The sequence below is a fragment of the Ovis canadensis genome, chromosome 21 (assembly GCF_042477335.2).
Source record: "Ovis canadensis isolate MfBH-ARS-UI-01 breed Bighorn chromosome 21, ARS-UI_OviCan_v2, whole genome shotgun sequence".
Classification (NCBI taxonomy): domain Eukaryota; kingdom Metazoa; phylum Chordata; class Mammalia; order Artiodactyla; family Bovidae; genus Ovis; species Ovis canadensis.
The window spans coordinates 65,473,950-65,610,377 of record NC_091265.1 but is presented as its reverse complement, the minus strand read 5'-3'; the positions used below and the strand labels follow the sequence as shown (position 1 = coordinate 65,610,377).

General features: G+C 59.0%; 4 protein-coding genes and 3 long non-coding RNA genes across 11 annotated transcripts; 5 read left to right on the top strand and 2 right to left on the bottom strand.

Moving 5' to 3' along the window:
* Window positions 1-24,096: 24,096 nt before the first annotated feature.
* LOC138426837 (uncharacterized) lies at window positions 24,097-60,465 on the bottom strand. 3 transcript variants are annotated; one of them, XR_011251784.1, is made up of 5 exons: window positions 60,377-60,465; window positions 52,795-52,910; window positions 50,118-50,245; window positions 43,600-44,818; window positions 43,042-43,257 (listed from the first exon to the last, which is right to left on the bottom strand). It is a non-coding gene; the product is annotated as an uncharacterized lncRNA (long non-coding RNA). The 3 variants fall into 3 exon arrangements; XR_011251786.1 differs by lacking the exons at window positions 52,795-52,910; window positions 60,377-60,465 and adding exons at window positions 50,358-50,418; window positions 50,526-50,722; XR_011251785.1 differs by lacking the exons at window positions 43,042-43,257; window positions 43,600-44,818 and adding an exon at window positions 24,097-24,972.
* Window positions 26,735-47,553, top strand: TSPAN32 (tetraspanin 32). The gene is made up of 9 exons (XM_069565755.1): window positions 26,735-27,186; window positions 31,561-31,675; window positions 32,382-32,479; window positions 38,114-38,188; window positions 43,671-43,772; window positions 44,193-44,279; window positions 45,630-45,713; window positions 45,897-45,967; window positions 46,359-47,553. Exons 1-9 carry the CDS (start codon window positions 26,782-26,784, stop codon window positions 46,555-46,557), a joined length of 1,236 nt encoding a protein of 411 aa, XP_069421856.1. The 5' UTR covers window positions 26,735-26,781; the 3' UTR covers window positions 46,558-47,553.
* A 1,347-nt stretch (window positions 60,466-61,812) lies between the features above and the next one.
* Window positions 61,813-83,127, top strand: LOC138426838 (uncharacterized). Of its 2 annotated transcripts, none has more exons than XR_011251787.1 (4): window positions 61,813-62,227; window positions 81,384-81,615; window positions 81,692-81,868; window positions 82,301-83,127. It is a non-coding gene; the product is annotated as an uncharacterized lncRNA (long non-coding RNA). The 2 variants fall into 2 exon arrangements; XR_011251788.1 differs by lacking the exon at window positions 61,813-62,227 and adding an exon at window positions 80,197-80,378.
* Window positions 83,128-87,177: 4,050 nt separating this feature from the next.
* On the top strand, window positions 87,178-106,071 carry CD81 (CD81 molecule). Its single transcript, XM_069565754.1, has 8 exons — window positions 87,178-87,756; window positions 99,857-99,971; window positions 103,286-103,383; window positions 104,077-104,151; window positions 104,410-104,514; window positions 104,823-104,924; window positions 105,290-105,376; window positions 105,506-106,071. The coding sequence occupies exons 1-8, from the start codon at window positions 87,691-87,693 to the stop codon at window positions 105,566-105,568; spliced, it is 711 nt and encodes a 236-aa protein (XP_069421855.1). The 5' UTR covers window positions 87,178-87,690; the 3' UTR covers window positions 105,569-106,071.
* A 2,877-nt stretch (window positions 106,072-108,948) lies between these two features.
* On the top strand, window positions 108,949-113,085 carry TSSC4 (tumor suppressing subtransferable candidate 4). Of its 2 annotated transcripts, none has more exons than XM_069565752.1 (3): window positions 108,949-109,310; window positions 111,565-111,680; window positions 111,827-113,085. In XM_069565752.1, the coding sequence occupies exon 3, from the start codon at window positions 111,849-111,851 to the stop codon at window positions 112,845-112,847; it is 999 nt and encodes a 332-aa protein (XP_069421853.1). In that variant the 5' UTR covers window positions 108,949-109,310; window positions 111,565-111,680; window positions 111,827-111,848; the 3' UTR covers window positions 112,848-113,085. The 2 variants fall into 2 exon arrangements, with proteins under 2 accessions (XP_069421853.1, XP_069421854.1); XM_069565753.1 differs by having other exon boundaries at window positions 109,221-110,025.
* An 817-nt stretch (window positions 113,086-113,902) lies between these two features.
* Window positions 113,903-134,759, bottom strand: TRPM5 (transient receptor potential cation channel subfamily M member 5). The gene is made up of 26 exons (XM_069565751.1): window positions 134,727-134,759; window positions 131,672-131,737; window positions 131,253-131,379; window positions 130,717-130,897; window positions 129,563-129,729; window positions 128,634-128,817; window positions 127,313-127,377; window positions 127,028-127,219; window positions 126,684-126,786; window positions 125,220-125,338; window positions 124,611-124,934; window positions 124,317-124,457; window positions 124,086-124,209; window positions 123,638-123,783; window positions 120,686-120,798; window positions 120,307-120,399; window positions 119,936-120,194; window positions 119,688-119,806; window positions 119,388-119,520; window positions 119,140-119,314; window positions 116,458-116,611; window positions 115,958-116,139; window positions 115,674-115,806; window positions 115,083-115,155; window positions 114,699-114,765; window positions 113,903-114,355 (listed from the first exon to the last, which is right to left on the bottom strand). The coding sequence occupies exons 3-26, from the start codon at window positions 131,367-131,369 to the stop codon at window positions 114,249-114,251; spliced, it is 3,471 nt and encodes a 1,156-aa protein (XP_069421852.1). The 5' UTR covers window positions 131,370-131,379; window positions 131,672-131,737; window positions 134,727-134,759; the 3' UTR covers window positions 113,903-114,248.
* LOC138426835 (uncharacterized) lies at window positions 117,584-121,728 on the top strand. Its single transcript, XR_011251783.1, has 3 exons — window positions 117,584-119,779; window positions 119,954-120,222; window positions 121,045-121,728. It is a non-coding gene; the product is annotated as an uncharacterized lncRNA (long non-coding RNA).
* Window positions 134,760-136,428: the final 1,669 nt, after the last annotated feature.

Below are 136,428 nucleotides of genomic sequence, written 5' to 3'. Positions count from 1 at the left end.
GCCACAAGAGAAGCCCGGGAATACCGGAGTGGGCAGCCTGGCCCTTTTCCAGCAGATCTCCCCGACCCAGGACTCACACTGGGGTCTCCTGCACTGCAGGCGGGTTCTTTACCAAGGAGCCACCTGGGGACCCGTGATGAAAACAGTCCCGTCACTGGATACGGGCCACTCACCCGGGAGCAGCAAAGCCAATCACTCCTGACACGCGGTCGTGGCAAGGAAACTGCAGTCTACTGCAGGTGCCAAGCAAGGAGTCCAGGCAGCTGGTGCCCAAAGGGCCTGAACTCCCTGGAGGGTAAGGGAGGGGGGCTGTGGGGTGGGTGACCAGCTCATGGACATTCTTCTGGGTGGTTGGTGATGAGCTAATCAGAGCCAACATCGTCCACCCTCTGGTTCCAACCCATGTGGGGTCTCTGTGCTGGTGGGCAGCGTGCAGTTAACTTTCTCCACCTGGTGGGGATTTCAGTGTCTGCAAAGCAGCTCAAGGGACATGGCTCAGAATATCATCTACAGCCCTGAAGGAGGAACCCAAGCTTCTTAACTCTGTTTAATGGCTGCCGCTGCTGCTAAGTCGCTTCAGTCGTGTCCGACTCTGTGCGACCCCATAGACGGGGCAGCTCACCAGGCTCCCCCGTCCCTGGGATTCTCCAGGCAAGAACACTGGAGTGGGTTGCCATTTCCTTCTCCAATGCATGAAAGTGAAAAGTGAAAGTGAAGTCGCTCAGTTGTGTCCGACTCTGTGCGACCCCACACACAGCAGCTCACCAGGTTCCCCCGTCCATGGGATCTTACAGGCAAGAGTATTGGAGTGGGGTGCCATTGCCTTCTCCTGTTTAATGGCTAAACTAGTATTATTTTGTCTCGTTTGACTGTTTTCCTTTCTTTCTGCATTTCCTGACTTCTGTGATTAAATTTACTCTTTGGAACTCAGGGAAGGTTTGGGAGGCTGAAGTTTCTCTGCAGACAAGGCATAGTGGAGGGCTCTCTTCCAGGAAGCCCCCATAGCGTCCTGCTTGGTTACATGCCGATATAATTAACCAGGTAGCTGGCTGGCCCCTCTGGGGGATGGCGCCAAATCAGGGGTTTGGTGTTGGTCTCGGGAGACTGGACACTCAGCCTTGGTAAGTGGAATCCATGTTGCTGGACCCGTGCCTCCCCCCATCCCTGCCGCCTTGGCCTCTTTACTCAGCCCACTGCCCGATGACAGGGTGGCTGGGAAAGAGGCTGGCCGGGATCTACAGGCTGGTTCTTCTGTGCACTCTGTTACTAAAATCCTCTGCAGAGTCCACCCTTTGGTGAGCGCTCCTGTGGGACATGAATATTTTCGGGGTTCTTGCCAATCCACATACCTCTTCCCCAAATTCCCTTGTCACCGATTTTCCAGTCATGTTGCTTCTGAGTCCCTACCCACCCAACCGAACCACTGCCCAGAGCACATGGGTCCAGCTATAGCCACTCATCTGGCCATTTCTCCTTCCAAGCAAAGTGCAGGACCAGGTGCACCGCCCAACGCTCTGCTCTCTGGGAGGACTGCCCTTCCCCGTGCCCCTGAGGGATGGCTGCCTCTGGTGGGGGGAGCCTGCATGTCACACAGGACCATCTGTAAACGAGACCGAGGTGCTGCTGCTTCTGTGGGTAGATCCTAGGAAACCACCCCCTTCCCCCCAGCCCATAGGTTCAGGCAGGGAGAGAGAAGGCAGTGTAGCAGGGCTGGGAGCCGTGGGCATTGGAGCCGCTTCTTCAGGTCACTAACCTCTGCCTTCAGGGCCTGCTTGGGCAGGCTCAGCGACATGTCACTTCCATCGGATGGTGGAGTGTTGCCCTACACGCCCAGCTTTCTGGCTTGGTGGGTCAGATAAAGAGAGCACAGTTCATGATGAGCAGGTCACGTGGTAACTTGGTGACCTGTGGTTAGCAGTCTCTGCTAAGGCTAGTAACAGCCTTAGAGATTTTTCTCAAGAGGAGAGCAGTTTTCTAGGGCAGATGGCAAAGTCCTGCTCCCAAATCTTAAGGGTCTGCCCTGTGATCCATCTCTAGGGGCTGCCGAAGACTCAAAGAGCGTCCGTCTCTGCCCTGACACTTCAGGGCCCACTGGACCTGCTGGATCACTTGACTCCAGGAGCGCACAGCCTAGACCTATTGCAGAGCCCCCCACCCCACCCAGCAGTCCTCCAGTCGGTCCATGGGCCGGAGTAGCACGCCAGATGAAGACTACATTGTCTCCATTTCTTGGTTGCAGGAGGGACCAGATGAAATACTCTATCCTTCACCTTAGAAAGGATATCTTGCCACTTTACTGGGCTCTCTAGAAACCTTAATGAAATGGAAGGCCCCTGAATTTTCATTGGTTTTATTTCCTGCCCTCTGATATACAAATGTTGTAAGCCTAGAGTATTTGCTGCTTCTTGCTCAATAGGCTCAAAAATCAGTAAATTGCCATCAGTGTCGTGCACAAGTGCGATGTCTCGTGGAAGGGAAAAGTAGCCAAGACCCCTGTGAATTCAACTGTGACCCAGGGCTAGAGAGTTGCCTTACCCCTGTTGTAGGACAGCGAGAGTGTACTGCTGGCCTTGCCGTGTAAAAGCGAACTGTTTCTGCTGGGCCTCAGGCACAAGGATGAAGGGAACGGCGCCGGTCAGATCCAGGGTTGCAGGCTGGGCACTAGGGAATGTGTGGATTTGCTCAAGCAATGAAACCACGTCTGATACAGCAGCTGCAGTTGAAGTCCCCACCTCATTAAGCTTAAGAGGACCCCCTGTTGTTTCTCCAAGACCCACTGTCTTCTGCATAAGCCGAATAGAATGGGATGTGGTGGGAATCACCAGCCCTTCTCCCCTCCACCCTTCAAGTCTTAGGTGGAGACACTGACCTCTGCAGTCCAACCAGAGCTGCTGGCTGGTGTGCTGTCTTCCTCAGGAGAGGCTGTTCCAGTGGTTTCCACTTGGCCTTTCCCCACATCGTAGCCCTCACTCTACAGTCAGGGAACTGATGTGAGGACTCTGCCAGCTGCTGAGGATTTATCTTCCAGCTGTGCCTTCGGTGAGCCTGATGTGGACAGACCTGAGCTGCAGCGGCCCCGACCCCCTGACCTCCAGGGGACCATCTGAATGGGGGGTCCCCAGGGAGGCTTGGGTCTCCTGGAGTGGGTATGGGTTCAGAGCCAGTGTCTAGGGGCCCCTGGACACTCTCATTATTCCTCTTCCCCGGCTCACACTCACCTGCCAGCAGCAGTAGGTCCTCGGGGAAGGCTGGGGGAAGGAGGGACAGCATCTGCTTCCAGGGCTGTCCTGGGTCCGTCCCCAAGGGGACCTGGCCTCCCCTTCCTTCAAGGTCCTGGGTCTGAAAACTGGCTAAGCCTGGGGCCTCACTGAGTGGCCGTGACCCTCTGTCTTTATGATTCAGGTAGACGTTGCTTCACTCGGCCTAGGACTTCTTCCTTGTCCAGGTAAGAACCCGGCAGGCTTCCCCACCAGCACCAGGGCCAAGCAGCTAAGACCACGGGTCAGCGCAGTCCGACTGTTCTGGCCACTGTCTTGCCCCTGATGATCATCCCAGCCACCGTGCCCACCTTGCTTCCGGCTGCCCCCACTAGGCTCCTGCCAGCCTGGGGTCCAGTGGCCCTGCTCACTTGGGTTTCCCAGTTCAGTGGCCACAGCTCCCACCCCGAGGTCTGGATGGCAGAGGGTGCAGCCCTCTGAGGATGTGGTCCTTGGTGCTGGGGCTCCCCACGGGTGCGCTCCCCACAGTCATGCCGAGAGGGCCTCCTGGGCCCTCCCAGGAGGGTGGGCAGGTCTTACTCGACAAACCCACTCTCACATCCTATATCCCCCAACCTTTGAACAAAGGAGGTAGGCCACCTCCAGTTCGGGCCATCGTGGCAGGCCATGTTTTGGCCCCTGTCCCAGCCAAGCAGCAAGACAGTGAGAGCCCCACCCCCTTCTCCGGAGCAGCAGCAGGAGATCCAGAATCTCTGCTCAGAGGCTCATGTCCACAAATTCGGTCCCACAGACCACATCCTCCAGCATCCTACACCTTCAGCATCCATCTCTTGAGTCCCCTCAGCTTCTGTCTGTATAGATCAGAAGACTCCACTCCCTCTGGAGCACAGAGCACCTCGCCCTGAGTCACACTTGGCCCCTCACCTTTGGGGACCTGCTGGGACTTGAGTCGAGTTATGGATCTAGAAGCCAAGAGGTGGTGAAGGCGCGTCCTGAGGAGAAGCAGCAGCATCCTCCATGGCAACCATCTCCAGGGGACTGTTAGCATCTCCCCAGGCGATGCAGGGTCAACCCCTCCAGACGAAGGTGGGAAGGTTCCTACTCATTGGCACTGGAGAGACTTCTTCCGCGGGCAAAGAGGACTCAGGAGACTTTGAGGGCTCAGGATCCCTCATTCCTCCAGGATCTTCGCACGTGTCCTCACCCCAACACACCGTCTCCTGGTCTTCCTACTTTACCGGTAGACGCCCTGCAAGGCTGGGAGCTCAATTCACATGGTAAATCAGGATGAGATTGGGCATGTGGTTGTCAGGAATCTCGATCTTGCAGCAGGAGATAAGGCTTTCCTCGGGCCATACAGGGAAGCTCTTTATGATTACTTATGAGATTATTTATGACTATGAGGTTATTTTCTGAGATCATCTTTAAGATTATTTATGAGACTCTTGAGCTGGGAATTTGAAACCTCAGACTCGCACTTTTCTTGAACCAGTTTGTCCAGAGGCACCAGGAGACACCAGCCAATGTTATGACATTCTCCAGCTTTCCGAAGATGTTCGAAAGTCTCATCTACAGAGTAGTGCAGCTCCTTGCTTCGTGTGAGTGGTTGATGCGGAAGGTGCAGATATTAATACTTCGAGTATCTCTCTTGCCAGATCCCATCATGGACTACCAGCGTTTTCACTCTGGCTGGAAATAGAGCCAGTGGTGTCTATAAACCCCATCAGGTTAGCAAACTGATCCTAGGAACCTGGAATTCAGAAAATTCATTCTTAACATTCTGTACCCTCTGGCACCACTCTCAGTACCCAAGTCTTTGTTATTGAGAGTTAGGGTTCTCTAGAGAAGGAACCATGAGAGATACAGATTGATCTTGGGAACCTGGCTCACTTGATTATGGGGGCTGAGAAGTCCACCAGCTGCTGTCTGTAAGAGGGCAACCTAGGAGAGCCAGTGGTGAGACGTAGCCCAAGTCTGACCACTGCAGGCAGAAGGTCAGTGTCCAGTTTGAGAAACCAGACAGGAAGCAGAGGGGTCCTCCTACCTCTAGCAGCATTCTGGTCCGGCCTCACTGGGTGGGATGGTGCCCATCCACACAGGGAGGCCACCTGCTCTCCTGCACCCACAAAGCAATGCCAGTCTCACCTGGAAACACCCTCCCAGACGTCCCAGGATCGTGTGGAAGCTGAGCTCCCGGTGATCAGTCACAATGACTCAAACACCCCTGCTGGGAGAACAGACTCGAAGCCTGCTCTGGAGAGAAGAGTATGGTGTTCCCATCTGGAAGAGGGGTGTAAGGCCCTTCCCACCTCGAGGGCTGTGAAGTCCCCACGGAAACACGTTAGAAGAGCCACAGGCCACCCAAGGCAAATATAATGTGAACCTTAAATGTAACTTTGAATTACCTAGTAACCACATTAAAAAAAAGGAACAAAGAAATGAATTTTAATAATATATCCAAATGAATAACATTTCAACATATAATCGATATGAAAGCCATTAAGTAGATAGTTCACCATTTCTTTTCATCAGGTTTGAAAATCAGATGTGTATTTTGTTACACTTACGTTGGGCTGGCCGCGTTTCAAATGCTGAACGCATGGGTGACTCACGCTACCACACTGGGCCGCAACAGGCCCGGACAGGGAGCACCAAGCTGCACTGTAATACCGAATTTTCTAGTCTGTATTTGGTGCTTTGACATCTTGGGGCTCCAGGGACCCTGGAGAGACTGCCCATCCCTGGGAGGGGCTGGCTCCTAGAGATGAAAGCCAGACATGGCAAACCGTCTCAGGCAGAGCACAGACCCACCACCTCCTCTATAGGATCTGACGCTCAGGACCACCAGCCCCTGCCCTCATCATCCCAGATCAGGAACCAGACAGCCAGGCGGGCCCCTGTACCCCGGAGCACCCTGGGATTATTAAAACCAGCCAGCATTAAGCCTGTTCACCCAGCCTTTCCAACTCCATCTGTGGAAACCGCAGAAAAGTCTCCTCTCTGCACTTCCCCCTCTCTCCACCCCCTCTGCCTCCTGACCCAGCCCCAGCATCCCACCCTGCCCCTTCCTCTCAGAAGCTGTAACTGTCTTTTCAAGGCTCACCTTCGGCTCTGCTGGCCTTGCCATGCCTGAATAATAACAACATCTATACTTTAAAACACCTACTGGGGACTTCCCTTGTGGTCCAGGTTCCACATGCCATGTGGCATGGCCAAAAAAGAAAAAAAAAAAAATCAGGGAAATAAGGTATTCATAAAGGTATAAAAATAAAGAAAATACAGATTTCTCGCTGGTAACAAGGCAAGAATATAATTTTTTAAATATATATAGAAAAAAATCTGTTACCCTAGGATTCTATACTCAGTGAAACTATTTTGCAAAAATTCAGATATACAAAGCTTTTTTCCAGACGTTTAAAAGCTGAAACAATTAATCACCAGCAGAACTACACTAGAAAAATATTAAAGAGTGTCTTTCATGAGAATTCTCTGGCTGCACAGCAGCTCTGCTCTCTCAATACAGGGGACGTGAGTTCAATCCCTGGTCAGGGAACTAAGATCCTACATGTCAAATGGGGCAGCCAAAAAAAAAAAAAAAAAGAACATCCTTCATGCAGGAGGAAAATTACATGAGGTGGAATTATAGATGTCCACAAAGAACGCAGAGCATCAGAAACGGCAAATGTATCAGTGTGTGTGAGCTAAGTTGCTTCAGTCAGGTCTGACTCTGTGATCCCGCGGACTGTAGCCCACCAGGCTCCTCTGTCCTCAGGATTCTCCTGGCAAGAGTACCCAGGGTGGTTGTCATGCCCTCCTCCGAGGGGTCTTCCTGACCCAGGGATCGAACCTGAGCCTCTTTTATCCCCTGCACTGGCACTGCCTGAGAAGCCCAACTATGTGAGTGACCGTGTTGAGATTGTTATTGCCTAGACACACCTAAAAATGAGAACGCTAAGTCATGGAACTTCTTGGTGGTCCAATGGTTAATAATCCACCTTCCAGGGCAGGGGGTGGAGGTTCAGTCCCCACGTGGGGAACTCAAATCTCACGTGCCACAGAGCAACTCAGCCTGCAGCCACCCCTGGAGAGAGCCACGAGCCACAGCTAGGGAAAGCCTGCGTGCCACGGCGAAGGCCCAGCACAGCCAGAATAAAAATAAATTTAACGGATAAGTCAGTGTTTAAGCAAAAATGGTAACGACACGGTGTGGGGTTGTGAGATATGCGGAAGTAAATTGCGTGACAACAGCAGTACAAAGGGCAGGAGGGAGGCGCGCAAGAGCTCCTTGTGAGGCTCACACTGTGTGTGACGTGGCATAGTGTCACCTGAAGGCAGATTATAAATTTAAGACATAAACTGCAAATCCTAAAGCAACTACTGAAACAAGACCATGAAGGTCATAGTTAATAAGCCAACAGTACTAGTTAACAAGCCAACAGTACTAGTTAATAAGCCAACAGTACTAGTTAATAAGCCAACCTGAGATTAGGTGCCAGGAACTAACAGCATAATTAAATTACAATATGCAATTAATTTTTTTAGAGCTAGAAAAAGGAGCAAAGAGCAGATAAGTAAAAAGGAAACAAACAGTTGGATGACAGGCCTAACCAAATCAATAATAACCTCAAGTGTAAATGGCCTAAATATCCCAGTTAAAACGCAGATGTTGTCATAATGGACAATAAAGAAACATCTAACTCTATGCTGCCTTTTAGAAATACACATCAAATATAAAGACACAAATATGTTAAAAGTAAGACAATGCTCTTATAGATAGTGGCTAAAGAGGCCCTGAGTATCTTGCGAGACACATCCAGGGCTGAGTCTAAGATGAGGTGAGTGAGGTACTTGCCTCAGTCAGTAATACAAGGAAGCATGCAAGAAACTCATTAATCAAGATAAATAACATCTTATTGCAGTATTTTTAAAAAACACAAATTCAAGTTAAAAGTTCATGCAAGTTAAAATATAAATTTTAAATAAAAATAGGGTTAGTAACAGTTCGATGCTCTGCCAAGATAAGCCCTACTGGGGCCTAAGGAAAAGGAAAAAATTAGCCCCATGGGAATCCTTGATTCAGAGGCACCCAGATGAATCAGGTCCAGTTTCCTTGCCCAAAAAAAGCTGTGAGATAAAAATTTTATTATTTTAAGCCACTAAGTTTGGGGGCATTTGTTAAGCAGCAATGAATAATTGGTACAGATTTCAAAAGATATTCTGTCAAACTAATCAAAAGAAACCTGGAGTCACATCCATTAAGAAAAAAGAAAAATCTTCCCCTAAATTAACAGTACGTCTCAAAGAGATAGAAAAGAAAAAAACTAAGCTTAAATTTAACAAAAGGAAGAAAATAGTAAAGATTAGAGCAGAGATAAATGAAATGAATAATAAGAAAATGATAGAAAAGATTAACAAAACTAAGGATTGGTTCTTGAAAGCATAAAGAAAAATTGACAAACCTCTAGCTAAGAAAAAAAAAAGAAGATAGGATTCAAATGAATAAAATTACAGAAGAAAGAGAAGACGTCACAGCTGGAACCACAGAAACGCAGAGTATCAGGGGGCCACTGAGAGCAGCGCCTCTATTTCTAGAAGAAATGGATAAATCCCTAGAAAGACGCAACCTCCTGACACTGGATCTGAAGAAACAGAGAATCTTAAGAGACACGTGAGCAAGGAGATTAAAAACATTAATCAAAAACCTCCCAACAAAGGACCAGATGGTTTCACTGATGAAAGTTCAGTTCAGTTCAGTTTAGTCGCTCAGTCGTGTCCGACTCTTTGCGACCCCATGAATCGCAGCACGCCAGGCCTCCCCGTCCATCACCAACTCCCGGAGTTCACTCAGACTCGCGTCCATCGCGTTGGTGATGCCATCCAGCCATCTCATCCTCTGTCGTCCCCTTCTCCTCCTGCCCCCAATCCCTCCCAGCATCACAGTCTTTTCCAATGAGTCAACTCTTCGCATGAGGTGGCCAAAGTACTGGAGCTTCGGCTTTAGCATCCTTCCTTCCAAAGAAATCCCCGGGCTGATCTCCTTCAGAATGGACTTTACTACACACTTAAAGAAAAATGACTGCCAAGTCTTCTCAAAATCTTTCAAAAATTGAAGAGAAAGGACTACTCCCAAACTCATTTTAGGAGATCACATCACCCTGATACCAAAGCCGGATCAGGAAACTACAAGGAAAAACAGCTTCAGATCAACATTCCTGATGAATATACAGTCAAGAATTGTCAACAAAATATCAGCAAACAAAATTCAACCCACAGTAAGAGGATCGTACACGATGATCAAGCGGAATTCATCCCTGGGGTGAAAGGATGCCTCAGCACACACAAGTCAGTCAATGTGACGTACCACATTAACAGAATGGAAGATGGAAATGATATTCTTCTCTCAATAAATGCAGAAAAAGCAGTTGACAACATTTTTCCATGATGAAAAAATAAATAAAAAAACTCTTAACAAAGTGGGTATAGAAGGAGCGTACCTCAGCATGGTGACGTCCACATATGAGAATCCCACGGCTAACTTCTTACTCAATGATGAAAAGATGAAAGCTTTTCCTCTAAAACCAGGGCAAAGACAAGGGTGCTCACTGCCGCAGCCCTACTCACAAAGTACTGAAAGTCTTAGCCAGAGCAGTCAAGCAGGAAAAGAATCAAAGACAGCCAAATCACGACAGAAGAAGTAAAACTGCTTCTTTTTGAAAATGACCTGAACTTATATGTAGAAAACCCTACAGATTCCACAAATCAAAGACAAACAAAACAGAAACGGTTATAACTCATCAACAAATTCAGCGAAGTTGCATGGTACAAAATCGACATACAGAAATGAGTTGTATTTCTATACACAAACTCATCACAAACTGTCAAAATTAATTCAAAAAGAAATAACCAAAGTAGCTTCATATCTATTTAGTAAACTAAATTTGTAGTTAAGGGAAAAAACACTGTTCAAAAAACCTCCAAGCTTAGATAGAATAGCTGGTGACTTGTTTCAAATATGTAAGGAAGAAATAAAACCAATTCTATCTAAACCCACTAAGAACAATTAAAAAGGATGAATACTTCCCCATTCATCCTATGACGCCAGCATCGTGCTGACACCAAAGAGAGACAAACACGAGAAAAGAAACTACAGATATTCCTCATGAACACAAGAGGCAAAAACCCAAAGAAAAGCTTCGCAGCTCAAATCCAGCAATACAAGTGGGGAGCAATTCTAGAAAGGCAAGCTTGTTCAACATTTTTAAAAGTCAACTCAATTAAGCGACAACATTATGTTTCAAAATAAAAGCCATATCATTATTTCAATAGATTCAGAAAAAAACATTTGACAAAATCCAATAGCCATTCATAGTTTTAAAAGTGCCAGCAAACTAGGAATCAAAGGAAACTTTCTCAGCCTAATAAAGGGCCTCAGATTTAATGGTGGAAAACTTGTTGATTCCTCCCTAAGATCAAAAGTAAGACAAGGATGTCTCTTGTCAAGAGTTCTGTATAACATTGTTCTGAAAGTTTTAGTTGGTGCAATATGGCAAGAAAAAGGACCCAGCTGAAAGTGAGAGCAAAATGTTTTAATTCATAGAAAACACAGTCATCAATGAAGAAATCTGACCAAATCTACAAAAATAAAGTGACAGAATTCATTTTCTTTGGTTCCATGATCACTGCAGATGGTGACTGCAGCCACGAAATAAAAAGCTTGCTCCTTGGAAGAAGAGCTATGACAAACCTACTCTAGTTTGGTTCAGTCGCTCAGTTGTGTCCAATTCTTTGCGACCCCATGGACTACAGCACTCCAGGCCTCCCGGTCTATCACCAACTCCTAGAGCTTGCTCAAACTCATGTCCATCAAGTCGGTGATGCCATCCAACCATCTCATCCTCTGTGGTCCCCTTCTCCTCCTGCCCTCAGTCTTTCCCAGCATCAGGGTCTTTTCAAACGACTCAGTTCTTCGCATCCAGTGGCCAAAGTTCTGGAGTTTCAGCTTCAGCATCAGTCCTTCCAATGAATATTCAGGACTGATCTCCTCTAGGATGGACTGGGTGGATCTCCTTGCAGTCCAAGGGATTCCCAAGAGTCTTCTCCAGCACCACAGTTCAAAAGCATCAAGTCTTTGGCACTCAGCTTTCTTTATAGTCCAACTCTCACATCCGAACATGACTACTGGAAAAACCATAGCCTTGACTAGACGGACCTTTGTTGGCAAAGTAATGTCTCTGCTCTTTAGTGTGTTGTCTAGGTTGATTATAGCTTTTCTTCCAAGGAGCAAGCACCTTTTAATTTCATGGCTGGAGTCACCATCTGCAGTGATTTGGGAGCCCCAAAAAATAAAGTCAGCCGCTGTTTCCCCATCTATTTGCCATGAAATGATGGGACCAGATGTCATGATCTTAGTTTTCTGAATGTTGAGTTTTAAGCCAACTTTTTCACTCTCCTCTTTCACTTTCCTCAAGAAGCTCTTTAGTTCTTCTTCACTTTCTGCCATAAGGGTGGTGTCATCTGCATATCTGAGGTTATTGATATTTCTCCCAGGAATCTTGATCCCAGCTTGTGCTTCTTCCAGCCCAGTGTTTCTCATGATGTACTCTGCATATAAGTTAACTAAGCAGAGTGACAATATACAGCCTTGATGTACTCCTTTCCTGATTTGGAAATAGTCTATTGTTCCATGTCTGGTTCTAACTATTGCCTCCTGACCTGCACACAGGTTTCTCAGGAGGCAGGTCAGCTGGTCTGGTATTCCTATCTCTTGAAGAATTTTCCAGTTTGTTGTGATCCACACAGCCAAAGGCTTTGGCACAGTCAATAAAGCAGAAGCAGACGTCTTTCTGGAACTCTTTTGCATTTTGAATGATCCAACGAATGTTGGCAATTTGATCTCTGGTTCCTCTGCCCTTGCTAAAGCCAGCTTGAACATCTGAAAGTTCATGGTTCATGTACTGTTGAAGCCTGGCTTGGAGAATTTTGAGCATTACTTTGCTAGCCTGCAAGATGAGTGCAACTGTGCAGTAGTTTGGGCACTCTTTGGCATTGCCTTGCTTTGGGATTGGAATGAAAACTGACCTTTTCCAGTCCTGTGGCCACTGCTGAGTTTTCCAAATTTGTTGGCATATTGAATGCAGCACTTTCACAGCATCATCTTTCAGGATTTGAAATAGCTCAACTGGAATTCCGTCACCTCCAATAGCTTTGTTTGTAGTGATGCTTCCTAAGGCCCACTTGACTTCACATTCCAGGGTGTCTGGCTCTAGGTGAGTGATCCCACCATCATGATTATCTGGATCATGAAGATCTTTTTTGTACAGTTCTTCTGTGTATTCTTGCCACCTCTTCTTAATCTCTTCTGCTTCTGTTAACGTGAACGTGAACGTGAAGTCGCTCAGTCGTGTCCGACTCTTAGCAACCCCATGGACTGTAGCCCACCAGGCTCCTCTGTCCATGGGGTTTTCCAGGCAAGAGTACTGGAGTGGATTGCCATTTCCTTCTCCAAGGGATCTTCCCAACCCAGGGATCGAAACCGGGTCTCCCACATCGTAGACAGACGCTTTACCGTCTGAGCCACCAGGGCTTCTGTTAGGTCCGTACCATTTCTGTCCTTTATTGAGCCTGTCTTTGCATGAAATGTTCCCTTGGTATCTCTAATTTTCTTGAAGAGATCTCTAGTCTTTCCCATTCTGTTCTTTTCCTCTATTTCTTTGCATTGATCACTGAGGAAGGCTTTCTTATCTCTCCTTGCTATTCTCTGGAGCTTTGCATTCAGATGCTTGTATCTTTCCTTTTCTCCTTTGCTTTTCACCTCTCTTCTTGTCACAGCTATTTGTAAGGCCTCCCCAGACAGCCATTTTGCTTTTTTGCATTTCTTTTCCATGGGGATTGTCTTGATCCCTGTCTCCTGTACAATGTCATGAACCTCCATCCATAGTTCATCAGGAACTCTGTCTATCAGATCTAATCCCTTGAATCTATTTGTCACTTCCACTGTATAATCATAAGGATTATATTCATGGATTAGGAGAGCCAATAGATATTATCTTCCCCCACATTGATCTAATCTTTTTTCGTTTCTTCTTCAATCTTCTTTTTCTGTTTGTTTTGCTTGGTTTTTGTTTTTTTCTTCTCTGTTTTTTTACAAACCCTTATGTCAAGGGCTGACTGTCAGCAGATGGCAGCGAGGGTGCTGCTCTGGGTCTGCACAGAGCCGGGACCGGGAAGGACGTCGTCTATTAATGATTTAGAGCCAGGTTCCCCACAAAGGAGCAGCGCACGACGGGCGAGGGGGCGGCTGCCTTCATGTCCAGGGGGAAGGGCTTTCTGCACCGAACCCCCGTGCCGACGCACAGCAGGGCACACCACTCTGCTGGAGAGACGCGGGCAGTGGCCTGCTGTTGGGGGCCACTGGGGGCTGCTGGGGACTGGCTCTCCGAGGCCAACCGAGGCTCATGTGGCCCTGCCATATCGTTCCCCATGGGTGCACGTTGATCTATAGATCTGATACAATCTCCATCAAAATCCCAGCAGATTTTTTTTTAAGTTGACAAACTTTTAAAATCCTTGTGTTCTTTATAACTCAAACTAATTCATCTTCATGCCTTGATTGGTATTTTATCTGTGAATGTTTGGAAGTTATCAGGTTAGGATGAAGCACATTATAATTTTTACCATTAAAGTTAATGGATTTCTTTTCACACTTAATGGCTTTTCACTTCCCAAAAGGACTGTCATGAACAGATTAATATCTCTAAGCATGGAGCAAATGAACACAAGAGTCTTTCTCCAAGCTTTCTGTTCTCCAGCTTCATCTGGGTGACAATCCCATGCCATTTGGGGTTTTCCTATTAGGCTCCATCAGGTTGCCTTCATATCAGACATGGCAAGGCCCTCTTTCTTGTCCTTTTTATTCAAAGCTGATCTACCTACTCATGGACCTTTATACTTCAGTATCAACATTCAAAAAACAAAACTCATGGCATCTGATCCCATCATTTCTTGGCAAATAGACGGGGAAAAGTGAAAACAGTGACAGATTTTATTTTCTTGGACTCCAAAATCATTGTAGACGGTAACTGCAGCCACAAAATTCAAAGACCCTTGCTCCCTGGAAGAAAAGTTATGACCAACCTAGACAGCATATTAAAAAGCTGAGACATGACTTTGCAGGCAGATGTTCACATAGTCAAAGCTATGGTTTTTCCAGCAGTCATGTATGGATGTGAGAGCTGGACCATAAAGAAGGCTGAGTGCTAAAGAACTGATATTTTCAAATTATGGAGCTGGAGAAGACTCTTGAGAGTCCCTCAGACTCCAAGGAGATCAAACCAGTCGGTCCCAAAGGAAATCAGTCCTGAATATTCATTGGAAGGACTGACACTGAAGCTGAAGCTCCAATGCTTTGACCACCGGATGCAGAGTCGACTAATTGGAAAAGACCCTGATTCTGGGAAAGATTGAGGGCAGGAGGAGAAGGGGGTGAAAGAGAATGAGATGGTTGGATGGCATCCTGACTTAGTGGATGTGAGTCTGAGCAAACTCCGGGAAACGGTGAAGGACAGTTGGTATGCTGCAATTGATGGAGTCGCAAAGAGTCAGACACGATTTAGCAACTGAACAGTGATCCGCATTAGAGTACGTGCACCAAGTATTTCACACTCCCAGCTGAGACGCGAATCAGGGTGGCACTGGATAAGTTTGGGTTAACTTCAGGAGGTTTTACATTTTTGTCATATTAAGGCATTTCTACAAGAAATGTCTGTCTATTCACTTCAACAACCTCCACCAGGGTCTCTGAGCCTAGAATTTAGCACAGGGAAGCCTGGCGCATTCCTGACCCATGAACTTCTAGCTGCTCCTGGTCTTGGTACAGGTAGAGGTGATGTCTCGTACACTGCTCTGTCTTCCCGTGGGTGATTTTTCCAGGCGTGGAGAGCAGATCCTTGGTCTCTCCCACTTTCATGCCCCTTGCAGCAGCTTCTGGAATTTATGTATCTTATTGTTTGAGAACCTTGTTGCCAGTGTGGGTGTTACTGTGGCAAACATTCTAAATGCTCTGATGTTTGGTGTCTCTGAAAGTGTTTTTATTCCACTTTCACATTTAAGTGATAATGATATCCTGGAAAGTCCTCTGTGAAAAGTTGTTGGTCCTCTGAACTTTCCATACTTGACTTCTCCTTGTGCCCAGCACTGCTCTTGAGAAGAACCATACGAAGCTCATCCATTCAGGCCATCTTCAGGTTACTCGGGAACGTTCCAGAACTTTCACCTCTGTGTCACTATGATAGGAAGAATCTAGCTTCTTCCTTTTCATCCTGTTTGGCCCCTGAGAGCTTTTTGTCGTGTTTCTTTCCTTCTGAGGTACTTGATTTGGTTACGTTTTCAAATATTTCCTCCTGCCATTTCTCTTTCCCTCTGTGACTCCTCTTGACCAACTAGCTCGTGTTCATTTTCCCCCCCTCACGCTCAGGGTCCCCTCTGTTCTGATAGTCCATTTCACAGCATCGCGGTGCTAATTGACATAGGTGTAAATCACCAATCAACGCTAAAGCAGCGGGTAAAAGTGGGAATAGCGGCAGGATATTTTCAGTTTCGAGGTTCCTCCCTACAAAATTAAAATCACAAAGAGCAAAATATCAACTTCACCCTGTAAAGTAACTGTAAACTGGTGACTTACATTTAATCCCCTGTTAAAAGGTAAAACCTCCAGGTGGTCCTCTCGTGGCCATGTGGATAACTGGGACCACGTTTACCTGCTGCCAGCGCCCGGAGAGCAGGGGACAGCTCGTGTGACTCTGGGTTCAAACACGGACAGCGGGGAGTGAGGGACCCGTGAGAGAAGTGGAACTGACCCGGGCATCAGGGGGGTGATTCTCCAGCCGAGCCCAAGATCTCACGGAGGTGGGGGGTGGAAATCTAAGGTCAAGGAGGCCGAGGGACAGAGGATTTGCAGACAGACCCATGGAGAGAGGAAAACAGAGAAACACACTGCCTGTGTCTCTCACACACACGTGTGCACACACACACATATGCACACACACGTGCACACACATGCACACATGCACATGCACGCACGCACACACGTGCGCAAGCACACACACGCACGCACACACACATGCACACACGCACACACGTGCACACACATGCACACACACGCACACACTGCAGTTCACCACCACCTTCAGTGCTCCTGGAAGTTTACCATACTTGCTGATCTTTGCTCAGATCCCTTCCTCCCTCTAGCTTCTAGGGTTTCTCCATGGTTGATCCTGACTGTCCCCATCTAGCGGCCAATTCTGGTGCTGGAATGGATTAGCCCCTCTCCCTGTCTCTGCAGGGGAGAGTGGATGCCACAGACAGGACTGGCGAGTCCGGCTGATGGTGACTGAGGTCAGATGAGTGAGGCCATAGGCTGATGGCCATCAGGGAGAGCAGTGCAGCTGTGTAGAATATTCTGGCCCTACTGCCAAAAAGCCAGACACAAAAGGACACCTCCTGTGTGATTCGTCCTTCAAAGTACTGGAGCTTCAGCTTTAGCATCATTCCTTCCAAAGAAATCCCAGGGCTGGTATCCTTCAGAATGGACTGATTGGATCTCCTTGCAGTCCAAGGGACTCTCAAGAGTCTTCTCCAACACCACAGTTCAAAAAGCATCAATTCTTTGGCGCTCAGCCTTCTTCACAGTCCAACTCTCACATCCATACATGACCACAAGAAAAACCATAGCCTTGACTAGACGGACCTTAGTCGGCAAAGTAATGTCTCTGCTTTTGAATATACTATCTAGGTTGGTCATAACTTTTCTTCCAAGGAGTAAGCGTCTTTTAATTTCATGGCTGCAGTCACCATCTGCAGTGATTTTGGAGCCCAAAAAAATAAAGTCTGACACTGTTTCTACTGTTTCCCCATCTATTTCCCATGAAGTGATGGGACCAGATGCCATGATCTTCATTTTCTGAATGTTGAGCTTGAAGCCAACTTTTTCACTCTCCTCTTTCACTTTCATCAAGAGGCTCTTTAGCTCCTCTTCACTTTCTGCCATAAGGGTGGCGTCATCTGCATATCTGAGGTTATTGATATTTCTCCCGGCAATCTTGTTTTCAGCTTGTGTTTCTTCCAGTCCAGCGTTTCTCATGATGTAGTCTGCATAGAAGTTAAATAAACAGGGTGACAATATACAGCCTTGACGTACTCCTTTTCCTATTTGGAACCAGTCTGTTGTTCCATGGCCAGTTCTAACTTCCTGTCCTGCATACAGGTTTCTCAAGAGGCTGGTCAGGTGGTCTGGTATTCCCATCTCTCTCAGAATTTTCCACAGTTGATTGTGATCCACACAGTCAAAGGCTTTGGCATAGTCAATAAAGCAGAAATAGATGTCTTTCTAGAACTCTCTTTTTCCATGATCCATTGGATGTTGGCAATTTGATCTCTGGTTCCTTTGCCTTTTCTAAAACCAGCTTGAACATCAGGGAGTTCATGGTTCACGTATTGCTGAAGCCTGACAGAATGTGGTCCACTGGAGAAGGGAATGGCAAGCCACTTCAGTATTCTTGCCTTGAGAACCCCATGAACAATATGAAAAGGCAAAATGATAGGATACTGAAAGAGGAACTCCCCAGGTCAAAAAATTGGAAATGGTCAAACAAGAGATGGCAAGAGTGAACGTCGACATTCTAGGAATCAGTGAACTAAAATGGACTGGAGTGGGTGAATTAACTCAGATGACCATTATATCTACTACTGCGGGCAGGAATCCCTCAGAAGAAATGGAGTAGCCATCATGGTCAACAAAAGAGTCCGAAATGCAGTACTTGGATGCAATCTCAAAAATGACAGAATGATCTGTGTTCATTTCCAAGGCAAACCATTCAATATCACGGTAATCCAAGTCTATGCCCCAACCAGTAATGCTGAAGAAACTGAAGTTGAACGGTTTTATGAAGACCTACAAGACCTTGTAGAACTAACACCCAAAAAAGATGTCCTTTTCATTATGGGGGACTGGAATGCAAAAGTAGGAAGTCAAGAAACACCTGGAATAACAGGCAAATTTGGCCTTGGAATGCGGAATGAAGCAGGGCAAAGACTAATGGAGTTTTGCCAAGAAAATGCACTGGTCATAGCAAGCACCCTCTTCCAACAACACAAGAGAAGACTCTACACATGGACATCACCAGATGGTCAACACCGAAATCAGATTGATTATATTCTTTGCAGCAAAAGATGGAGAAGCTCTATACAGTCAACAAAAACAAGACCAGGAGCTGACTGTGGCTCAGATCATGAACTCCTTATTACCAAATTCAGACCTAAATTGAAGAAAGCAGGGAAAACTGCTAGACCATTCAGGTATGACCTAAATCAAATCCCTTATGATTTTACAGTGGAAGTGAGAAATAGATTTAAGGGCCTAGATCTGATAGAGAGAGTGCCTGATGAACTATGGAATGAGGTTCGTGACATTGTACAGGAGACAGGGATCAAGACCATCCCCATGGAAAAGAAATGCAAAAAAGCAAAATGGCTGTGTGGGGAGGCCTTACAAATAGCTGTGACAAGAAGAGAGGTGAAAAGCAAAGGAGAAAAGGAAAGATATAAGCATCTGAATGCAGAGTTCCAAAGAATAGCAAGGAGAGATAAGAAGGCCTTCCTCAGTGATCAGTGCAAAGAAATAGAGGAAAAGAACAGAATGGGAAAGACTAGAGATCTCTTCAAGAAAATTAGAGATACCAAGGGAACATTTCATGCAAAGATGGGCTTGGTAAAGGACAGAAATGGTATGCACCTAACAGAAGCAGAAGATATTAAGAAGAGGTGGCAAGATACACAGAAGAACTGTACAAAAAAGATCTTCACGACCCAGATAATCATGATGATGTGATCACTAATCCAGAGCCAGACATCTTGGAATGTGAAGTCAAGTGGGCCTTAGAAAGCATCACTACGAACAAAGCTAGTAGAGGTGATGGAATTCCAGTTGAACTGCTTCAAATCCTGAAAGATGATGCTGTGAAAGTGCTGCACTCAATATGCCAGCAAATTTGGAAAACTCAGCAGTGGCCATAGGACTGGAAAAGGTCAGTTTTCATTCCAATTCCAAAGAAAGGCAATGCCAAAGAATGCTCAAACTACCGCACAATTGCACTCATCTCATATGCTAGTAAAGTAATGCTCAAAATTCTCCAAGCCAGGCTTCACACACAGAGAGTCATACAAAATGCTATGTGTGTGTGTGTGTTTTTTTTTTTTTGACTGTACTTAACTTTTTTCAGTGGCTCAGATGGTAAAGAATCTGCCTGCAATGCAAGAGACCCAGGTTTGATCCTGGGTCACGAAAATCCCCTGGAGAAGGAATCGGCTATCCACTCCAATATTCTTGCCTGGAAAATTCCCTGGACAGAGGAGCCTGCAGGGCTACTCACAAAGAGTCAGACACAACTGAGCTGGCAACACACGCAACTTCTGAATAAAGGCAAAGCAAGGTCACACTTCTCCCCTGCACCACCAGAAGCATTCTCCCCTCCCCCTGAAAGGGAAGAGGCCCCTTTATCTGCCCCAGGGTGGCGTCCGCCCCTGTTCTGGCCCGGTCACATTCCCACTCTGACGTTTTATGATTTACCTGCAGAGACAGAATGGTGGGCCGTGAACCACGGTCACACCCTCCAAGCTCTGTGCTTAGCCTGGCGGCCACCGCTCGGCAGCACCTCCCCCACATCCACCTCCACATCCTCTTGGCTTCCGTAGGCACCTCGGCCGACGCTGGCTCCCTGCCTTGGGTCAATCCAAGGTCTCATTCCTGAGAGGCCTGGGCCGATGGCTATAATTCCCATTTGATTTCCATCACAGGACCAGGAATCTCCGTGCTCCAGGGGACTGCTGCCTTCCAGACATGTTCTTTTTCACCCTCATCTCCTTGGAGTAAGCTCCAGTTCCCACCCGATGGGACAGATCACCCCAACCTCGTCATCACTCTTTTCTGCCTGTTGATTCTCTGGCAAGACGACCCCATGGTGGCCCAGGTTTAATGGACTCTTTTTGCGTCCTTGGTGGGAGCCCTCCTCCCTTGGGAACTTGAATTTCTAGACCAAGAAACCTAGAGTCGTGGGGACAGGAGGCAAAGACACACCAGAGGCATTTCATTCGGGTAACAGAGCTCATTGCCATTTCTCCCTCATGATTCCCAGAACCACACATCTGAGCAAAGAGAGAAAACACTGATTCAGAGCACCCCAGCCCTGCACCCCCAGCAGGTGCTGCTGGCGCATCTTCAAAAGCTCGTTACACTGTCCTGTTGGGCCAGCTGCTTCAGGGTGATGGGGGTTCTCGGGAAACCTACAAGTCAGTTAGCCTGAGCCCCTCGCTGGCTGGGGAACGGGCTTCTTTGCTGTCAGCCTGTGACCGTGGGCTAGGCGTCCCACTGGGCGCAGGTGGTATGTCTGCAGCTACGTAGGGGCAGGAAAGTGACTCCATACTCGGAGCGTCTATTCTAGGGAAGCTGCCTGGTGCCCTTCCCATGTGGAAGCAGCCGCCTCACCCACGGCCCCAGGATGGTGTCCAGACTTCCTGGACCGCATAGGGGCATTGGTGTTGTCTCTGGTGCTTCTCGAGAGGCCCTTGGTGGACAGCCTTGTGGAGCGGGCAGTCCATGTGCCAAACCCGCCCATCACCTCCACCGTGGCAGCCACGAGCCCTCTGGACAGAGGTTGGCAGAGGTCTGCAGAAGGGCTAGCAGACTGCCTGGTAACTGAGATTCTCCCTGGCTGCGGTGGCAGCTCGGCGTTCACACGGGCCTCAAACGCCTCCCCATTCTGTGTCCTTTGGGGAAGTCTAACCTCACCCCTCTTTCCCAGACCTCCTGCCAGCAACTTTCCAACTGTGCCCCTTCCAAGTCCCTGACCGACTAGCCAAACTGTTCACAGCTATGATGTCTCTAGACCTGAGACCCCGACCTCTCCTTCCAGGCAAAGTCAAACAAAGAGATGCTGCTTGAGTTCCTGGAGCTCTGGGCTGTTCACTTCGGGTGGTGACTCCACATACAGCAGAACCCCTGGACAGACAGGCCCTGGTTCTCCCTTGCTCGGTCACCAGGTCATGGGAAGGTCCCACGAGGCCAGAGGTGACAGAGCGGGGGGTGGGCACAGCAGGCCTGGCAGCCGCTCCTCGCGTGACCAGCTTGCATCCTCGGAACCTGCCCTCGCTTGTGTTGCATGACCCCTTCTCTGACGGTGGAACAGGACTGAGTGCGCCCGACTTCACAGCGTGAAACTGTAAGCCCAGCTGCACCGTCTGGGCTGGTCTCTGGTGGGACACCCATTCTTTGCTCTTCATCTGCCACGCATTCATTTATTTTTCTTATTGTTGGACTTAAAAATTTTTATAGTGTAGCTGCTTCACAGTGCCGTTTTTAGTTTCTGCCACAGCAGAGGGAATCAGCTGTACGTGTGCATATATCCCCTCTGTCGGATCTCCCTCCCGTGTAGGTCGTCACAAAGCACCGAGCACCTCTCTGCGCTATGCAGCAGGTTCTCATTAGTCATCTGTGTTACACATCTGTCGTTGTCCAGTCATTCAGTCATGTCCGGCTCATTCTGGCCCGTGGGCTGCAGCACCCCAGGCTTCCCTGTCCCTCACTAGCTCCCAGAGTTTGCTCAGACTCATGTTCCGTGGGTCGGTGATGCCATCCAACCGTCTTATCCTCTTTCGTCAGGTAATCTTCCTCTGATCATCCTTCTTCTCCTGCCATCGATCTTCCCAGCATCAGTCTTTTCCAGTGAAACAGCTCTTCCCATCAGGGGGCCAAAGGATTGGAGCTTCAGCTTCAGCATCAGTGTTTCCAGTGAGTATGCAGAGCTGATCTCCTTTAGGATGGACTCGGATCTCCTTGCAGTCCAAGGGACTCTCAGGAGTCTTCTCCAACACCACATTTCAAAGGCATCAATTCTTCAACGCTCAGCCTTTTTTATGGTCCAACTCTCACACCTGACTTCCCTGGTGGCTCAGACGGTTAAGTGTCTGTCTACAATGAGGGAGACCTGGGTTCAATCCCTGGGTCGGGAAGATCCCCTAGAGAAGGAAATGGCACCCCACTCCAGTACTCTTGCCTGGAAAATCCCATGGACAGAGGAGCCTGGTGGGCTATAGTCCATGGGGTCGCTAGGAGTCGGACACAACTGAGCAACTTCACTTTCACTTTCTCACATCCATACACGACTACTGGAAAAACCATAGCGCTCACTATACAGAACTTTGTTGGCAAAGTGGTATCTCTGCTTTGAAATATGCTGTCTAGGTTTGTCACAGCTTTTCTTCCAAGGAGCAAGCGTCTTTGAATTTCATGGCTGGAATCACCATCTGCAGTTATTTTGGAGCCTAAGAAAATAAGATCTGCCACTGTTTCCATTTTTCCCTATCTATCGGACTGATGCTAAAGCTGAAACTCCAATACTTTGGCCACCTCATGCGAACAGTTAACTCATTGGAAATGACCCTGATGTTGGGAGGCATTGGGGGCAGGAGGAGAGGGGGACAACAGAGGGTGAGATGGCTGGATGGCATCATCGACGCGATGGACATGACTTTGGCTAAACTCTAGGAGCTGGTGATGGACACGGAGGCCTGGTGTGCAGCGATTCATGGGGTTGCAAAGTCGGACATGACTGAGCGGCTGAACTGAACTGAACTGATCTGCCATGAAGTGATGTAAATGTTAAAAGACATACACACAAAACCAGAGGCCCCCTGGGCATCAGGCATCTTCTTAAGCAGCAGGAAGGGCCAGATGTGGGCCTCAAAGTGCCCCAGACACGCCCCGGACCCCTTGAGGTCACCAGGTAGCAGGCAGCCAGTTCTGCCGGATTTCTTTCCCACCCTCCAGCGTGGCCCGAGGTAACACAGCATCTGGATGACCACCGCTTCCTGCTCGCGGGACCCGACCAGCAGGATGTCATCGAGGTAATGGGCCAACATGACACCCTGTGGAGGGAAAGCTGGTCAGGAGCCCCGGAGCCCACACAGTTGACCAGATGTGAGATGTCCGGGAAGAAAGCCCTCCCCAGGAGATGCTGCCCAGGGCGGACACGTCTGGGCGGCTGTGACAACGTCAGAATCAGGCCAAAGAGCAGACAGGAAGCCAGAGACTGCACTCGGGGCCCTTCTCAGCCCCAGACCCGCCCTAGGAGGACGCAGAGCCCACACGCCATGCTAAGGGGAGGCACTGCGCTCACGGCTGGCCCGGGGGCTCCTTCCTGGGTAGGGGGCCGTGTCACCAGCCCATGAGGCCGAACACCGCCTCCGATGGAGAAGGAGGAGGGATGTCTCCCTTGGGGCAGCTGTTAGGAAGCCGGGCAGAGGCTGCCACCTCCTGGCCCAGGCAAGTTGCCTCGTGGTAGGAGCGGCCTGCTTCATGGCTAACACCCCGCGGATTCCCAGAGGCCATTGCCCAGGTAAACGGAGGCAGGCGGCAGACAGCAGACAGGAGCAAGGGGCCAAGTGGCTGAAGCCACAACTGCGTGAAAGGGTGTGAGAGTGAAGAAGGGAGTGAAGGGGCGAGGAGGGAGGAGAGGTGGGCAGGTGAGCAGGCAGACAGGTCAGCAGGGGGACAGGTGGGCAGGTAGATAAGGGGACAGGGGATAGGTGGGCCGGTCAGCAGGGGAACTCGTGGATGGGGGACAGGTGGGCAGGGGACAGGGCAGTGGGTAGATGGGGGCAGAGGGGGACAGTGACATCACCGAGTCCGTGAACATCTTGGTGACGAGCAGTTAGTGGAGTCGGGCTCGGTCAGGCCTGGGGCCAAGAGTTCAACGCCCCAGGAAGCGGACCGGCAGAGCCAACCCCAAGGAGCCTGGGGACCTCTGCGCCCTGAGACGGAGGCGGCAGCTAACACCACGTTTTTTAAATAAACTTTGAGGATAGTTTTACAAAGGAGAGTTGCAAAGATAAGTTCACCGATACCACCATACGCCTACCGCCTCCCAATACCAGTGTCTGAGCGGAGTGCGGGGTGTCGGTCACAACGGGTCACTCCCCAGGGCTCCACTGTTACTGACGAGAGCCCACGTGGTTCTCAGCGTTCTCGAGTCCTTGCCTGCTGGCCCTGCTCCGCACGGCACCCCACCCCAGGACCCACACCCACTGGCTGTCCCGTCTCCTTGGGCTCCTCTGGCCCATGACAGCTTCGACGACCTTGGCCGCGTGGGGGTCAGGGGCACAGGAGGACACCCCTCTGCTGGGGTTTGCCAGCTGTCTGGGCTGCAGTCAGACAAGGGCTGTGCGTTTGGGCAGGAAGACGCAGGGGTGAAGTGCCCACCTGTCGCGTCCCATCGACACAGCCCCCGACACGGCTCACCCTGGCGGTGCTGCCTGTGATCGCCTGGCTGAGGGGCGATGGCCAGAGCCCGAGGCAGGGCCGGAAGGAGGTGCTTCCCCCCGACGGGGGAGGCTCCACGCACGCTCCTTTGGATTCTTCTGCACAGGCCGTCTCCCTCCTCCCCCACTGGCGTGGCATCCTTCCTCTGGACCAGCACGGATCACGGATGTCTGTTCAGCATCGCGGGTTCTCATCACCTCTGGACCAGCACGGATCACGGATGTCGTTCAGCATCGCGGGTTCTCATCACCTCTGGACCAGCACGGATCACGGATGTCGTTCAGCATCGCGGGTTCTCATCAGTCTGTTACTTAGCCTGTCGCTCAATGCGCCCCAGCTGTGGCCACGGGGAGCCCGGTCAGCCAGCTCCCTTGACAAGACAGCTTCCTATTAACCGAACAATTATTAGATGAGGCCAGAAGAGGGAGAAACAAGGAGGTCACTGGCCGGCAAAGACCGTTACACAGACGCACGTGAGTGCACACACACGCACACGCGCACACACACGCACACGCACGCATGCACACACACGCATGCACACACACGCGCGCACACACGCACACGCACACCCCGTGGATACAGACACGCACACACACCCCTCCCCCTCCCCCCGCCCCGTGGATACAGACACAGGAGCGGCCCAGGCAGCTCAGGCGGGGCCCTTGGCACAGGGCCCGTGCAGGGTGGGCATCTGTCCCCCGGCCCAGCACCTCCGACAGAAGCTGCTGCCTTCTGCGCCCTGCTGGCTCCCACGAGCCTGCCCTGCCCTCAGGAGGGGTGGGCACCCTGGGTGCCAGAGGGGACGGCGAGGGGCTGAGGGTCAGGGAGCCGGGCGAGGCCAGTACTTCCCCTCCAGACGTCATTTCCTGTCTCTGACCGGCTGTTGGAGCCAGAGGGAGTGGAAACGGGCTTCCTGGGGCAGGTGTGGATGGCTCCCCAAGTGGGTCAGGCTCCCTGTCCAGGCAGCGGGCCCAGGGCAAGGGGGCCTCAATCAGAGGCCTGGACTTGAGGGGGTCTGGGCCAGGTTCAGTCCCCAGCAGCCCGGTCCCCAGGGAAGCCTCGTTTCCTGCCCGCAGAGGGGCTGATGTGGGGAAACGTGGTCAGGTCACCTGGGCCAGGGGCCCGGCGCAGCGTCAGCACTCGGCAAGCCAGGTCAAGGAGCCAGCTCTGACCTCTGGGAAAAGGTCAGGACATCTGCTTCCAAGTCAGAGGCAGACAGTTCCAGAAGCGAGGCCAGCACGGTGGCGACTGTCTCATCTCTGCAGGAGGGCGGGTCCAGGCGGCCAGCCCCCAGCCCACGGCCCGACTCCTACCCCCATCCAGGACTTCCACTCCCGCTGGCCCCTCAGGCCGCAGCTTGGCTTCACCAGCTCAAAGCCCAGGCTGGGACGTCGGGGCCCCCCTCCTGCCCCTGTGGACGCGGGGCAGGATTCTCGGCACCAAGGGGCAGCTGGGGGCATGGGGTGGATGAGGGGTCCTGGCTGCCCCGGCTCTAAACAGGGAGAGGAAGGAGGTGGCGGAGCTGCTGGCTAGCACAGGCCGCACTCTGCTGGCTTCTAGAAGGCCAAGGCGTCACCGCAGAAACAGTGACAGCTGTCTGGGGCACCTGTCCTCCCTAGCTGAGGCCCCCGAGTGCCCTGAGGACCCACATGATGAGATGTGGGAGAGGGGTGATTTCAGCACGAGAGGGGAGCTGTGCCCAGGCAGCCCTGGAGGACCGCAGCGGGGGGACCCTGCTGCTCCAGCTGGCCCAGAAGGGACCCAGACCGGGGGCTCACCACGTGCCCCACCCCAGGCTGCGCTGGGTCCAGCCGCCCACGAGCACAGCCCCAGGGTCGCGTCAGGAGATTTAATCACAGACTCGTGTTCCGACAGAGCCTCAACGTGGGTGCAGAGAGGGGCCCGGCCCCCTCCCCCTGCACACTCCACTCTAAATTACTCATCTGTGCTGCTGAAGCATCAAAAATCAAGTGGCTTTTTGGAAAATTTTGATGTCACAGAACATTTCGAAAGGTGTTTCGTAAGACAGTGTTTCGATAGAGAAGTTCACATACGGCCTCTCCCCCAAAGTCCTGCAAAGACAGCAGCCCCAGGCAGGACTCACTGCGGGTCCAGCCTTTGCACACTCCCAGGACGGGAAGCTCACCCCCACCCAGGCACCCTCTCTCACTCGCCCACTTCCTCCCAGGGTCCTCCATGGCCCTGCCAGGAGCAAGGGCACACCCTTCAGGGAGGCCTCATTTACCTGCTCGTGTCCTGGGGGCTTGGGTCAGGGGAGGGGCGGCAGGAGGGCGGAAGCTGACCTTGCCCCCACTCCCCTTCCTCCCTGCCCTTTTTCTGGGCCACCCAGAGGCGCAGTTCCTGGGTATGCTGACAGGCAGATGGGTGACCAACTTAACCCAGCTCCTCAGCGGGCAACTGCTATCTGAGGTCCCCACCCAGCTGGAAACCAAAACCACAGTGGGAGGGAGGGGAGGGGGAGGGAGGAGAGGCTGGGGAAGGGAGTGGAGAGCAGAGGAGAGCAGCCGGACCTACATGGAGCCTTGCGGTCGAGTCAGGGTGGCCAAATGCCAGATGCTGGCCACCAGCCTCTTTGTTCTGGTAACAGGCAGGCTGGGCAGGAGGTGGCGGGGGTGGGGTGCGCCATGCTCCTGGTTCTCCAAAATTGTGGGTCCTCCCCCTAACACACACACCCGCCTTCCTGCCCCCGTGGGCCTGCACCTGGGGTCCTGGGGGCAAAGTCTCGGCGGCGAAAGGTGCCCCGCAAGTAGTGTGCGTTTTCCTGCTGGGCAGCAAGGGGCCTGCTGGAGGTCTGAGGGGCTTGGGTGGCTGGGGAACTGGGGTCGGAGAGGGTCCCCCAGGGGAGCGGGCTGGGGGCTGGCCTCCTGCCCTTGGAAGTGCTCTCACAGAGAGGGGGAGCTGAGAGGGCTGGGGGGGTCCACCAAGGGGGCCATCGGAGGTTCTGGGCCCTTGGAGGCGCTGGACAGTGAGTGTCTGTGCTGGCAAGGGGGGGATGTGAATGTGAGTCTGTGTGGTGGGGTCTGTGTCTGTGATGGGGTGTCTGTGTGTGTGAGGGGTTATCTGTGTGTGATGGGTGTCTGTGTGTGTGGTGGGGTCTGTCTGTGATGGAGTGTCTGTGTGTGTGTGTGGTGTCTGTGTATGTGATGGGATGTCTGGGTGTGTGGTGGGATGTATGTGTGTGCAACAGGGTGTCTGATGGGGTGTGATGGGGTATCTGTGTGTGATGGGGTGTGTGTGTATGATGGGTATCTGTGTGTATGATAGGGTGTCTGTGTGTGTGATGGGGTGTCTGTTTGTGATGGGGTGTCTGTGTATAATGGGGTGTCTATGTGTGTGACGGGGTATCTGTGTGTATGATGGGGTGTCTGTGTGTGTGATGGGGTGTCTGTGTGTGATGGGGTGTCTCTGTGTGATTGGGGTGTGTGTGTGTGATGGGATGTCTGTGCGTGTGTGGTGGGATGTATGTGTGTGCAAGAGGGTGTGTGATGGGGTGTCTGTGTGTGATGGGGTATGTGTGTGTGTGATGGGGTGTCTGTGTGTGTGATGGGGTATCTGTGTGTGTGATGGGGTGTCTGTGTGTGATGGGGTGTCTGTGTGTGTGATGGGGTGTCTGTGTGTGTGATGGGGTGTCTGTGTGTGGTGGGTGTCTGTGTGTGTGATGGGGTGTCTGTGTGTGTGATGGGGTGTCTGTGTGTGTGATGGGGTGTGTGTGTGTGATGGGGTGTCTGTGTGTGGTGGGTGTCTGTGTGTGTGATGGGGTGTCTGTGTGTGATGGGGTGTCTGTGTGTGATGGGGTATCTGTGTGTGTGATGGGGTATCTGTGTGTGTGATGGGGTGTCTGTGTGTGATGGGGTGTCTGTGTGTGTGATGGGGTATCTGTGTGTGTGATGGGGTGTCTGTGTGTGATGGGGTGTCTGTGTGTGGTGGGTGTCTGTGTGTGTGATGGGGTGTCTGTGTGTGTGATGGGGTGTCTGTGTGTGATGGGGTGTCTGTGTGTGTGATGGGGTATCTGTGTGTGTGATGGGGTGTCTGTGTGTGATGGGGTATCTGTGTGTGTGATGGGGTGTCTGTGTGTGACTGAGTGTGTGTGTGATGGGGTATCTGTGTGTGTGATGGGGTGTTTGTGTGTGGTGGGTGTCTGTGTGTGTGATGGGGTGTCTGTGTGTGTGATGGAGTGTGTGTGTCTGTGATGGGGTGTCTGTGTGTGGTGGGTGTCTGTGTGTGATGGGGTGTCTGTGTGTGTGACGGGGTATCTGTGTGTGATGGGGTGTGTATGTGTGGTGGGTGTCTGTGATGGGGTGTCTGTGTGTGTGATGGAGTGTGTGTGTATGTGATGGGGTGTCTGTGTGATGGGGTGTCTGTGTGGTGGGTGTCTGTGTATAATGGGGTGTCTGTGTGTGTGTGATGGGGTGTCTGTGTGTGTGATGGGGTGTCTGTGTGTGTGCGGTGGGTGTCTGTGTATAATGGGGTGTCTGTGTGTGTGTGGTGGGTGTCTGTGTATAATGGGGTGTCTGTGTGTGTGTGATGGGGTGTCTGTGTGTGTGACTGGGTGTGTGTGTGTGATGGGGTATCTGTGTGTGTGTGATGGGGTGTCTGTGTGTGGTGGGTGTCTGTGTATAATGGGGTGTCTGTGTGTGTGACGCGGTATCTGTGTGTGATGGGGTGTGTATGTGTGGTGGGTGTCTGTGTGTGTGTGATGGGGCGTCTGTGTGTGTGATGGAGTGTGTGTGTCTGTGATGGGGTATCTGTGTGTGTGATGGGGTGTCTGTGTGTGGTGGGTGTCTGTGTGTGACGGGGTATCTGTGTGTGTGATGGGGTGTCTGTGTGTGTGATGGTGTGTGTATGTGATGGGGTGTCTGTGTGTGATGGGGTATCTGTGTGTGACTGGATGTGTGTGTGATGGGGTATCTGTGTGTGTGATGGGGTGTTTGTGTGTGGTGGGTGTCTGTGTGTGTGTGATGGGGTGTCTGTGTGTGTGATGGAGTGTGTGTGTCTGTGATGGGGTGTCTGTGTGTGTGATGGGGTGTCTGTGTGTGTGACGGGGTATCTGTGTGTGATGGGGTGTGTATGTGTGGTGGGTGTCTGTGTGTGTGTGATGGGGTGTCTGTGTGTGTGATGGAGTGTGTGTGTCTGTGATGGGGTGTCTGTGTGTGACTGGATGTGTGTGTGATGGGGTATCTGTGTGTGTGATGGGGTGTGTATGTGTGGTGGGTGTCTGTGTGTGTGTGATGGGGTGTCTGTGTGTGTGATGGGGTGTGTGTGTCTGTGATGGGGTGTCTGTGTGTGTGATGGGGTGTCTGTGTGTGGTGGGTGTCTGTGTGTGATGGGGTGTCTGTGTGTGTGACGGGGTATCTGTGTGTGATGGGGTGTGTATGTGTGGTGGGTGTCTGTGATGGGGTGTCTGTGTGTGTGATGGAGTGTGTGTGTATGTGATGGGGTGTCTGTGTGATGGGGTGTCTGTGTGGTGGGTGTCTGTGTATAATGGGGTGTCTGTGTGTGTGTGATGGGGTGTCTGTGTGTGTGATGGGGTGTCTGTGTGTGGTGGGTGTCTGTGTATAATGGGGTGTCTGTGTGTGTGTGATGGGGTGTCTGTGTGTGTGACTGGGTGTGTGTGTGTGATGGGGTGTCTGTGTGTGTGACTGGGTGTGTGTGTGTGATGGGGTATCTGTGTGTGTGTGATGGGGTGTCTGTGTGTGTGACTGGGTGTGTGTGTGTGATGGGGTGTCTGTGTGTGTGACTGGGTGTGTGTGTGTGACGCGGTATCTGTGTGTGATGGGGTGTGTATGTGTGGTGGGTGTCTGTGTGTGTGTGATGGGGTGTCTGTGTGTGTGATGGGGTGTGTGTGTCTGTGATGGGGTGTCTGTGTGTGTGATGGGGTGTCTGTGTGTGGTGGGTGTCTGTGTGTGATGGGGTGTCTGTGTGTGTGACGGGGTATCTGTGTGTGATGGGGTGTGTATGTGTGGTGGGTGTCTGTGATGGGGTGTGTGTGTGTGGTGGGTGTCTGTGTGTGTCTGTGATGGGGTGTCTGTGTGTGTGATGGAGTGTGTGTGTCTGTGATGGGGTGTCTGTGTGTGTGATGGGGTGTCTGTGTGTGGTGGGTGTCTGTGTGTGATGGGGTGTCTGTGTGTGTGACGGGGTATCTGTGTGTGATGGGGTGTGTATGTGTGGTGGGTGTCTGTGATGGGGTGTGTGTGTGTGGTGGGTGTCTGTGTGTGTCTGTGATGGGGTGTCTGTGTGTGTGATGGAGTGTGTGTGTCTGTGATGGGGTGTCTGTGTGTGTGATGGGGTGTCTGTGTGTGGTGGGTGTCTGTGTGTGACGGGGTATCTGTGTGTGTGATGGGGTGTCTGTGTGTGTGATGGTGTGTGTATGTGATGGGGTGTCTGTGTGTGATGGGGTATCTGTGTGTGACTGGATGTGTGTGTGATGGGGTATCTGTGTGTGTGATGGGGTGTTTGTGTGTGGTGGGTGTCTGTGTGTGTGTGATGGGGTGTCTGTGTGTGACTGGATGTGTGTGTGATGGGGTATCTGTGTGTGTGATGGGGTGTTTGTGTGTGGTGGGTGTCTGTGTGTGTGTGATGGGGTGTCTGTGTGTGTGATGGAGTGTGTGTGTCTGTGATGGGGTGTCTGTGTGTGTGATGGGGTGTCTGTGTGTGGTGGGTGTCTGTGTGTGATGGGGTGTCTGTGTGTGTGACGGGGTATCTGTGTGTGATGGGGTGTGTATGTGTGGTGGGTGTCTGTGATGGGGTGTGTGTGTGTGTGGCAGGGTCTCTGTGAGGGATGTCTGTGTGTGAGGGTGTGGGGGTAGGTGTCTGCAGCAAAGACCCCCGAGGCCACCCCCGGAACACTGGGAAGCCCTGCAGCTGACCCTGCCGCATGAGACCAGGATGCCGGAGACGGCTGGTGGGGGGCGGCGCCCAGCCCCGCGCCCACCGGCTGGACGTGCCTGCCCGCAGCTCCTGGGCTCCGCCATGGCCGCCACAGCTGTGCTCAGCTACTTTGGGCCCCACTTTGCCGTCATCAGCTCCGTGTCCACAGACAGGACCACCTATGAGGCCTTGCACCACTGGGGTGAGTGGGGCGGTGGGCGGCCACTGCTGCGGAGGGGGCTTCAGGAGCAAAGGCGGCTGGGGTGGAGCCCTGGGCTGGGGTGAGGACTGCTGAGAGGAGCGGGGCTGGGGCAGGCAGCGGGGTCAGAGGCAGGAGGGGCTGCTGTGAGGTCCCAGCTCCCCTGGGCAGGGCCTGCTTCTGCCTGCGTCTTCCCTGGGCCCCTGGGGCAGCGTGGGTATGTCGGGAGGTGTCCAGGCCCCGTCCTCCATGTCCAGGAAGGGGTGCTCGCCCACGATGAGGCCTTGAACAGCTCACAGAGATGGCATCCTATCCCCCCAGCCCCACCCCTGGGGGTCTTGGCCCCGGGAGAGACCACCAGAGGCTGAGGAGGGCAGATACAGTGAAAGCGGAGGCTTGCGGGGTTACCACGGTCCTAGCCCCAGGCCTCCCGTTTTTATCTCGAGCCCCAAACCCCAGAGCCCCAGGAGCAGGAAGCCTGGGGCCGGGCCTGGACTGATAAGATTACCAGCCTGTCAGCTGGGCCTGGGGGCAGGGACGGGCTTCTGATGGTCCCTGGGGGAGGGAGAGGGGGCGGGCGGGAGGGGCAGAGCAGGAAGAGGGGGTACATCCATGCGGAGGAGACGAGGCCCCTTCAGGGCCCCCAGGAGCCTCCTCTTGCGCACCCAGGACCCCTGCTGGGCACCCTGACACTTCTCTCTGCCCCCAGCCTTCTCCGCTGGAATCGCCCTGGCTGCACTCCTGACCCTGGGGGCCATGTTGAGCGCCGCAGCCACTGTGAGAGGCGCCGGGGGCCTCATGGCTGCGGTGAGTGCTCCGAGCTGGGGGCCGAGGGAGCCCACCTCGCTCATGTCCCTAAGGAAAGCAAAGCCCAAGGGGTGTGGGATGGCCAAGGCCCCCCACCCAGGAGTCAGGACCCCCCACACAGGAGTCAGGACCCCTCCACCCAGGAGTCAGGACCCCTCCACCCAGGACAGTCAGAACGCCCCACCCAAGATCCCCTACCTGGGAGTCAGGACCCCTCCACCTGGAAGTCAGGAACCCTCCACCTGGGAGTCAGGACGCCCCCACCCAGGACAGTCGGGATCCCCCACCTGGGAGTCAGGACCCCTCCACCAGGGAGTCAGGATCCCCCCACCCAGGACAGTCAGAACCCCCCACCCAGGAGTCAGGACCCCTCCACCCAGGAGTCAGGACACTCCCACCCGGGAGTCAGGACCCTTCTACCCAGGACAGTCAGAATCCCCCACCCAGGAGTCAGGACCCCTCCACCCAGGAGTCAGGACACCCCCACCCGGGAGTCAGGACCCTTCTACCCAGGACAGTTAGAATCCCCCACCCAGGAGTCAGGACCCCTCCACCTGGGAGTCAGGACGTCCCCACCCAGGACAGTCAGGACCCCCCCACCTGGGAGTCAGGACCCCCCACCTGGGAGTCAGAACCCCCCACCCAGGAGTCAGGACCCCTCCACCCAGGACAGTCAGAACGCCCCACCCAAGATCCCCTACCTGGGAGTCAGGACCCCTCCCCCAGAACAGTTGGAACTCCCCACCCAGGAGTCAGGACCCCCCCACCCGGGAGTCAGGACCCCCCACCCAGGAGTCAGGACCCCCTCCACCCGGGAGTCAGGACCCCCCCACCCAGGACAGTCAGAACCCCCCACCCAGGACCCCCTACCTGGGAGTCAGGACCCCTCCACCTGGAAGTCGGAACCCCCTCACTCGGGAGTCAGGACCACTCCACCCAGGAGTCAGGACACCCCCACCCGGGAGTCAGGACCCCTCCACCCAGGACAGTCAGAACGCCCCACCCAAGATCCCCTACCTGGGAGTCAGGACCCCTCCCCCAGAACAGTCGGAACTCCCCACCCAGGAGTCAGGACCCCCTCCACCCGGGAGTCAGGACCCCCCCACCCAGGACAGTCAGAACCCCCCACCCAGGAGTCAGGACCCCTCCACCTGGGAGTCAGGACCCCTCCACCAGGGAGTCAGGACCCCTCCACCCAGGACAGTCAGAACCCCCCACCCAGGACCCCCTACTTGGGAGTCAGGACCCCTCCACCTGGAAGTCAGGACCTCCCCACCTGGGAGTCAGGACCCCTCTACCCAGGACAGTCAGAACCCCTCATCCCAGAGTCAGGACCCCTCCACCTGGGATTCAGGATGCCCCCACCCAGGACAGTCGGGACCCCCCCAACCTGGGAGTCAGGACCCCTCCACCCGGGAGTCAGGACCCCCCCACCCAGGACAGTCAGAACCCCCCACCCAGGAGTCAGGACCCTCCACACAGGAGTCAGGACCCCTCAACCAGGGACAGCCGGGACCCCTCCACCCGGGAATCAGGACCCCTGCACTCGAGAGTCAAGACCCCCCCACCAGGAGTCAGGATCCCTCCAACCAGGACAGTCAGAACACCCCCACTTGGGAGTCAGGACCCCTCCACTCGAGAGTCAGGATCCCTCCACCCAGGACAGTCAGAACACCCCCACCCGGGAGTCAGGACGCCTCAACCTGGGACTTTCGGGACCCCCTCCACCCAGGAGAGTCAGGACCCCTCCACCTGGGCACCCTTCCCCAGGGGTGGTGTGATGGGCGTTCTACCTCACCCCCATCATCCACGGGGGCTTTGAAAGGCAGCGTTGGCCCTCCTGGCCTTAGGTGCTGGTCAGAGGCTCGGGACAGTCTGGTTCTGTGACACAGGAGGCTCTGGGAACACAGTTCGGATGAATTCCTCCCTTTGGGACGAGGCCGGGCCCAATCGGTCCCCTGTAGGTCAGGACTGGCCATGGCCCCTAGACCCCGGGCTCCTCCCGAGCGGCACGCCCTCCGTGGCAGCTGCCGGTGGTGGGGCTCCCTCCCCTGCCCCGATCTCGCCCCTTGCAGGGGCCCTTGCTGCCCGCATACCTGCTCCTCCAGTGGCCTGTCCTGCTGCAGCTGCCAGCCCCGCCTCCCCAAGGACTGTGCTGCCCGCTGTGGGCTCAAGCTGCCCTCTCTCGCCTGAACCGGGGCCTCAGCTTCTGGCTGGTGCCCTGGGCCGCCAGCTGCACCCCCAGTCCCTCTCAGGCTCCCCAAAACACCAAGTCCAGCCTTCCTGGGACTCCACGGGTCCCTGCGGTCCCACTTTCCCGCTGCCAGCTCTCTTTGCCTGCAGACCCCACCCCTACCCTTGGAGCAGTTCATGGGGTGCCCCCCCGGGGAGCTCCTGCTGGGGGCTGTGTTTCCCCAGGTGTACCCTGAAGCTGACAGCCCTGGGCTCCCTGGCAGCCTTCTGGATCCCCACGGCTGGCGGGGTTCTCGGCCAGCAGTGTCAGCAAACGCCTTGAGCGACTCCTGGGTTGCAGACATCTCCAAGGCCAGGCAGCTCAGTGGGTAAAGAATCTGCCTGCAATGCAGGAGACCCAGGTTTGATCCCTGGGTCGGGAAGATCCCCTGGAGGAGGAAATGGCAACCCACTCCAGCATCTTTGCCTGCAAAATCCCATGGACAGAGGAGGCTGCAGTCCGCGGGGTCGCAGAGAGTCGGACACCACTGAGCGGCGCTCCAGGGCCCGGGGCAGAGTCGCCTCCCAGAGCCGGGCCGGGCCCTGGTGTGCTAAGGCCCATTTGGCAGCTGGACCCCAACCAGGACCCCACAGGAGTGCGGGCCGTGCTACCAACCTGGCCTGGGGAGGGAGGGAGGCCCCGGGGCATCCGGCCAGGCAAGCGGACTGTCCCCCGGAGGGGAGCGCGGAGGCCTGGGGCTGCCGCAGGGGCTCACTGCTGGAGGTCGAGGCTGCTGGCAGCGGGCCCAGACCCCGAGGTCCCGGCGGGGACAGCCTGCCGCGTCCGCCGCCAGGGGGCGCCATGGGGCTGGGCGCAAAGCCGCGGTCTGAAGCTGCTTCTGCCGAAGGCTCCTGTTGGCCGGGCTCTTCCCCCGCTCCCCCGACCACCGCGCTCTGCGCCCTGCTCTGGGGCAGGGACCCCGGAGCACCAGGGCCTCGGTTCTGCTTCCCTGCCCGGGACGCGGCTTGGGCCCCACGACTGGCCTCCTGCTGCACAAGACGGGAGCCCAGCACTGCCCCTGGGCGGGTTAGGGGGAGCAGGGGGCCCGGGGACCCCATCCCGCGCCCACCCGGTGAGCGGGGGGCCTGTGTGCACCCCGGGGTGCGGTGTTGTGTCTCGCCTCTGTGTGTGTCAGGAGCGTGCGAGCCCCCCGGGAGGGCTAGGAGAGGGCGATCTTTCCCGTCCTGCCCCCCATCTTCCTGCTGCTCCCCTTCCTGCCCCCGCCCCCTCCCAAACGAGCCTCGCACACAGGAAATGAGCGGCTGAGAGCAGGGCTGGCCGCTGCGCCAAGGAAGCCATTTGGATTTATTTATGTTGTTGTTTAGAATCAGGAGAGAGGGCGGCGGGCATGGGGCCCACAGCACCCAATGCCTCAGCGCACAGGCGGCCCATGTGCCACCCAGGACCCTCCGTGCAAGGCGGATGGGCGGGCAGGCGGGCGGGCTGGAGTGATGCTCCCTCTCCCGGGGAATGGAACAGTTCCTGGAAAATGCTAGTCCCTTGAGCTGGCTCCGGGCCTCTAGCCTGGGAGGCAGTGCTGCGCAATGGCTTCCAGATGGGGAAAGGGACCCTTGTCCAGCCTGGGGGTGGGAGGAGGAGGAGTGGGAGGAGTAGAAGAAGAGGGAGGAGGGGGAGGAGGAGAGGGAGGAGGGAATTGAGGAGGGGAGGAGGAGAGGGAGGAAGAGGAGGAGGGGGAGGAGGAGGGGGAGGGGAGGAGGGAAGAGAGGGAAGGGAGGAGGGGAGGGGAGAGGGAGGAGGGGAGGGGAGAGGGAGGAGGGAGTAGAGAGAATCGAGGAGGGGGAGGAGGAGAGGGAGGAGGGAAAAGAGGAGCGGGAAGGGAGGAGGGAGGGGAGGAGGGAGAGGAGGGGGAGGGGAGGAGGGAGAAGAGAGAAGGGAGGAGGGGAGAGGGAGGAGGGAGAAGAGGGAATTGAGGAGGGGAGGAGGACAGGGAGGAGGGGGAGGAGGAGAGGGAAGGGAGGAGGGAGGGGAGGAGGGAGGGGAGGAGGGAGGGGAGGAGGGAAGAGAGGGAAGGGAGGAGGGGGAGAGGGAAGGAGGGAAGAGAGGGAGGAGGAGCGGGAGGAGGGAGGGGAGGAAGAGGCATCCCAGAGCCATCTGGATACTGAGGCCTGGTGGACCCCTGGGCAAGCAGGAGGAAACGTGAGGTGGAAGCTGGTGGGCCTCCCGCCCCTGAGCGGAGCTGGAGGTCCCCGTCCCTGCATGGAGTCTGGGAGCCGGTGGGCTGGACCCCCCATCTCCTGGACACAGCCCCCCAACCAAGTGTGGAGCAGAACAGTCTTCTTCGTCCCCGTCCAGCCCGGGCACTGCCTGTGTGCCCGTCTGCACCTGGGTGTCCCTCCATGCTGGCCATGGACCCCGTGCTGGCCGTGGACTCTGGTGTCACCCCAGCAAGGCCCTGGGTTGGGAGAGCCTGGCCACACCGGCCCCAGACAGTCCTGCTCCCGGGAAGGAGCGATACCGGACTCCAGACCCCTGGGCCAGGTGGTCAGCAGGCGGACTGACCATCCAGAGCTCCCGCAGGAGGCTCAGCCCGAGGCCTGAATGGGAGCATCCCCAGCACAGAGTACCAGCCAGGCCACAGCGGGGGCCGTCCCCGGGGCAGCCTGGGGTGAGCCTCTGAAACGACCCGCAAAAGAGCTTTGCGGACGTGTGTGTATTTCCCGGGAGGGAGCAAATATTCATCAGCTTCAGAACCCCTGTGAGGAAAGGTCCACCAGAGCCCGAGGCCCGGGCATGGGCAGGAGGTGGACCGGCCTGCTGGGTCCTGGGGAGCACACCGGTGGGAAGAGGAGCACCTCTGCTGGGAGTCACCCATCTCAGGGTGGCCAGCGGGCCATGCTCTTGGCTAGAACGCCAGCTCCAGAACCTCTGGGAGGCCTGTTTCAGAAAACCAAGCAAAACCAGCTGTCCCTTCTGGAAAAGGCCCTTCCTATCCAAGCGATTCCCTGATAGCTCAGTCGGTAAAGAATCTGCCTGCAATGCAGGAGACCCGGGTTTGATCCCCGGGTCAGGAAGATCCCCTGGAGGAGGGCATGGCAACCCACTCCAGTATTCCTGCCTGGAGAATCCCCCGGACAGAGGAGCCTGGCGGGCTCCAGCCCATGGGGTTGCAGGGTCGGACAGGACTGCGACTAAGCGCAGCGCTTCCAAGTGCAGCCAGCGTCCCCGAGCCGCCCCTCCAGGCCAGACCACTTGAAAGGGGGTGCTTGCTCTGAATCTGAATCTCGGGCTCAGGGAAGGCCCGCCCGGCCCGTCTGGGGTCAGTGCCTTTCCCGGCCGCAGGCGCAGAGGGCAGGGTTCTTCCTCATCCCGGGGCCTGACCGCCGCCTCCCTGGGGCCCTGGGAAGCCAAAGCCAGACTCAGCGTGCCTCCTCCCCTCACAGGCCTTCCTGAGCTTCGCGCTGGTGTTCTGCGCCCTGGTGCAGGCGGCCTTCTGGAGGGCCCACAGCCCCACTCAGGTGAGCGCGGCTCCGTCCCGCGGGGGAGGGCCCCTGCTCCCTCTCCCGCGGCCACCGGGGGCGGCAGGCAGGTATGGGGGCCACGCTGGGGACACTCTCTGCCTGCGGGCTGGCCCTCTGCTGGGCTGGGAGCGGCAGCTCCCGGGGCAGGAACGGGGCAGGACCCCCGGGGCTCAGAAGATGGCACCTGGGGGACTGAGGGAGGGGAGCCTCCCAGGCCCGCAGGGTTGACTGGGGGGGTCGGCTCCAGAAAACGCGCCGTCAAGGGCTGCACCTCTGACCGGGGCCGGGCCTGGCTGGGAGAGAGGCCTGTGCGCCGCAGGGGCTGCAGGACAGGCGATGGTGGGTGTGGGTCCCTCTCGGGGGGCTCCGTTCTCCTCTCGGGGGGCTCCGTTCTCCTCTCCTTCCTCCGTCCACCCACTCCTATGTCTCTGGGTGTTGCTGGTTCGGAGGGACCCCAGGGCAGCTCGAAGCTGGCAGGGAGGGAGGCCCCAGTTCTGAGATAACGCAGTCACGTGGGATGCTGGCCCCCGGACAACAGGGCTTGAAGCCTGCGGGCCCGGGTCTAGGGTGGGTGCTACCCCAGGGAGGAGGGCAGGACCACAGCTCAGGAGGGACCGCTCCCAAGTGACAGGGGCGGGGGCAGCCTGGCCTTCCAGAAATTCTGCCTGAACACCAGGCCCTGAGTCAGAGCTGAAAGCCTGCCTGGGAAACGGGACTGGTCAAGTCCATGAGCAGAGCTGAGGCCTCCCAGACCAGGTCAGAACTTCTGTGGTCAGACAGAGGAAATGGGTGCCCGAGAGATCCAGAGAGATGGGGGACGCAGCCCCAGATGGGCTTCTGTTTGCAGAGGCCGAGGACTGGTGGGGCCAGGAGGGTCCAGAGTCGGCTGAGGAGGGGGCGCCGCGGGTCCATGTGGCCGATCCCAGCCAGGGCAGAGCGAGGCTGGCTAGCACAGAGCGAGGCTGGCTCAGCTTCGCTCCCCAGCCGAGCTGTGAGTCTGAAGGGCAGCCCCTGGGTGCCCCTCCCAAAGGGGCTTCTCACCCCCTCGCTGCTCCCTGGCTGAGTGGCCAGCGCCTGCAGAGGCCTCCACCCAGTCCCCGGGAGCGGACACAAGCCAGGCAGGAGAACCCAGGCCCAGGCTTTGCCTGTGGGAGGCCAGCCCAGGCCAGACCCCAAAGCAGTCCCTGGGGAGCCCAGCCCCACAAGCCCTGTCTGGACGGACTTTCTGAGACCCCGAGCACGCCTGCCTCCTCTCTTTGGGCTTCAGATTCCCCTGTACCCCTTAAGGACCAGCCCGGGGAGACCACGGCCAGTCCTGCTGGAGGACACTGCTGGGCGCTGGTTTAGTCTCTAAGTCGTGTCCGACTCTTGCGACTGTAGCCCGCCAGCCTTCTCTGGCCACGGGATTTTCCAGGCCAGAATACTGGAGTGGGTTGCTGTTTCCTTCTCCAGGTGGGGGGGTCTTCCTGACCCAGGGATTGAGCCCAGGCCTCCCGCATTGCAGAGTCTTTACCGACTTAGCCACTCGGGGGGCCCTGGAGGACCCTGGGTTTCCAGGCAAAACCCTGTGCAGGCAGCTGACCAGCGGCCTACGTTTGACCGTGTATCAGAGATCCCGGCGGCCCCGGCCCCTGGCTGCAGGGCACCCCAAGACATTCATGCAACATGCAGAGGACGGCTGGGTCAGGAGACCCAGCTCGTGCTGCGTGCTTCCAGGTGTGTGGCTACCCACTCTAAGGCCCGGAGGGCTTCCCTGGAGACTCAGTGGGTAAAGAGTCTGCCTGCAGCGCGGGAGAGCCGCATTCGAGCCCTGGTTTCCACGATTCTTGCCTGGAGAATTCCGCGCACAGTGGAGCCTGGTGGGCTGCAGTCCACGGGGTCACAAGAGTCGGACACGACTGAGCGCCTCACACTTCCACCCTTTTTCTTTACCCACTCTGGCCCTGCCCTGCCTTACCCGCAGTGCGGGCCTAGTTCCCCCGTCCCCCCGCCACCGCTGAACTCCTCAGAGTTGAGGGGGCATCCCCAGACCTTGCAGGGTGGTGCCATCCTCTCGGTCTGCAGAGGGAGGGGCTCAGGCCCATGGGGGTGGGGAGGGGCCAGGTCACCCTGGCAGAGCCGGAGCAAGAGGGGGCCACCGTCGGGACTCTTAGCCCTGAGTCAAAGCCTCTTTTCCCGTAGCTGCCCAAAGATCACCCCAAACTGTGCACCACCACCCTGGCATCATCTGGGGTCACCCACCCCTGATCAGAGGGGAAAAGGGCATTCCCTCTGGTTCTTGGGGGACTTGGAGCCCAGAAAGGCAGCCTCGGCTCTCAGAGACCAAGGAGTGTCGAGCTGCTGGCCCACCCCCCGGGAGCTGCTGGGCCAGGCGAGGTCAGGCTCACCACGCGGGCGGTCCCTGCCACGACGGCTGCCAGGGTGCCCGGCCGGGCAGCTCCGCCAGGGCGGCTGCAGCCCCCTCTCCTGACTCTGACACTGCGTGTTTACAGCTCCAAGCCCAGGGCTGGCGGTTCTGCAGGGGCAGGGCCCACAGGCCGAAACCCTTCTGGGGCTCCCGCTCTGGGAAGGGGAAGGGGTGGAAGCAGACAGGACCCAGCTGGGCTTCCTCCCTGCACGGCCCCCGCCACCCCCAACAGAAATCATTCTGGTCTGTGCTGTGCTGCCGCTGGCCTTTGGGGTCCAGTGTTCAGGGCCCTGGCTGGCCCCAGTGGGGGCTGGGGCTTCCTGCCACACCTGAGTGGGCGCAGGGGGGCCTAGGTGGGGTCAGCCCTGCGTCCCGCGCTCTTGGGCGATCGGCCACCTTCCTGGGTCTCCGTGTCCTCGTCTGTAAAGGAGTGTGAAGACCCCCCTGTGTGCGGGAATGAACGAGCATGGGGGAAGGGACGAGCGGAACCCGCCTGCAGCCGCCGAGCCCAGGTCTGACCTCCGTCACCCGCATTCACGAGGGTGCGGGCCCCAGGTGGCAGGGGCTGAGGAGCCGCCTGTCCTGTGCCCCTGACCCCGGGCACCTGGGGGGCCTTGGCGTCGAGGCCAACCCTGGCCAGCAGATCCCTCTTTCCATGGGGTCCTCCTAGAGGCAGGAACAGAGACCCTCAAGGGGCGCGTGGTTTGCTCTAAGAGGTCTGTTCACCCCCGTTTCTCCCCTGGCACCCCCTGAGATATCCTGAAACACGGGGTCCAGATGGCCCATCTACCTGAGGATGCCCATGACTTCTGGTGGCCCCAGAGCCATCCTGCAGGCCCTGACCACCCCCCGCTCCCGGCCCCCGGCCCCCCTCCCAGCCTCAGGCCCTGGTAGGTGCCCTGAAGCTTGGCGGGCATTCAGCAGGACTAGGCGGTCGTGCTGTGAATACAGGACTTGAGGGCGCCTGAGAGCCGCTCTGCCCAGTCCCCAGACAGGAATGCGGGTGATGAATTGCCAGGCCCCGCTTAATAATTCAGGCACGGATTGAGTGCGGCGGTGCCCGAGCTGGTGAAAGGCTGCCCGTCCCCCAGCTCCCGGGCTGGGCCCCGCCCTTCGAGGCCACTCCCCGCCCCCATGGTCCAGTAGCTGCCAGAGGCGGCCCTGGGCCACGGGGGGGGGGGGGGGGGTGCTGCTGTGCGCACCGCCTGCAGCTCCTACGGCCCTGGCCCCCCAGGCACCCCCCGCCAGGCGGGTTAGCAGCCCATGGGAGGCGTGGCCAGTGGCAAGGTTGGGAGGGGTCCTCATGGGGAGCTGGGCCAGCAGGGACACCCCAGGCCCTTGCTTTGCATTCAGCAGCCTAGAAACCCCGTCCTGAGGGGTATCCCCGGAGCCCTGGGAGATGAGGCTTAAGGGTTAGGGCGCCCTGCAGGGAGCACCCAAACCTCAGGGCCCAAGGGTCTCTGAGACCTCCCAGCACCCCTGGACTTCTCTCCTAGAGACACACGGGGCCCCTGAGCCCAGGCACCAGGCCTCGGGAGAGTCAGACCGGCCCCCACGTCCAGGCCAGGGGTCTCGGGCAGGCGTGTGGCTTTGTCGGAACCACCTCTTCACCCGAAGGAGGAGCTCGTGGACGCCGCTTCTGGGGTCGGGAGGGGGTGGGGAGGTAGGAGGGGGAAGAACCCACAGCTCAGTCCCAGTGGGCGTGCCCTCCAGCCAGTGTTCCTGGTAGCAGCACCTCGCCTCAGAGGGGCCAGGGTCTCCCTGGGGCCTAGTGGGGGGTAAGGGGGGCTGGCCCTCGTCACTGCCTCCTGCACCCCTGACCCCAGGCTGGCTCTGTTCCCCCCACAGGCTCCCCCGAGACCTCCTCCCACGGAGACTAGGACAGCCCAGCCGGTCTCCACCCCCAGGAGAGGGCCCCTCGCCAGGCCTCCTGCAGGCGTGGCTGGCCCAGCGCCTGGCCCCCCGCCCAGGACGCTGCCCACCTCCCCCTCGGGTAGGGAACAAAGCGGCTGGAGCATCTGGGAGGCTTAGAGATCTGAGTCTCACCAAGAGGGCGATGAGCTCTGAGGGCGATGCTGGGGGTGCAGATCCACCTGTCCCTACAGGGGCTTCGGGCAGCACTGGGCAAGACCGCCCCCCGCCCACCTGCCCCCAAGTCCCCCAGGCTGGGAGTGGGGAAGCCGCTTCCCTTCTGGAGGGCGGGGTGAGTGGCCAGAGCAGGGTACCCCCGAGCACCCGCCCACCTATCCCAGCGGGCACACGACTCGGGGGCAGGAAGGGCAGGGAGGCAGGGCTCAGGGTCTCTGAGGCGGGGAAGGAGGGCAGGGGAGCTCAGAGGCCTTGCCCGTGCCAGACCAGCGACCCCAGCACAATCACCAGACTCCCTGGAGGACGCACGATTCCAGACTGCCTCTGGAGAAGTAACTTGGCAAGGAAAAGGCGCTTCAGAAGGCACAGGAGGGGACGTTTAGCTGGGCAGACGGAAGGGGGCCTGGGGAGTGGGCACAGAGCGACGGCAGAGCCGGCCAGGCCCTCGTTGCTGCTCTTCTCGGTCGGCCCCAAGGGCCCTTGTCAGCCCTGGTGCCCATGGCCAGCCCTGGGCTCTTAGGCCTTTCCTGGACCCCGGCTGCCTGGGCTTTCTGGAACGTACCGGATGGTTCTGGGGGAAGACCCGGAGCATCCCTGTGAGCTGAACTCTGGCACGAGGCGGCCCCTGGCCATCTCCCCCAGGCCGCTCTCCCTCCCCACTGTCCATATTCAGATCAACAGAAGCAGGTGGACACTTAGGCCAGGCCCTCCTCCCACCGTAAGACAACAGCTGGTTTACCCTGCAGGACCCCCGGGAGCGAGAGTGGCATCAACAATCATTCTTGGGGAAAGGTCCCCACAGCTGGAGCATGGGAACGCCTGTGACCAGCACCCGGGGGATGCAGGCCCTGCTCCTGGGGGGCCCAGTCCCGAGGGAGCAAGAGGAGGAGGCCGGTTGAGCACCGCTCAGCACCTGAGGGTCGTCGGGGGGTCCGTCAGGAATGTGAGCTTCACCAGCACGGCCTTCCGGTGCCCTCTGCACAGGTGGAGGACGCAGTGCTGGACGCCTACGACCGGGCCTACGAGCGGGCGCTGAGGAGCGTGTCCGGAAGCGGGCGGCAGGAGCTGGTGGCCATCCAGGACACGGTGAGCCTGCGGGGGCGGCCTGCCATCCAGAAAAGGGCCACAAGGGAGCAGCCCCCCAGAGCCAGCTGGCCGGGTGCAGAGCTGAGGGCCCGGGTCACGGATGCCACGGCGGGGCAAGGCGCAGGGCAGAGCGCGCCTGTCTTCCTCCGCCCTGGGAGGCCCGGCTTCTGAGTCCGCAGGGCTGGAGCAGAGTGCGAGAGCCCGCGTCCACACGTGAACTTCCAGCTGGAGGTGGCACAGCCGGTCTCGGTGCCCGCAGGCCAGGCTGCTGGGAGCTGGGTGCCCCCTACAGAGCCAGCCGCCCGGCCCTGAGCTCCCGTCCTGGCCAGGGGCAGGGCGGGGGGGAGGACGTCGTGCCTCAGTTTCCCCTCTGCCCCTGGGGTTCTCAGAGCAAACCGCCTCCCTCTTCCGCCCCTGCAGTTCCGGTGCTGCGGCAAGCGCTCACCCCTCGGGCTCCTGGAGGGCTCAGAAGCTGGCCTGTGTCAGGGGGAGGAGGCTGCCAGACAGGTGAGAGGAGGGGCCCGCCGCCATCCCTGGGGCCTCAGCCCCAGAGCAGGGAGACACCCACCCACTGGCCCCCCAGACCATCCCAGGGAGGCGGCTGGCCTGGGCTGGGTTCACTTGCCCGGGCTGGGCCCGGGTGCTCACTCGTTCGCACAGCTCCCAGCTTGGGGGACTGAGACCCTCCCGTCAGAATCCCCTAGAAGGGCAGGGGAAGGTAGGAGACCCAGGGGCTGAGCGCCCACAGAGCACGGTGGACAGCTCCGCCTGTGCCGGGGTCCCTGAAGCCGGAAGGACATTTCCTGGAAGGTCAGCCTGGGCCTGAATCTGGCCACAAGGGCTTCGGAGGCAGGGAGCCTCTTCTTCCCGATGACAGTGGCCTCCCCTCCCCGCAACCCCTGGCTCCCTTCCCCCACCGGTCAGGAACAAACTCACCCCATCTCTGGCAAGAGGCTCCTGGCCACCCTCCAAGAAACAGACAGGAGGATGCAAATGGCTGGAGGCCCAGCCCAGATGGAGCCAACACAGCGCCCTGGGCCCTGGTGCTGTGGGGGGTGGGAGGGGTGGTGAGGGCAGAGGAGGGATGGGGGAGGCCCCAGGTCCTCGCCTACAATGTGGGGGTGAAGGCCAGCTTCTTGCACCTTCTGAGATGGCAGGTGACATGGGAGACAGTGAAGGCCTTGTGGGGAGGGACTCCTGAGGGAGGGGGCAGGAGGGCGGACCCCCGGTCGCCTTCCAAGAGGAAGTGCAGCCGTGGGGGCGGGGATGAGAGTTTGTCAAAGGGATTCAGGGGCAGACGGATAGACAGATACCAAGCCGGCGTCCTCTCCCCTCAACCTCGGGCTTCAGAACCCAACCCTGCCTGCCCCACCGCACCCCCTGCCCCAGCCTGCCCTCAAACGCCAAGTCCTTCCCCAGAGCCGAAGGCCGCCTCTGAGTGGTTCAGAGCAGGGGCGGGCCCCTCCCCTCCCTCTTCCTGGAGACAAGGTGCCTCGGTGGACACCATGCCCTGGGGAGGCCGGGGAGGTTCCGGATGCAGCAAGAACGCCCCTCCCTGTTAGCCAGTGCCCTTTCCTCACCCTCAGTGGGGGCAGACACACAGCCCAACACCACGCTCAGGGGCCACTCAGAGGCAGGCCCCGCTGGGCCTCTGGAGCCCGTCATCCGCACAGAGGCAGCTTCCATCCTAGCGTCTTTGCTGTTTTCAGCACCTGTCCGGAGCCCGGGGCGGTTGTCCCGGGACAGGTGGCACCCCTAGCCTGGGTCCCAGTGGCCGCTGCGGCCCCACGCCCCTGCAGAGGCGCCGAGCCCCGGCCGGCAGGGGCAGGCTGGGCCCACACGCTGTCCTCTGCCCAGGACTGCCTGCAGGGGATCCAGAGCTTCCTGAGGGCGCAGGGGAACGTCGTCTCCACCCTGATCGGCCTGGGCCTCGCCTTCACGGTAGCTCTCACCGACACCCGCGGCCCCCACCCCCAGGGTCCTGGGGACCCGTAGGGCTCACCCTGCACGGGGACCAGGGAAGAGCAGGCCTGGGCGTGACGGGGCCTCCCCGACTCCCTTCCCCCAGGGGTGGGGGTGAGCCCCCAGAGCTGCTGGGACACGAGCTCTGCCCCGCCCCACCAGGTGTACGCAATGCTGCTTAGCTCCTTCATCTGGTTCAGCATCCGCTCGGGCAGATACTCCGTGAGCCAACGGTAGGCCCGCCTACCACCCGTCCCCACCGCCACCTCCCCAGAAGGGTCCTGCGGGCCTGCAGGTGCGGGCGGGGTGGGGGGGGGGCGAGAGCACCACCCCTTCCTGCTCCCGCCTCTGCCCAGCTGTGGGGCCCCTGGATCGAGGGCCCAGGCCGATATCCTAGAGGAGGCGCTTGGGGGGCAGCAAGCTCTCCGCCAGGCAGGCTCTGCCCCCTGCCCGCCCCCGCAGACCCCAGGTCTAACAGCGGCATCTCTGGGGCCCCCAGGACAGCCCCCTGCCTCCAGCCACGCTGCGGGCTCCTCCACCATTGACCCGGCCCCTCTGCTCTGGGCACCTGCTTGCCCTCCGGGCCCAGCCCCTCTGCGTCCTCACCATCCCTCTGCCCCTCAGGGCCCGCAGCTGCCCTCCCCAGGAGCCCAGAGTCTACAGACACATACAGGAGAGCTCCCCGTCTCAGCGCCCGTCCAAAGCGGACGCTTCCGGGGGCCATCTGAGTCCAAGCAGACACTCGGGTCAGCTTCTGCTGCTCCGGGACACCCACCCGCCTACCCACGGAAGCGGAGATGCTGCGGTCTCAACTCGCATGTGACCCTCGTTGCGGGGGGAGGAGCTGTCTCCCTCCACGTGGTGGGGGTGGGGGGAGAGGAGGCTTGACCAGACCAGCACCTCCACTGAAGCAGACGGGGGTTGGAGGAGCGGGGGTCAGCCGCAGACTCTGGGGAGAGGCTGGGGGCTGAGAGTGCGGGCAGAGGGAGTAGAGGGCGGGCTTGGCAGGGCTCCCTGGCCCCCTACGCCCAGGCTCTGGGGAGATGGGAGGACCTGCGGCAGGCTCGGGCAGACTGGGGACAGTTCAGTTCTGCACAGCGTCAGGACTGAGGCCGCCCCCGCGCCGGCTGTCCGCGGGCTGCTCGGCTCCGGAGACCACTTCCCCTCTCATACAGCCCCCCATGCTCACGTCCCAGGCAGGAGGGCTCCAGCTCCCCTCTGACCCTCCAAGCAGGACTATCTGCAGGCCCAGGTGCATACGTGAGGCCACCCGGGTGACTTCCCTGTTGACGGGAGAAATCACTCATGTAGTGACGCCATGCGCACGGCCCCAGGGGTGCGTCTGAGAAATCCTGCCTGTGGCCGCCCCTGTGCCCACCACCCGACCACCTGCTGACTGGCATCCTCGGCTCAAGCCCCAGAGCCCTGGGCGGGACACCAGACTGGCCCAGCCCAGCTCGGGGGCCCCGTCGTAGCTGCCAAAGAAGGAAACACGGCCTGTTGAGCTTCCACCAAGGGGGTGCGGCCCCGCCCCACCGAAACCTGCAGAGTGTGCTTCCTCCCCAGTAAGGAGCAGCGTCTGTCAGGTGCAGCCGAACCCGGACAAAGTGACCAATGCCCGCTGCCTGCAGTCACACACACCCCGCAGTACACCTCCCAGAACAAGACGGCTCCCCAGGGACAGAAGCGCTTCCCCGCCGGAAGCTGGTGGGGCGGTTCCGCGGTTCTGGGTTTGGTAACCGTCCAAGGCCTCTGGGGAGGCGTGTTCCTCTCCCGGTTCTGCTCTTCTCATCTTACAAAATAAACTGTAAGGAAGGCACCAGCAGCGGTGGGAAGAGGGAATGGGCTGGTATCAGACACCTCCCTGGCAGTCGGGCGGTGCAGGGGCCGCGCAGCGTGGCGAAAACCAAAGAGGAAGGGGAGGGGTGTGTCCTGGTCAGAGTTCGTAGAATCTAGAATCGGATATGAGCGCGCAGGAGAAGGGTCTGCGCCGGAAGCTGCGGCCGCTGCATGCTCCCCTCCCACGCCCACCCCTGTCTGGGCCCTCTCACCGGCTTCCCCTGCTGCCGGGCCCGCTCTTCGTGGGGAGGGTGCTGGGAACGAAGGCGTCCTCCCGGTGGTGACCTCTGCCATGAACCCTCATCACCCCCTCACCCCGCCCTCACTCAGGAGCAGGACCCCATTTCCCCTTGACCCCATCACCGTGGCCCCCTTCGGGGCCCCTTAGTCCACTGGCCGAGGAGCCCCTGGTGGGCCAGGTGGAGACTCTCCCCCTTCCAACTCGACGTCACCATTGTTTTGCTCAAAGCATCCCTTTGCTGGGACTGAAAACCAGGTGAGCAGGGACCAACAGGGGCGAGAGGCAGGATGTGAGCAGCCCATTCATTCTAGTCACAGGAAGCGGCCCTCCCCGCCCGCGGCCTCCACAGCTGTGCATCCTGATTTGGGGGAGATGGCGGCATCGACTAGCATGTCCAGAGGACACAGGGCAACTGTCACCCCGCTGCCCCCGCCGTGGTCCTAAACGATGCCAAGGCTGGGCCGCCGTCCCATGGGGTCTCCTCCTTGAGGAGCCGGGTACGGGGAGGCTCTCGGGGAGCCCAGGGCACCTCTGCTTGCCTTGCTCCTCTTTCTGTAAGGCCAGGTCCTTGCCCAGAAACAGGGATCCGGGAAGAGCTAGCCCAGCAGCACGGCGTTAAGTTGGTGAATAAGGGAAGTGCGGGCGCAGGCACCGGGCAATCCAAATGCAGGGCGCGGGCAGCCGGTGGAGCCGTCGCTGCCCTTCCCGTGGCGGGAGGGCCGTGTTCAGCAGTGTGCCGGCATGACCCGCCGGAGGGGACGTGACTTCTGGGGCGGCTGCGGGGGTAGTGTTTCCTGGGGAGGCTGGCACTGAACTGTGGACGCAGGAAAGTAGGCAGCCTCCCCCGTGTTGGGGGGCACCAGCCGGTCCCCCGAGGCCTGAACGGAACCCACGGGGGAAAGGAGAACGCCCCTCCTCTGGCCCCACCCCCTGAGCTGGGGTGACTCCAGGCACCTCCTCCTGCCCTGAGACTGCGGTTCACGATGTCAGCTGGGGCTGAGGCCTCCAGACTCAGGCTGGATGACGTCCCCAAGCTGGCCTTCCTGAGCCACCAGTGTGCCCACGGCAGGTCATTCCCAGCCCCGTAACCACGCGAGCTATTTCCTGGTAGTACATATTTTATAGAGAGGTAGGTAGGTAAATAGCTGGATGATAGGTGGACGGGTGTATGGATGGAGAGATGGAAGGGTGGGTGAATGAAGGACGGATGGATGGGTGTAGAGACAGATACCCCACTGGTGGGCTTCCCGATGGCCCCCGTGGTAAAAAAAAAAAATAAACAAACCAGCCCGCCAAGGCACGAGACGCGAGAGATGGGAGTTCCACCCCTGGGTGGGAAGATCCCCTGGAGGAGGACAAGGCGGCCCACTCCAGCATTCTTGCCTGGAGAATCCCATCGACAGAGGAGCCTGGTGGGCTACAGTCCAGGGGGTCACAAAGAGTCGGACACGACTGAGTGAGTGAGCCCGCATGCACCCCACTGGTGTGGTTTCTCTGGAGATTCCTGGCCCACAAGGGGTCTCACGTCAGTGAACCTGCTAGCAGGGGGCAGGCCGGGCTCCCGGAGGCCCGGCATTGTGGTGCAGAGCTGGACGCGCCACTGCGACAAGCTGGGCATCCGGCTGTAGGGGTGTCCTGCTGGGCCCGCGGGCGGCTCCTCTCCCTGCAGGCAGCACGGGCAGGATGAGGAAGGAGACACTGCCTGCCTGCCACGGGCTCCAGGGACCTTACAAGAGTCCAGACCCCCAACCTCACTGGGCAATGGGGAGCTGCTGGCCAGCCCAACTACATGACCCGGTGCACAAATGACACCCCCTTCAAGACAGGCAGCTCGGGTCACCCTGCCACCCCATGTGCAGCGGTCCACCTCTTCCCCGGCCCAGAGGGGAGCCGAACGAGGAGTCCCACAGGGAGGTGAGGTCCTGGCCGAGGGCGCGGCTGTGTGCCTGCACAGGCTGGCACTGACCTTCCGCATCTCAGCTTCCCCAGCAGCTGCTGGGGCCCTGGGGTCCCTGGGTCCCAAGGACCAAGTCCTGTGACCCGGGGGGCACCTCCACCAACTCTGCACACCACTCAAAGTCAGCACCCCGACGTGCCGCCTGGACGCAGGTGAAAGCAAAGCAGACGCCCAAACAAGGCCTCCGCCTCCTGTGCACAGGGGACCAGGGCGCGGGGGCACAGGCTCTGTGAGACCTCTTTTCACAGGGCTCACTCGCGCTCTGCCATGCGGTTTTCACCCAAGCGGCCTACCATGCCTTCTCCAGATCTATCGGCAGGGGTCTGGGGGGCAGGGGTGAACTCACGGTCAGTGGCCTGTGGACCGAGCCGACGGAAACCAGTGTCTGAGTGGTCCTGATGCGGGGCGCACTGCTGTCCCTGCAGGTGGAGGCACAGGTGTCCAGCCTCTGGTCCTCTGCATCTTAGGGCAGACCTAGAAATGCAAAAACAAAGCCAGGTACTCGCCGGCCGGGCAGCCACACGGGGGCCGGGGCGGGCACGTGCGTAGGTTCGTGCGGACTAAGAACACCTGGAGCAGGACTTGCCTGGTGGCCCAGTGGTTACGCTTCTGCCTTCCAACACAGAGGATGTGGCTTCAGTCCCTAGCTGGGGAGCCAAGATCCCGTATGCTTTGGGCCACAAAACCCAAACATAAAAAAACATGAAACGGAAGCTATATTGTAACAAAATTTCAATAAAGACTTAAACAGCACCTGAAGCTGGGGCTGCCTTTACACCACCACCTGATTTTAAGGTTCACTCCCACCTCGCACCCGCCATGGGGCACAGCTCACAGGTTGGCGACCCGACCCAGGGTCCCGTCCAGAGGCAGGGTGCCGAATCGCTGCGTGTGCAGAAGCCAGCCTCCCAGACACGGCCCGCCGGTCCTCCCACTGCTTGCTCCGATTCCGCTGCTCACAGCAGCGCACGCGTGCTCTTGCCCCAAACCTGAAACTCTCTGTGCGTCAGGAGGTGTTAATTTCCTGTTCCCGCCTGCATGACTGCCGACCATTTCTGTTTCTTATTCTGCCAAATGTCTGTTTATGTCTTCTGCCCATTAAAAAAAATCAGATCCTATGTCTCTTTCTTCTAAGGCGTGGGGAAGTTGGTATTACTGGGTAGAAGTCATTTGTTACTTACGTGGATTGTAAATATTGTCTCATATTTGCGACCTGACTTTCACTTTCCTTATAGTGACTTCTGTGAAACAAAGGTTCTTTGTTTCTTAGCTTTTGATGAAAACTTTAATACAGAAAAGAAGTAGAAAGAGTAATATAATGAATACACATATATCCACGGGAAAGGCTAGTTTTATGTGTCAGCTCGGCCAGGTCCTGGTGTCCAGCTTTTTGGTCAAACACCGGTCAGATGTTGCGGTGAAGGTAGTTTTTGATGAGATTCCCATTTTTGTGTGTTTGTACTGAGTCTTCCTTGCTGCGCGTGGCTCTTCTCTAGCTGCGGCGAGCGGGGCTCCTCGCTAGCTGCAGGTGCAGGCTTCTCAATGCGGCAGCTTCTCCTGTGACAGATCCCCTGCTCCAGAGTGAGGGCTCAGTAGCGGTGCGCTCCCGGGCTCAGTTACCCCAGGGCATGTGGGATCCTCTTGGATCAGGGATCAAACCCATGTCCCCTGCATTGGCGGGTGGATTCTTAACCGCTGGACCACCAGGGAAGTCTGATTGAACATCTCAATCAGAAGATCTGGAATAAAACAGACCATCTTCATCGAGTGGGTGGGCCTTGCCCGTGATTCGAAGGTCTTCACAGCAAAGACTGAGTTTTCCCAGAAGAAGGATTTCAACCTCAAGAGCGAAACACAGGGAGCCAGCCTGGGTTCCTGCCTGCCGACCTGCTCCCGGAGCTCAGATGCGCCCCTCTCCCGAATAAATACCTCGTTCTCCATTCTCTCTCTGTATATATAGACACATATACACATACACACACCTGTGTTTACTTTAAGATATGTGTGTACGTAAGATTCTTAAAGTCGATCCCATGTCACGACACAGACATTGAATAGACAAGTAGTTCAGCATTCATCTCCAAAAAAGGAAGCTATTTCCCAGCAGACACACAATCCTGCTGCCAGGAGGCCACGTTAGCAGTAATTCCCTGATGGCACTGAGAACACGATCTTCGTTCCATCTCCACCACGCTTCCATTTTAGCTCTTACTGCTGGCTTGTTCACGCCTAGAGTCTGTCGAGCCCCCTGCCCGGGGTGTGTCTCCTCAGTCTTTTCTGATTTACAGCGCTTTCCTTCCACCCTCTGCATTTCTCCCTGAGCCATGACCCCACTTCGGGAGCGTGGGTCAGTGGCCCGAGGGTCCCGGGTTCTGGAGGTGACGTCCTCCTGGTGCCTCTCTCCCCTGTTTCTCTTGTAACTGGAAGTGATCGCTGAAGGCTTGGTGAGATGGCAAGTCACCCGCCTTGGAGGGAACCCTGCACAGGTGAGGCGTGGGGTCCTTGCTGCCCCTGCTTGGGACGCGCAGGCCTGCTTGTCACAGAGGGGACAGCAGCCATTTCCACTGTAGAGTTTTATCTCTCCTTTGCCACAAGCAAGCAGTCCACGGTTGTCCTGGTGATAACCGTTCCCCAGCAGGCACCCTCCTCCTGGTTGCAGTGTCTGTTGAATTGATTGTGACACGAGGTGTGGCCACATGGCAAGCGGCTGTTGTGATAGCGAAAGTGTTACTCACTCAGTCGTGTTCGGCTCTTTTCAGCTCTATGGACTGTAGCCTACCAGGCTCCTCTGTCCACAGGATGCTCCAGGCAAGAGTGCTGGAGTGGGTAGCCATTCCTTTCTCCAAGGGATCTTCCTGACCCAGGGATTGAACCCGGGTCTCCTGCATTACAGGCAGATTCTTTACCATCTGTTGTGATAGGCAGCATATAAATTAGTCTCATCAAGCCCTGCCTCCTCCTGGCCACACCCCATGCAACCCCCTTTGTCCAGAGCATGTGGGCTGATCTAGCGAGTGACTTACCTCCAACAACTGAACGAGGAACAGTCATGAGATGTCTTCTGAGGCTAGACCCAGCTTCCATTCTCGTATCATCTTTGCTCACTCTGCTGGGAGTGGTGACCGTATGGAGGGCTGTCCTGTAAGGGAAGAATTGATGCTTTTGAACTGTGGTGTTGGAGAAGACTCTTGAGAGTCCCTTGGGCTGCAAGGAGATCCAACCATTCCATCCTAAAGGAAATCAACCCTGAATATTCATTGGAAGGACTGAGGCTGAAGCTGAAGCTCCAATCCTTTGGCCACCTGATGTGAAGAGCTAACTCACTGGAAAAGACCCCGATGCTGGGCAGGATAGAAGGCAGGAGGAGAAGGGGACAACAGAGGATGAGATGGCTGGATGGCATCACTGACTTAATGGACATGGATTTGAGTAAACTCCATGTTGCAGTCCATGGGGTCACAAAGAGTCAGACATGACTTAGCAACTGAACAACAGCTATAAGATTTAAAATGTTTTCTTCATTTTTGGTTTTTTTCTTTAAATGTATTATTTGTGTGAAAAGTATTATAAACCTATTAAAGTACAGGACTACATAGCTGATGATGTTAGCTGGATACCCAGGCTGACCTTTTTAGACTTACGAGGGTGATCTCAGAACAGAGCTTGTTTGCACGCAGGGGACTTGCTGTACCACATTTGGGGCCAAGCTGCCTCGCACAACCGCAGACAGCTAACACGCTGTATTTCTACTCCTTCTGGGTCCCTTAGATGACCCTTCTCTAGAAAGACACTTTCCTTCAACTGAGACTATCATGAACGAGGGAGACTCTTGATTTGACTTCTTCTGGAGTCAGTTCGGTCCATCCATACTTTTCTATCGATGTTTTTGTTTCATTGAGGTTTTCAAATTTCACAGCCTACAACTTTTTTTCTGACACTCTACTTTGAAATAATTATGGCTTTACAGAAGTTGCAAAGAAATATATGGGGAGATCCTGGGCACGCTTCTCCCCTCCTCTAGAGAGCCTGATGGCAGAAACCGCTGTCTCAGCTGACCCACCCCCCCTTCCGGGTCTTACAGTCACTACTCAAAACGTAACTAACCGACAAGAAGATGGAGAAAGGGATGGCCGGACCCCAGGACTCTCCCCAGGAGGGTGGGATCTTTAGATCTTCATTAAGAAATAGATTAATAAAAGGGACACTGATGGGGGCAAAACAAAGGATGTCTCAAAGCCAAAAGGAGGCCTTGCTGGGCTCCGAACACTAACGGGCCCTGAACGAGTCTGGCCTGTTTCCGCCAGTTTGGAGGAAAGCTAGAAGCAGGAAGGCAGCAGTCCCAAAGAGGAAGCACAGCTAAACCCTCTGGGGACAGCGATCAGGCAGCTTAATCAGAGTAGAAGTTGACACTAGTTCCAATAGTCAGGACGCGGAAGCAACCCGAACGTCCATCTACAGACAGATGGACAAAGGCATGGTGTGTATATATATACCATGGAATATTAGTCAGCCACAAAAAGGAACAAAATAACGCTATTTACAGCAACATGGTGGACCTAGAGACTGTCATGCTGAGTGAAGCAATTCAGACAGAGAAAAACAAATGCATGATATTGCTTTTGTGTGGAATCTAAAACATACAATGAGCTTATTTACAGAACAGAAATAGAGCCACAGATGTAGAAAACAGAAGTATGGCTTCCAGGGAGGAAGAGGGATGAACTGGGAGACGGGGATTCACGGTGCTGCACTTGCTGTTCCTCAGTCGCTCAGTCGCGTCTGACTCCTTGTGACCCCACGGACTGCAGCACACCAGGCCTCCTGTCCCTCACCATCTCCCAGGGTTTGGTAAAATTTATGTCCACTGAGTCGGTGATGCTGTCTAACCATCTCATCTTCAGTGGCTGCCTTCTCCTCCTGCCCTCAGTCTTTCCCAGAAACAGGGTCTTGCCCCATGAGTCAGCTCTTCACACATCAGGTGGCCTAAGGATTTGAGCTTCAGCATCAGTCCTTCCAGTGAATATTCAGGACCGATTTCCTTCAGGATCGATCAGCTTGATCTTGCTGTCCAAGGGGCTCTCAAGAGTCATCTCCAACAACACATTTCCTATACAACATAGATAACTAATAAGATAACAATAATATAAAATAGATACTAATAATGAGTATAGCACGGAAACCCTACTCAGTACTCTGTAACGACCTATATGGGAAAAGAGTCTGAAAGAGAGTGGGTATGTGTCTATGTAAAGCTGATTCACTTTGCTGCTCAGCCACAACTGACGCAACACCGCAAACCAGCCAGCAGCCAGCTCAGGTCAGCCGCTCAGTCGTGTCCGACTCTGCGACCCCATGGACCGCAGCACGCCAGGCTTCCCATCCATCACCAACTCCCGGAGCTCACTCAAACTCATGTCCATCAAGTCAGTGATGCCATCCAGCCATCTCACCCTCTGTCGTCCCCTTCTCCTCCTGCCCCCAATCCCTCCCAGCATCACAGTCTTTTTCCAATGAGTCAGTTCTTCTCATCTGGGGGCCAAAGTATTGGAGCTTCAGCTTCAGCATCAGTCCTTCCAATGAATATTCAGGACTGATCTCCTTTAGGATGGACTGGTTGGATCTCCTTGCAGTCTAAGGGACTCTCAAGAGTCTTCTCCAGCACCACAGTTCAAAAGTGTCAATTCTTCAGCACTCAGCTTTCTTCACAGTCCAACTCTCACATCCATACATGACTCCTGGAAAAACCACAGCTTTGACTAGATGGACCTTTGTTGGCAAAGTAATGTCTCTGCTTTTAAATATGCTGTCTAGGTTGGTCATAGCTTTTCTTCCAAGGAGCAAGCATCTTTTAATTTCATGGCTGCAGTCACCATCTGCAGTGATTTTGGAGCCCCCCCAAAATAAAGTCAACCACTGTTTCCCCATTTATTTCCCATGAAGTGATGGGACCAGATGCCATGATCTTAGTCTTCTGAATGTTGAGTTTTAAGCCAGCTTTTTCACTCTCCTCTTTCACCTTCATCAAGAGGCTCTTTAGTTCTTTTTGACTTTCTTCCGTAAGGGTGGTGTCATCTGTGTATCTGAGATCATTGGTATTTCTCCCAGCAGTCTTGATTCCAGCTTGTGTTTCACCCAGCCCAGGGTTTCTCATGATGTACTCTGCATAGAAGTTAAATAAGCAGGGTGACAATATACAGCCTGGACATACTCCTTTCCCAATTTGGAACCAGTCTGTTGTTCCATGTCCAGTTCTAACTGTTGCTTCTGGGCCTGCATACAGGTTTCTCAGGAGGCAGGTCAGGTGGTCTGGTATTCCCACCTCTTGAAGAATTTTCCACAGTTTGTTGGGATCCACACAAAGGCTTTGGCGTAGTCAATAAAGCAGAAGATGTTTTGCTGGAACTCTCTTGCGTTTTTGATGATCCAATGGATGTTGGAAATTTGATCTTTGGTTCCCCTGCCTTTTGTAAATCCAGCTTGAACATCTGGAAGTTCTGTTGAAGCCTGAATTGGAGAATTTTGAGCATTACTTTGCTAGCGTGTGAGATGAGTGCAATTGTCCAGTAGTTTGAGCATTCTTTGGCATTGCCTTTCTTTGGAATTGGAATGAAAACTGACCTTTTCCAGTCCTGTGCCCACTGTTGAGTTTTCCAAATTTGCTGGCATATTGAGTGCAGCAGTTTCACAGCATCATCTTTTAAGGTTTGAAAGAGCTCAACTGGAATTCCATCACCTCCACTAGCTTTGTTCGTAGTGATGCTTTCTAAGGCCCACTTGACTTCACATTCCAGGATGTCTGGCTCTAGGTGTGATCACACCATCGTGATTACCTGGGTCCTGAAGATCTTTTTTGTACAGTTCTTCTGTGTATTCTTGCTACCTCTCCTTAATATCTTCTGCTTCTGTTAGGTCCATATCATTTCTGTCCTTTATTGAGCCCATCTTTGCATGAAATGTTCCCTTGGTGTCTCTAGTTTTCTTGAAGAAATCTCTAGTCTTTCCCATTTTATTGTTTTCCTCTATTTCTTTGCACTGATCACTGAGGAAGGCCTTCTTATCTCTCCTTGCTATTCTTTGGAACCTTGCATTCAGATGGGTATATCTTTCCTTTTCTCCTTTGCCTTTAGCTTTTCTTCTTTTCTCAGCTATTTGTAAGGCCTCCTCGGACAACCATTTTGCTTTTTCACATTTCTTTTTCTTGAGGATGGTCTTGATCCCTGCCTCCTGTACGATGTCATGAACCTCTGTCCATAGTGCTTCAGGCACTCTGTCTATCAGATCTAAACGCTTGAATCTATTTGTCACTTCTACTGTAAGGGATTTGATTCAGGTCATACCTGATGGTCTAGTGGTTTTCCCTACTTTCTTCAATTTAAGTCTGAATTTGGCAATAAGGGGTTCATCACCTGAAGCACAGTCAGCTCCCGGTCTTGTTTTTGCTGTGTATATAAATCAGCTATACTCCAAGTATAAAAGAAGAAGGTGAAAATGGACCAAAGGGCCCCTCAGCTCAACCCTCTGCTGGGGCCCCAGAGCCTTGTCCGGAGTGGACATCAGGGTCAGGGGTGGAGGGACGAGCCCAGGAGTCCTCAGTGCCAGAGCCCTGCACACGGTGGGACCGACCCGGGCTGGAGAAGCCAACAGTCAGAACAGCATGGTGAGCATGCAGGGCTCTTGCTGCAGCAGTCATGCCCCCTTTACCTGGTGGGTTATGATGTGGACATTATGCCGCAGTAAGGGATGCAGCCCCTGCCTGGTGTTATGGAACCAAGGCCTGTAGATGGACCCCAGTGGAGGCCACTGGGAGGAATGTCAGGGTGGATGGGATTAAGGTCGAAGTTCGGAGAAGCCTCGGGACGCTTGGACAGGCTTTATATGATGCCACTGGGCCTCTTCCACCTGATTGTGCTGGGGGATGGGGTGGACGTGGTGCCTGGCTCAGGGATGTTTCTCCTGCCTGGTCTTGTAAAGCTCATAACTCCGTCCTTCAAGCCGTGTTCACTGGATACTCTGAATGGGAACCAGTGAGATGACCTGAGCCACCCCCCCAGGAAGCAGAAGCTGGGGGGCCAGGCGGGCAGGTCCTTGAGCGATGCCCTGCGTGCAACCAAGACAGGGGCTCAGGGCAGCAGCCGTGGGCACCTCCTAGTGATGACCACCGGGACCTCAGACGAGAGAACTTCCGTCTGCGTGGAGTTATCAAACACCCGCTTGTGTATGCCTTATTGTCAAACACCCGCTTGTGTATGCCTTATTGTCAAACACCCACTGGAGCTACCCTGGTGGCTGAAGGATGCAAAATGATCATGAAGGGCTTCCCTGGTGGTGCAGTGGTCAAGAATCCACTTTGCAATGCAGGAGACGCCAGTTGGACGCCAGTTGGATCCTTGGCCCGGGAAGATCCCACAGGCCACAGGGCAACTAAGCCTGTGTGTCCCCACAACTGACGCTGAGCTCTAGCACCCGCGAGCCGCAACGAGAGAAGTCACCGCCATGAGAAGCTGGAGCATGGCAACCAGAGAAAGCCTGGCATGTAACAACGAAGATTCAGCACAGCCCCAAAATAAAACACGTGAATTAAAAAAAGAGATCACGAAACCTGAAATCCCCTCAACGTCCAGGATGACACGGGGGGTAGGCCTCTAAGGGCGCAGAGGTGCCCCAAAGAGCTCCAGCATGACGTGGAGACACTTTCTACCGGGTGGTGCAACCTGGGGAACACAAGCCTCCGCCCCCCGCCCCCGCACAGGAAGCATCTGCTTCCTCGGGACTGACCTCGGCAGGAGCTGCTGGGCTGTGCTGTCCCTGGGACACGGCCCAACTTGCAGCTCTCCCCTCACTGACCGAGAGCGGCTTGGTGTGCAGATGGCAGCCACATCCTGTCTGGATGGCCCCGCTCTGGCCGAGCCGTAAGCAGCCCAGCCTGGCATTGAGCAGGCTGGCACGTGCTCTCCTCGAAGCACCGGATAGTAGGGAAGGTCCTGACATTTGGGTTTTTACCAACGTGTAGGCAGGAGCGAAAGACCTGGCCATCTGGTCGGGCAGGAGGCCCGTGGAAACCTGGCCTGTTACAGGGACGTCCGGGAAGGACACAGCCCCGTGGAAATCTCTGTGGGGATCTGGGCTGTGCTCAAGTAGGCAGGTCGATGCCCCTCAGCACAACCCCGTCGCGGGCTCAGAAGTGACTGGAATCGGCAAGCGGATCCCCGTGTCCTCACCTGAGGCATACACCTGGGCCCCCGGGGTGGGCGGACGCGGGGGCACCGCAAGGGGATGGGGTCCACAGCCTCAGAGGCACGGCACCCTGGGAAGAGACGGGGGTCGGGGTGGCTGATGGCCATGTGGCCAGTTTTCAGGGCCGGGGGCGGGGGGTAGGCCCTGATGGAAGCTGGCAGGCGAGACTGAGGCTGGGAGCCAGTGGTCTGCACGGGGGTCCCAACGGGCACAGACGCTCGGCCCGGATGGTGTCTGGCTGACCCAGACACAGACACTCAGAGCCCCAAGAAACCGGAAGAGGTGGGTTGCACCAATCTGGCCGGCCAACTGCCGCGGCTTCCGAATGAGGAACTCTGTAGGGCCCAGAATGTGCAGCCTGGCAGCGCAGGTCTGAGGGACCGGCCGGTGGAGCACAGGAGGGGCCCGGCGGCGACGCCCCTGGACCGGCACTTCTGTCTCCCGGCGGATCCGGGGCAGCGAGGGCGGAGAGGATGCTGGCGCCATTGTGCAATGCCTGCCGGGCTGGGGGCAGGGGGCAGGCCCTGCTCTTTCTTCCCCAGATCACTTCAGTTTTTTCCCTACTTGATGCAATACTGAAAAGACTGAGTCTGCAACGACCAGGGCCAGAGGCGGGGTGAGGGCGGCAGGGGGTGGGGGGCTGGTTTCTTATGCAAGAAACTGCAACTGTGGTTTAAATTTCAATTTGGGAGTAGAATTGCTTTACAATCTTCTATTGGTTTCTGCTGTCCAATGAAGCGATATACACCGTACATCTCTTCCCTCTTGGACCTCTCTCCCGCCCCACCCCCTGACTGGAACTGATATAAATACCCTTGTTTTTAGTCGCTAAGTCCTGTCTGACTCTTCTGTGGCCTCAGGCACTACAATGAGTAAAACAGGTCTGTGTAACACCGGGAGCTCAGCCCAGCACTCTGCGATGACCCACAGGTTGGGGATGTAACTGTGGTTTTCAACCTGAACACCTCTGGGCCTAAAGCGGCCAGTGGAGCCGCGCCGCCCCATTCGGCCAACCTGGGCTGACGGCAGACGTGGCTAGCCCTGCACCCGCCCGGACAAGTGTGGACTGAGGGGAGGCATTCTCGGGGCTCCTATCCCAGCTGAAATCTAGACCAGCTCATCTGGGAACCAGGGAGAGAAGGGACAGCAGCTGGGGGCAACGGGATGAACCCACAGGTCCTGGGATGTGAGGAAGGAAACCGGTGTTACACCAACGCCCGAGAGAGGCTCAGAGCTGGCGACGCTGGTCCTCGTTTCGGCCTCACCAGAGGCCCGAGAGGTCAGGCCGCAGCACCAAGGCCAGTCCTGCTTTGGAGCCTGACCAGATCGGCCTGCGGGCCTGAGGGGCCTCGCCCTGGGGGATGTTCCCACCTGATGTGACAATGCGCTGCGCTGATTCTAGCGAGGCGCCCAGATCGTTTCGCTGTAAGGGATCCAGTCGGTGACCCGAGGGTAGCCTGTGATACAAGAAAAAAACAGACATTTGGCCTTTGTTCTGGCCCTTGACACATAGTCGTTAGAGCCTGTGATGTCTCCGGGGACGTCCCTAGCTCCCCAGTGGCTAGGACTCTGCACTTCCACTGCAGAGGACGGGGGCTCTGTCCCTGGTCAGGAAACTAAGATCTTGTATCCTGCACAGAGTGCCCCAAACAAAGAATCAAATAAATAAGACCCTTTCATCTGTGAAGTAATGAGCATGCTCTGTAAGCTAAGGGGACGACAGGTATCTGGGGGCCCCTAGGTCCTTTCAGGACGAGCCCTGGTCTCCGAAAGGACCCGGCGTGATTAGAGTGTTGGCCCTGGCGGCCCTGTCCCTTGACCCCTGGGCGGGGAGAGCGGCTGGAGGCTCAGTCCTGCAGCTGGGGTGTGGTTGGGGGCCCCGTGGAGGGGCCAGGAGGCCCGTGTCCCCAGGAGGTCACGGAAGCTCCACGGCCTCCCCTCCCTCCCCTCCTCACCTGAGCGCCGCATCCATCCAGCTGTTCCCAAGTTGTGTCTTTTATAATAAATAGGTGCTAGTGAGTGAAGCCCTTTCCTGGGTTCTGTGAGCCGTCCTAGGAGATGGTCAAAGCTGGGGGGCGGGGGGTGGAACCCCCAATTCAGTTATAATTAGAGGCGGTCTGGACTCGGGACAGGTGTGGGGACTGTCTTGAGGGGCTGAGTCCTTAAGCTGGGGGTCTGACAGTAAGCCGGGCGGACACTCTCAGAATAGACTTGGACTCACCCCGCACTGGGGTCCAGAGACTCAGATAAGTGGACGCGGTGATGGAACACCCCCCACCCCCAACCAGGGGTCGTGACAAACAAAGCTGCTATGGGCATCTGTGTGCCTGTCTCGAGTGGACGGAAATTTTCATTTTTTTTGCAGAAATGCCCTGGAGTGTAATTGCTGGGTTGTGTGATACTTGCATGCCTAGTTTTACTGAAATAAATAAAAAGCTGCCACAGTAATCAGATACGCTCTCACCATCCTTTTAATCTCCCGCTGAATCTGTTCCTAGGCCCCTTTTACTTTCCTCATGCCTTTTCATTGGTTTCGTTGTTTCGTGACCCAACTTGCCAGACTTTGGTCATTAGGTCCATCTCTCCAGGGAAGCCAGGGGCTGAGGTCCCTGCCGCATCCACCCTGCCCCACCTCATCACCTCCTGCTGTTGCTGGCCACTGCTATCGGCCCTTCATCGTTTGGGGTAAAGGCTTTAAACTCTCTTGTTCCTGACTCCTGGCCTCCTGAGTCCTCGCCTTCACGGAGACGGTCCCGTGGGTGAGAGCGCAGGGCAGGCTCCAGGCCCCGCGTCCTGCCCACGTGACCGTGGGCGCCCCCTCCCCCTGCCCCGGGTCAGCCAGGGACGCTCGCCGCACTGCGGGCTCCCGGGACAGGCCTGGGCCCTGGGCCACATTCCCGCGCACAGGCTAGAGTCTGGTCTCCGGCTGTCCTTCCTCCACGGACTGAGGGGCCTGGTGGGGCTGCAGCCCACAGAGTCGCAGAGTCGGGCACGACCGAACACCGACAGAAACGCACGCACACCGCGGCCCTTCTAACGGGCCAGCCCCCGGGTTTCCCCACGCCCGCGGCTCCCAGAGGGCCTCTTGCAGTCTGGAGGCGGCAGACGCACCTGCAGACAGGCGGGCAGGCAGCCCACGCTGAGGCTCTGCTGGGCTCCACCCCCGGAGCCTCTTCCTTCCGGTGGGCGACTGCTGGCTGCTCAGCTCTTCAGCACCGACCGGTAAGCCCCCCGGCCCCGGGTCACCCCGGTGGGTGACGGCCGTGGCCTGCTGGGACCCTGGGGGCGCTGCTGTCCGTCTTGTCGCTTGCACAGACACACCTTCCGCGTGTGCGAAAATGCAGCCCAGTTTCTCAAACGTGGACAGGACGCAGAGGCCAGGCCATCCCCTCAGCGCCCCCGGCCCCTGTGCTGGGGGGCCACACGGGTCCCTGAAGTCACTCGGCGCCCACCCTCCCCTCCAGGTGCTGACTGGCGCCTGTCCTGGGAGCACACACGCCGTGCTTCGGGGGATAAGGACGACACGGGCCCGTAGCAGGCGGGGACAGCCCTCCCTGCCCATCTGTGGACCTCACACGGGGCAGGGCAGCGGGGCAGGAAGCCTGATGCACAGTCGGGGGCAGCCCTGGGGTCCTGGCTGGTGGCGGGAAGGGGCAACCTCTGAGGAGCCCCCACCAGGGGTTCCCCCGCCACACTCTGTACCGCGGCCCACAGAGGCCCGGGCGCCTCTCCAGACGGTCAGAGTGACCCAGGAGGACGAACACTCGGGCGCTCAGACCAGGGGGGTTTCAAGTCCACATCACGCGGGAGGGGGACGGGTGGGTACCAGTGGCTTCTGCCCTCCTGGCCCAAGCGAACAGAAAGCCCCCAGTCCAGGGACAAGCGCAGCGAGGGAGGCCCTGGTCCTGGCTCCGATGCCCTGCGAGGCTCAGGAGCCGTGGTCATGCAGCAGCCCCACAGCCAGGCCCCAGGTGTCCGCACCCGAGAGCTCACCCTCCCCTGGGGGCTGTCGGGCACCTCCGAGCAGCTCTGGGGACACCGAGGCTGGGGGTCTTGTCCGAGCCAACACGTCTGCGGGCTCAAGGGCCTCGGGGGACAAGGTCTGAGAAGCCCCTGGGGACTGAAATCTGCTTTGCAGGTCCCTCACATCCCCATCCCCACAGCAAGCGGCTGGCTGGGCAAGGACCCCTTCCCACCCGCTGGCAGCTTCAGGGACCCCCCATGCCACCCTCCACTGGGCCCAAGTCTCTTCCAGGCTGCAAGGATCCTGACACAGAGATGCTGGAGTGGGGTGGGGGCCCAGGTGGCACCAGAGAACAGCCACTGGGCTGCTCAGGATCAGAACCCTGGACCCACCGGCTGCTGCCTCCGTCCTGCCCTCAGCCCCGGAGCTGAAGGCTTCAGTAAAGCTGGGACTGGGGTCCCCCAAGCACCGCCCCCCACCCCGGGCTGCCTGGTGTCTGAGTCGCAGCAGCTCTGGGCCATGAGCTCACTCTCAGGTCCAGCACCTGTGGCCCAGCCTGGGGGTCCCTTCACAGCCTCCACGGAGGGGTCCCAGGGTCCCCAGGGTCAGCCCTGACCCCATAATCAGCTGCAGCACCAGCTTGGAGGCCATGGTCTGTCTCAGCCCCGTGCACTCAGCCGGGCGCCCCTCTGCCCACGGCACCAAAGCCCACAGAGCCTGCCCGGGCACCAGGGCCCAACCCAGAGCCGGCAACACCAGCAGTGACAGAGGAAGACCCGCCAGGGACGTGGAGGAAGGAAGACGGGGTTGGGGTGGGCCCACGGTGGGTGCTGCGGGGGTCTCAGCCCAGCTGGTGGGCAAGCTCCAGGCTGAGGCCCGAAGGCCAGGGCAGTGACGAGCGCGGGCGTGAGCACGCTGGCGTGCATGTGCGGACAGACGTGCGTGTGCACATCGGTGGGCTGCTTGCGTGCACACAGGCATGCGTGCACACGGGGTGTGTGGGGGGTACACGTGGATCTGTGTGCACACGCGTGGGCACATGGCTGTGTTTGCAGGTGTATGTGCACGTCGAGGAGGGTGACACTCCAAGCAGAAGAAACCAAGCGTCCAGCTGCTGGGAGGTGTGGGGCCCTGTGCCAGGAGCGAGCACGCCTGAGCGTCCCGGCTGGGGAGGGGTGACGGGTCGGCTGTGGCCTCGGGCTGGAGGAGTGTGAGGCTGTGACGAAAGGGAGATGGGACAGGAGACATGGGTGTGCACGGCGCCCTCTCCCTTCCAGGCTGGTGTGTGTGGGCGGGCGGGACATACGCACCCCACCGCCCAGGCCTGGCCCTCCCGTCCCCTTGCCCAGCGCCTGTCCTGTCGGCCAAGCTGCAGGTGGAGGAGGGCTGCCACCAGCTGCTGATGCAGCCTTGAGCGCGTGTGGGGCCGTGCGCACTCACACTTCTCTGCCCTGGCAGCAGCCACCTGGGCCCTCAGGCTCGCTACACAGGTCCAAGCCTTCCTCTGACCTTTGTCCGGCTTGCCCCAGCTTAGACGTTCTCCTGGGCCTCTGTTGCCAAGCTTTGACTTTGCCCAGTTCCGAATTTCTGGATATGTGCTCACATTCACTTTCATTTCTGTTTGCAAAGTGGACCCACCTCTTCCTCGTACACACAAGGCCAACAGCGACCAACACACACAGCGACCAACACACACCGTGCCCAACACACACACACACAGCATTCTGTTTCCAACCTCCACCCTTGGCTGTTGGCTCGGTCACCTCACGGCCCACTTGCAAAGTGACCACGAGGTGCTCTTTACCGAATGCCCCGGATCACGTGAACCATAGCTCCAGCCTCTGCTGTCAGCTCTCACGGCCACCGTAACTGAGCAGGACCCGAGGGGGCTTCCCACAACAGAACTGCCCCCCGCCTCAATGTCCTCCACCTGCCTTTTGTCTATAGAGAAACTATAGTCACAGGATAAATTTAATCAGAGAAACGAGAAAATGTAGAAACAAAGAAAAATTCAAATAAGACAAAATAATAATAGTTCAGCCACTAAACAGAGTCAAGGACCTTCAGCCCCTCCTCCAGGGCTGAGCCATATCCTCTAAGCTGTTTCGCGGATACTGAGCTTCCCCGGTGGCTCACATGGTAAAGAATCTGCCTGCAACACTGGGGACCTGGGTTCAATCTCTGGGTCGGGAAGATCCCCTGAAGGAAATGGCAACCCACTCCAGTATTCTTGCCTGGAGAATTCCATGGACAGAGGAGTCTGGCAGCCTACAGCCCAAGGAATCACAAAGAGTCGCACACAACGGAGTGACTAAACCCACAAACTCCCACCAGGTGGAGGAAGTTAACTGGGTGCTGCCCACCTGCATGGAGACCCCAGGCCTGTTGGAACCAAAAGGCCGATGATGCTGACTCCCAGTTATCTCACCACCAACCAATCGGAAGAGTGTCCACAAGCCGACCACCCTCCCCAAAGCCCCCCTCCCTCACCCTGGAAGCCTCTGGGGAGTTTGGGCCTTTGAGCAGCAGCCGCCTGGACTCCTTGCTCGGAGCCTGCAATAGCGGCTGCTCCTTCCTCCACCGTGACGCGGTGTGGGCAGACTGGCCGTACTGCACACGGGCAGGTGGACGCAGGTCTGGTTTGGTAACACCAGCAGCCTGTCTGCTAAGCCGGGGCCACGTCATTTCAGGTCTGGAGCCTATTTGTCACCACAGCACAACCTGGCCTACGTGACTTCAGTTCAGTTCAGTTCAGTCGCTCAGTCATGTCCGACTCCTTGCGACCCCATGAATCTCAGCACGCTAGGCCTCCCTGTCCATCACCAACTCCCAGAGTTCACTCAGACTCACGTCCATTGAGTCCGTGATGCCATCCAGCCATCTCATCCTCTGTCGTCCCCTTCTCCTCCTGCCTCCAATCCCTCCCAGCATCAGAGTCTTTTCCAATGAGTCAACCCTTTCCATGAGGTGACCAAAGTACTGGAGCTTCAGCTTTAGCATCACTCCTTCCAAAGAAATCCCAGGGCTGATCTCCTTCAGAATGGACTGGTTGGATCTCCTTGCAGTCCAAGGGACTCTCAAGAGTCTTCTCCAACACCACAGTTCAAAGGCATCAATTCTTCGGCACTCAGCCTTCTTCACAGTCCAACTCTCACATCCATACATGACCACAGGAAAACCATAGCCTTGACTAGATGGACCTTAGTCGGCAAAGTAATGTCTCTGCTTTTGAATATACTATCTAGGTTGATCACAACTTTTCTTCCAAGGAGTAAGCGTCTTTTAACTTCATGGCTGCAGTCACCATCTGCAGTGAATTTGGAACCCCCCCAAAATAAAGTCTGACACTGTTTCCACTGTTTCCCCATCTATTTCCCATGAAGTGATGGGACCGGATGCCATGATCTTCATTTTCTGAATGTTGAAAATTCAGAAAAGAGCCAACTTTTTCACTCTCCTCTTTCACTCTCATCAAGAGGCTTCTTAGCTCCTCTTCACTTTCTGCCATAAGGGTGGTGTCATCTGCATATCTGAGGTTATTGATATTTCTCCCGGCAATCTTGATTCCAGCTTGTGTTTCTTCCAGCCCAGCGTTTCTCATGATGTACTCTGCATAGAAGTTAAATAAGCAGGGTGACAATATACAGCCTTGACGTACTCCTTTTCCTATTTGGAACCAGTCTGTTGTTCCATGTCCAGTTCTAACTGTTGCTTCCTGACCTGCATACAGATTTCTCAAGAGGCAGGTCAGGTGGTCTGGTATTCCCATCTCTTTCAGAATTTCCACAGTTTATTGTGATCCACACAGTCAAGGCTTTGGCATAGTCAATAAAGCAGAAATAGATGTTTTTCTGGAACTCTCTTGCTTTTTCCATGATCCAGCGGATGTTGGCAATCCGATCTCTGGTTCCTCTGCCTTTTCTAAAACCAGCTTGAACATCGGGGAGTTCACGGCTCATGTATTGCTGAAGCCTGGCTTAGAGAATTTTGAGCATCACTTTACTAGCATGCGAGATGAGTGCAACTGTGTGGTAGTTTGAGCATTCTTTGGCATTGCCTTTCTTTGGAATAGGAATGAAAACTGACCTTTTCCAGTCCTGTGGCCACTGCTGAGTTTTCCAAATTTGTTGGCATATTGAATGCAGCACTTTCACAGCATCATCTTTCAGGATTTGAAGCAGCTCAACTGGAATTCCGTCACCTCCCACGTGACTAATACGGGAAAATTCTCTGACTGTTGTTGCTGCAGAACACCAAAATGAGCAAATACCCAGCAGGCCGCCCGGATGCCGGGTGGCGCGCTCTGCAGTGCCTGAAGCAGGGCTCAGACTGCCTGGGCTCACGGCCCCATTGGGGCGTCGGCTGCTGTCCTCAGGCCTGGCTCCACGCCACCTGTGCCTTTCCTGGAGGCCAGCCTGGCTGTGTCATCTTGATGAGAACAAAAGTGAGTCATATGACTAAGACTAGAGTCAAGGGCAAAACTCCCCAACGACAGCGGGCAGGCACCCCCAGGTCCCATAGCAGAAGTGTGAGCACAGATGAGGCTGAGGGTCTGGGGTCACCAACACGATGTCAACCTTTCAAGTCAAAAGCTGCAGGACCAGGAGGAGGCACGTGCCAACCTGACATGTCACCAGCTGGTGGCCTAGACCTGGCGTGGCCACAGCTGCAGGTGGGGCAGGCGAGGACGTGTTGTGCGTGTGAGAAGCCATCTGGTGGGCAGGGGGCCCTGTGGGAAGAGGTACGGCTAGGAGCCGGGCAAACAGAAAGACTGCAATCCTCCACCTCCAGTACGGTCACTCGGGGTCACGTGACTGTGTTCCAACCAGTGGGATTGCAGGGGAAGGGAAGCAAGCTACTTCCCATGTGGTCCCCCCTTGCAAGGTGACCTTGGAGGCCACAAGTTTCCAAAAGAAAGAAGATGAGGAAGAGTCAATCCATATACGACTGTGTGTGGGAGGAAAGAAAAGCGCCGAGAGCTTAGGGTGTCTTTGTTACTGCAACAGAATCTAGTTTCAGAGTGGTGGCTGGACCAGCAAGCAGCCCCTCAACAGGGTAGAAATTCAGATCCTCAGGGCAACCCGCCCCCAACCCCCACCCCTGCTGACCTCATGACTCAGAAACGCTAGTCTGGGGCCCAGCGATTGTGTTCGGACAAAGTCCCCCCACCAGGGGAATGTGATGGCTACCGAAACCCCACCCTGTAGACCCCTGCGGGGATCCTGGGCTTGGAAGTCTTTTGGACAGTTGCTAATCAGGGAAGGGCAGGGATGCGGAGACTAGGGAGGAGCAGCCAAGATACAATGGAGAAGGCTTGGAGCAGGGTCCTGGTTCCACCCGAAGAGACACACAGAGCAGGATCTTTGACCTCTTAAACCCCAAACAAATGGCAGGCGTTAGCACCTTCGTTCCAGAGAAGGTTGCAGTTTGACAACCTTGAGAACCCGAGAAGCTCATCAGGAGACCCGCCTGTCCCTGTGCTCAGCTTCTCAGCCATGTCCAATTCTGTGTGACCCCTGGACCGCAGCCCACCAGGCTCCTCTGTCCATGGGATTTTCCAGGCAAGAGCACTGGAGGGGATGGCCATGCCCTCCTCCAGGAGATCTTCCTGACCCAAGGGTCAAACCTGCATCTCCTGCGTTGGCAGGCAGGTTCTTTACCACTTGAGTGCAGGGCCTGCACACACCCTGATCCTTATTAGCAACCCTGCCTTTGAACCATCACTATCAAATTCCTCATCAAATCGCCCCAGGGTGGGGGCACACAGGTTCTCAGGGCAGAAGCCCATGTGTCCCCCTCTGCCTGGTAAAGCCATTCTTTTCTACGTCACCCAGAACTCTGTCTCTGCAGTTCAATTTGGCACCAGGGCACAGACGCAGAGCTTTCGACATCGACAGGAGCAAGGGCAGGATTAGCGTGAAGGACGGGTGTTGTAGGCTGGGGACTAAGACGTGAGGACAAGAAATGGCAGGAGAGCACGTGACGAAGCAGACGTGAGAGGAACGCGAGGCGGGCAGGCAGGACGGGCGCGGGGAGCGGGCGGGCAGGACGGGCGCGGGGAGCCGGGGTCCTCAGCCTCAGGGGAGGCGGGCCCAAGGTTGACGAGGTCTGAGGGGCAACAGTGGGCTCTCACAAGTGGGGCTAAGGTCACCGGAGACGGGCGTGTTGAGCGTGTTGTCCTGAGACCACGGCACTCAGATTGGGATTTGAACCCATGAGGCTGGGACTCAAACATGGTCAAAACTCGTCCTTTAACTGAGATCACACACCTGGTTTCAGGAGTTAATGCAGCTCGGGTTCTCGATCTCTCATCTCAGAAAGAATTCAGTGAGAGACAAAGTAATAGGCAGGAAGTCGACTTATTCAAAAAGAAACACACTCCGCCGGCAGGGCACGGGCCATCTCAGGAGGTGAGAGTGGCCTTGAAACATGCTGTGGCTAGCTCGTCTGGGCTGGGTAATTCCATAGAGTAGTAATGAGGGGAAGGGTTATTCTACTGGGGGAAAGGGTGGAGATTTCCAGGAAATGCGCCACAACCCACTTTTTGGTCTTTGACGATTGACATTAGAAGTGTCCTGGCACATGGGGGCGTGTCACTTGTCTTGCTGAGGTGTCACAATAGTGTATACTGAGGCTGTACACCACGGGAACATGAGTGTATACGTCTATATACACGTGAGATGACGTGAAGCGAAAGTCCTTCAGTCGTGTCCGACTCTTTGCCACCCCATGGAGTCCATGGAATTCCCAGACCAGGATACTGCAGTGGGTAGCCTTTCCCTTCTTCAGGGGACCTGCCCAAACCAGCGATTGAATCCAGGTCTCCTGCATTGCAGGCAGATTCTTTACCAGCTGAGCCACAAGGGAAGCCCTGGTATATATATGTTTTATATATGTGTGTGTGTGTGTGTGTATATGTGTGTGTGTACAAGGGAACATTTCATGCAAAGATGGGCTCAATAAAGGACAGAAATGGTACGGACCTAACAGAAGCAGAAGATATTAAGGAGAGGTGCAAGAATACACAGAAGAACTGTACAAAAAAGATCTTCACGACCCAGATAATCACGATGGTGTGATCACTCACCTAGAGCCAGACATCCTGGAATGTGAAGTCAAGTGGGCCTTAGAAAGCATCACTATGAACAAAGCTGGTGGAGGTGACAGAATTCCAGCTGAGCTATTTCAAATCCTGAAAGATGATGCTGTGAAAGTGCTGCACTCAATATGCCAGCAAATTTGGAAAACTCAGCAGTGGCCACAGGACTGGAAAAGGTCAGTTTCCATTCCAGTCCCAAAGAAAGGCAATGCCAGAGAATTTTCAAACTACTGGACAATTGCACTCATCTCACAGTCTAGCAAAGTGATGCTCAAAATCCTTCAAGCCAGGCTTCAGCAATACGTGAATCAAGAACTCCCAGATGTTCAAGCTGGATTTAGAAAAGGCAGAGGAACCAGAGATCAAAATGCCAACAGCCACTGGATCATAGAAAAAGCAGGAGAATTCAAGAAAAACTTCTACTTCTGCTTCACTGACTGCACTAAAGCCTTTGACTGTGTGGATCACAATAAACTGAAAAATTCTTAAAGGGATGGGAATACCAGACCACCTGACCTACCTCCTGAGAAATCTGTATGCAGGTCAGGAAGCAACAGTTAGAACTGGACATGGAACAACAGACTGGCTCCAAATAGGAAAAGGAGTGTGTCAAGGCTGAATATTGTCACCCTGCTTATTTAACTCATATGCAGAGTACATCAGGAGAAATGCCAGGCTACAAGAAGCACACGCTGGAATCAAGATTGCCAGGAGAAACATAAATAATCTGAGATATGCAAAAGAAACCACCGCAGGGGCAGAAAGCAAAGAGCAACTAAAGAATCTCTTGATGAAGGTGAAAGAGGAGAGGGAGAAAGCTGGATAAAATACAACATTACCAAAAACAAAATTCATGGCATCCGGTTCCATCACTTCGTGGCAAATAGATGGGGAAACAATGGAAACAGTGACATTCTTTATTTTCTTGGGCTCCAAAATCACTGCAGATGGTGACTGCAGCCATGAAATGGAGAGGCAGCTTGCTCCTTGGAAGCAAAGCTATGACCAACCTAGACACCATATTCAAAAGCAGAGACATTACTTTGCCAACAAAGATCCATATAGTCAAAGTTATGATTTTTTCCAGTAGTCATATATGGATGTGAGAATCGGACTGAAAGCTGAGCGCCAAAGAATTAATACTTTTGAACAGTTGTGTTGGAGAAGATTCTTGAGTCCCTTGGACTGTGTCAGCTACAAATTGGCACTTACTAAGAGCGTTGCCAACAACTAAACAAAGATGTTTGCCGTCTGCTGTACGGAGATTAAACCCCAAGCTGCCATAGCTGCTGACCTTCAGCGGCCCCTGAGTGAGTTCAGGGTGGGCTGAGGCAGTCTGTGCTCCAGGGAATCTGGTGGGACAGGTCTTTAGACTGTTGGATGTTTTTAGGGACAGATTTTATGATCTCAATCCTCACATCTCCTCATATCTAGAGACGCACTAAGTCCCTTCGTGGTGACCTCAGAGCCTCACAACTAACAAAAACCTTCTGTAAAACGACTGCTTTGTGGTGTTGAACCCCCCCTTCACCAAGACCTTAGGCACCGTCTTCCCCCACCGCTGCTTTGGAGCAGTCTCTCCGAGCTCTCTGAGGTGCTGCCCCTGGACTGCAGCCCTCGTTTTGCCCCAAATAGAACTCAACTCACAATGCTCACATCGTACATTTTCAGTCGACAACTTCAAGGAGATCAAACCAGTCAGTCCGGAGGAAATCAATCCTGATATTCGCTGGAAGGACTGATGCTGAAGCTGAAGCTCCAGTACTTCAGCCACCTGATGAGAAGAACTGACTCATTGGAAAAGACCCTGATGCTGGGAAAGATTGAGGGCAGGAGGAGAAGGGGACGACAGGGGATGAGGTGGTTGGATGGCATCACTCACTCAATAGACATGAGTTTGAGAAAACTCCAGGAGATGGTGAAGGACAGAAAAGCCTGACGTGCTGCTGTCCACGGCGTCACAAAGAGTCAGACACGACCGAGCGACGGAACAGCAACAGCGCACTGAGACTCCAGGTCCAGTGGAAGTCGGCTCGCCCACCGTCTCGGGCCCATTCGGTTCTAGTCAGTTTCTGCCGCGTCCTCGGGCTATGCCATTCTCTCAAAGGCTGTGCCCTGTCCGCTTCCCGCCTGTTTCAGTCCCGCCTGGGATGGACACAGGGCTTGGCTGGAGAAGAGTCCCAGAGGCCGGTCCCCTCCAGATCCACACACCTGCCTCCAGGGATGGCTGACGTCAGACTCCTGTAGCAGCCCCAAAGATACAGCATCGGAAGCAGGGTTCTGATGACAAGGAACTGGCTCACACCACCAGGGAGGCTGGGAAGCCCCGGGACCTGGAGTCGGCGAGTGAGACCTGGAGAGCAGACGGTACCAGTTCTAGTCCAAAAGCCAATGGGCCCACATTTCAGCCTGAGTCTGAAGGCAGGCAAAGACTGTCCCTGGGTCCGGGCTCCTGACCAGGCTGGGGGAGTTCCCTCTCACTCAGCCTCTTGCTGTTTGTGGGCCTTCACATGATTGGACAAGGCCTACCTTCAGGGGCAGGCCTCTTGCTTTATCCAGTCTACACACTCCAACACTGAGTTCCTCTAGAAACACAGATATACCCAGGAGAATGTTTGAATAGATATCTGTGCTCCCCATGACCCAGTCAGGTTGACACACGAACCTCCTCATGTGGCTTCTGTCCTTTTAATGGTGTGAAATTCCATCTCCCACCCACTTTGGGACCAAGGCTGCCGTAAGCCCTGAGCTAGTTCAGACATGACGAGTACAAGACACGGAGGAAACCGCAGGACCTCGCTGGGCACTGGGAGAGGACATAGAAGAGGGTCTTGAGTGTGCTGCCTCACAGAGAATTGGAATAAGTGTGTGGATACTGAACACACTCCCCTGTGACATGGCCCATAAAGAAGGCTGAACACCGAAGAATTGATGCTTTCGAACTGTGGTGTTGGAGAAGACTCATGAGAGTCCCTTGGACTGCAAGGAGATCCAACCAGTCCATCCTAAAGGAAATCAGTGCTGAATATTCATTGCAGGACTGATGCTGAAGCTGCAGCTCCAACACTTTGGCCACCTGATGGGAAGAGCTGACTCACTGGAAAAGACCCTGATGCTGGGAAAGACTGAAGGCAGGAGGAGAAGGGGACGACAGAGGACGGGATGGTTGGATGGCATCACCAACTCGATGGATGTGAGTCTGAGCAAGATCTGGGAGTTGGTGAAGGACAGGGAAGCCTGGTGTGCTGCAGTCCATGGGGTCGCAAAGAGTCAGACATGACCGAGTGACTGAACTGACTAACTGGGATAGCATATTAAAAAGCAAAGGCACCACTTTACCAACAAGGCCCACAGAGTCAATGCTATGCTTTTTCCAGTGGTCATGTATGGATGTGAGAGTTGGACTATAAAGAAGGCTGAGTGTCAAAGAACTGATTCCTTTAAACTGTGGTGTTGGAGAAGATTCTTGAGAGTCCCTTGGAATGCAAGGAGATCAAACCAGTCCATCCTAAAGGAAATCAGTCCTGAATATTCACTGCAAGGACTGATGCTGAACCGGGAGCTCCGACAGTGCGGCCCCTGATGTAAAGAGCTGCTGCTGCTGTTTAGCTGCCCGGGCACGTCTGACTCTTCGCGCCTCCATGGACCGCAGCACGCCAGGGTTCTCTGTCCCTCACCATCTCCCGAAGTTTGCCCAAGTTTATGTCCTCTGCGTCAGTGATGCAATCCGGCCATTGCCTCCTCTGACACCCTCTTCTCCTTCTGTCCTCAATCTTTCCCAGCATCAGGGTCTTTTCCGAGGAGTCAGCTGTTCCCAGCTGATGATCAAAATACTGCAGTTTCAGCTTTTGCATCAGTCCTTCCAAGCAGTATCCAGGGCTGATTTCCCTTAAGATGGACTGGTTGGATCTCCTTGCAGTCCAAGGGACTCTCAGGAGTCTTCTCCAACACCACAGCTCAAAAGCATCAGTTCTTCAGTGCTCAGCTTTTTTATGGTCCAACTCTCACATCCGTGCATGACTACTGGAGAAACCATAGCTTTGACTAGACAGACCTTTGTTGGCAAAGTAATGTCTCTTCTTTTTAATATGCTGTCTAGGTTGATCATAACTTTTCTTCCAAGGAGTAAGTGTCTTTTAATTTCATGGCTGCAGTCAGCATCTGCAGTGATTTGGGAGCCCCCAAAAAATAGAGTCTGACACTTTTTCCACTCTTTCTCCATCTATTTGCCATGAAGTGATGGGACTGGATTCCATGATGTTCTTTTTCTGAGTGTTGAGCTTTAAGCCAACTTTTTGACTCTCCTCTTTCACTTTCATCAAGAGGCTCTCTATTTCTTTGTCACTTTCTGCCAAAAGGGTGGTATCATCTCCATATCTGAGGTTAATTGATATTTCTCCCAGCAATCTTGATTCCAGCTTGCGCTTCATCCAGCCCAGCGTTTCTCATGATGTACTTGGCGTATAAGTTAAATATGTTGGACTCGTTGCGACCCTATGGACTGCAGCATGTCAGGCATTCCTGTCCCTAACCATCTCCCAGAGTTTGCCCAAGTTCATGTCCATTGAATTGGTGACGCCATTCAACCCTCTCACCCTCTGTCACCCTCTTCTCCTCTGCCTTCAATCTTTCCCAGGATCAGAGTCTTTTCCAATGAGTTGGGTCTTTGCATCAGGTGGCCAAAGTATTGGAGCTTCAGCATCAGTCCTTCCAGTGAGTAGTCACGGTTCATTTCGTTTGGAATTGACAAAGTGCGGTGCTGGAGAAGACAACGGAACGTTCCTTGGGCAGCAAGGAGATCAAAGCAATTATACTCCAGTTAAAAAAAAGAAGAACCAAATCTAAGTGTCATAGTCATCTAGGGCTACTGTGTAACAAAATATCAGAGCCTGGAGGCCAGAAGTCCAAGGTCAAGGTGTGGGCTTAGCTGATTCCTCCAAGGGCTGTGAGGGACCATCAGGACAGGCCTGTCTCCCAGCTCCTGACAGTTTGCTGGGTTCCTTGGCTTGGAGAAGCCCACCCCTGGCCTCCACCTTCATCTCCACGTGCCCTCTCCCTGAGGTCCAGTCTCTGCATCCCTTGCAGAGAACACTTGCCCCTGGATTTAGGATCCACCCCAAATGCCGAGTAATCTCCTTCGGATTTCAATAACTCTCCACGAAGGCCCTATTCCCAAACACAGTCACATTCTGAGGTACTGGGGGTTAGGACGTCAACATTCAAGTTTGTCGGCGACACAGTTCAACCCACAGCCTCACCCTCGCTATCGTGGGAGCAGAGCAGCAGGTGCGACGCAGAGGGTTGGCTGGAGAGGGAGGCGGGCAGACATCACAAGGCTGGAGGTGGCGGCTCCTCTGCATGAGGCACCGGAGCCATAAGGCTGTCCAGGCCTGTGCCTCCCAGTCCAGGCCTTGCCAGGGGGCGCCATGCAGCCTCAGCAGCAGCAGAACCCAGGCCCTTCCTTACACATATTCTGTCCTTCACAACCCTGGATCCCAGGGCCCTGCAGGGGTTCAGGGTCTCGCCAGCATCCTTTGATCTGGTCAAAGGTGAAAAGATAACACCCTAGGAGGCACAGGGTGCCCGAGTCTCTGGACTTTGAGCAGGAAGTCTGGGGAAAGCCCAGCCGTTAGAAGCGAAGGGACTAAAGCCACCGGAGGCGGCAGCCCAGGGCCACACCCAGCGCCCCGGGCGGTGGGGGCCTCTGGGAGGGGGCCTCTGCGCCCTGCACTTCTCGGGTCTGTCCTGGGAGCTGCCCCCACCCCGAGCCTCTGGCCGGAGGTCTGTCCCGGTCACTACAGGGTCCTCCCAGCTCCCTCACCACCGAAACCTAGTCTCCTGGTGATATGAAGAAACCACTTTGGAGACAGAAAATCAAAGAGGTAGAGAGGACCCGGGGGAACTGGGGGTGCGGTGCTGGCAGGGCGTCACCTGGAGCCGAGGAAAACAGAAAGCCCCCCGGCCGGTTCCGTGGGACCCCAGAGCCCGCGGCACAGACAGAGGAGCAGGGCAGGGAGCGCTCGGAGCGGACCCGGGGTGCGGGGAGGCAGGGTGTCCCCTGGCCTGGGAGGGACGCTGAGGGGCTGGCGGAGCTCAGGAGGTGGGGGGGAGCTCCATGGGTGGGCCAGACAGGCAACGCCCGCGGAGACCTGCAGGCCTTCAGTTCCACCCCGGCCCCAGGGGACCGAGGGGATGGCGTGAGGGGGCGCGGAACATGGAGCCTGGATTTAGAGAACGAGACAGAGAAGACCTCCCCCCGCCCCAAGCCCAGGGGGTGCCCTGCCCGAGTGCACCCTGCACGGAGGGCCTCCTGGGAAGCGAGGCGGAGCTGGACCTGTGATCAGGCTCAGCATGGAGCTGGCCACGTTGAGGGAGACGGCTCCCCAGCTGCTCACGGCCGGGGCTCTGTGAGGTGGAGGGAGCAGGGAGGGGGACATGGTCCGGGCGGGGGTCTGAGGGAAGAGGGCGGCCCTGCGGGCTGGTGGTCAGTCACTCAGGGCCATGCCCACCTGCCCCTGGGCAGCCAGGCCAGGAGGGTGGAGGGCTGTGGGCTCCGCTTACTCATTTACACACGTTGGCTGAACCCCGACAATCCACAGCAGACATTGCGAACGCCCCCAGGGTGCAGCAGGGCCCAGACCAGGTGGGGAGGCAAGGCTGGGGCCTCCCTGGGCTCCCCTCCCTGCTCCCCCGATCCTGCTCCGGCATGTTGGAGGGGGCCCAGCCTCGCTCTCCCCAGCCCCACGCTGAGGGGGCTCGGAGCCCTTCCCCCCCCCCCCGTCCACTCAGTGCACTGAGCTCTGGGTCAGCTGGGCCCCTTGCTCTGCCTGGGAGGCTGACCTGAGTGGGGTTCCCAATCCAGTGGCCCCGAGATCAGCAAGGTGGAGGGAGGCCCCAGAGAGACGCCCAGCGGGTGGGGGTTTGGGAGGGTGGCCGAGCCGGGCAGAGACCAGAAGTCAGAGACCCTACGCCCGGGGCCAGTTTCCACCGGGCCGGCACTGCCTGGGCTCAGCCTCACTGGGTCTGTGCAGCGCACTCCCACGGCCAGTGAGAGCGGGGGCTGCCGGCCAGACCTCAGTGCCGAGTGGGAGCTTGTAGCAAGACGTGGCCCAAGTGGTGAAAGGGACCAGGCCCCAGGAGGACCCCCTGGGGACGGGCTGCGGGACTCACACCCGCCTGCCTGGCCTGAGCCTGCTGTTTGAGGTCCAAGGCCACCTGGCTGCACCCAGGCCCTGGCATCAGCCCAGCATAGCACCCGAGGCTGGGCACCCAGTGGGGAATGGGGGGGAGGCGCGGATGAGATGCCGGCAGGTGCCCCCAACCCCCGCCTCCCCACGCCCACCTCTCCTGAATGATGCACTCTGGGGAGATGGAAGGACAGACGGCAGGGGGAGCCTCGTCTTGCCCCAATGCTGAGGCCCAATCGGACCCCGAGCCCCCAGATCCAGGCCCTGCCCTGCACCCTGCCCCCCTCAGGAAATGGCCTCTCCACCCCCATAGGGCAGCTAAGTGCCTCGGTGCCCCTCCTGCCAGCCTCCTGGCCTGCCCCCCGATAGTCAGGCCTTCACTGCCTCTTCCTCACCACCCACCTGGGCCCCTGAAGACCCCCACCCGCCTTGAATCCAGCCCGAGTCATCCCCGAGGCATCCGAACACGGGGAGCATCCCACCCTCCTCCAGGTCCTTGCGGAGCCCTGCTGCCTGGGGTCAGCTTCTTGGCGGGGGCCCTTGAGACCCCAGACCTGTCCCTGCCCCCTGCCCCCTCCACTGCTGCCCTCCCACCTCTTTCTGCTGGTCTTGATTTTAAATTTTCTCTCCCAGTTTATTTGATTATTTAGTATTGATTTAGAAACCAGAGCTGAGTCCTTCGGTAGGCAGCATTGATTGCTATTCATTTTCCTTAATCTTAAGAATGGAAGCCGTATTAACCACCCCACCCCTACCACCAAGCTTTGGATCCTGAGGGCCCTGCCCGCCTCCCCAGCCCACATCTCCTCATCACAGCGGGCTGCTTGGGGGCCTCCGGGCCTCCTCTGGAAAGACCCACCAGCTCGTCAGTGGGAAGCACCAGCAGGATACGTCTCAGACCCCACTCTCTGCTGCACCCACCAGATGGGGCCCCTGGGGTCTGGGTGCTCCCAGTCTCAGGATGGAGAGAGCCCCCTCCGACCACATGTCCCACTCCCAGTCGACCCGTCGTGATTCGGGGCCCCCTCCCCACATATGTGGGAGCGAGCGGTGGACAGTGAACGTGGGCACCGCCCGTGTCTCCCTGGGGTCTCAGCTGGGCAGCCGGGACTCAGCCACCCCTCTGTGTCCGGATCTCACTGACATGAAGGTCAGATGGTACCAGGGACTGTACCAGGCGGAAGACCCCAGGGGCCTCTAGCTGAGGGCTCAGGAGGCCGGGGACAAGTTTAAGGGGCCCGGCCTCCCTCCGCCTGAGGCCCCCACCCCCTAAACCGGACACAGACCCTCTCTGTGCTTCTCCCCAAGGCGGGACCTCCTTCAGCTCCTCTGGGCTAAGATTTCCACCCTGTCAGGGCTCCTGCGGCCGAGCAGTAACCAGACGCCTCAGCCTGTGACCAGCAGGAGCCCCACGTCCACAGTGAGTATCCAGGGTTGATCTCCTTTAGGACTGACTGGCCTGATCTCCTTGCGGTTCAAGGGACTCTCAAGAGTCTTTTCCAGCACCACAGTCAGAAAACGTTAGTTCTTCGGTAATGGTTGGATGGCATCACTGACTCAATGGACATGAGTCTGGGTAGACTCCAGGAGTTGGTGATGGACAGGGAGGCCTGGCGTGCTGCAGTCCAAGGGGTCGCAGAGAGTCGGACACGACCGAGCGACTGAACTGATGCCTTCTTTATGGATCAGTTCTCACATTTTTCAGCTTTAATTGAGATGCAATTCGTGTACCATCAAATTCACTAATGTAAAATACATAACTCAGGGGTCTTTATACACCCACACAGCTGTGCTACCTAATGTAACATTTCAACACCCCAAGAAAAGAGCCCACGTGTACCACCTGCCCTTGTTACAAACCTTTTCTATAAGCTGGCTCCTCCCCTCGCCTCCTCTCAGGGTCACTGGGGGACACTGTCTCCCCCTCTCCTGGGCTTGAAGGTCTTACAAATACTCACAGCATAGAACATAACTCTCAGCTTTTAGGTGGTAAATATTTTTTTTTGGTTGACAGCCTATTCTGGACATTACCCACGCACAGAACCATATAACCCATGGCCTACTGTGACGGGCTTCTTTCGCTCCGCATCATGGTTCAGGGTTGCCCACTGTGTGGCCTGTGTCACGACTTTCTTCCTGTGTATGGCTGAACGGTACAGCTGGTCCACACCTGTGTATCTGTTCATCCATCCATGGGCACACGAGTTGCTTCCACCCTTTAGCTGTTATGAACAATGCCAGACACATCTTTGAATGGACTGTGGTTTCGTTTCTCTTGGGAATGTACCTAAGCGGCCTTGCTGGATCATGTGGGAACTCTCTTTAGCGTTTTGAAGAACTGCCAGACTATTCTCCACAAGGGCTGCACCGTTTCACATCCCCACCAGCAGCGTCTGAGGGCTCCGGCTGCTCCACCTTCTTAAAAGCACTTGGTACTGTCCGTCTCTCCTGTGGTGGCCATCCCAGCAGGTGTGAAGTGATGACTCACAGTGGTTTCGATTTGCATTTCCCTGATGATTAATGGCACTGAGATATTTCCGTGTGCTTATGGCCACATGACCCATCTTCTTTGGGAAATGTCTATTCAGGGAATTTCCTGGCGGCCCAGTGGTTAGGACTCCACACTCTCACTGAAGAGGGTGTGGGTTCTCTCCTTGTTTGGGGAACTAAGATCCCACAAGCTGCTCAGTCCAAACAAAAAAAGTTTATTCAGATTTTCTGTCCATTTTTAAGTTGAGTTGTTTGCCTTTTTGCTGTTGCTACGCATTCTTTACATCTTGGGGATACTAGTCTCTTATCAGGTAGCAGACATCTCAATACCATCTCCCACTTCCCGGGCTGTGCCCCACCTCCCCCACTTTCTCGATGATGGTGTCTTGTTAGGGGGTGGCGGATCACGCCCAGGGACTGAGATTATTTTTGCCCACGCTTTATTTAGCACAGGTTCACTGCCATGCCATGCTTGTCTGACTACTTACGACCCCGTGGACTGCAGCCCGCCAGGCTCCTCTGGCCATGGGATCCCCCAGGCAAGCAGACTGGAGTGAGTTGCCATTTCCTTCTCCAGGAGATCTTGCCAACCCAGGATCCAACTCACGTTCTTCGCGTCTCCGGCAGTGGCAGGTGGGCTCACCACCACTGCGCCATCACAGGAACAATAACATCATGAGGGAGATGCCTCTTCATAAGCCAACAAAGAGAGAGCATCCTCCAGGCAAATGGCAGGTTACGCCATTGTTCCTGCCAAAAGGCGGTAAAAAGCATAAAGTCTAAGTTCAGCCGAGATGAACCTTTTGAATAAAGTTTTGGTCCCTCCAGAGCGATGTCCAGCTGCCAGCGCAAAAATAAGCCTCTCTTGTTGCTGGGGAACCGCGGCGCTGCTGTCGGATGGAAGGCTGATCTCCTTGGCGAGACAGCTGCACCATTCGTCACCATTTCTCATAAAGGAGTCACCTTTACCAAGCCAAGGGCTTCAGAGAGATGGATCAGCAGTCTGGCTCAGCTGTCACAGACTCTTGGTATTTACAGCCCTAATGTCCGGGCACCACGGTGGCTTTTTCACGTGTTCTTATTGATAAGCCCCCAGGGGCCCTTTGAGCAGCTGAGCTCTGATAAATACAATGACGTCCTGACACAGCTCATTCTTATATCAAAACAGCCTTACTTCTTTCTTGCTTGCTTTGTTTTTAATTTTTATGTTATGTTGGTGCATTAACAATGTTGTGCTAGGTTCGAGCATACAGCAAAGTGAATCGATTATACATATATATATATATTTTTTTTTTCAGATTTTTCCCATACAGGTTAATACAGAATACTGAGTAGAGTCCCGTGTGCTATAAGTAGGTCCTTGTTGGTTATCTATTTTGTTTATAGTAGTGTGTGTGTGTTAATCCCAACCTTCCAGTTTATCCCTCCTCTCCAAACAACTTTACTTCTAAAACCATTTGTCTTTGCCATAATCAATGGATTAATACATTGTCACTTAAACTGTCAAAAGTAGATTGGAAAAAAAAGAGTAGATTTGAAATCATATAATCTCAATACACAGTATCCTTTGATACACAAGAGTTTAAAATTTTTACCAAGTCCGATTTACCTATTTTTTTCCTTTTTCTGTTCTTTCAGCCACACCCCATGGCTTGCAGGATCTGAGTTCTCCAACCAGGGATTGAACCCAGGCCATAGCAGTGGAAGCACCTAGTCCTAACCACTAGACCACCAGGGAACTTGCTACCGACTGTTTTTTCTAATTTTGCGTGTGCTTTGGGCTTGTATATACGAAATCATCGTCTAACTCAAGATCATGAAGATGAACGTTTTTCTCTAAGAGTTTTATAGCTTCCGCTCTTACACTGAGGTCCGTGTTTTGAGTTGATGGGTGTGTATGGTGTGAGGTATGGCGCTCCCTTCATTCTTTTCCTTTGGATTTCCAGCTGTCTCGGCACCGGTTGCGGACTATTCTTTTTCTCCTCGAATCGTCCGGGTGTCCTTGTGGAAACCGGTTGGCCATGGATGCGAATGTTTATTTCTGGACTCTCGATGCCGTTCCCCTGACACGCTTGTCTGTCCTTTGGCCAGCGCCACACTGCCCTGATCTCTGTAGCTCTGCGGTAAGTTTGAATCGGGAATGTGGCTCCAACAGCTTTCTTCTTATTTTTTTAAGATTGTTTCGGCTATTCTGGGGCCCTTGCATCCCCGCAAGAATGTTGGGGTCAGACTGTGAAAGGCCAGCTGGAGTTTTGATGGGGGGTTTCATCGCAGCTGCAGATCAGTCTGGGGGAGCAGCGCGACCATATTGCCGCAGCTCCGGGTCCGTGAGCGCCGGCCGTCTTCGCGTTTCATCAGACCTCCTCTGGTCGCTTTCGGCGATGTCTTGTGGTTGTCAGTGTACAAGTCTTGCGCTTCTTTCGCTGCGCTTCTTACCTGGTATTCTGTGACTGCTGTTACACATGGGACTGTCTTCTTAATTCCACGTTTGGATTGCCCATTGCTCGTGTATAGCAGTACAACTGACTTCTGTGTATCGATCTCTCTTTTCTCAGCTGTGTTGGGTCTCAGTTGTGGCACGCGGGGTCTTTGTTTCGGCACGTGGGATCTTTCCTTGGGCACACGGACTCTCTAGATGTGGCCTGTGGGACATGGGAGCTGCCGCACGCAGGCCTCGCTGATCTGCGGCGTGCAGAATCTCAGTTCCCCGACCAGAGATCGAACCCAAGTCCCCTGCATTGCAAGGCAGATTCTTAACCACTGGACCACCAGGAAAGTCCCTGTATATTGATCTTGTATTCTGCCAACTGTTGAACGTATTTATTTATTGTTTTAACTTTCTGCATGTGGATTTCTTAGGATTTTCCATACAAGACATCATGTCATCTGCAAATAGAGATAGGTTATGCCTTCCTTTCCCTTATGGGTGTCTTTTTATTCCTTCGTCTTGCTTAAATGCTCTGGCCAGAGCTCCTAGGACAGGGTTGAACAGACGTGGCAGGAGTATGCAGCAGCACGGACAGACCTAGAGATGATCAAGTAAGTCAGAAAGAGAAAGACAGACAGCATGTGTTATCACTCACATGTGAAATCTAAAATACGACACGAATGAGTTCGTACCAAACAGAAAGAGACTCACAAACACAGAGCACAGACCTGTGGTTGCCAAGGGGAAGGTGGACCAGGGAGGGAAGGACGGGGCTTAGCAGATGCAAACGATTATGTGTGAGATGGATAAACCGCAAGCTCCTACTGTAGACCAGAGGGAACTATATCCAACATCCTGTGAATATATGTTCAATGTACGTATAACCGAATCACTTCACTGTACAGCAGAAATCAGCACAACATTGTAAGTCAACCGTATTTCAATAAAAAAAAATACATATATATGGAAAAAGAAGGAGAGAAAGAGAGAGTGAGAGAGAGAGAGAAGTGGCAGGGTTTGGAGTTCTTCCCTTGTCCCTGATCTCATGAGGGACATGGCCAGATTTTACCATTAGCTGTGATGTCAGCTGTGGTCATTTGTAAACACCCCTGATCCAATGGAAGATGTCCCTTTCTATTTTGAGCGTGTTGAGTGTTTTCATCATGAAAGAATGTTGGGTTTTGTCAAATGCTCTTCCCGCTTCTATTGAGATGATCATATAGTTTGTTTTTTCTTTTATTAATATGGCAGAGTACCTTTTTCAGAGGTTAAGTTCTGTTTGTTTGTTAGTTTGTTTTTTAATATAAACTTGTCTCCCTTGAGGGCGGCCTTGAGTCCCTGTCAAATGCAGCGAGGGTGGCAGACTCCCTATGAAGCGGGCTTTGCAGAAACAGCCTTTCTCCTTTAGGTGGTCTTTGCTTATATCCACAGGAGATGAAGGCAAGGAGGCGGCTTCAGTGATCCCACACCCCCCTCCCACAACACACACACAGCATGCGTGTCCCAGAAAAGCTGTGAGTCACCAGCCCCGGGCAGAGAAGCCTCTTTGCCAACCACACTTGAAGAAGGCACTGGCCTCCTGCCTCTCGGGAGCCCGGCCTTGCTCCGAGTGCCGGGGCTTGTGGTCGCGTTCACTGCAGATGGGACATGGACGAGCCAGTCCCAAGTCACTGGGAGGAGAAGACCCAGGCCAAGTCCAGCTGGGCAGTAAGGCCTGCGGGCCCTGCCGAGCTGCTGGCCACAACCCCCATCAGCTCCCCGTCTGTCTTGGGGCAGTCAGGGGAGGGCAGGGGTGGCACAGGTAGGGGGTAGGGGGACTCCCCTCCCAGGCTGGCAGGCCCTGTCCCCTCCCCCTCATTCTCGAATGCAGCCCATCTGGGAGCTTGTCCAGGTGCCCCGGCCCAGAGCTGGAACGGGAGCTCTGCGGCCCAGCTGACGGCAGGAGCCTTGCCCAGGCCGTGCCCCCGGGGCGTCCCTTGCCCCCTCCCTAGGCCGTGCCCGCGGGGCGTCCCTCGCCCCCTCCCCAGGCCGTGCCTCTGGGGCGTCCCTCGCCCCCTCCCCAGGCCGTGCCCGCGGGGCGTCCCTCGCCCCCTCCCCAGGCCGTGCCCCCGGGGCGTCCCTCGCCCCCTCCCCAGGCCGTGCCCGCGGGGCGTCCCTCGCCCCCTCCCCAGGCCGTGCCCCCGGGGCGTCCCTCGCCCCCTCCCCAGGCCGTGCCCGCGGGGCGTCCCTCGCCCCCTCCCCAGGCTGTGCCCGCGGGGCGTCCCTCGCCCCCTCCCCAGGCCGTGCCCCGGGGGCGTCCCTCGCCCCCTCCCCAGGCCGTGCCTCTGGAGTGCCCCCCGTCCCCAGCTCACACTGGCACACACAACATGCCACCTCTGCCTGAGATGTGGACCGCCCTGAAGGGGCACGCCTTCTAGGGGAGTCTGGGGGTGCTCCCAGGCGGGGTCAGTACTGAACGTGGATGCAGGAGAGCAGGTGCTGAACGGAAGCCTGAACGGAACACACAGGGGAGAGGAAGACACGCCCTCCTCCGGCCCCACCCGTGAGCTGGGGAGGCTCCTGGCACCTCCTGCCCTCAGACTGCGGTTTCCAGCATCGCTGGGGCTCAGGCCTCCAGACTCAGGCAGGGTGACGTCACCAAACTGGCCCTCCTGGGTCACCAGCGTGCCCACGCAGTTCATTCCCAGCCCTGTAACCACGAGAGCCAATTCCTCCAGGGCCAGGCCTGAGGCTCTGCTATGGAAACCCTCCAGTCACCTCCACTGGGGCCAGAATCCAGGGCAGCACCATCCTTCAGGACCAAGAGCCGGCCTCACCCTGACCTCACCACCAGCCCCCACCTCAGACCTTAGAGTCTAGCCCTTTCCCCACATTCTTCTGCTACACCCAGTAGCTTCCTGTTTCCAACCTCCCCCTCTGCCTGAAACGCTCCCCTCAATACCCCAACAAAGGTCTGTCTAGTCAAAGCTCTGGTTTTTCCAGGAGTCATGTACGCATGTGAGAGGTGAACCATAAAGAAGGCTGAGCGCTGAAGAACTGATGCTTTCAAACTGTGGTGCTGGAGAAGACTCTTGAGAGTCTCTTGGACTGCAAGCAGAGCAAACTAGTCAATCCTAAATATACATCGGATTGAATTGGATTAATTCATTCAGTCAACCCTGAATACTCATTGGAAGGGCTGAAGCTGAAGCTCCAATACTTTGGCCACCTGATGCGAAGAACTGATTCATTGGAAGAGACCCTGATGCTGGGAGAGATTGAGGACAGGATAAGAGGGGGTGACAGAGGATGAGATGGTAGGATAACATCATTGACTCAATGGACATGAGTTTGAGCAAATTCTGGGAGATAGCGCAGGACTGGGAAGCCTGGTGTGCTGCCGTCCATGGGGTTGCAGAGTCGGACATGATTTAGCCCTAGCGGCTGAACAACAAAAGCACCCCACAGGGCTGGCTGCATCACTGACTTCTCCTGGAACCCCAAGTAGGAGCGCCCCCCAGCCCCCAGTGGCTTCCCATCCAGCATCCTCCGAACAGTGTCCCTTCCCAGCACTGCCATGACCACCACCGTGGGGTGGCATCTGTGGCCCTCACCAGGGCCTGAGGTCCTCAAGCGAAGGGGGCCTGGCTATCCAGCATGCTCACAGCGCCTGGCACATAGTTGGCACCCGCAGGACTGAAGCAGCAGACAGAAGAAGCGGGGTGGCGGCCCAAGGACGCAGGCACACGGTTCTGCGGCTCCCTGAGCTTGGGCTCTCTTCCCCACCACCCCCTTCCTAGAAGGCCCAGGGAAGAGACAGCCCACAACGTTGGCAGGGAATGTCTGCATCACTGCAGGGAGAGGATGGGAGGACAGGGTGCCCAGGGCACCTAGACAAAAGTGAAAGTGTTAGTCGCTGAGTCGTGTCCGACTCTTTGTGACCTCATGGACTCCTGGCACCTCCTCCTGTCCTCAGACTGCGGTTTCCAGCAGTCTCTGTCCATGGAATTCTCCAGGCAAGAACACTGGAGTGGGTTGCTGTTCCCTTCTCCAGGGGATCTTCCCAACCCAGGGATTGAACCCAGGTCTCCCACATTGCAGGCAGATTCTTAACCATCTGAGGCACCAGGGAAACCACCTAGACAAGTGACTCTTCAAACTGAAGCCCTGTTCTGCCTCCTGGTCAGCAAAAAGAATCCAGGCAGACCCCTCAAAGACATTACTTCTTTTGGTTATAACCTTCATCACGCACAAACCCCACACCTGCGCTCCTGGCTCTTCCAGAAGCGTGAAGCTGAAACAAATTTTTAAATAAACCGCCGAGAAAGGACTAGCAGAGCCTCTCGATGGATACGACACAGTATCGATGGATACGACACAGTAGCCACTGGCCTTCTTCCGCTACTGAAATGCAAACCCCTGCACCATGAGCAAAATCAGTCAGCCCCAGGCGGTGGCGCTGGCCACGTTTCAAGCGGTCAGTAGTTACTCGTGCCAGGGTGACCGCAGAGGCAGAGCCCCTGTCTCTCCAGCTGCGGTCACCTGGGCAGAAAGCTTGACGAATCACCTCTTTGCCCCCTGGTTAGCTCAGGCAGTGAGGGCAGCGGGGAACTCAGGAGACAGCAGGGCTGTGGGTACTGGCACCACCAGGGTGTTTGTGAAACACGCCGCATGTTCCAGAGGCGGCCTGGGCCTCTTGGACGCAACACTGGCCGGGGACACTCTCTCTGTGACCTTTCCAGCACAGACTCCTCTACCAGCCCTCAGCGATTCCCCATTTCCATGGGGCAAGGGCCCAGCGGCCTAGACTCGGCTTCTATGATCTTCACGCCAGGGCCTCCTCCACGGTGGCCTCACTGCCAACCCGACCCGGCTTTCTGTCCCGCAAAGCGCTGTGAACAAAGCGCGCTGCTGTCTGCGCTTAGCTGTTGGCCGGTGCATCACCTCCTCCATGGCGCCTTCTAGGATCGTCCCCAGGAGCCTGGAGGAGGGGAAGTGAGTCTTCCCTGGCTGCAGGCCAGTCCTCCCGCGCGGCCCTTCGGGGAATTGAGCGTGCCCGCAGCCCAGGGATGCGTGCGGCTCCTGGCACTGCGCGCCCAGGCCCCTGCGTCCTGACTGTCGTATCTGACACCCCGAAGTGTGCGAGCCACAGGGGGAGGGTCGTGCGCCCCTTCCCCGGGAGCCAGGCTGCGGGCTGGGGCTGCGTCCACTCCGCGCTCCAGCAGCAGGGGCGGGGGCGGGGCCTCGGGGCGGAGACTGTGGGCGTGGCTTCGGCGCCCTATAAATACCGGAGCGGGGCGCGCGCCCGAGCTCAGAGTGAGCGCGCAGTGGCTGCGAAGACTCAGGCGCGTCCCGGCCAGGCCTCCAGCTCGCCGCGTCCGCGTCCCTCCGCGCCCCTCGTCCGCGCCTGACCCGCGCCTTCCGTCTGCGCACCCCAGCTGCCCGCCAGGCCCCCAGCCGCTCTCCAGGCCCCCAGGCCCCGCACCCGACACCCAGGACAGGCACGCGCCCCGCAGGCCGCCCGCCGCCCGCGCCGCCATGGGGGTAGAGGGCTGCACCAAGTGCATCAAATACCTGCTCTTCGTCTTCAATTTCGTCTTCTGGGTGAGCCTGCCCCGGGGTGGGAGGGCACTCCCCGAGCCCGGCAGGCCGCGCGCTCGGCTGGGCCCCGTCAAGGGGGCGCAGCCGGGCCGCCAAGTTGCGGGGCCACCTGTGTGCGCCCAGTCTGGCTGGGTGGGAGGGCCTAGGCCGGCGAGTCGCGAAGGTGGGGGTCGTCCGGGGCCGCCGCGTCCCTCGACGGCGGGTTTGGAGGCTCTAAGACGGGTTTCGGGCCTCTGCGCGTCGGGACCCAGAACCGCGCCGCCGGGCCCTTCGCGGACCCGGGGTCAGTTCCCGGCTGGTGATGGTGGTGGTGCGGTGGGTGCGCGTCCCGAGCCCAGCGCCCGGCTACTGCTTAGTTCTCCGGACCGCTGTTTCTGGGGCCACCCTGCTTCTGGGGGAAAGAGGGGCTCGAGGGCGGGGCTTGAGTCGCCCCGCCCCCATGAGCTCATCAGGGCCACCGCCCCTAGATGGGCGGCCCGGCCCGGCGCAGTGGCTGGCGAGCGGGCGGGCGGGGGGAGGTGGGGTGGCGCGCTGCAGTTTGCCTTAGTCCTGGGGACGGTCCACCCGACTCTGGGCCCGGCTCAGTTCACCCTCCTGTTTACTGTCGCCACCCTGGGGGTCGGTTTGGGGGTCCGTGCCCGGGCAGAGCGCAAACAAGAAGCGCCCTGGACCCGGGTGGCCCGCGGGCCAGTGCGCATAGTGGTGTCCCCAGTTGGGGGGGCCGAGCCTCCTCACCCAGAGGTAGATTCCAGCCCCTCCCCGCCCTGGGGCGCTGCAGAGGCTGTGAGGGGCGAGGGGCTGAGCGGTGTTCCGAGCTGGCACAGGCAGGGCCCGGAGAGCGGGGCGACTCCGAGCCTGAGGGTGCTGGGGCGGGGTGGATGCCCAGCTCGGGGCTTGGAAAGAGGTGCCCACAGGCGAGACGTCTGAGGGGTGCTGGAGGGTCTCCTGGGGCCTCTGGGCGGCCAGCCTGGGTTGTGTTTCCTGATGAGCCTTAACTGCTGGCTGGTGCCAGTGAAGCTTTGGCTTTTGTTTGCATTTCCTGTCGGTGCTGGAATTAGGGGCGTGGAGCTCTTTTGCTGTCCCGGCGGCCCCCAGGAATGGGCGTCGGGAGCCCCTCTGGCAGCTGTGTGCTGCCACCCCTCTGGGGTCCCAGGGCAGGGACCTGGGCCACCTCCTGGCCCCTCATTGCTTCTCCACCGCCCCAGGCTGCTCAGCCCTTGCCGGGAGGACGAGGACTGTCTGCTGGATGTCAAGTCGACATGGGGAGGCTAAAGTTTTAAAATGGCTCCTGGAGAACCGTGTGGGCCTGGAGACCTCTGTTTGCCCTCTGGACGGCCCGGGGTCCGGTCCCGGGACCCTGAGGTGTTGGTTGGGGAGGGCAGAGACTGGACTTGGGGTGGAGGTGTGACATCCTGCCTGCAGGGGCACCCGTGGGGGCCCAGGGCCTTCAGCCTCTGCCCTGAGGGTGGGAGCAGGGAGGCTGGCAGGATGGGCCAGGGGCCTTGGCAACCTTTGCTGAGGGGCTAGCCTTGGTGTTGATTTAGTAATCGCCTGCTTTGGCCTTGGCAAGGGTTGTCAACCAGACCCCCTCTCCCAGCGGCCTTCAAGCTTTTCCCTTGAGTGCAGAGCTTGGGAGGGCCCTGGTGGGAGGTGGTGGTCAAGGAAGAAGACGGAGCTTCCCGGAGAAGCCCCTCCCACCTTGCGGCCTGGGAGGTCTCCCTGCAGACTCCCCCCACCCCCGGCTCCTCCCAGCTGCCTCTGGTAATTTCCCAGGTTTCCCAGGCAGCGGGGGTGGAGGCCTGATACTTCCCCCGGGGCCACTCTATTCAGGCCCGAGGAATTGTTTCCCCTCCCCTCCCTGGGCAGGCCCTTCAGAGCTCTGAGAAGTTAGCTTCCAGGGGCACGGAGGCCCCACCCACCCATGGTGGGGAGCGGGGCGCCCCTCTCTGCACCCCCACCCCCAGCCAAGAGTGTGGAGCCAGGGCCTGGGCCCCGGTGGAGCCTGCTGGCCTGGTCCTGGCCCCCCCCTTCTGAACTGGGGGTCCTGTTAGTTTAGGAGCTGGGTGCTGGGTATGGTGGCCTCAGGGGAGACCGCTCTCCTGGGCAGGTGTAGGCCGTGACTCGGGGAGGGGGCTTCTGGCACTTGGGGGCCTGGAGCACCCTGCAGGGCCAGCCCGACCCGCGCCAGGCTGGGAGGTGGAGGCTGCTGATCTGGATCCGATCCGGGCACTTTGGGCACTTTCGCAAGTTTCTTGCAGAGAGTAAAGCCGTCCCCGTGGGAGGCGCGGCACGGGCCTGCTGGCATGGGGTCCTGGAAGGAGCCCGCCCCCACATGCCAGCGCTCGCGTGCACGCACACAGACACACACGGACTCTCACACACACACAAGCTTACACACACACGGGCTCTTGCACACACACACACCCCATGGGCTCTCACACAGGCTCACACACACGGGCTCTCACACACACACGAGCTCACACACACACACGAGCTCACACACACACGGGCTCTCCACACATATGGTCTCTCACACGTACACCCACAAAAATACGGTCTCTCACACACACGGGCTCACACACACACACGGGCTCACACACATATGGGCTCTCACACACACACACACACGCACACACATGGGCTGTCACACACGGGCTCACACACACGGCCTGTCACACATACACACACAGGCTCACACACACACAGGCTCTCAAACATACACACACACACACACACACACCCCATGGGCTCTCACACAGGCTCACACACACGGGCTCTCACACACACACGAGCTCACACACACACACGAGCTCACACACACACACGAGCTCACACACACACGGGCTCTCCACACATACGGTCTCACACATACACCCACAAAAATACGGTCTCTCACACACACACACGGGCTCACACACACACACGGGCTCACACACACACACGGGCTCACACACATATGGGTTCTCACACACACACACACACACATGGGCTGTCACACACGGGCTCACACACACACGGCCTGTCACACATACACACACACGGGCTCACATACAGGCTCACACACACAGGCTCACACACACACAGGCTCTCAAACATACACACACACACACACACACACACACGGGCTCTCTCTCACCCACATACACACCGGCTCTGTCCCCACCCCCACACACACATGTGCTCACCCACGTCTCCACACCAGACCCCGAGCCCCCGTGGAGGTGGCCGAGGGCTGTGAGGTGGCCGGGCTTGGGGAGGAGAGGCCTGGCCCGAGCTGGGGGAGCCGGGGCCTGGAGCTCCTGCCCGCTAGGGCGTGTGTGGGGGTACCTGGGAGCTCCCCAGCAGGGCGGCTGGGACTCGGGGCCCTGCTGCTGGGGAGGCTCAAGGCCTGTGCAGGCTCCCAGCCCTGTGCTCCTGCCCAGCCCAGACTGGGCGAGCCGTGGTAGCCCGCTGACCGCATCTGTGAAATGGGTGTGATCACGGCTTCCCCTCTGCAACAGCAGCAGCCTCACCTGGCACCCCCACCCCCAACCCCCGCCCGCCCTCATGCAGTCAGGCCTCCTCCCAGAGGAGGCGGCCGGGCAGGCTGGGGCGGGGCTGGTTAGAGGCCCTGCACACCAGCCTTTTGCTTCCAGACGGCACATGGCTGTCTGTCACTTAGCGGTTCTGTCGCCTTCCTTCCCGGGAGAGGGGCCAGACCCAGGCGGGCTCTGCTGGGGGGCAGGGACTTTCTGCGCCTTGTTTCAAAAGGGCAGGTGGCCTCCCCTGGTGACCCTGGGCGTCTGGCTGCTGAACTTTGGGCTACGGCTGTCGATCCGGGCCAGGCCAAGAAGAGGAAGTCTGTGGTCTATGCCCAGGTCAGGCTTGCCCCAGGGGGAGTGTCTGGGCACCAGGGAGCCCGGGACCCTGCTGGCTCTTCTCCAGTGCCCTCGCGTATCATCCCGTGGGGTGCTGCCCGTGGCCCCCAGCTCAGTCTCCCTCCGGAAATTTGAGTTCACCCTGATTCCTATCTCTTACTGCTTTGAAGGCCAGATAGAAATAAGCTCCCGCCAAACCACCCTCCTCCCAAATAATCTACCCACACACCTTCCCAGCGCCTGAGAGCCATGACGGGGGAACCTGGGCCGTGGTCAGTCAGGGTTAGAGTCCAGCGCCTGAGGGAGGGGCCGAGGGCACGTTTGCACTGGTGCTGCGTTTTGGAGAGGGCCCCGGGTAGGGGCGGTGTGGGGGTGCGGGAGCCTGGCTCTGCCTGCCCCCCGGGACGTGGGCCAGGCTGCGGCCAGGCCTGGATATTTTCCACCTTGGAGGCGGCACCGGCCGGTGGCCAGGACCGCCCACCCTGCAGGAGCAGATTCACTATGGCAGGTTAGCAGAGTCTCTCCTGGGCCATTTCTACCCGTCCGCCAGATGTGGTTTGACCCCGCAGGCCTCCTCCCAGAGCCTCTGGACTTCGGTGCCACCCCTCGCCCCCGCCCCCCTGCACACACTTTGTTCTGTGGGGCCTGGACCCCTCCTCCCTACAGCAAAGCTGGCACTGATTCCCACAAGACCACCCGGGGCCTCCAGGTGGGCACCCAGACGCTGGGGGAGGCCCTGCAGGTGGTGGCCAACCAGCTGGGGGCAACCACCCTCCCTGGCCTTGAGGCCTGCTGGGCTCCACGGACAGGGAGGCACCTTGGAGTTGGGGCTGGGGGTGGCGTCGGGTTCCTCAAGTGCCTGAATCGGTGGTGAGGGTGCTTCGGGCAGGGGCCTCCAGAGCCTGGGTGTGGGTCGGGGTCGCCGCAGAGGCCTGGGGAGCAGGGCCCCCTTCCCCTCTCCACGGAAGCGGTGGTCCTTATACATTCAGAAAGGTGCTGCTCCCTGCGCCCCCACTGCCAGGGAGACGTGATGACTGTGGAGAAGGCGAGGGACAGGAAGCCAGGCCCGTGCGGAGCGGGTGGGGGTGGGCGGGCGGCCCCCCGGCACCCCTTGCCCTCACAGCGAGTCTTTGGTCACGACCCCCACTCCCAGGTCGGCCTGGGCCATAACTCTCCCTCGGGGAGCGCCCAGCAGCGCCCCGGAGCCCTGCCTCGCCTGCAGCGGCTGTTGAATCCGCTTCAGTGCTGCAGCCAGTCGCCGGCTACGGCTCAGGCTGTGACTCTGGGGCTACCAGGTGCCCTGGGCATCGTGGTGGGGGAACATGAGTAAGGACCCCAGGCTGCCTGCCTGCCCGGCCTCCAGTCCTGGGTGCTGGGAGACCCGAGCCCCAGAACTCGATAGTGTGGGTCTTAGGCACGTGGGGGCTAGCAAGGGGCGGTGGGCCTGGGAACCGCCCTCTGCGGTCCTGCCTGCTCAGGGCTCACGGGGGTGTCTCCCTCGCACACGGCCGGGGTCCTCGCTGCTCCTCAGCCCAGGGGCTCAGCTGCCCGCCCTCTGGATGGACAGTCCTCCCCTCTGTCCCCGAGATAACAGCTCTAGCCCATGTGAAACTCCCCAGCGCCTTCCCCTTGCCTACACCTGCGGCCCACCGGGGCGACGAGGAGCCTGAGGTTCCAAGCGGCCCACGTGAGGAAGTGGGGGAAGCAGACTGGAGGCCAGGGCCCTTCCTTCAGCCGCGGGGGTTCAAGGCCGGCTGTCTCCAGGCAGCGGCAGGGTGTGGCGTGGCGTGGCGTTCCCCCAGGGCGAGCGGCTGAGCCCGGCCTTGTGGCGAGCAGGTGCCGGCTGGACACCCTGAGCTGCCCAGGGCCCCGCTGCTTGCCTCTGCCCCCTGCCCGGGCCCGCGCACCTGCCCTGCCTTTGCAGCGGCCCCCAGCCCATCCGTCTGATGGGTGTGTGGCTCCTGCAGCTCAGCCTCGGGACGCCAGTGTCTACACGCGCCCCTCCCCAACCCCCGCACAGGGGCCGAGGGGGCAAAGGGCCATCCCACACGAGGGGCTCTTTCAGCCGGTGGGGTGGGGGAGCAGGCCACCTCCTGGGCTCTTTGCCCTCAGTGGGTGGTAGGCTCGGGAACTGGCCCAGAAACTGACCAGGCCTGCTCTGCTGGACCCCGGGAGGTGGTGGAGGCCCTGTGTTCACCTCCCGGCAGGAGGGAGCTCTGGGATCCCCCCGCTGGTGGGGCCCGGGTGGCCCTGAATCCTTCCCCACCCCCACGCCTATTTTTAGAGGCCGGCCCTTGGCTTCCTGAGGTCGAGGGGGCTGGAGAGGGGTTTCCGCTTCCCGGCTGAGCCGAGGGTCCTGCTCCTCTGTCCTTCCTTCCTTCCTGCCCTGAGCTGGGCGGCCCTGTTCCCAGAGGGCACGGCAGGACTCTGGGAGGGCAGTCAGGCCTCATGTCGCCGTGTCTGTCCTGTGGTGGGTGGAGGTGGAGGCTCAGCCTGCGGGACCGCGTCCCAGCCCCGCCCGAGCGGGGTGCCCTCTGGCCCTGCTGACCCTCCACGCCCGTGAGCAGCGTCTGGGCTGCGCCTCTGCCCCCTGACTTGTCCCAGGGTCTGCGGGGGCACTTCTTGCCTCGCTTCCTTCCTGTGGCCTTCACTGTCCTCCTGGGCGGCTCTCCAGGCCCCAGGACCTCTCGGGTGCCGAGCCGCCTAGGCACTTCCTGGGTCAGACAGCCATCCTCCCTGACAGCGCTGGACTGAGGGCATGAGCACCGGGGGGCTGCTGGGGCCCAGCTGCCGATTAAGGGGGCGCAGGGTGCACGAATGTCCTGTCACTCCTGGAGCGTGTGGGCAGCACTTGGGGCGACCAGGTGGCTGGTGTCTGGGGGTGGGGAGGTGCCCGAGGCCTGGTGGGGTTGGTGGGGGGCAGCGGGCTCAGCTGAGAGGGCAGCAGGGAGACGCCCGCTCCTTCTCCGTTTCAGCTGCTTCTTGGAAACACAGACTGGCCGGGCAGGAACCCAGTGTACTTGGCAGCTCCCCCACCCCCTCTTCCTAGCTGACGCTATTTATTAATTCTGGGAAAGGAGGGAAGAAGAGAGAAACAGAAAGTGAACCTTCAAAGCACTGCAAACAGCCCGTGCCGTCCCCCAGTGTGGAGCCCTCTGGTCATCCCAGCAGTGGGTCAGCCAGCCCCTTCCCGAACTGCTGCCCAGCCTCGCCCCCGGCAGGAGCATCTTGGGGTCTGGGGGCGGCTCAGGTGCAAGAGCAGTTGGCGGCAGCCCTTCTGACAGGCCGGCTGGCGGGAGAGGGGAGAGGAGGCCGTGCGGACCCCACCAGGGACTGGCCTGCCCAACGCTCCTGACGGCCGTCCCAGCAGTCGCCAGCGCTGTCGGGCGTGCTCCGTACATAATGGCGTCATCCGCACACTCTGCCTGTGTCCGCGTGTGCACCGTGAATTCCTCAGTGTGTACGCGAGGACACTGGAGGCAGGAAGACGCCCAGGGTCCAAGGTGACCTGCAGCCGGAGGTCCCGGTTCCCACACAACACCAAGACGGCGTGCTTTCCGTTAACACCGGACTCTGTTTTGTAGCAGGCATGTCCTTAGTTATCCAGTCCCTTGTTTGACATTAAACCTCAGTTCTGTGGACTAGATTTCAACATTTCCAGATGCTTCCTGCTGGCCACTGGAAGCCTCGGGTCCTGACCTCGGTGAAGAAGGCAGCCGGGATCCTTCGGGACTTGCTGCTTAGAAGTCCAGTAGACAGGGATCCGGGTGTGGGGGCTTACGACCTGGGGGCCGCCCTGGGGGCTCGGTGGTGAAGAAGCCACCTACCAGTGCAGGAGGTGCATGGGTTTGATCCCTGATCTGGGAAGACCCCGCATGCTGCGGAATCACGGAGCCCATGGCCCGCGGCGGGTGAGCCTGTGCCCTAGAGCTGGCGCCACGGCGATGAGAAGCCCCCCCTGCAACCAGAGAAGGCCTTGCAGCAGTGAAGACCCAGGGCAGCCGCAAACAGCGTGTCTTCAAAAGGAAAGGCGTCCCTGGAGGCTCTGACCATAAAGAATCTGTCTTCAGTGCAGGAGACCAAGTTCAGCCCCTGGATTGGGAAGATCCCCTGGAGAAGGGAATCACTTACTCACTCCAGTACTCTTGCTTGGAGAATCCCACGGGCAGAGGAGCCTGGTGGGCTGCAGTCTGTGGGGTCACGAAGAGTTGGAGATGACCTGGTGACAAACTTTCGCTTTCTTTTTTACCCAGCCCCCAAGGAAGGCCGGACTACAGCTGTGTGCCGAGTACCCGTGTGCTCCGCCCAGCAGCCCTGGGTTTTGGTGGCTGCTCAGGGTCTACACTGACTCCTGAAAGATTTTCTCTTGGCAAACTATAGGGCTTCCTCCTTTTCAGACTGTTCATGGGGTTCTCAAGGCAAGAGCACTGAAGTGGTCTGCCATTCCCTCCTCCAGGGGACCACGCTTTGTCAGAGCTCTCCGAGCCGTCCGTCTTGGGTGGCCGTACAGGGCATGGCTGCTAGTTTCATTGAGTCAGACAAGGCTGTGGTCCATGTGGTCAGATGGGTTAGTTTTCTGTGACTGTGGTTTCCAGTCTGCCTACTCTCTGATAGAGAAGGACAAGAGGCTTATGGAAGCTTCCTGATGGGAGAGACTGACTGAGGGGGAAACTGGGTCTTTAACTTACAGGCAGAGCACATCATGAGAAATGCTGGGCTGGAAGAAGCAGAGGCTGGAATCAGGATTGCCGGGAGAAATATCAATAACCTCAGATACGCAGATGACACCACCCTTACGGCAGAAAGCGAAGAACTAAAGAGCCTCTTGATGAAAGTGAAAGAGAAGAGTGAAAAAGTTGGCTTAAAGCTCAACATTCAGAAAACGAAGATTATGGCGTTCGGTCCCGTCACTTCATGGCAAATAGATGGGGAAACAGTGGAAACAGTGTCAGACTTTATTTTGGGGGGGGCTCCAAAATCACTGCAGATGGTGACTGCAGCCATGAAATTAAAAGACGCCTACTCCTTGGAAGGAAAGTTATGACCAACCTAGATAGCATATTCAAAAGCAGAGACATTACTTTGCTAACAAAGGTCCATCTAGTCAAGGCTATGGTTTTTCCAGTAGTCATGTATGGATGTGAGAGTTGGACCGTAGAGAAAGCTGAGCACTGAAGAACTGATGCTTTTGAACTGTGGTGTTGGAGAAGACTCTTGAGTCCCTTGGACTGGAAGGAGATCCAACCAGTCCATCCTAAAGGAGATCAGTCCTGGGTGTTCACTGGAAGGACTGACGGTGAAGCTGAATCTCCCAGTACTTTGGCCACCTCATGCGAAGAGCTGACTCGTTGGAAAAGACGCTGATGCTGGGAAAGATTGAAGGCAGGCGGAAAAGGGGACGACAGAGGATGAGATGGTTGGATGGCATCACCGACTCAGTTGACATGAGTTTGAGTGAACTCCAGAGTTGGTGATGGACAGGGAGGCCTAGTGTATTGCGGTCCATGGGGTCGCAGAGTCGGACACACGACTGACCTGAACTGGTAGGGCTTCCCAGATGGCGCTAGCGGTAAAGAACCCATCTGCCAATGCAGGAGATGCTGGCTTGATCCTTGGGACAGGAGGGCATTGCAGGAGGGCCTTGCAACCCACTCCAGTATTCTTGCCTGGAGAATCCCATGGACTGAGGAGCCTGGCGGGCCGCAGTCCTTCGAGTTGCAAAAGAGCTGGACAAGGCTGAGCGGCTGGCACTTTCAGTTTCACAGGACCTGGTAGGTTTTGATGTGGGAGGCACCTGTGGACACTGAGCCTGCCCCCAGGAGGATGTGCACAGCCCTCACCCCAGCAGAGCCCCGGAGCCTGCCCCCAGGACACCCCTCCGTGCTCCAGGCAGCCACTGGCCTATCACTGTTGTCCACGTCTGAATGTCTTAAGTTTGTAAAGAGGTTTTGGATCCTTCATTCCCTGACCACGGATTGAACCTGTGTCCTCTGCGTTGCGAGCATGGAGTCCTAACCCCTGGGCCGCCAGGGAAGTCCCTCTTGTACTTTTTGTATGAAGGGAATCGGAAGGTGGGTTGTCCCTGGTTTGGGGGCTTACCGGGAAAGCACATGTGTATGGGCATGAATGTCCACCCCCCCCCCCACTTAGGGCAGTACCTGGGGGTGCAGGGGCCGGGCACAGGCCTGCGGGGGGAGCGCCCTGGCGGCTGGAGCTCTGTCTCTGGGTCCCCCGCCCCCACGGGCACCTGGTCTGGTCTTCCGCCTCACCGTGTTTCGTTCTCATCTCCCCTGGGGCCAGTGACGTTGGGCATCTTTCCGTGTGTTTATTGCTGTGAGCATTTCTTCTGTGGTGAAGTGTGTGTTCAGGCTTAGGTTTTCACGCGGTTTCTTGGCCTGGTTTTTAAAAATCGGGTTATTTGTTTTCTTGCTGAGCTTTGGAAGTTCTTGATGCCTTTTGGATCCGGGTCCTTGTTAGCCATTTGCCAGCGCCAGTGCACGCTCATCTTTGAAGAGCAGGCTTCTTTCAGACTTGGGGTTTCTGGGACCCCGCCCGCCCTCCTGGGGTGGGGTTGGGGGGCTGCAGTGCTCCTCTGCCCGTCCTCTGTAGGTGACTGTAGGTGAGCGCTCACCGCCCCCCGGACTGGGCTGGTCCCTGCCCACTGCCTTCCCCAGGCCCCTCCGAGTGGGCATGTGCAGGGCCTGGCATGGCTGAGGAGGAGGCATCTAGCACCAGGCTCCCCCTGCCCTGTGGGCAGGACGGGCTTCCCTGTCCGCCCCTCCGGAGGGTGGGGGAGCACAGGGAAGTCTGGAGACCGCAGCCCCCCTGCACATCCTGGAGTTTGTGCTGGGAAGTCCTTCCCGAGGCAGGAGAAGTGGGGGCTCTGCCTGCCCCCCGGACTCCCCGCCTCGGTGTCTGGGGGTGGGGCAGGCGTGACCCTCACTGCTTCCGTTAGGACCAGGCACCCACATGGACTTCCCTGGGATCCTGAGGTGAGGGGCTGCAGGGAAAGATGGGTGGTCCCAGCGCAGCCAGGGGCAGGAGGGGCCCCTCCATGTTCGCCGCCCCTTGCCGTGGGGACACCGAGGCCAAGTCGGGGTGGACTTTCCCGAAGCGCTCTCTGGACCACGGTTTCCAAACAGAAGAAGTGGCGGTTTCCAGCCAGAGTTGCCACGGCAACCCTCAGCCTCACCACCACCTCCCCTGGAGGCTCAGATGGCAGCTGGCTGAGCCAGGAGCCGGGACTCCCTCCGGAGCCACCCACCCCCCCCACCTCCCCACCTCCCCTGCTCTCGTCCCCCGGGCCCTCCTGCCCTCTTGCGGGTGTGACGGGCACCTGGGGCAGCCTTAGGATACCTGCGGCTGGGGCACTGTCCTTCACAGGGTGCACAGGGCCTGCTGGTCCCAGGTGCTGGCCTCTGTTGGGAAGTGGTGGCGGGCGGGGAGCGCCTCCATCCTGGGGTTTGGAGGGTGCCGCCCCCTCTGGGGGTGAGTCAGCCGGAAGCCCCCAGCCCCACACCAGGCTCTGCGCAGAGCCCCCTTTCCTGCCCACTCTCAGGGCGGCCCCGCCCCCAGCCATCTCCCTCTCTCGGACGGCGGCCACCAGCCCCGCCAGGGCCCGGTGGCATCAGATTGCCACCCCTCACCATGTCCTGGCACCAGAGACTTGGCATCCACTCCTTGGAGTTCCCGGACGAGCTAGCTCAGGGCAGTGCCACCCCCTTGGAGGAGGGCTCGGCCTTCCCCAGGCCACGGGCTCCGGTGTGGCCTCTGGCCAGATTTAGCAAGTAAAATACAGGGCATCAGTTAAACTTCCGCTCCAGGTGAACAGTGAGTGCTTTTTTGGCCTGAGTGTGTTCCGGGCAGTGGTTGGGACACACTCGATACGAAAGAAGTGTTTGTGAATAACCAGGTGTCTGAGTCTCATCTGGCAACCTGTCCTGCAGTCTCCGGTGGTGCTTGGTGGGAGGGTCTGGATGAGCCCCCAGTCCCCCATACCAAAGCCTGCCTGGGGCATCTGGAAAACCAAGGGGGCAAAGCAGACATGAGGCAGTGGGCAGCCCAGACCCCAGAGCCTGTGAGCCCAGAGCCTGTGAGCCCAGAGCCTGTGACCCCAGAGCCTGTAAGCCATGCCCTTGGTGCTGACCCGCCAGAGCGAGGGCCGGGGACCCGCCTCTCTGGGGGATCCACGCGCGCCACGGCCAGTCTCTGAGCCGCGTGTGACCAGTGCCCTGCTCTCTCCCCAGCTGGCCGGAGGTGTGATACTGGGCGTGGCCCTGTGGCTTCGCCATGACCCACAGACCACCAACCTCCTGTATCTGGAGCTTGGAGACCGGCCTGCCCCCAACACCTTCTATGTGGGTAAGTGACAGGGGATGGGCTGCAGACCCTGGGCAGCTCTGGGCTGGGAGCCGGCAGGAACAGGCCACTGGGGGTGAGATCGTAAGCTCAGTAAGGCTGCAGACAGGGAGCGCTTCCAGGAGGAGGCGACTGAGTGGGGCTTGCTTCTCCCTGGGGCAGGGAGGAGGAGGCCCACCAGGAAGAGCTCAGGGGTGGGGTAGGGGGTTGCGTCAGCCTGGGGACCCTGAGGGGCCTGGGTACCCTCTGCAGTTGTCCCAGGGCCTGCCTGGGCCGGGGTGCTCCCAGGGAAAGCTGGATGGGAGGGTTGTGGGGCCGGTGGGGACCCCACCAGATCGCCTTTGGGCCGGGGGAGAGCCAGGGCGGAGCCGGCAGCGGGTGGGGGCGGGGCCGCTATGTCAGGGGGTAGGCCTTTCAGGGAGGCTCCTGGGAGGGGTGGGGCTGGATGCCTGGGCTGCCTGGGGGCCCTCGCCACACTGGCTACCTTATTAGGCCGCGGCCCTTCAGGGTGTGTGTCAGGCTGGGTGTGGGCTGGGGGCCTCCAGGGCAGGGGTTCTGGAGGATGGGGAGGGGTGCCTCCCGCCATGCGCAGCAGTGCCCTCCTTCCGGTCCCGCTCCCCCCAGGATGGGCCTGGCTCCCAGGGAGCTCGGGGAGGGTGTGCAGAGTCGCTTCTGTCCTTTAAAGGACTGGCCCCTGGGTGGGCCCCTCTCGCCCCCACAGGCAGAGCAGCAGGCCGGAAGCCTGCAGGGCTCACATGGGTAGAGTGACCACCCGCCATCCTGCGTGGACCCTGCAAGGGGTCCCAGTCCCTCCCAGCTGCTCGGGGGCCCCCACACTCGAGATGCACGCTTGGCTCCTGGGCTGGGGGTGGCCCACACTCACCATCCCACTCGGCCGCCCCGGGGCCGTGGGGGTCCTTTTTGGGCCACCCCGGAAGGGCTGGAGCCCGTGGTCTGGGGTGGTCCTGGGGCCAGCCCTTCAGGGAGGGTCCCCAGCCCTTGTCCGCAGGGTCCTAGGCTCCCCACCCCCCAGGCTGCAGGGGCCCCCTCAGGTCTGAGTCTCAGGTGGAGAGCATGGGTGTGCATGCTCCGAGAGTGCCTGGGGCACCGTGACCCGGCCCCCACTGTCCCCACGCCAGGCACCCTCAGAGCAACACGGCCAGTCTAGCCCACACGTCTGAGGATGCAAGGGTGTCCTCTGGACGCCCGAGGGGAGTTTTTCCCCAGGGCTCCTCCCAGGCCTCTCCTCTCCCTCCCCAGGGCCTGCCCCCGCGTGGCCCCGGTCTTCTGTCCCCGTTCCCCTTTCCAAGGTCTTGGTGCAGGGGGTGTGGGCTCCCTGGGGCGCACCGTTTGGGAAGGGGGTCCCTCTCCTCGTGGCTTGGCTGGCTCCTGCTCTCAGCGCAGCGTGTGGCCTGGCAGCCGGGAGAGGAGCTGAAGGCTGCCTGTCTCAGCCTGGACGGGGCAAGGGTGGCAGCAGGCTGCAGACCTGGGTGGCCCCGCGTGGCCCCCTGGAGACACAGTCCAGGGCAGATGCGCGGGGGTCTGGGGAGACCTTGGTAGAAGGCTGGAGGCTGGGGGCCGGGCCCAGGCCGCGGTGGGAAGGGTCCCACAGGGAGGCTTGTGGGGGCCTGGCTCCAGCCCGTGCCACAACACGCCGTCTCTGGGCCCTAGGGCTCCCCTCGGGGAAGGAGTGAAGGAGGGCTGGACCACCTGGCAGGCCGGGCACCAGCCCCTGGACTCGAGCTTCTGCCGTGCCACCATGCCGCCAGCAGTGGGGGCCTCTCAGAGCCCCTCTGGCAGCAGCGTCCCTGCCCACCTGGGGCCAGCCTTCCGGAACCTCCTGGCCTGCAGAAGGATGCAGACGGGGCCTGCCAGGGCGGTGGGGACAGACATGGGCCCTGACGAGCCCTGTGTCCACTGCCGGGAAGTGAGGGGTGGTTAGCGGGACTTGAGCAGCACCTGGGCCGAGCTTCAGGGCCCAGGAGGGTCCCCAGCCTCACGGGTCAGAGCCAGAGCCTGCTACAGTGGGAAGGCTGGCCCCGTGAGGCGGGCAAGGGGGGCTGGGGGCCGGCACCTGCCAGGACACCCCTCCCTGGCACCCTGGGCTGTCCCACTGAACCTCAGGGAGGGGCGTGGGGACAGGAGTCTCAGAACCTGGCCATGTCCAAGTGAGGAGCCCCCAGGGCTTACCCTTGGCCAGGCCCACTTGGGGTTGCCCAGAGGCTCTGGCCCAGAGGGATCCCCAGGCTGCTTCTGAGCCTGCCAGTGGGTCCCACCTCCCAGACTTCTTCTCCAGAGACGGCCGGGCAGGGCCAGTGGGCCCTTTGGCACCAGAGCCCTGGGACCTAGTGTCCTAGCTCCGCCTGCTGCATAACCATGGCAACTGGGGGGGTGGGCCCAGGTCTGCTGGCAGGACTAGGGTTGTGGGAAGTCCTTCGAGAGACATAGTCAGCATTTCAAGGGGCGAGGGCCCCTTCTGGGTGGGCTGCAGACTCAGGCAAGGGCCGTGTGGCCAGCGGTGAGTGCTGGGCAGGCCAGGGAGACGGCTGACCCCGTGTGCCAGTCAGGTGGGTTGGGGCCGGCAGACCCCGGGCTCCGCCCTGCCTCCCAGGCCAGCAGCCGGGCCCTTGGCACCGAGACGCAGGTGGCTCTCCAAGGCCCACCAAGCCCCGGAGGCTCTCAGGGGTCAGTGCACACAGGTGGCGGCTTCAGGCGGAGGCCCCTGAACACTCAGATGCGGGTGGCTCTCCAAGGCCCACCAAGCCCCGGAGGCTCTCAGGGGTCAGTGCACACAGGTGGCGGCTTCAGGCGGAGGCCCCTGAACACTCAGATGCGGGTGGCTCTCCAAGGCCCACCAAGCCCTGGAGGCTCTCAGGGGTCAGTGCACACAGGTGGCGGCGTCAGGCGGAGGCCCCTGAACACTCAGATGCGGGTGGCTCTCCAAGGCCCACCAAGCCCTGGAGGCTCTCAGGGGTCAGTGCGCACAGGTGGCGGGGTCAGGTGAAGGCCCCTGAACACTCACCACTGGCCGTTCGGTCCTGGCCCTGGTGATGCTTGACTCCCTCCACGTCACAGAGGAGGAAACTGAGGCCCACAGAGGTGCCCACATGGCCCTGCCAGGCTGCTTCCCCCTCAAGGCTCTTCTCCAAGCCACTGGGCATCTGACCTCCTCCCAGCAGGGTGGGTGCCAGCACCTGGTGGGCCCTCCGGAGCCCTGAGCAGTGGTGTGTATGCCCAGCGCGGGCAGGACGGCTTCTGGGAGGCTGGGGGCTCCGGGACATTGGGTCGCTGAGGGTGTGACCTCTTCTCTGCTGCAGGCATCTACATCCTTATTGCCGTGGGTGCTGTGATGATGTTCGTTGGGTTCCTGGGCTGCTACGGGGCCATCCAGGAGTCCCAGTGCCTGCTGGGCACGGTAAGGTCCTGGGCTGGGTATGGGGTGGGGTCGGGGGCTGCCGGGGGCAGAAGCAGGGGTTCGGTGCCAGCCCGGCCCTGCGAGCCTCCCTCGAGTGCCAGCTCTGATCTCCCCAGTTTGTTCTCAGACCCCACCGAGGCAGACTGCCGCTATACCTAGTTTTTTGTCTAGTTCCTGGTTGTAAGTCCCAAAGTTGCTTTTCTCTCTCTTCTTTCTTAAAACGAGTCGCAGAGACAGTAGAGGGTGAGTCCCCGCCCAGGGCCAGCCTCAGGTGTCCTCGGGAAGCAGAGGCCTGGCCGTGCTGCCCAGGGCCTGGCGTCTGGGCGGCCTAGGCTGGGGAGTCTGCGCCTGGGTCTCCGTCGGAGGGTGCCGGGTGCCTCACAGTGACCCCCCACTTCCCACGGGCTTTGCTCCCTGTCCCCTCCCACCTCCCAGAGCCAGCCTTGCCCTCCCCCCACCCAGCCACCCTGTCCTCCGGAGCCCAGTCCCTCGGGGCTGATGAGAAGGGTGGCTGCTTCACACGGTTCATCCCGTCAGGGCTGGGGCGGGTGGATACCACCGAGCGCCCCACACGCGCCCGTAGGCCCCTGGGGTGCTCGTCGTCTGTGGCAGGTGAGCCCCTGCCGGCCTCGGGGAGCCCTGGGCCCTCTGGCTTGCTCTGACCTTCTCTCTGCCCGCCCCTCCCCTCTCCAGTTCTTCACCTGCCTGGTGATCCTCTTTGCCTGTGAGGTGGCTGCTGGCATCTGGGGTTTTGTCAACAAGGACCAGGTGAGCCATGTCCAGGTGGAGGGCAGGGGCTCAGGCTGTGGGGAAGGCTTGGCCTGTGGGCACTTCTCTGGGCTGATTCTTCAGGTAGGAAGCCACAGAGGGCTTCCTGGAGGAGGGGGCGTGGCTGCCGAGTGAAAGGCAGAGCCCCCTCCCAGCTCCGGGTGGGCGGGTCCGTCCTGACTGTCCAAAAGAGCCAGGTGAAGGCACGTCTTACGGGGGGGGACAGTCCCCCTGCGCTGTAAGCACCTCTTTCCCCAGATCGCCAAGGACGTGAAGCAGTTCTATGACCAGGCCTTGCAGCAGGCCATAGTGGACGACGACGCCAACAACGCCAAGGCCGTGGTGAAGACCTTCCATGAGACGGTGCGGCGGGGCCGGGGGCTGGGGCACCGAGGGAGAGGCCCGGGCCGGAGCCAGGAGCGGGAGGGGCACTGGGGCCAGGCAGCCCCACTCTCAGGGACCTGGGGTCTTCTGGGAGGTCCCTGGAGGGAACTAGGTGGGCCAGGGCAGCTGAGTGGAAGGGTGAGGAGGAGTGAGCCTCTCGGTGTGGTTCTCCCCCGGGAGGGGACTGCCCCAAGCCCCCAGCTCCTGGGCCAGGGCGGCTCCTGGGGCCTCTGCAGCCCATGGGACACGTGCCCAGGGCTGATGGCGGGCGCCCTCCATCCCTGCAGCTTAACTGCTGTGGCTCCAACACGCTGACCACACTGACCACCTCTGTGCTCAAGAACAGCCTGTGTCCCTCTGGCGGCAATGTCATCAGTAATTTGTTCAAGGTGCGTGGTGATTCCATTCAGCTGCCGCCCCTTGGTGGGTCCTGGGTGGTGGCCAAGCCTCCCGGGGCTCCCTTGGGCCACGGTCATGCTGGGCCATGTGGTGGCTGGAGTTGGGGCTGCTCTACCTGGGGGCTGTGGTCACTTCCGAGCCCCGCGTGGAGGGTGCCCTGGTCTCCCGGGCCAGCCCTGTCCCGACAGTGCCTCGTGGTCTCTGAGCACGGGAGGGTGCCTTTGGCATGCTCGCTGTTCACACCTCTTTTGGGGGGCCCTGGGGGCGGGGCTGTGCCCCTTCATGGGGCCCCGCGCTGCTGCCTCGTGGGGTGGGAGGACGGGCACCTCTGACTGCCCCCTGGCCGCCCCTGCAGGAGGACTGCCACGGGAAAATTGACGAGCTCTTCTCGGGGAAGCTGTACCTCATCGGCATCGCGGCCATCGTGGTTGCTGTGATCATGGTGAGTGGGGCGGACTGGCTCTGCTTGGGGACCCCACCCCAACACCGGGGTCTCTGAGAGCTGACTGACCTGCCCCTGACCCCCCGGGGGTCTCCGGGAGCTGACCGCCTGCCCGCCCCCTCCCCGCAGATATTCGAGATGATCCTGAGCATGGTGCTCTGCTGCGGCATTCGGAACAGCTCGGTGTACTGAGGCTGCGGCCGCTGAGGCCTCAGGGAGGGCCTCGGGGACCCCGGCAGCGCCCCCCGGAGTGACCTGGACACTTCCGAGCAGGGGCCGTCGCCACCTGTGTATATAACCTCCTGGTATCACTGCTACACTTATCAGCTTTTTTACTTTTGAGGTTTTGTTCTTGTCCTGAAGCTCCCTGTTAATTGTCCTTTTGGGGCTGACATCATCTGTGGGGGGCGTGAGTGGGCTGTGGGGACTGCAGGGCAGGGGCCCCCTCTGCTGCTTGGGGGCTCTGCTTGCTCAGCCAGGCCTCTCCTGGGGGCCACCAAGGGCCGTCCCCGTGAGCGGCACACACGCTCAGCCTTTTTTTAATCCTTGTTCCTTCCCGGCCACCTGTCTCTGGAGCCGGGTCTACGAGCAGCCTTATGCCTTCACGCGAACCTCTCCTTTCTAACGCGTCACCTTCAACTGTAATTACATCTTGAAAAGTCATTCAATAAAGAAGGAAAAACCAGGCATGCTAACACGGTCTGGCCCCCTCCATGTACCTGTGCCCTCTGAGACCCGGGGGGCAGCCTCAGGGGCTGAGGAGCCTGGCATGGGTGGTGCTCAGCTCACTGGACCTTGCTGGTCCCAGAGTGTGCCACCAACCCTGCTGGTGGGTGCCAGTGGGGCCCCTTTCTTGGGCCTGGTGTCACCAGCAGCAGCCTTCACCTGGCCCTCACTCCCATCCCCGTTCCTTGGCACTACTGCCCAGGGGGGGCCTATGAGGAGTGGGCAGGACGACCCAAAAAACGGGCCCTGGTGCAAGACTCCCCTTCCTCCTGACGGTCAGCTCCGTGGAAGATTGACACACCACTCCCTCCCAGGGGTCTCTTCTCTTCCTGTCTAGCTGGTTGTAATCTCCTGTCAAGGGGCTGGGTGGCCCCATCTTCCAGGGGCTGGAGGTGAAGCCCTCAGCCACTCCCTGGGGGAGCCCGCCTGGCCCAGCACGGGGGGCTGAGGCCCAGCCAGAGGCTGCTGCCCCCACCGGGAATTCTGGGTGATGTCCCCTAAACTGACCTCTTGAGACTCCAAGGCCCTGGCTGGGATTCATATGTCAAGGGTTCCCAGTGGCCTTCTTGGGGGCTGATACTGGAAACTAGGACCCAGCCCTGCACTGGGGGTCACAGGGCTTCTGTAGGCCTGCTCCTCCAAAATCCAAATGGGGGCTGGTGGGTTGGGAGACAAATGGCCCCAGGAACCTGCTCCTTCTTCCTTCTCCCTGTGCCGTGAGACCCTCTTCAAGCTGCGATGTGAATTAGTGCCTGGGGTGGCCGCACCCCCTCATTCCTGGTGAGGCCCTGAGTGTGGGCACCTTTAGGGATGACATGTCCCCGGTTCAGTTCAGTCACTCAGTCACGTCCGACTCTTTGTGACTCATGGACTGCTCATGGACTGCAGCACACCAGGCCTCCCTATCCATCAAACTCATGTCTATTGAGTCTGATGCCATCCAACCATCTCATCCTCTGTGGTCCCATTCTCCTCCCACCCTCAGTCTTTCCCAGCATCGGGGTCTTTTCCAGTGAGTCAGTTCTTCACATTAGGTGGCCAAAGTATTGAAGTTTCAACTTCAGCATCAGTCCTTCCAAAGAACAGTCAGGACTGATTTCCTTTAGGATGGACTGGTTGGATCTCCTTGCAGTCCAAGGGACTTAAGAGTCTTCTCCAACACCACAGTTCAAAAGCATCAGTTCTTCAGTGCTCAGCTTTATGGTCCAACTCTCACATCCATACATGACTACTGGAAAAACCACAGCTTTGACTAGATGGACGTTTGTTGGTAAAGTAATGTCTCAGCTTTTTAATAAACTGTCTAGGTTGGTAGTAACTTTTCTTCCAAGAAGCAAGTGTCTTAATTTCATGGTTGCAGTCACCATCTGCAGTGATTTTGGAGCCCCCCAAAATAAAGTCTGTCACTGTTTCCCCAGCTTTTTGCCATGAAGTGATGGGATCAGCTGCTGTAAGATGTGTCCCAAGGTTAAAGTGAAGTCGCTCAATCGTGTCCGACTCTTTGCGACCCCACGGGCTGTAGCCTACCAGGCTCTTCCATCCATTGGATTTTCCAGGCAAGGGTACTGGAGTGGGGTGTCATTGCCTTCTCCAGGGGATCTTCCCAGGGATCGAACCCAAGTCTCTCGCTTTGTAGGCAGATGCTTTACCATCTGAGCCACCAGGGAGGTCTTAAGCCCGAAGGTTGGGACACATTAAAATGGGCCCTGTTTCCTCTCTGGGTCCCTGGGCTGGGCCGCAGCATGGCCTGAACCCTGGATTCCTGGGTGCGGCCCTGGCCGAGGGGGCTCGCTCTGGCCATCCACCAGGGGAGTCAAGGATCTGAGCTGAGGTTCAGCAGGTGCTTCCGCGGTGGCTCAGCTGGTGAAGACTCCGCCTGCAATGCAGGAGACCTGGGTTCAATCCCTGGGTTGGGAAGATAACCTGGAGATGGGAAGGGCTACCCATCCCAGTATTCTGGTCTGGAGAATTCCATGGACTGTATAGTCCACAGTGTCAGACTTTATTTTTGGGGGCTCCAAAATCACTGCAGATGGTGACTGCAGCCATGAAATTAAAAGACGCTTACTCCTTGGAAGAAAAGTTATGACCAACCTAGATAGCATATTCAAAAGCAGAGACATTACCTTGCCGACTAAGGTCCGTCTAGTCAAGGCTATGGTTTTTCCTGTGGTCATGTATGGATGTGAGAGTTGGACTGTGAGGAAGGCTGAGTGCTGAAGAATTGATGCTTTTGAACTGTGGTGTTGGAGAAGACTCTTGGGAGTCCCTTGGACTGCAAGGAGATCCAACCAGTCCATCCTGAAGGAGATCAGCCCTGGGATTTCTTTGGAAGGAATGATGCTAAAGCTGAAACTCCAGTACTCTGGCCACCTCACGGGAAGAGCTGACTCATTGGAAAAGACTCTGATGCTGGGAGAGATTGGGGGCAGGAGGAGAAGGGGACGACCGAGGATGAGATGGCTGGATGGCATCAGTGACTCGATGGACGTGAGTCTGAGTGAACTCCGGGAGATGGTGATGGACAGGGAGGCCTGGCATGGTGCGATTCATGGGGTCGCAAAGAGTCGGACACGACTGAGCGACTGAACTGAATAGTCCACAGGGTCGCAAAGTCGGACACGACTGGGAGACTTTCACTTTCGGAGCAGAAATGACCAGTCACGATCGGCAGGCGAGGCCAGGGCGCCTCCCTCAGGAGGCTTGCCACGCGGCGGCCTGCCCGAGTCGTCCAGTGGGCGGGACAAATGTACACCGCGGGACACGCCCCGCGGCCCGGTTCCAGGGACCCGAAAGAGCAGGGACGGCTGCTCCGGAACAGCACCGGAAGTGCTTGGGAACCGCGCGGGATGCGTTGACGCACTTCCGGTTCTCGCAGCTTCCGGCAAAGTGGGCTACAGTACCAGGAACGAGGCTCTGGCCGTTAGCCCTGGAGCATTCTGGGAGTCGCAGCCCTGCCTCCTCACCCAGACTCCCTTCCTGAGTCAATTCCGGTCTCTTCGCGAAGGAGCGCCACGGTTTCCTGTAGGGAAGGCAGCGCATGCGCAAAGTCATCACTCCCGATAGGCCTCAGGCGTGGGAGCCAGGTGCCTTGTGGGAGATGTAGTTCTTCAGGCGCGGGAGAAGCGGCCATCGGCCAGCGGGGGACTCGGTTTCCCACGAGGCTGAGCGCGGCTCAAGATGGAGGCAGCCAGGCCGAAGTGAGCCGGTAGGTTTTTGGTGGGAGGGCCGCGCTGCTGACCCGTCTGGCTTCAGCGGGCCACTGTCCGTAGTCTGCTGCCCCAACCAGGGAGACCCTCGTGAGGCCCGCACCCTTGGCCCGCCCCCGCCCGACTTGGCCGCAGGACTCAGGCAGCTGACAACGAGCGCCTGCTCGGCACGCGCCGAGATTCTGGGCGCGTGGAGTGGAGAAAATCAAGGCTCTGCCTCCTAGGGGAGAGAGGCAACCCTCAAGGAAGCCAGCGCTCCCTGGGACCTGGCCAGCCCCGACCCCGGCCCTGAGAAAACCGCGCCTCCGTCAGCCTGGACTCGGCTCTGCCCTCCAGTGAGCTCAGGAAGTTCTCAGAGAACTCAAGAGACGCAGACCTGGCATGCTCGATCTTGGGGCGCGATTCCTGGCTCCCCTCGGAGTGTCCCACTGATCACGGGCGTCCAGGGGACGGGAGTGCAAATTTAGGAAGCCGGAGGCTGGTCGAAGCTCCAGCTTTGCCTCCAGTGTACTGAATGACGGGCCAATTATCTCCCCACTCCTGTCCTGCCAGCCCTAAAACAGACACCGTTGGCGTTTACTTCGTGTCCCCTTTCCTGGAGTTGTTCCTGCATTTGGGGAGTCATGCAAGGCCCAGAGGAATGGAGATCTCGCCTGCGTTTGACCTGGAGCAGGGCACTCGGAGCCACTCCTGGTCCAACTGGCCTGGTCTTTGGTGGGTGCAGGAGCAACAGAGTCACCCTTGGCAAGCAAGGGAGGCCTGGTGGGAAGAGGAAGTTGGTGGAGGCTGAGGCCTGTCCTCTGAGCCTGGAAACAAGTTTCAGGGTGCTTGGTGACACTGGAATGCTAACCAGGTGTTGGCAGGACTTCTGTGCTCCGCTGGGAAAGTGAAGGGTGTGTGGAGGATCACAGATGTCGCTGGAGGTTGCCTCAGGAGCTGTGGGGCCGGCCTCTGCCAAGCAAGGCTGAGCCAGCTTCCTGAGAGCCTGACCCTCAGATGTCAAGGACCTGGCTGCAGTCCCTTCTGGAGCTGCCAGGGCATCTCTGCACTCAGGAGCACACCTCCTCCCCACAGAGCCGGCAGGTGCCTCCGGCTTTGTGGAGTACTTCCTGCCTGCCCTGCTCCCAGGCAGCATCCCGCAGCAAGCTCTAAAATTCTTTATTGCAGTTGTTAGCACAGTGAATAAACGTACTCCTCATCCACACAGCAAATGTTTGTGACGTCTGACTGAGTCAGTTTGAGCTGTTCAGTGAGCCAGTTTGCAGTTCCCGCCATGACTGTCAGCTGTTTTCCGTCCCTCTGAGCACTCACTGACCTGAAAACGTAATAAGCTATCACGTGGAACCACCACAGGACGTGTCAGTTACCACGATTAGACTAGTGACTGATACAGTGTCGATTCTGTAACTTCACTTTTTGGAAAGAGTGATCACCCTTCATGACTCCTTGTAATCCATCAGAAAGTAACTGAGTATGCTGGTGTGTGGAAACCCTGGCGCTGCGTCAAAACGGAACAGTGGCAGTCTTTCTCCGAAGTGAAAAATTACTCAGTTAATGGCCGGAATACCCTCAGTTTCCATTTTGTTTTAATGTTTCACCCCTGCGGCTGCTAGCCAGTGTGAGGAGGGTGATGCCTGCTTTAGCACAAAATTACATGCTCTGCATGTCACTCATTCATTCCTTATTTACCGGAGAAGGCAAGGGCACCCCACGCCAGTACTCGTGCCTGGAAAATCCCATGGACGGAGGAGCCTGCTGCTGCTGCTGCTGCTGCTGCTAAGTCGCTTCAGTCGTGTCCGACTCTGTGCGACCCCATAGACGGCAGCCCACCAGGCTCCTCCGTCCATGGGATTCTCCAGGCAAGAGTACTGGAGTGGGGTGCCCTTGCCTTCTCCGGACAGAGGAGCCTGGCAGGCTACAATCCAAAAGGCCACAAAGAGTCGGATGCAACTGAGCTGAGCGTACTGCCTGCCACTACCACACGTGGCCGACAGAGGGAGCGCGAGGATTGCTGGTGACCCTGGGTTGACACCCCGGCCGGCTGCTCTACCAGACCACCCCGTGCGGGTCCCCTAGTGGCTCTAGTCAACCCTGCCTGGCGAGGACTGAGGGAGGTGACAAGTCAAAAGGACCAGCTCCTGGGCCTGGCTGTTTTGGGGGCTTTGTAAACCCAGGCCCACTCCGGGGATGTTGGCACCACTTCCATTTGTCCGTCATCTGGTCTGATGGCTGGCTGTCCCTCCCTGCCCTTAGCCAGTCACCGAGCCGCTGAGCAGAGCCGTACCAGGGGGCCTTTGCCACCAAGAACCTTCGTCAGCATTCAACCCACCTGCCCTCCAGCATCCAGCAGGCGCCCATCAGACAGGGAGGTAAGAGGAGGGCTTATGGTCGGTGTGGCGGGGGTGGGGATGGGGGCTGGCCCTTCCTCCTGGGACACTGTTCTTCCTGCTGATCCTGCCTGGGGTGGTGGGTGTGAGCTTGTGTCCTGGGGACTCCCGGGGCTGTTTTGGTGCAGGTGTGGCGTGGTCTGGGGACACATGGCAGAGGCAGGGGACAGCCGACACTTCCCTGACTCGGAGGCCGACACCCTGCCTCCGGACACTGGCTCCCTCAGCGACTCGGACTCTGACCTTAGTTTGCCTGATGGCGCTGGGGCGGCTGCCCTGTCCCCAGGGGGGCTGCCTGGGGAGGCGTCCGGGGATTCGGGCCCCGATGAGCCCCCCTCGCCCCCCAGAGGCCTCCCCACAGAGGCAGTGCAGCCCTTCCACCTGAGAGGCACGAGCCCCACCTTCTCCCAGCGCAGCCACAGCATCTTTGATGGGCTGGAGGGGGCCGCCAGGCGGGCTCTGCCTGCTGTGGCTCCAGCCAGCCCGGGTGACGGGGGCAGCTTCCGGCAGCTGCTGACACCCTCCAGCCAGCCTGCAGCGGGGGGCCCAGGCAGGGCTGCGGGGGGCCCAGGCAGGGCTGCTGGGAGCCCTGCTGCCCCAAGGGCGCCCCCTGTCCCTGACTACGTGACCCACCCTGAGCGCTGGACCAGGTACAGCCTGGAAGATGTGGCTGAGGCCAGCGAGCAGAGCAATCGGGCCGCCGCCCTGGCCTTCCTGGGCCCGCAGAACCTGGCCGCCCCCGGCAACTGCATGCTTCCCTTCAACCAGGACCCCTCCAGCTGCGGGGAGGGCCGGCTTGTCTTCACCAAACCTGCCCGAGCCAGCGAGGCTCGGCCCGACAGGAGGAGGGTACCCAGGAAGGCCGGGGAGCCAGGCAGGGGTGACCCTGGGGTTCCAGGAGCGGCGGGGGGCGAGGGCCCCGTGGAGCTGGCTCACCTGGCCAGGCCCGGGAGCCCCGAAGCTGAGGAGTGGAGCGGACTCCGAGGGGGCCTGCAGGAGGTGGGTGCACCTCTGGGCATGGCCCACGCCGGCTCTGGGTGCAGCCCCCCGCTGGTGGAGACAGTGGGTTTCCATGGCAGCAAGAAGCGGAGCAGGGACCACTTCCGGAGCAAGGGTGGCAGCCCCGAGGCCCCAGGTGCGGAGATGTGAACCGGGAAACCGCCCAGCCGCCTCCCTGACCTGGCTGTGCTGGAAGGCTGGCCACCGCTGCCCCCGGGGCGGCTTCAGGGCTGGAGCGGGCTCAGGGCTCCAGGGCAGCAAGCTGGCCCACCGGCTGCCTGTAGGTGCCACCAGGAAATGGAGACCTCGCCAGGGTGTGGGCTGGGGGCGATGGAGGCCCAACCCATTCTCTACCTGGGAGACAGTAAAGGCTCTACGTGTTTCTCTGGCTCTGTGTGTCTGTGTGGACCACCTCTCCCCCGGCGACCGCAGCCGGGGCCCTCCGCCCTCCAGCCCCCAGTGTCCCGCACTCGTCAGGAGGAGGTCCTTCTATTCGACCGAGGCGAGTCCCTCCTTGGTCCCGAGCAAGAGGCTGAGACCGCAGCCCGTCCCAGGGAGGACTCCCAGCTGCTGGCGTGAGGGCTGGGGACGGGGGCTGATGTGAGTCTGGGGAGAGCAGAGTGGGAGCGTGGCCGGGGAGCGGCGGCCGGTGGCCCTGCACGCTGCGCTGACCCCTGTGTGTGGGGCTGGCCGGCGTCGCCAGGGCTGCTGACCGCTGTGTGTGGGGCTGGCCGGCGTCGCCAGGGCTGCTGACCGCTGTGCTGGGCGCTGGGCCGGTCCCTAGAGGGCGCCCGGGGGGCTCCGGTGACTGCTGCCAAGCCCCAGCCTGGCCCTGCCGCTGTGCCCCTGCCCCAGGGCTCCAGGTCCCCAAGGGAAGGGGAGACCAGCCTGGCTGCCCGCTCGCCCTGTGTGGGGTTCCCAGAGGGGCCTGGACTCCGTCCCTTGTCACTTGCTTCACTAAACACACGCCTCCCGGGGTCCCCTCTGCCTTGGCACTGCAGCCCCAGGTGTGGGTGTGCTTTCCCAGCTCCATTGACCGTAAAGCAGTTTTCAGGGGTGGCGCTGGGTCCTCTAGGGGTGGTGACCTGCCGCCACTGCCCAGACGGGATGGCCTGGCACTCGCCGTGTGCGCTGTCTGGCGTGGGGCAGAGCTGACACTGAACGCTCAGCCTGGGTCTTGAAGACAGAGATCCTAACTCCAAGCATTTGAGAAAAAGACGTCTCTTGGTGGGTGACACAGGTTGGGCGTGGACCCCAAGGCAGCTGCCCCCCTAAAAGGAGGCCCCCCAGCAGTACACCCGGCGAGGCCTGCTCTTCTGGCCCCAGCCGGTTGGCTCTGGATGGGGCTCGGGGGCCCGTGACACGCACCGCTGCACTCCCAGGCCTGCGGAGGTGCTGGGCAGGGCGAGGGCGGTGCATCCCACCTGGGGGGCTCGACGTGGTGGGGTGTGCCGGCATCTCCACGAGGCCCAGGATGACTAGCCGAGGGCCGTGCCCTCCAGGCCTGGGCCCCTGGGAATGCAGGGCTCCCTGTGCGCATGTCCAAGTGGCTCAGGGGTTGGAGGGTGGCTGGCCAGCCTCTGGGCACTCCCTGCTACCCAGGGCTCCTCCGTGGTCAGCAGAGGCTGGTGGGTTCCCGGTGCTGGAGTTCTGAGAGTCTGGGGTGGGGAAGGAAGACCCCTTTACAGCTGCTGGGCACCCGGTGGGGCAGCTCTGGAGAGCGCTGGCCCTGGGCAGGGTGGGTGGGGGACGCAGCCAGTGGGGCCCATGAGCCACGCCCCGGCTGAGTCGGTGGGTTCCCACAGAGGGCTACACCCACTCCAAAGACCATGGCCAGCCAAGGACCATCCAGAACCTGGGCCTGTCTTCTCCCAGGACAGGTGGAAAGCGAAGGCCTAAGGTGAGGCAGAGGACACAGCCCCCAGGCCTGCAGGCTGGCAGAGGGTTGCCCGTGCCCACCCACCCCCCGAGTGCCCAGGGCATGGGGGCCATCACACTCACTCCAGTAGGCGCTGCCACGGGCCAGTGACTCAGCCATGGAGGAGAGGAGAGCCGCGCAGTAGCCGACCTGGAAGAGGGAAGGCTGGGGGTTCCGGGGCCGAGCCCGCATCCACCCCCCCAGCCCTGCCAGCCAGCTGCCCCCAAGCCCGCTCTGGCGGCTGTCACTCGAGAAGAGGGGGGAAGAGGCTCCAGTGTGTGTGTGAGGAGTGGACGGGGAGGGGTCTTCAGCACAGGACCCCCAGGGAGCGGCAGGGTCTCCTCCCGGAGGGCAGGCACAAGTTCCGAAGCCCCAGGCCCTCTCCACCCTGCCCCTGCCCTGACTGCACGCCCACCTGCCAGGCCCTGCCCAGGGAGAAGGGCACCCTGGTCCGCCCGCCCACCCACCTGAGACTCCAGATGCCTGACGCGCCTCTCCTGTTCCCTCAGGCCCTCGAGGTACTTGGCTACGACGTCCACCCTGTGGCGGGAGCGGGGAGGCAGCAGGCTGCTGAAGGCCAGTGCCCCACACCAGGGGCCTTCTCATCACCCTGCCCTGATGCCCAGTCCCTTCGGGTGTGTTTGGGGGTCACTGAGCCTCTGTGGGCGCCTGAGTTCTGGGTTCTCCGGCCCTTTGGGCATGGTGGGAGGGCGGTCAGGACTGTCCCCACCCGCAGGCAGGACCAGGCATGTGGGTGTGAGGTTCGCCCCAGAGCAGGAGGAACCCCGTGAGTACTGGCACCAACCCTCAAGTGTAGGGCAGGCCTGACCCAGCAGAGCCCAGTCCAGGGTGAGAGGCTGCTTGTTAGAACCAGGCCACGTCCCTACCCAGCCCAGACCCAGTGACAGGGGCCACGCCAGCCTTAAGGCAGCCTGCCACCCCCAGAGATCTCCCAGCCGCCCTGAGCTGGCCCTCCACCAGCGCCCCCACCACCTCCCGGCCCTGCAGGGAGGGCGCAGGCCCTCGCGGGCAGCTCTGTGGGGTCGGCGCCTCCGCACCTGTGCGCCGCCTTCCGCAGCAGCTCCTCCTGGCCCTCCTTCCGGCGCTTCTCCAGCTCGCTCAGGAAGTTCTCCTTCTGCACCGCCTCCCAGGTGACCACCTTCTGGTCCAGTGGCTCTGGCAGGTCCCTCTCTGTGGAGCCGGGCAGCCTCAGGGCAGGGCCCAGGCCTGGAGGCCCCGCGGTGGGTAGGCCCTTGGGGCTGCCGCAGAGGGGGCTGGAGCCCGCTGCCCCCTGGCCCCGCCCAGGGCCCCTCTGTCCATGCGGTTCTGGCAGGAGCCTCACCCAGGCGTGCCCGCTTCTGCGGGGTCCCCCTCTGCAGGAGCCTCTTGAGCACCAGGCTCAGGTGGCTAAGGAGGATGAATGGGGGCGCCAGCGCGGGGCGCTCATGGTACTCCACGATGAGGTGGAAGCGCTGGAACTTCCAGAAGGCGTCCGCGTTGCCCTGCACCACCTGGAACGTGTAGCTGCGGGCGACCGGGGGTGGCGTGGGCACGTGGCCCTAATCCCCGCCCCGCCCCCAGGGTCCCCCACCACCCCTCTGCTGCAGCCTGGCAGACCCGGGCACCCGCCCACACACACCTGCCGGGCCTGCGCCACCTCCTCGGTGCCCTGAGCGCCAGAGGGGAGCCCCAGCTCTGGGGTGACACCCCTTATCCAAGCCCCTCCTGAGGGCAGAGAGGCGACTGCCCCCTGCGGGCTGGAGGGGCTGGGCAGGTCTGGGCCAGGGAGACCAGAACCAAGGCCCCCCCTAAGTGGACAGAGCCAGGCAGCAGGGCAGCCACCTGAACATGGCGATGAGCAGGTTCATGAGCAGCACGTTGGTGACCAGCAGGAAAGTGACCAGCAGGAGGATGACCACCCAGTTGGCGTAGAGGTTGGGGCAGGAGGGCGAGCCTTCTGGCAGCAGCGGGTACAGGGAGCAGTTCACGCGGGCTTCTGCAAGGGGCCGGGCGCGGGGGGTTGGGGCGGGCCCGAGCCGCCAGCACCCTCGGGCGTCCAGAGTCGTGTCCCTGCGGTTGAGGCCACCCGGGGCGGGGGTGCTGGGGAGGCAGCCAGTCCCCGTGCTTTCCTGGGCACAGTCCGGGCTTCGGCACTCAGACTCCAAGTCCTGGGACAACCAGGTCCTGGGTGGTCTGCCTGGCCGTGCCAGCCCCGCGTCCCCTCGCTTCGCTGGGCTGAGGTCACAGCGGCCCACGGGCTCTGGAGGCAGAGCCCAGCCCGTGTCACCCCACCCCCACCCAACGCTCTGCTCACAGCCAGCGTGGGGGGCACTGGCCTTGGCGAGGGCATGGGGTCTCTCCTGCAGGACTTCTCAGGCCTGTGGCTCACTGCCCGCCACAGGAGTCTGAGGCGGGGCAGGTCTGCACCTTCCCAAAGGCAGAACGCCCTTGACACAGGTTACCGCAGGCTCAAGGACGAGCCGGCTCCTCGAGCCGTGTGTCTCCCTCACGGGATGAGCCCGTCCTGAGTGCGGTATTCGATGGGGGTTGGCGGCTCTGTGTGAGACCCCTCCCTCGCTGCCCCCGCCCTCCTGGCCTGTGGATCCGTTCTCGCCCTGGGCACCCCGAGCAGCCTAGAGAGCCTGCACGCCGGATGGAAGCAGCTCCGTGGTGACGAGGCGCCTGCATCTCCCTCGGGACTTTGAGAGGCACCGCCAGGCCCAGCTGGGAGATGGGTGGTCCCAGGGCCTCCTGGGGCCCAGAGGGGGATCTGCCCGGGACAGTTGGAGCCGGCTCCGGCGGCCTCCCAGGACCCTAGCTGGGACCGCAGGCTGCGGATGCCTTCCCTCTCAGCCTGAAAGTTAGCGAACCACCCTCAGCCCACAGGGCGGTGGGCTCCCAGGGAAGGGCTGGCCGGGGGTCCACCCTGAGACCCGGGGAGGGGGAGGGACCCTCAGCAAACTGGCCCAGGCTGGCGCTGCCACAGTGGGGCTCAGCCTGGCAGCTACAGTGGTGTTGAAAACTGGACCCCTGGGAGCCTGCACCCCCTAGTCCTGCCCAGGTGACCCCGGGCTCCTAGGGACTCCAAACCATAACAGAGTCCCCTCGTACCCATGTGTGGCCATCAGGGTGGGAGGGACCCCACCCCTGCCCGGTCCTGGGCGCCCACTTGTCCCGCCTCCTCCCAAGGAGCCCCGTGGGACTGGGGCAGTTGGAGGTCATGGCAGCGTCCCCCAGGCGGGGCCGCCCGGGGAGGGCAGGCAGGGGCCCATTAAACTAATGGCCTGGAAAACGGAGAGCACACGTGGGGGGGACTAAGAAAACAGCCCAGGAAATGAGCCCTCAAAACCCTCTAATTAGAAGGCAGCTCCCGTGACGGCACAGCCCCTCAGCCCGGAGCCCGCCGGTCTCAGTCACGTCCTCGTCCCATGGACAAATATTTACCAGGTCACGGGCGCTGACCTGCCTCATCAGCGGCTGCAGTCAGCCTCAGGGGCTCTGCGCCCATGATCGCCCCGTGACACCCGCCTGAGTGAAGGACCCCCTGCCCCCGCTCCACACCCCGGGAGGGCTGGAGCCCTGGGCCCCCACGCTGGCCTCACTTGTTGGAGGGGCTGGTTCCCCTTCTCCTCCTCCTCAGTGAACCCCAGCCATGCCGGGGCCCACACAGGTGTTCTGGGTCCAGCTCGAGGCTCCCCGAGCACCCCCTACCCGCCACTGCACTATCATAGGAAATTCTTGGAGGATTCCCTGGGGGCTCAGATGGTAAAGAGTCTGCCCTCAATGCAGGAGACCCAGGTTCAATCCCTGGGTCAGGAAGGTCCCCTGGAGAAGGAAATGGCAACCCACTCCAGTAGTCCTGCCTGGAAAATCCCATAGACGGAGGAGCCTAGTGGGCTACAGTCCATAGGGCCCGAAAGAGTCGGACAACGCTGAGCAATTTCACTTTCCACCAGCCCCCACCCCCACCCCTATACAGGGGCCTCCCTGGAGACACCCCCTCAGGCAGGCCACACAAGCCAGACAGGGTGTTGGTCTCACATGTCGGGTGGGTCCCCAGAAGCTAGGGTGCCCTCAGGAGCAGCCTTCCAGCTGAGGGCCTCCCCAGCGGGTGGGCCACATGTATACTGTCGGTGGGGACGTGCTGGGAGGGCCAGCTTGGGGCCCAGACCAGGCAATGGCCGGTGAGGGGCGCCCAGCCCTCTGCCCAGTGCCTGCCCACGGCCCTCTCTGCCTACAGCTCCATCTCTGTCTCCCGCCCAGGGCCCGAGGTTGGGGCCTCCACAGCTGGCACCCATCAGCCCGGACATGACCTGGCAGGTGTGCCGGGCCTGGGGGCTGGCCCTGGGGACTTCCCCTCCGTCAGCCATCAGGCCAGGGTCTCCTGTGACCCCCAGAGGCCCTGCTGAAGGGCCGGCTGTCCAGGGTCGTACAAAAGGAGTGTGCTGCTAGGGGGTCTCAGTGCTGTGACTCCCCGGGGCGGGGGGCCTGCGCGGAGCCCCCCGGCCCGGGCTGAGTGCTGACCGTCGATCTCGTCCAGCGGGATCTGCCCGAAGATCTGCAGGTACGGCCGGTAGAGCACGCGGCGGAAGATCCACTCCAGGCGGCCGTCATGCGGGTGCAGCAGCGCCTGCGTGGCCACGCCGTAGGCCACGAGCCACACGCTCAGGAAGAAGAGGAAGAAGAAGACGTCCTTCATCTCGGGGGCGGGGGGGAGAAGGGTCAGCACCCGCCGGGCGGGGCCCAGCCTCACCGCCCCGGCCCGGGCTCACCATCCGCTCCACAATGATGATCTTGGGGCCCAGCTGCTTGTGGACAGCGAAGATGTGGATGAGGCGGAGTGTGAACACCATGAAGTCGATGGCGAGCACCGTGCGGCCGGCCTCGAAGGCCCGGGGCAGCATCCTGGGCGGGCGGGAGGGCAGGCTGGGCGGCCGCCCGTGCCCAGAGAGGGCTGGGGCTTCCTCCGGGACGCACAGCACGGGCGCCAGGCCCGGGCGGGCCCATCCTGGAGGCAGCCCTGCCCCCCAACCCCCTGGGGCTGCCCCCGCCAGGCCCTGGGGCCCCCAGACCTGCAGGTGACCCCAGCGATGAACAGGAAGATGGCCACCATGTCACACTTGTTCCAGTTGTCGTCCACGTAGAGCGTGAACTTCTTCACCAGGTGCATGTCCTCATCCGTGAAGAAGCCCTGGCGGGGGCAGACGGCCCAGTGATGGCGGCCTGGGTGCCCCCTCGCGGGGCACGGCCCCTCCTGGGCCGGGCTGTGACCCGCAACCCCCCGGACTCTGTCTGCAACCGGGCCGGGCCCACCACTGACCTGCCGGATCTCCTCCAGCACCAGCGTGAAGACCCAGAAGTAGAGGGCGACCTCAGACCCCGACGGCCCCTGAGGAGGGGGCCGGAAGTCCACCAGCAGGACGTAGGTGAACAGGAAGAGGAAGGCGAAGTACATGACCACGTTCCCAAGGAACACAGTGACGGGCGCCCCCCAGAACTTCCTCCAGCGCGTGAGCAGGAAGGCGGCTCTCCGGCCTCGGTCACCCTCGCTCCTCAGCGCCTCGGCCAGCTCCTCCGCCCTGTGCCCGAAGGAGGCCACGGCCAATGGTAAGACAGGCACCCAGGGTCCAGAGCTCACCCCTGCCCACGGAAGTCCAGCTCCCCACCACTGCCCCCTCTGCAGGCCCTTACCCGCTGCCCAGGCCGCAGAGCAGGCTCTTCTCTGTGTCCAGACTGTCCAGCTCTTGCAGGTCCTCTGGGCCTGTCCTTAGAGGGGCCTCCTCGCTGCGAGCACAGGAGCCCCTCAGGGTCGTGGGGAAGGCACCCAAGGCTCCCACTCGGCCCCGAGCACCCAACCAGCGGATGCACTGCAGAGGGATGCAGGGAGGGGGCACGCAGAGGGGCCAGGAGCATGTGGGGCAGGGGAGGGGGCGCACAGGGGCCATGAGGATGCCGGGGTGAGGGGGCGCACAGGGGCCACGCGGATGCAGGCGGGGGTGGTGGGAGGGAGGCTGGGCTGTGTCGCCACCAGCACAGCTCTGGCAAGTGGCTGCTGCATGTGCTGACGGACCTGAAGGTGATGAGGTTGGTGTAGACGAGGGCCGGGCAGAAGAAGGCGCCCAGCAGCCGCAGGATGGAGGTGCCCGAGGCCATATCCCCCCACCAGATCTTGGTCAGGAAGGCCTGAAACAAAGGGGTGCTGTTGCCCTGACCCTCCACACCTGCCCCAGTGCCCGCAGCAGCCTGAACCCCTTCAGGGTTCAGCTAAGGCATCAGCCCTCCCAGCCTGGAGCCCCCAGAGCCTCCCTCCTGGTGGAGAAGGAACACCTTCCATGGAGGGAGGCCAGGCTCCAGGTTAGCAGGGTTAACTTTTGCTGAGACCAGAAGTGGAGAACTAACACCCCCAAAAAGCTGTCCTCTTCATTACAGGGGACTGGAATGCAAAAGTAGGAAGTCAAGAGACACCTGGAGTAACAGGCGAATTTGCCCTTGGAGTACAGAATGAAGCAGGGCAAAGGCTCACAGAGTTTTGCCAAGAGACCCACTGGTCACAGCCAACACCCGCTTCCTAACCCTAACCAACAGCACGAGAGACGACTCTACACACAGACACCACCAGATGGTCAACCTTGAAATCGACTGATTATATTCTCTGCAGCCAAAGATAGAGAAGCTCTATACAGTCAGCAAAAACAAGGCCGGGAGCTGACTGTGGCTCAGATCATGAACTCCTTATGGCCAAATTCAGACTTAAATTGAGGAAAATAGGGAAAACCGCTATACCATTCAGGTATGACCTAAATCAAACCCCTTATGATTATACCGTGGGAGTGACAAATAGATTCAAGGGATTCGATCTGATAGAGTGCCTGAAGAACTATGGGCAGAGGTTCATGACATTGTACAGGAGGCAGGGATCAAGACCATCCCCAAGAAAAAGAAATGCAAAAAGGCAAAATGATTGTCTGAAGAGGCTTTACAAATAGCCGAGAAAAGAAGAAAAGCTAAAGGCAGAGAAGAAAAGGAAAGATATACCCATTTGAATGCAGAGTTCCAAAGAATAGCAAGGAGAGATAAGAAAGCCTTCCTCAGCAATCAATGTAAAGAAATAAAGGGAAACAATAGCATGGGAAAGACTAGATATCTCTCCAAGAAAATTAGAGATACAAGGGAACATTTCATGCAAAAATGAGCACAATAAAGGATGGACCTAGCAGAGGCAGAAGATATTAAGGAGGGGTGGCAAGAATGCACAGAAGAACTGTACAAAAAATATCATTGTGACCCAGATAACCACAGTGGTGTGGTCACTCACCTAGAGCCAGACATCCTGGAATGTGAAGTCAAGTGGGCCTTAGGAAGCATGACTATGAACAAAGTTAGTGGAGGTGATGGAATTCCAGTTGAGTTATTTCAAATCCTGAAAGATGATGCTGTGAAAATGCTTCACTCAATATGCAGCAAATCCAGAAAACTCAGCAGTGGCCACAGGACTGGAAAAGGTCAGTTTTCACTCCAATCCCAAAGAAAGGTAATGCCAAAGAATGCTCAAACTACCGCACAATTGCACTCATCTCACACGCCAGTAAAGTAATGCTCAAAACTCTCCAAGCCAGGCTTCAGCAATACGTGAACCGTGAACTCCCTGATGTTCAAGCTGGTTTTAGAAAAGGCAGAGGAGCCAGAGATCAAATTGCCAACATCTGCTGGATCATGGAAAAAGCAAGAGAGTTCCAGAAAAACATCTACTTCTTTATTGACTATGCCAAAGCCTTTGACTGTGTGGATCACAATAAACTGTAGAGAATTCTTAAAGAAATGGGAATACCAGACCCCCCGACCTGCGTCCTGAGAAACCTGTATGCAGGTCAAGAAGCAACAGTTAGAACTGGACATGGAACAACAGACTGGTTCCAAAGTGGGAAAGGAGTACGTCAAGGCTGTGTATTGTCACCCTGCTTAGTTAAGTTACATGCAGAGTACATCATGCAAAATGCAGAGCTGGATGAAGCACAAGCTGGGATCAGTGTTGCTGGGAGAAATATCAACAACCTCAGATATGCAGATGACACCACACTTACGGCAGAAAGTGAAGAACTAAAGAGCCTCTTAATGAAAGTGAAAGAGGAGAGTGAAAAAGTTGGCCTAAAATTCAACATTCAGAAAACGAAGATCATGGCATCAGATGCAATCACTTCATGGCAAATAGATGGGGAAACAATGGAAACAGTGACAGACTTTATCTTTTTGGGCTCCGAAATCACTGTAGATGGTGACTGCAGCCATGAAATTAAAGGATACTTGCTCCTTAGAAGAAAAGTTATGACCAACCTAGACAGTGTATTAAAAAGCAGACACATTAGTCTGCCAACAAAGGTCCGTCTAGTCAAGGCTGTGGTTTTTCCAGTAGTCATGTATGGATGTGAGAGTTGGACCATAAAGAAGGCTGAGCGCTGAAGAACTGATGCTTTTGAACTGTGGTGTTGAAGACTCTTGAGAGTCCCTTGGGCTGCAAGGAGATCCAACCAGTCAATCCTAAAAGAAATCAGTCCTGAATATTCATTGGAAGTACTGATGTTGAAACTGAAATGTCAATACTTTGGCCACCTGATGCGAAGAACCAACTCATTGGAAAAGACCCTCATGCTGGGAAAATTGAAGGCAGGAGGAGAGGGGGACAACAGAGGATGAGATGGTTGGATGGCATCAGTGACTCAATGGACATGAATTTGAGTAAGCTCCGGGAGTTGGTGATCGACAGAGAAGCCTGGCGTGCTGCAGTCCGTGGGGTCGCAAAGAATTGGAAACGACTGAGCGACTGAACTGAACTGAGAGGTGGAGAAAGGGCTGGACTTGGGGCTAGTGGGGAGAGTGGCCAGCAGAGGGAGTCAGGTGGGCGGCTTCCAGGAATGGACCTGCCTACCCCGATGGCCTGGACACTGGCCAGGTGAGGGCCTGAGGGAGCTGGCTGGGGCACCTGCTCTCTGCCCAGGCCACACCCACAGCACGCCCCGGGGCTCACCTGCACCCCGTCATGGGCAAAGAAGGCCTTGGTGTCGGCCTCGGTGGCCAGGTGCAGGCAGGTGGTTCTGTTCCAGCAGCGGTTCCGACGCACCAGCAGGGCGAAGGCGCGCTCCTCGCTGTGGCGGTAACACTGGGAGAAGAGGTCTGCGGGGGCGGCCACTGGCGTGACGCCCAGGCCCGACTGCCGGGCGCCTCCCCTGCAGAGCTGGACCTGCAGGACGGGCTGTGCGCCTGCGCCCACCTTCCCGGGGGCTGCGAGAGACGCCCGTCCCCACCCAGCCTCCCTGTCGGGACATGGGGGCCTCCCCGTCAGGACATGGGGGCCTCTCCGTCGGGACGTGGGGATGTCCCTCTCCCTGAGTGTCCCTGCTGGGCCAGCCCGAGACGTGGGGCTTTGTCCTCATCGGGCACCCAGCCCCGCCCCCGGTGCCCACCCCCGTGCTCACCCAGGGCCAGTTGCTCGTACTTGGCCTCCCTCAGAGTCCGGCCCACCTCGGCCTCCGTCTCCAGGTGGGACATCTCTTTGAGTATCTTGCAGGCGGCCAGAGCGGCAGCCACCCCCTCCTGGCCCTGGGAGGCCGGGCCTAAGTGTGCAGCCACCTCCCAGCCTCCACAGGCCTCTCCCAGCGTCCTCCCAGCACCCCCGGGACCCCCAGCCCCCCTCCCGCCCTCCGCACCATGGCCCAGAAGTAGGTGGCCATCTCGTGGCGGTTCTGCAGCACCGCCCACAGAAACAGGTCCCTCCAGGGGTCCTCGCTCCTCTGGTTCAAGTCCAGAAGCCCCTTCTGGCCCGAGTTCCTCCGGGCCGGGCCCCGCTCCTGGAGGGCAGGGGTGTCAGCCTGCGGCCACGGCCCTGCCCGCACTCACGCCCCCCGCCCCCCGCCCCCCGCACTCACACGCCCCCAGCCCGCCCCCCACCCGCACTCACACCCCCACCTCCCACCGCGTTCGCCACCCCCGCCTGCACTCACCGCCTGGTAGAGCCCACGGCAGGCGTCGCGCAGGAAGTCCTTGAGCACTCGCGACACCTCGTGCAGGGAGAAGGCGGGCGGCCCGGCGGGTGGCTCCCGGGCCTGCTGGGCACCCAGCCCGGCCAGCGTCAGCCGGCCCTCCTCGTGCTTGCGCTGCAGCAGGTCGAAGAGCAGGCTTTTGGGGGCCACGGAGCGGTAGAGCTGCTGCAGCCGCCCGTACGTCAGGAAGTCCGCCACGTCCGCGCCGTTGTCCACGAAGAGGCGCACGAACTCGGGCTTGTTGCTCACCAGCGCATCCATCATCACCTCCTCCAGGTCACTGGACTGGGGCGCCGCGTGGAGGGTGAGAGGGAGCCCGTGGAGAAGGGAGCCCACGGGAGGGGCGTGGGGACCCTCCGCAAGAGCCCCAGCTCCTGGGTGCCCTGCCTTGCCTGCGCCCACTGACGTTTAGCCCATCCTGCCTGGGATGCCGACGACTGAGGCCCAACGGGAGGTGCCCTGGCCTGCCTGGCTCCCCTGGCAACAGCCAGGCCAGGCTGGCCCTGGACACCACCTGCCCCCAGCCCTCATCAGGGTCCCCACCTGGTGCCGGCCAGAGCCAGGAATCACCTTCCACTCCACGTCCCCGTTGAAGATCTCGCTCTTGGCGATGTCCACGCGGTCCCAGGCCACGGCCAGCTTCAGTTCGTCCAGGTAGTCCTGCGCCTCCTGGCTGTGGCTCTTGCAGGCTGCGGGCAGGGAAGGCGGAGTGGGTGAAGGGGGGCCCAGGCGCCGGCAGAGCCAGTGGGCACAGGGTCCCTCAAGGTGGGTCTCCTAGATGTGTGGCCATGGAAACGATGCCCTGGTTCCCTCCCTGCCCTCTGAGTACTGGCAAGGAGCCACAAGACTCCACCCGCCCCACTGCTGGGAGCTCTAGGACCCCAAGGGGACCCTAGGGCTGGGTGGAATAGTGGGGAGTAGGCATCTGTCTGGAGGAGCCTTCCCGTCCTCAAGGGTGCCCCCTGCCCCACAGAGCCCCTTCCTGTCTGTGTCCCCTGCCAGTGGTCAGCCCTGCAACAGGTGTTTACGTTCAATGAGACACACACTGAGGGACAGCCAGGAAGTGGAGGCCACCCGAATGTCCCTCCACAGGGGGACAGGGAAACAAAACGTGGACTGTCGCTGTCCTAAAGGGCTGGCGCCCCTATACCGGCTACAGCGCCTTGAACGACCACCCAGAGCATCGTGCTCTGAGAAGGACTCCCAAGGCTACAGGGTGTGTGGGCCCATGTCCAGGAAGTGCCCCCAGCGGGCAGATCCATAGACACGCAGGCTCGTGGTCGCCAAAGGCTGGGGGGAGCAGGGGCCTAGTGGGTCTTCTGGGTGGTGGACATGCTCGGGAGCTACCGTAGGCGTGGCCCACATTGAAAAAGCACTGAAACCCTTGGATTAACCGAACACTGTAGTTTTCTAAGGGCTTCCCTGGTGATCCAGAGGTTAAGCATCCGCCCACCAATGCAGGGGGACACAGGCTCACTCCCTGCTCCGGGAGGTTGCCCCATGCCGCGGTGCAGTAAAGCCCACGCAGCACCACCACTGAGGCCTGGGCGCCCGGGGGCCCGTGTCCACGACGAGAGGGATCTCCACGGTGAGAGCCCGCACACCGCAACCAGGGCAAAGCCCGAGGGCAGCGAGAGACCAAGCGCGGCCCAGACGAAATAAGTAAAACTCAGGGATGAATGATCAAATAGTTAAACGAATTTGTGATAAAATACAGCTAACATGAAACCTCCAGAGACAGAGGCTCTCGTGGACTTGCACGTCATCATCGTGTGGAGGCCCTGGAAGGCTGTGTTCCTCCAGTCGGGTCACACGTGCTGCTGCCCAAGTGAGCAGTGGCTGTGCGCACACTCAAACGCTCGCACACGGCCACGCACGCTGGCACTCGCAGCATCGCAGCAGAGGGCCGCCACCCCGGGCGCAGGCTCCTGGAGGCCGAGAGCCCGGGGTGGAGGCTGCCCTCGCCGGGCTGGCCGGCCGCCCGCCCTGCCCAGCGCCTCCCGCGGGGCCCCGGCAGGCGCGGCCCGGCCTCACCTTTCACCAGCGCCTTGAGGATGACTGTGTCCAGCTCCTCGGAGCCCTCCTGCTCGAAGTCATGTACGGTGAGCAGGTGCCGGTGGGCCACGATGGTCTGTAGCTGGGACCCCAGGACAAAGGCCCGGAGGTGACCCCGCGGCCCCCAGCCAGAATGCCAGCCCGCCGTCCCCCGGGCCCAGGGCAGCCCCACCCTCAGAGCCAGGCGTCCCCACTCCCCAAGGGCCTGAAGTGGGGGCCAGCCCAGGGGCTTTGCAGCCAGCAGGGCTGGGCATGGACACGCAGTCCAGGGGCTGGGGTCTAGGGCAGGGCGAGCACGTGGTCCTCTCTCCGGCGGCTCATACCAGCCCGGTCCAGCGCACGACGTCCTCCCTGGAGACGTGCTCACTGGGGAACTTCTCCCTAAACTGCTTCTCGGCCACCTGGGGCGCCAGGACGTGGGGCTGGTTCACGAGGGCAGCGAGCACGTCTGCGATGCCCCCCGAGCCCGCCAGGATCAGCCACGGGGCGGCGTGCTCCACGGCCCTGGAAATCCTCTGAGGCAGGCGGAGGGGGCACAGTGGGCCCGATCAGCACCAGGCGCCATCCCGGGCCTGATCAGCACCAGGCGCCATCCCCGCCTGCCCTACCTCCAGGGTGCTGGGGTCCCCATTGACCAGCAGGCAGAGGACAGGGATCTCGATGCTGCTGGTTCCTGTGGGCAGATGGAGCACAGCGTCCACCCAGGTGCCCGGGTGAGCAGAGGGCCCGGAGGCCTCCTGTGGGGTAACCCCCCTGGCCTCAGACCACCAGCCTGTGGCGTTTCTGGGCAAACTCCAGGCAAGAGGCTTTTTCTCCAGAGGGGCTCCCAGCTGTCCTGTCACCCGGGACAAGAATGCCAGGCCCACAGCCCACTCTCCAGTGTGGTCGCTTCGTGGCTGTTTAAACGTCGTCGAACATCGGGTCCCTGGCCACGCCAACCACGTTCCAAAGGCGGGCATCTCTCCCCGGCCAGGGCAGGAAGCTCCACTGACCCCTTGCCAGGCCATCCGAGGGCCCCAGAGCACCTCAGGGTGGTGAAGGAGGAGGGGTGTGGGTCAGTCACTTACCCGCAGAAAACCAGCTGTGAGACTTTGGAATGTGCAGCCCCAGAAGCCCGGACCTGCCGGGTGGGCTGTGTGGGGAAAGCTTGGCAAACTGCCGGGAGGAGGCAGGACAGACTGGACGGCCCCCGGCCCAGAGAACGGTCCCCTCTAACTCCCAAGGCACCTGCCGAGCGGGAAGGATCCTGGGCAGAGAGGGTGTGAGCCTCCCAGCTTCAGCAGCCCGGGCCAGCCCTGCGTCCTCAAGGTGAGGGTTAAACGGCTGAGGTTGCGTTTTCACTAGAGTGCTCAGTTGGCAGACACACACCCTGCTTATACATATTGCCAGCGATCCCACGTATATTGTGATTGTTTGTAAATGTTAGTTATAAACACACGGGCTTTGGCAAATTCCGCTTTCAGACCCGCCCTGGCCCCGCTGGAGCCCGCCCCTCGGGCAGCACTGCCCCCTGCAGGCAGTGAGCCGCCGGCGGTGGAGGGCACAGGCCCCTGGAAACTCGCAAGTCTCACTTTCCTGCTAGAGCCTGGAGCCCCCAGCCGGGCCTCTGGTCGGGTGGGGTGGGAGTGTCGGGGGGCACTGGCAGCACTCTGCTGCTTGGGGGAAATGCTCCCTCCCGGCAGGGACTCCCCAAGGCCCTGCCCCCCATCACCCTGGCCAGCAGCCCCCTCACCCGGGACCCCCCCAGTGGCCCAGGTCTCAACGCTCTGGCATGTTTGGTGCCTGGAATGCCCGTCCCGGCCCATGCTGGTGGTCCTTCAGCCCTGTCCACCCGGGCGACCCTCCACCACGGTGTTCCCGGCAGCCCCCGCTCCTGTGGACCGCCCCCGCCCCTCCCCCGCGGGCAGCCCCGCCCCCGGGCAGCCTCACCCCCGTAACCCGTCCTCTGCTCCGAGATATACTTCTCCAGCCGCAGCCGCAGCTCCGTGGGCCCGTCGCCCTCCCCGGGGGCCCCCGGCTCCACCAGGATGAAGTGGGAGTGATTGTTGTCCAGGGGGCAGAAGGAGCCCTGGCCGCCTCCGTTGTCCAAGGGATAGTGCACAGGGCCGGCCCCCTAGGCACACACGCAGTGAGGCCCAGGCGCCACCTGCTCCCCCAGATGGAGGGAGGGCTGCTGCTACTGTGGGGGGCGCCCAGGGAGGGTACCCTCCAGACAGAACCCTGCATGCTGGGTGGAGGGGGCTCCACTCACAGGGCTGCCTGGCTTTCTGGGGACCTGCCTCAGGCCCCCGTCTGTGGGGCAGAGGACACCAGTCAGCCCCAGGTCACAGAGCTTGCAGGGTGGTGGCCGGGCCGGGCGTTTGGGCGCCAGTCTGGGTGGGGTCTTCGGAAACCAGGTGCCCACTCCAGGCCTGTGCCGGCTGGGAGCCTGGCAGCCCCCTCCCCACTCGGGTCCTGGGAGATGCTGCCTTCTGCTGGCCTCTCACTGGGCAGGAGGCCTCTGGATCCCCTCTCCCCTCCCTTCATCTCCTTCCCCCTGCCTCCCTCCCCCGCCACCAGCTCTGGGTCCAGCGCCCCCCACCCCGTGGCGTCAGGGCACCACCTCTGTCCCTTAGAGCAGCCTCACTCCCTCCCAGGCCTGTGAGCGCCGCCCCCTGCCCTCCCCGACCACCAAGGGTAGGGCTCATCTGTCCACTGCTGCCCTGGCAGGTAGGGGCTCAGTCACAGATGGTGTGGTGTGGTCAGCCTGTGAGATGGCCCTAGTGGCCTCTGTCAGGCACGTCCTCCAGCCCCGATCTCTGGGGGCACCCCCGTCCCACTCTGTCCCACGGCCCGAGCGCCCAGAGCCTGGCACCCACCTGGGCATGGTCCAGGAGCCGGCGGTGCAGCACGCGGCCCAGCGAGGCGATGCCGATGGCCACCACGCGGGCCTTGGTGGATGTGCTGGCCAGGGAGTGGTCGCGCACAGCCTGCCCGACGTAGCGGGCGAGGCCCACTCGGAGCGCGCTGGTCAGGATCCAGGCTCCTGTGGGCACAGGGGTCCCTGAGCACAGGGGCCCCCCCAGGCGCCCTCCAGGACCAAGGTCAGGGTTAGGGCTGGAGGCAGGCCCCGCTGCCCTCTGGGCAGAGACTCTGACCCCAGTCTGTGCTGGCCCAGGGCCCAGGACGTCCTTCTAGCACATGGAGCCCTTGGCCCGACAGTCAGCAGGGCCTCTGTCTCTTCTGCAGTCGTTTCTGGGGTGGAGGAGGGCAGAAAGCCCCCTTCCTGACTGGGCTTTCTGAAGGCCCAGCCCCTGAAATCAAAGTCCTGGAGTTTAATTCTGACCCCAGCGACCGGCTGGCCAGCGTGCTGTCCCAATAGCTGGGGTCGGGGAGGCCCGGCTGTGGGCAGCAGGCTGTGGGGGCTGCAGCCTTCCCGGGTCTCCCACTGAGGCCTGTTGGCCCCACACTTGGCCCGGCTCTGCTGGGGGAGGCTCTGAGTCTGGAGACCTTCAGTCCCTTGGCCGTGTACCCCAGAGCGGCTCCCACCGCCCCGCAGCGCCGCGGAGGGAGGGCGACCATGGGGATGGCGGCTGAGGGCCGGCGTGGGGCCTCTCAGGTATTCTGACCTGCCTGCCCCTTGACCCGCCCGCGCCCTGACCCGCCCGTGCCTTGACCCGCCTGTGCCCTGGCCTGCGCCCTGACCCGCCGGCCCCCTGACCCGCCTGCACCCTGACCTGCCTGCGCCCTGAGCCGCCTGCCCCCTAACCCGCCTGTGCCCTGACCCACCCGTGCCCTAAGCCACCTGCCCCTTGACCCACCTGCACTGTGACCTGCCTGCGCCCTGAGCCACCTGCCCCTTGACCCAACTGCGCTGTGACCTGCCTGCTCCCTGACCCACCCGCACCCTGAGCCGCCTGTCCCCTGACCTGCGCCCTGACTCGCCTGCCCCCTGACCTGTACCCTGACCCGCCTGTGCCCTGACCCACCTGCCCCCTGACCTGTGCCCTGACCCTCTTGCCCCCTGACCCACCTGTGCTCTGAGCCGCCTTCACCAGCCCCTTGCGTAGCACATCTCGCAGCCACGGCTTCATCGCAAAGGGCCTCTCCTCGCCCACCAGCGACACCACTAGGTTGGGGGCCGGCAGGTGCCACTCGGCCAGCAGGAGGTCGAAGAGCACAGACGGGGCTACGCTGCTGGGCACCCTCACGAACTGCAGGGTGGGAGCAGGGGGGCAGGGCGAGGGGCGCTAGGCACAGGGGTGGGCTGGGCTCCAGAGGGTGGGGGCAGGGCCACAGCTGAAGGCCAGGGCTCCCCAGGCCATCTGGACCCACTGGGTGACTTGTGAGCAGCCAGGGCTGGCTGGAGGAGGAGCCTGGACCTGCCATGTGTTGGGGTAGGAGGCAAAAGCCAGAGGGGGCTGCCAGCTGTAGAGTTCCGCCTTCCTGGGGGCTCCAAACAGACCCTTTATGAGAGAGTGGCCCAGAGGAGATGGGCGTCCAGGGCCCAGGGCCCAGGGTAGCACAGAGGGTGGTGCCGGCCAGTCCCCAGGTGGGGGCAGCTCTCACCTTGCCTCGCTTCTTCCCAGACCCTCCGAAGACGATCTCACCCCGGCCCAGGCTCGGCCCCCGTGTGTCTCCAGCACCCCCGGGGCTGCCAGGACGGGTGCCCCCGGCGTCCTGCATGGGGTCCTGTCTGCAGGGACAGAGCCCACCCTGAGGGCACGCGAGGCGAGCCCCAGCCCACCTCCTGATGGAGGCCCCACCACCTTCGCAGGGAAGCCTGGGTGCAGGCAGAAAGGGGGTCACCTGCCGCAAAGCCCTTTCCTGCAGTCCCCAACCCTGACCGTGACCCCAGCCCTCCTGTAGCCCCTCGGTCTCTGCCTGCCTCCCATCTGCATTGCTCTCTTCAAGCTGCCAGAGCTCCCGGCCCCAGGCCAGGATGGAAGCTCCTCCTGGCTCCCTCCCCACCCTGCACTTCTACTCACCCTCCCCCAGCACCACGAGCCAGCCTGTCCGTTGCCACTTCTGCTGAGCCTTTGGCAGGGGGTGTCCTGGAAACCCCAAAAGGCAGTGGAAATCTTGCAGCCCGCCCTATACCCCACCATACCACAGCCCTGCCAACCCAGGATAGGCATGGCACCCTGGGCGCCGGCTGCCCAGCAGAGAGGGGGCAGCAGGCAAACAGGTACACGAAGCTCAGGTGGAGGGACGGGGCCTCCTCCTTAACCCCCAGCCCCTCCCAGAGACCTGCCCACCGAGTCCTCACTCCAGCCCAGCACTGCCCACGTGCCTGGAGGGGTCCCAGGAAAGGCCAAGGGACAGGATCTGGGTCCCATCAACCCGCCTGATGGCAAACGCCCCCGTGCCTCCTGGACCCACCGCAGACCAGCCACCCAGCTCCCCGCCCCCTGGCCACAGCCAGCATGGCCCCTCGCAACCTGCTGTTTCCAGCAGCCTCCTCTGCAGACCCATGGGGACAGCGCCCCGCCCCCTGCCCCGGCCCTCCTATGTCCACAGAAGGAGCAGAGCCGATGGGACCCCAGGTCCCGGCAGACCCAAGAGGCCCTGCCCTACCAGGCCCACCCTGGGAAGCTCCAGCTCCACGGCCGCCCCGTCCACTGCCATCCCCTGGGAGGTGCCCTGGACAGGGCCCAGCCAGGATGGGCCCTCTGTGAAAGGAGAGTGACTCCCTCGGTTCTCGGGGCCAGGCCAGCCCTTTGATTCTTAGAGAGGGCCACCTGTGCACACAGGCGGGGCCGGCAAGCGTGGGCAGGGCCCCTGCAGCCCAGCACAGGCCCACCACCGCATCCCCCAAAGTGACGCGTCCCCCAAAGCTACGCGTCCACGCCCTTGCTCCTGGGGCCTGTGAATGCGCTTGTTGTGGAAGTAAGCCCTTTGCGGATGTGATCAGGGAGAGGGGCTCATCGGGATGGGCTCTGACCCACTGACCAAGTAGCCTTAGAAGGAGGGGAAGAAGCTGAGTGAGGATGGACACCGAGGCTGCAGGGATGCGGCCAAGGCCGGGGGCGCCGGGCCCAGCAGTGGGAAGAGCAGGGCGGACGCTACCCTGGCCCTGCGGGGAGAGCGGTCCGCGCCGCGGTGGGATTCCGGCCTCTGAGCAGGGACTCACCTCCCCTTGTCCTCCGCCCCCTGTGGGACCTTGGCACGGCTGCCAGGGCACTCCCAGAGCCCGGGTGTTGCCCTCCACACCCAGGCCCCGTCCCCACACACAGCCTCCAGGACAGAAGATCGTTAATCACCGGCTTGGAAAGGCCGTATTCAAATTCCCCTCTTCCCAGCTCTGGGAGAGGGTGGGGGAGGATTTGCATCCACGCCCCCCCCCCCACCGCACCCCCCCCCGCCCCCCACGCTGGGCGCCCGCTGCTGGGACACACGCAGAGAGTGGGGGGCCTGCATGTGACCGCAGAGCCGGGGTAGGGGCAAGGGGGGCTAGGCCTGGCCTGGGCTTGGGCACCTCCTTGGCCCTACTACCCTTGGGGTTATAACTGCTGGAGGGTCCCAGGGCGCCCTAACAGATGACCACCCGCTGGGCGTCTTAAAGCGACAGGAGGCTCTGGAGGCCAGAAACCCCAAATCAAGGCGCACAGGGCCTCACTCTCTCAGCAGGCTCTAGGGCAGGGTCCTTCTCACCCCGTCCAGCTCTGGGGGCTCCGGCGTCCCTCCAGTCTCTGCCTCCATCTCCCCGTCTCCTTATAAGGACACCGGTCACTGCTCGAGGGGCCGCCCCCCTCCCTATGACCTCACCATCACGCAGTGCTTCTGCAAAGACCCTCTTTCCAAGCATTCTGAGATTCAGGGTGGACGTGAACTTGGGGGATGCTCTTCAACCACAGAGTGCAGGCAGTGACGTGGGGAGCCTTCCCACCATTCGGCGGGGACAAGGCAGGGCTTGTGGGGGGTGGCCTCCCTCCCCACCGCTGGACGCGCCCTGGCCCGGTGTGTGGGAGGCCTGGGCAGCACTGGAGTGCTCACGGTCCGTGAGCCCCAGGCTTGCTCCCCCAGAGGCGAGGGGCCTGGGGCTGGCCTCTGTCTCAGGAGGGGTGCTGTGGTGCTCTCCCGCCAGCCCACGCTGCCCTTTCCTTGCTGAGAGGCAGGTGGCCCGAAGCCCCAGTTTTGCCTTCCCTGGGGCCACCACCTGACCCCTCACCCCACACCCCTCACCCCCAACTCCGAAGCCTGGTCCCTGGCCTCTGGCTTCCCAGCCCAGGGGCTGAGGGGCATTGGGCCCTGTGCTGAGTCCTGGGGGTCACTGAGCACGGTGGGGGTGGCCCTAAGCACCAGGGCGGGGGGCGGCACTGAGCGCTGGGGATGGGAGGGGCTCCAGGCAAATGGGGCCGGAGCGGGAAGGACATGCAAATAGCAGATTTGCATGAGCAGGTGTCCGGGCTCGAGGCCCCTGTTCCTGGAGGGGGCGGGGGAGGCCAGGCGCCCGGGGGTCCTGAGTCATCCCCGCTGGAATCCCACCCCCCACCCCCGACAGGCAGAACAGAATGGAGGCAAGCTCTTCAGCTCCGGCAGCGGAGGTGCTGGGGCTCGTGCTCGGAGCGGGCAGAGGGGCAGACGGCCACCCCTGGCCAGGGGTCTCTGGAAGCGGCCCCAGTGCCGTGGACCTGGCAGCCAGGCCCCAGGGGTCCCAGCCCGGGCCCTCCCAGGGCCACGTCACGGGGGCCAGCCCCTCGCCGCTCGGGCCTGCCCCTCCCTCCCGAGATGGTAGAACGTGGTGCGGGGTCCCACACTCTGCAGCCAGCACTCAGCCCCCAACCAGACGGGCCCCGGCTATGAGCGCCAGCTCCCTGCGTCTGGCCCCCAGGGCCCCGGGGCTGCTCCTCTGGACCAGGCCCTCTGCAGGCTCCTTCCCAGACACCCCGCCTTACCCACGGAGGGACCGTCCATCTGCAGCCCCAGGAAGGCTGGACTCATTCCAGGGTCCAGGGGAGAAACCGAGGCACGGGGCAGGAAGTGACCGGGGGGCAGGGCACCCCCTCCTCCCCCCCCCGGGGCTGGCGGCCGGGCTCCTACCTGCCTGCTTTCTCCCTGAGGCCCAAACGTGTGACTGCCGGCCAAGGGATAGGTGGAGGGGCCCACAGCCTGCCCGCCTGCCCCTCCCTGCCCTCCACGCCTGGCACTTGGGCAGCCAATGCTGTGAGCAGAGCTGGGCGCCACCTGATCTCGGCCCGGCCCAGCCCACAGGGCTGCTCTGGCCAAGCCACCGGGCACAAGGGCCAGCCGTCCCTCTCTGATGGGCCCAGGGACCCCTTGGGCAGCACCAGTCTCCTGGGGTCGAGAGGCGGTCCCGTGGGGGTTGGCCGCGTCGCCTCTCCTGTGTCTCTGCTTCCTGCATTTCTCCAGCAGGTGGACGTGGCTGATCCCAGAGGGTACAGCCCAGCCGTCCCTGGAGGGGGCAGAGACTGTCCCCTCCCTTCCTGGGTCCGGCCAAGCAGAGAGGTGTCAGCCCCCCAGGAGTGCTGTCCTGGAGGGGTGGGCAGGCGGCTGTCAGCGAGCAGACTTCGCACGGACACTGTCGCTCCACTGAGGAGCAGCGCAGGGAGGCCCCCGGGGCCCTGGAGCCCACGTCCTGGTTCACGCCCTGCAAATCCTATCTCTCTAACTCTGGGCGTTGGTTTCCCTGGAAAATGGGGATCCGAGCAGCTCCGCTTCTAGGGTTTGCAGTAACTCACGGGAGCAGGTGACACGTCCGTGCGCCCCTTTCCGAGGCCCGAGGGGCCCCTCCTGGGACCTCTCACCCCCTGAGCTCAGGGCTGGGTGGGAGGCCGGGTCCAGGCCCAGCTCTGGGACCGCCGAAGTCCTCTCCGCTTGGGCCCATTGGCCACCAGAGGGCACCCCGAGACCACAGGCTGAGTTGGGGCCGGTAGATGAGGCCTGGCCCGCAGAGGCCGCTGTGTCTCTGCACACGATGGCTGTGAGCGTCCGGGAGCGGCCATAGTGTAGCCTGGAGCCCCCCAGCCCCCGCTCCCAGGGAGGGGAGGGGCCGCCTGAGATCCCGGGCCTGGGAGCCTGAGGACCAGATTCTGGGGGGAAGATGCTGACCTCGGGGTTCCTGGGCAGAAGGCCAGACCCAGCCCTGGCAAGGGGGTGGGACTGGGTCACACACCCCTGCTGGCCTGGGGCCCGGCCCCCCTGGGGGTCCTGCCAGTGTCCCGCCCAGGCGATGTGGAGGATGAGAGGGTCTCCCCAGAACTTCGAGCCTGTGGGGCAGGAGGCACACGGTACTTCCCCTCCTCCCGCCCTCTGTTCCAGCCCTGCCCTCTACCGTTGCCCCCAGGATGCCCTTTTCTGGCCACCCCCAGCCTAGTACCAGGCTCCGCTCCTCCATGCCTGCAAGTCTCCATCGCTCCCTATTGCTTCAGCACTGACACCCAGCCCGGAACCCGCCGGCCTGGCCTGCCCACTGCCCACCTCTCCGGCCACCTGGCCTCCTCCTCACAGCCTCGTCCAACCTCAGAGGCCCCCCTGTTGTCTCCCCGCATGCCCCGCCCCCGCCGCACAGGCTCAGCAGCTCCCCTGGTCTCTCAGGGTCAGCTGGCGCGACTTTGCAGGAGGCCTGGCCCTCCGAGGGGAACTCGGGCGCTGCCTGCCTGCTTCCTGCCAGGGACCGTCGGCCACGGAGTCTCCCAGACCCAGGACCGGAGCTGCAGGGGCGACGCAGCCAGTGAGTGGACGAGGGGTGCGGGCTGGCGTTTACGCAAGCCACCGCCATGAG

Excerpts from the sequence above, each read along its gene's own strand:
- TRPM5 (XM_069565751.1), bottom strand. The coding sequence starts at position 131,369 with ATGCAGGACGCCGGGGGCACCCGTCCTGGCAGCCCCGGGGGTGCTGGA. Across the intron at positions 124,458-124,610 it reads GCCGTGGGCTCTACCAGGCG|GAGCGGGGCCCGGCCCGGAG; the intron begins GTGAGTGCAGGC and ends CCTGCCCTCCAG. Across the intron at positions 119,315-119,387 it reads TCATCATTGTGGAGCGGATG|ATGAAGGACGTCTTCTTCTT; the intron begins GTGAGCCCGGGC and ends CCCGCCCCCGAG.
- TSSC4 (XM_069565752.1), top strand. The coding sequence starts at position 111,849 with ATGGCAGAGGCAGGGGACAGCCGACACTTCCCTGACTCGGAGGCCGAC.
- CD81 (XM_069565754.1), top strand. The coding sequence starts at position 87,691 with ATGGGGGTAGAGGGCTGCACCAAGTGCATCAAATACCTGCTCTTCGTC. Across the intron at positions 104,925-105,289 it reads TCATCAGTAATTTGTTCAAG|GAGGACTGCCACGGGAAAAT; the intron begins GTGCGTGGTGAT and ends CCGCCCCTGCAG. Across the intron at positions 105,377-105,505 it reads TCGTGGTTGCTGTGATCATG|ATATTCGAGATGATCCTGAG; the intron begins GTGAGTGGGGCG and ends CCCTCCCCGCAG.
- TSPAN32 (XM_069565755.1), top strand. The coding sequence starts at position 26,782 with ATGGCCCTGCCAGGAGCAAGGGCACACCCTTCAGGGAGGCCTCATTTA. Across the intron at positions 32,480-38,113 it reads CCGGGGGCCTCATGGCTGCG|GCCTTCCTGAGCTTCGCGCT; the intron begins GTGAGTGCTCCG and ends CTCCCCTCACAG. Across the intron at positions 43,773-44,192 it reads TGGTGGCCATCCAGGACACG|TTCCGGTGCTGCGGCAAGCG; the intron begins GTGAGCCTGCGG and ends CCGCCCCTGCAG.